We start from the raw sequence: 117,230 nt of genomic DNA on the forward strand, positions 1-117,230 counted from the left end.
GACAAGCAGACAAACAGCAGTGCTCTCACCCCGTGCTCTGTCAGCTGCTTTTATGCATTTATTTATTTAGACTGCACACTTTGCTTTTTATGCTTTTTGTACTGCAAAATACAGTAATATATTATTTATGATATCTTTAGAAGATTGTGTGCATGAGAAGAGCAAAGACTGGAAAAAGTAAAATAAAGACTAGAAGATATAGGCAAAAACTCTTTAAAATATTTGAAGTGGTACCAATTGCCAGTAAAATGGCTCTTCATTAACTATGACACTTTGTGAAGATATAAAATAGAAGTTATTTTTATTTGAGAACTAATAATGAATGCTGCCTAAAAGAACAAGGGAGAACTAAAATGGAAGAACAAATGGGGAAAAAAAAGTAGGAGGTGACATTCATATCAGGTACAAGATAATTACAAAGTCTTTTAGAAGACAGACTATTTCTAGGTATATTTTGAAGACAAATGTTAACCAACATGAAAAAAAAAAATTCCTGGCTATCAAGGGAAGCATACAAGATTTCAAAATAAAAATTTGTTTAAGATGAACCAAATAAACAAGATTTAAAGGCAGCAACTGTGAGTGCTAACAGGTATGACTGGAGTTGCATATGGAAGCAGGAGTGCATAACATTTGAGGTGAAATGTTATGTCTGGAAATGGCCCTGGTCCTGCCTTGAATCTCGGAATAATCTAGCTGAGGTTTTACTTTCTAAGGCAGACTGTTTTTGAAAAAAACTGGTGTCTTTTTATTGAAAAAACCCCCCACAGTTGGGGGTTTTCTGATAAAGAACCTTTAAGGGGAACTCTGTGAAAAGGGATCTTCCCACTTCTCAGAATTCAGACAAGAACATTGTTGTATTTTTTTCCTTCAGCTCCAATTCTACTAGAGAAGCAGCCACAGAAGCTGCATTTCACTTGCTGCTGGCTCCACAAGTGCTGCTCCACTGTCCCTGCCTCTCCCGGTGGAGTGAAGCAAGACTCTACAGCCAATTCTTACCTCGGCCTGATGCTGGAATGGTACTTAATGGCGAGGGGGTGGGATGGTGGGGAAGGAGCAGGTTATAGGGACAAAGTAGGGGACAGAGGGCACCCAACCTTAGTTCTTGAGACCCCCAGGAGGAACACTGAAGGAGAATTCTTCCTGGAGGAGCCTGATCCAGCACGACCTTTCATGATACCTCACAAAAAAAGCTATGGCTTGAAGTCCACCTGCTCCCAGAGTTCAGGAGCTGCTGCCCTTTTTCTTCTCAAGAGCTTTCATTAGGTCAGACATGAAATCTGCTTGTCTGCCTCCACCCCCAATCGGAGGTGGCCCAGCTGACCGTGGCTCTCCAGCTTGTCCTGTGTTTTCTAGCCCTTTTAAAGGAAGTGGCACAGGTTTCTTTGTTGGAGGTGGTGGCTTACTGGAGACAGGTGGAGGTGGAGGGGGTAATGGCAGGTTTCCATTACCGCTGCTGGAGGCTGGTGGTGGTGGAGGCACAAAATCGGGAGGAGGTTCACAGAAATCAGTTGGTGGTGGTGGAAAATCAATCTTCAGTGTAGGTGGCGGTGCTGGAAAGCTGTCTGGATCTGTTAGGAAAATGCCGCTGTCTCGTTTGACTTTGGAGGGTAGAATTGGTGAAACAGAAATAGCAGATGACCGCCTCTCAGGTGGAGGAGGAGGCTGAAGTGAGTTCCTCCTACTCTGGTACTTCTGCGGCCTCACCACTGACTGCGCCAGGCCAGGTGCACTGATGTTATTTGGCTTAGCCTTTAATAAGCAGAAGGAATAAAAGGACAAGACACAGTCAGTGCATGTGTAAACTAATGCCGCTGCCTAAGAACAGTGAAAAGATGTGAAAAGATATGAGAAGAGTGCAGTAGACAGACAACGAAATGAAGTAGAGTACATTCTGCCTGAAGAGTGCAAATAGTGTTCTGTTCTCTTTCTGGAGCTGCCCACAGAGCTTTGACAGTGGAAACCTCCATGTTGACAATATTCATAGTGCCGCTTCAAGTGCTGTCCTCAGAAAATGAGTGCTTTTAAAATTTCAAAGAATTGCAGTTAGTGAGACATATAAAGATACTTTCTCAATGTTCCACCCTGCTGTTCATTCCCTGAGAACATGAAGACTTAAAAAAATAAAATCTGTGCTGTGTTCTTACATCCAAAAATACTGAGCAAGATTTGAGAACATAAAAAGCAGATGTAGTTTTGGCTCTCGTCCCCATTGTATCTCCATCTCCCATTCTAGCTGTGACTGCTGGATCTCGGGATAAAGCTGAAATAATGAAGTCACCTATCTCTGCCTAACTCACAACAGCAGTGAAGCGGGAATAAGGTGGAGAGATTTGGGAATTTAAAGTTTACATGTCTGGATTCACTGTCCCCTGCACTCTGTGGCATGGTGTGTCATGCACCCGCAGGGCAGTGCACTGGGCCCCCTCTGCGGGAGGGAGAGCACTGCAAAGCAGCGAAGAGAGGCGCTTGGGAAAGCCATCTGTCACCATTCTGTGCGGTGCACGGCGGGGGAAGGACACTCCACCTGGCAGGGGCCACTGGTAAGCCTGGGGAAGGGTGTCTCCTGCCTGCTGGGAAAGACACGTGCACACACCTCCTCCACTTTCAAATCAATAGTGGGACAAACAGGTCCTTGAAGCCACTATGTTCTAGCCATGTTTGCAAGGTCACGGAGACGTTCAAACCCTCTGACTTTTCTGAAGGAAAAGTGAATCAAAGCATCCATCATAAAAGTTAAGAAAAATAAAATGTAGGATAGAAGTTAATAATGGAGATTTTTATTTTGATAAAATTTTAGGTGACTTTTCTTTTAAACTGTGTTTGCTAGTCAACACTCTGAAGATAAAGCGAGCCTATTTGGTGATATCTGAATATAATTTGCTCTTTTTTTTTCAGGTAGCAGCTGGTAGCTGTTGACAGTTACTACACAAACATGCTACCTATTCGTGTAAACCTGTGGAGGAGTCTGCTGTCCTGAAAACAAAGCTTTGGAAAACATTCATTTCTAGTTATGCTAATTTATCAGTTTAGATCCAGCTAGCTTAGTGCTCTAACTGTAGCACAGTGCACCCTGAAAGACTTCAGCTTTGGTCCCAGGCTTGTAGAAGCTGTGAGATAAAGAAGGCAACATGTTTGCTTCTGCTAGGGAAGAGTGCTCTGCAACCCTGCAGTCAGCACTACTAATTCTGGCATTAGCTAAGTATAACATGCATGCCTTCCCTTCCTCACTCTCCTTGCCTACAAAGGTAGAAGTAAATGAGACACTGGAGGAGGGAACCACTGGCTGAGTTCTGAGAACATGATCTGCTCCAGAGGAAGTGAGGTTCAGAACAGAGAAACAGATCTTTTTAAAGGAGGAACAAAAAGACAGAAAGAGAAGTGTAGGGCATGTAATGCAGATGACAGAAAAATCCTAGGAATTTCATTTCACTCGTCCTGTGCACTTTATGCATGATGGAGGGACTGAATAATGAACTGCAAACATATGCAGGGGTTTTTTTCTGCAGCATGTTTTTGAAGTCATCATACTGTACCCTACTGACATGTAATGTTTTCTCTTACTTCTTCACTTTCTCCTTTCTTACACAATCAGCTTTAGCTGTGCATAGTGTTCCCTCCTGAAAACACTACTGTATCCTTTGTGTTACTAAGGCAAGACCTGTTTTCTGGCAGAGACAGAAAACGGCACCAAGGTTCTGGCAGCACAGAGTCTTTGAGACTGTCCCAGTAGGCACACTCCTATTCCTGCTACGTGAACTCGCAGCTATTTGTTCTGAAGAACACAAGGGGTAGAAGGCTGTGCCTTCACCTCCGTCAGTGGCTCCTTGCTTCTGTGCAATGGGCACACTGTTTGCAGTCTGTAAAGCATGAGGAGGGGCAGCAAGGAACCAGCCACTTTTCCCAGGAGCCAGATCCTTGTCACAAGAGTACGCTGGCACTTTGAGGGGGAAAGACAGGGGGTGAAGAAAAACAAACTTGGAGAACCTGTTCACAGGTGCCATTTAACTAGTGCACTGCTAGTAACTGCTGACCTGTACCTCTAACGTATCCACTTTCTTCTGAGTCTCTGGAAATTCTGCACTGGAACGACGAACAATTTGGGGAATCTGTCCATTTGACTGAACAGCACCTGGGACAAGGAGAGGAGACAGAGGGAAGAAAGTGTTACTTTTTTGTGATATTAACCAGATCAGGGAATAGCAAACTAAGAAAAAGGCTATAAAAAGTCTTTACAACTTCTACTGAGGAACTGCTCGTTACAGGTTTTTTATACATAATTCAGTAAAATCCATGAGGATATCTGTTTTCTACTTCAGGCTTATTTTATGACTTTTCAGATTCAGTTCATTACCTAAGGAAAATAAACAAGATACCTTACATTAAAACTAATACCTGTCCACATGCCTCCATGGTTGTAGCTGATAGTCCTACAGGAAGTGCAAGGGGCAGAATTACAAAAGCATGTGATGGAATTATCAGAGTGTGTAAAGGTGCTGACAAATGAAGAGCTTTTTCTTCTGACTATTGTAAACGGTGATTAGAGAAGGGGACCATTAAGGCTGACACAGGAAGAGAGAGAGGAGCTGGCTTTGGAAGGGAAGCTAAGCAGAAATCAAACTGTCATAGTTAAGCCCACCCTCTGGCCTTCCATCATTTAAACACCTGTCTTTCATAACAGCATTCTGAAGTTTGTAGTGTGCTGTAGAACTACACTCCCAGTTTTTATTGCATGGGGTTTTTTCTTTACTTTAGGCTAAAGATTAAAAACTCCATAGTTTCATATCAATAAGAGTCACGAGAGCTGAAGGTCTGAAGTCCTACAGAGGGGCTGATCCATTTTCTTTAGCAAAGGAGCTAACAGCTTTGAAACTTCTCCCCCACCTGGAATCATGGAAGATTTGTGAACCTCACTGTACTCTCAGATTAGCAAAGATCTGCTAGCTGGCTAAGTTAAAGCTCTGCAAAACATCTGCCCACCATTACTGTGTTCATAAGGGATACATGCATAAATAACACAGTACTGTCAAACGGAGTAAGTGAATGTGAGACCAAAGGACAAATTTGTGGGTTTAATTACGAAAAAATCCCCAGCCCCTGTATAGTCTGATGAGGATTAAACAAACTCTCCAGTTTAGTCTAGGATTTTTGGAAGTTGTACATGTCAAAGTAGTAGATAGTGTTTAGCGCTTAGATACACACATTTGTAAACCTTAATGACTGCCTTAGCTCTACTATACTTTACAGTTCTGAGATCCAGTAAAGTTCCACTCATGTACTTCTTGGATGCCAGTGAACCCTCAGCTGTCTACAATGTAAGTCTAAGCACAAAGATGGTTTTAAATCTTAGCATGTACTTTTCTGATTAGCAAAGAGGTTCCATGTGTATAAGAAACAGAATAAATTATTTTTATTGCCATGCCTGCAAATCACACGATTGACACAGAAGTAAGACAAACTCTGCAGTGTAGTGAATCTACTAGGGCTATTTAGGCTTCTAGGGATGACAGAAGATGGTCTGAAGTCCTTCTGTTTTATGCCTGTGCCTGCATGTCATTCAGCATATTTAATCTAAAGTACCATTTTGATCATTCAAACTCTAGTCTGTGTTTGTTGAAGGACTAACACGGAAGTCAGTGAAGAGATAAACCCAGTCTTGTGGCTGTAAATGCTCAGCAGAAAGAGATGTAAATTCCTGGGTTCTGTGGCCATGCCCTCAAGTAGAGCAAGTTACTGTCTCTCCTCACTTCATCTGCTGTCCATAGCAGAGCAGCATTTTGGGCTTCATGCTACTGTTCAAAGACATTGCAGCCCTCAGTCATGTTGAGATTTAACTAAATGAAAGAGAGCAGAGAGATGTCCACTCTGTATACTGCAAGGTATAGTGCTCTACTTGGCAAGTATGATATACCAGAAAGTTGGGACATGGCTAAATGGTAATCTGTTTCTTCTTCTGTCAATGGATTTCATAAACTATGCAGGACTTGCTATAGCAACTCCTGCCACATACCTGCACTAAGCTATATACAAAGTCAGTCAGCTAAAGGACCCCCAGTCAATCCAGTATGTGAGTTTATGCATTCTATTATCAAGATTTATTTTTAATTTAAATGTTCTAGTACTCTTTGCAAGTCAATTTCTCCAAAATTCTATGTTGAATTAGTATTTGTTTTAAGAAAAAAAAAAAAGTAGTCCAAATATATTGCAAAATATAGATACCCAAAATATAATGCAAAATATAGATGCCCAAAATATAATGCAAAATTACTGAGCCTCGCAGCGATATGTAACATCCGAATAAAGCAACATCCTTTACCTTTCAAATATAATGATATTGTGCTGGCACACAACATACACTGTTTTTTTAGCATCCAAAGACACACATAGTGAGGCAGGGAGGCAAACAACGTACTTTGCCTGAGATGCGCCTGGCACTTGGGACACTTCAGAACCACAGACCATACAGTTTGGGGTATACACGAACACACAAATGCTGGCTACAGCAGCGTGACCGGGGAATACAGGCTACATGAGATGCGAGAACAGAAGTTCCACCTGCCTTCCTGAGCGTTGCTTTTGGCTGCCGCTGAAGCTCACACAAGACTGTAGTTTTCTATAGCAGATTTTAGCCTATACTGAAATCAGACCACAGAAATGGCTATACAGCCATCTGAAAACAGAACAGAAGAAAACATGCTTTGTTCCATTTCCAAAACATGAGCCAACAACTACTCACAGGCAGTTCAGGTTACAGTATTATAAAACCTGGGGCCTGGCTATATAGGGCAGTAACGATAACTGTAAGTCAGCAAGAATCACAGCGACTTGCCTCAATCAGAACGCTAATGATCCTTCCGAGATATTTCCATAGAGACAATATACATGACTGAAATCTTTCCAGGCTACTTAACCATTAAATAGGATCCATTAATTAAGATTAATAGTATATTTTATGATCACATGCAGTGTTCCTGGATTCTAGTCAGGAGCTGAAGTTATACAGACGTACAAAATACTTTATAAGGCCTTGATCCTGCCCATATCCAGTACAGACTGCAGCACCAGCGTGGAGCCCCACTGGCCAGCCACCTCCCTACTGCCATCAAGACCAGAACACAAGATGCTCCATGACTGTCCCATCCACCCTCTCTAAAGTACCCACACACACAAGCATCAAAAAAATCCCCTGATGTCAAAACAGCCTACTGTTACTGTGTCTGCCTACCCCAAATGTGCATTTATTACCATGATTTGACTCCAAGGTATAGCAGAAAGACCACACTCTTCTCTCACATACCAAGAAAAGGCAAACTAAAGCCCTGGAAAGGTGTTTGGAGGATTTTGAGTTGTATATGTGAGAAGTAAGAAGCTAGTACTGATTTTGACTTTGCTTGTCTTATGACAGTAAGTAATTGGCCAGCATGTCCTTCCTAACAAATAAAGCATATCTTAAGCATGTAAACTAAAAACATTCATGCAAGTTACAGCTAATATCATGCACTGTTGTATCCGTACAATGAGGTACGGATAGGTAACAACAACATGATAAAGCTACTGGAAAAGTAAAGTTAGAGAATAACTCAATCCTTTCTTCCTGTGCGTCCTTCTCCTAACACCCACATTGTTATCATGCAAATGAGTGAAAGGCTAGGAAAGAGAGTGGCTCACGCTATAATAATCTCTTCTGGAAATGATCATTCTCAGAATATCCTACTCATCCCTTTTACTCATTGGAAGAAAAGCTCTGCTACAGGCAGTGTAGAGATTGGCAAACAGTAAACTTCAAGACATGGAGCATAAGTCCATAAAATGTAAAGGGAGGATAAAAGATTTGTATTCAGATGCCAACTGAAAAATACCTAATTAAATTATGCAGATTTAAAATGACCTTTGGTGGGCTGTTTTTGTATTCTTCAAGTTCTAACTTCAAAGTGAGAGCTCTGCTGCTAGCTTAGTTTTAGATCAGAGCTACGCTGGGCTGTCCAGAACAAGATATTGCCTCACTGAATCCATGGGACAGTTTTCTGAACAAAGACTCTGTGCAACACTGACGATGACAGAACAGGGCAATAAATGTAATTTCAACTGCTGTGACAGCATCGGTACCTGCTGATAAGGATCCTGCTGGGGCAGCTGGTTCCACCGTCCCTTGATTTGCCCACCGAGAGGGTAAGCCAGATTTCTTCACTGCACATTTGTAATTATCATATAGCGTCTTGCCATACTGCAAAACAATTCAAACAATACAATAAGCATGGTGTTAAGCTTGAAATAGACTAAGCATTCATTTTGCTCTCGGACAACTTTCCTGACCCCATTCCCTCCTAGCCAGTTTTGTTAAAAAGTAGCTTTCTACAAGTGCTGTGCCTATTTCTGTATGGGGCCAGGTGGAAAGCATCTCCATAACAGCACAATAAAACATGAATCCCTGTGACCAAACACAGTCCTACTGATATCATTCTCACATTTTATGTTCATTTCAGCATCTGTTAACATCTTGAAATTTGGCTTTAAAACCAGCTGTTCTCAATAAATATCTTTTTCCATTGCTTTCCAAGTTATTACATCTTCAGACTTGGGACACTGGCTCTAGAGCAAACAGCTCTCGTCAGTGTAAGACACAAAATAATTTGATGTTCACCCCACACCTTTGTTGGATGTCACCCTGCAGCAGAACTGGCAGAAAACAATATATACCTAACAAGAGCAGCTCTGTAAAGCCAGGTACAGACAATATACTGGGCTATGTACAAATCCATCTCCCTTCACATTTTGTGCAAACCAAAATCGTCTGTGAGTCTGGATCTTTTTGAAGAGGGCGAGGCAGACAATTTGGGTAGAACCATTGGAAAAATGTCACAGTTGGACGGACCAGAGCTTGCACATCTTTAGCCACAGCATACTGTTGTTGTGCCAGATAACTATGGAATGAATTTTACAAGTACTTGACTTCTAGAGCTACAGAATTCACCCTCATGTTAATGAGAAAAACACACTGATAACTAGGGTACAGGAATATTCAGCAAATCCATCCATGCCCTTCTGCTCTTTCTTTCTACAGTAAAATTAGCATGAATGTCCATTCTTGTCATAGTATTTCCAGTTGAGGTGATGACAGTCAGTAACTTAAGGAAGACAGGATTTTACAGAAAACATATTTGACTACGTTTACTTTTAATCTCACCTTGGCAATTCTTATTCCTGTTACCCACTGATGCAGGGTTGCTTGATCATCGCAGCATAAGTACTTGATATATTGTGACTCCTTTTGAATCTGGGGGTGCTGAAAGATATTGATTCATAAAGTAAGACAAACACAGAAATCAAGTCACCATACACAAGTGTGAAGACACTGCACAGTGACCTTGGTGAGAACAATGCCTATAGGCATCATGCTAACTTGAAGGTGACTTGAAAAAAAAAAAAAGCAGCAGCAAAAACAAAGTATAAGAAAATATAAAAAAAGATGGTGATTATGAACTATACATGAGTTGCCACTGGCAGCATTTGCTTGAAATAATTTTAACGCATTGTAACACGAATTCAAGGGCTACAGAACTCTTAACAGTGACCTAAGAGTTCAATGAAGTCTACAAGTGCCATGGTTCAAGGTCTAACATTCAATGTATAAACACTGGAAAGGAAGTCTGTTTCTCATTGTGGTTTGTCATCTGTAAGGCATCCAGACTGAACACTGAAGACAATTAGTTTTCAAAGAGTATGTTAAATTTGTTTAAGCATAAACCGATTTTTCCTTCTGACTGCCTTTCGTTAGGCCTAGTTCTAGCTTTTTTCCTATACATTTTTATTCTGCTTTACTCTTGCTGTTGTCTGCCAACAGTTTTGTAATACTGCCATATGTTCTAGATAGACGATCATTCAAAATGCAATGCCATCAGAAGTAATGTTTTTCGTTTGGTTGTACCAGAAACCTTTACAATTTTTAAACTTTTTTTGTTCTTTTGGACACAATTTAAGATCTCTTCCCCTTACTGATCAGTGTAGTAGTGGTATGTGGTGACGTTATCATTGCAACCCAAAGACCACCAAAATGCCAGGCTGCCTACTTGCCTGAGACTGAATATCCTAAGACTCTGCAGGAATTTGGTTCCTCTGCTACAGCAGAGAAGGCTCTAAGTCTTTAGCAGCTTAGATGGAATAATATACTGTCATCTCTTGATATGCAAGGAAAAGAATGAAACCAAAGGAAAAGGCTTCATTATCCCTCATTTATGTGTTCATTTCTATTTATATTCTTATAAATTACAGATGCACAGTTAATGAAATCTTGTAAACGCACAAAAGAGGAGCCAAATATGCTCCAAGGATTCACTATTGTCAAACTACTCTTTTTTCGGCCTGGGCAGTTGAAAATTCAAAGCATACTTCCACCTAGCAGCAAGGACCCTGGTTTTGTACATATTGTTAAGCCCCCAACGCAGAGCAGTGCTGGACATGGGGAACTCAGCAAGATCCCTTGCAGTGGAGGGCGCTGTGAGCAGCCCACCAGCCAGGGCCGACACAGGCGTCAGATGTTTCCTCGCAGATGCCTGCTGATGGCTGGGGTGTCCCCGCACGGTGGCCAAACCCTGGCCACAGCTGGGTGATCCAGGGATTCAAAAGCAGAGCTGAATACAGAGGTCTTGCTCCTCAGCCATGTTCCCTGTTTGCCCCTCAGCGCTGCAGACACCATGCTTCCCTTGTTTGTGCTGATCCAACTGTTCATGAGGCTCAGTTGTGATTCAAAAAAACAAGGAACTGGTCTGGGTTAAATATAACCCATTTCATCATTCTGTAGTTCTGGTTTATTTTTTTTGAACACAGCAGTACACAGCATGGCCTCACATACAGTGTGGGGATAGGGGCACTGTGGCTTGGGGAGAGAAAAGTAGCAAGGGGTGGATGAGAGGATGGGACTGTGCAAGCCAGCACTGCTGCCAAAGCCCTGTATCACCACAGAGATAACTCTGAGGAAGAAAAGAACAAAGGGATATTACTTTTGAGGGGTCTCACAGTGACAGATGTGTCCCAAGGCAGTGTTGTGGGTAACCATGTTACAGCTTCCTGCGTGTCTGAACTCAGCTGCTCACACACATACCTTTGCTGGTTTTCTGCAAACACAGAGCTGGCCATGTCCCCTGGATGATGAATATGCAAAGTCCGCTTCAGCCCTCTGGAAGGGCCCATGGCTACCTTATTCTATTAACTTGCTCTCGGGCATTCCCAAGGTGAGAGCTAGGCACATCTCACTTTGCAAGCCCAGAGATGCCATCTCACCATCACCAGGTGCCTTAACTGCAGAGCAGGCACCATACCCGTCCCAGGGACCTGCGCCTCACCCACCTCATACATTCACACACCACCCCTTCACACAGGTCAACGTACAGGACTGTATCTCGCTGCTATGCACATATGCCACATATCAAACAGGGGCAGTAACCAGGGCCCCTGGACAAACAGCCTTCCCCAGCTCCTCAGCGGCTGCCTGTCCCTGTCTCCGGCAGCCTCAGACAGTCTGGATGCTGCTCAGAGTGGGCTCCGCTACTGCAATACGTGGTCAGGACACAATGCCTGACAATCCTTATTTCCTTCCACTATGTGGACCAAACACAGTGACAACCATTACAGAATTCAGTCTGAATGGTACCTTTAGAAGGGAACTGTAAGAAGGCACTTCTCTGTGTGCCAGAGTACATCCTGAGTGACGTTATCACCAAAAGACCCAAAAGCACCAGAAGGTGCAAAGACACTGCAACCCTGCGTAAATTCAATTCTTCGAGCACTTTTCAACCAGCAACTAGCAATTTTGCTCCAGTGTGTAAGGTCCTACTGAACCCAGCAGATGGCACCCAAAGCTTTCAAAAACGAAATAAGCAAGGATTTTTTTTTCCTCCTTTTTCATGACAATGAAGTTCGATAGGCCTACATATCTCCCCTCATTTTCAAACACCACATCTACCGACAGTTTTTTATTACAAAAGGAAAAAAACCCCACTTCTATAATTTAACAGATAATTCATGCAAACATCTGGAAGAAAGTGCACACTGCATAAACAAGGCAGAGGAGGACATGGCATAGAGCAAGCTAGGTAGTAATGGTGCTTCACTGCCCTGCCACAGGAATCTGCTGCTGGGGAGCTCAGTGGGGCTGCTGCAGACCTCTCCTCTGGGGCACCCTACAGAAACACCAGTTTCACAATAACACCTGTACTGTGTCAGATCAAACGTCCCTGAACCCAGTATCTGGACTTTGACAGTGGCCACAAAAGGATACTGAGAGAAAAGAAAGAACAAGACAAGCATGTATGACACTTCCTTCTCCGTACTCTCCCTGTCTGCAACTATTTTCATGTCAGGGGATTTTCTGAGCTGGATGGGGTTTCTCCATATTTAGGTTCTTCAATAGATTTCTCCTCCAGGTACTTATTCAGCCTTTTATTGAGCCCAGAGTGAGTTCTAGCATCCACAACATCTCTTAGCAACAATCTTCCCAGGTCAGCTACACACTCTATGAAGAACCAGCTGCTTTTGCTGTGAATCTGACTGCTACGAGCTTTGTCTAACATTCTGGTTTTGGAAAAGAAACTGAATGGCTGACCCCTATCCACACCTCTCCATGCCACTCCTGAGCCTAGAGGTCTGCATCATATTCCTGACAAGTTGTCTCTTTTCCAGCCAACGGGCTTCTAGTCTCTGCAGTCATTCTTCAAGTCAAGGTCATTCCTTACCTTTGTTTATCCTTGTTTTTCCTCCTTGATCCTTTTCCAAGTTTATTATATCCTCTTTTTGGTGAGAGGACCAGAACTGCACAGGTGAGGGGAAACCATGGACTTGTGCCATGGTATGGCAACGTTTGCTGTTTCATTATCTGTGCCTTTCCTAATCATTCCTGATGCTTGATTTACATATCTGACCACCACTGAGCACTGAAACAAAGCTTTCACCAAGTTAAATACACCATATTTCTCCTGAACGGTACAGGTCAGCTCAAAGTTGGTAATTTCACAGGTGATGTTCTGATCGCATTTGTCCCTATGCACATTACTGTGTGTATACCTAGATCGTACGTTATTTATGATTTTATTGTCCAGAACCTAATCCTCACAATGGCCTTCCAGAATTCTTCAGTCTGTCCTTTCCTCAATGATCTGAATAATGTAGCATCATCAGCAAGCTTCCTCACCTCACTGCTTACTCTGTCTATGAATATTTTGAGACTGTGGGGTTCTCAACATCCTGAGAAGTTGAGAGGGAAATATCAGTGAACAAGGCTAGAGTATCCCATGCCAGACCACATGGAGTTATTTACTGCCTACTCTCTACCCCTATCTTTTACTACCTATTGTCTCCACTGGGCAATCCATCTTAACTACTGACACTCACCAGTGGGGCCTATTCCAAATTACCCCAATCAGTTCCTTGATTAAATTACTCCAATCAGTAACCATGATTAAATGCAGAGTCGCAAGTATATTCTGTCAATTAGGGACCAAACTAGCAAGCTGCTGAACACCCAGCTCTCATAAGGAAGGTTAAACACCTCAAAACCGTTCAGGCAGTACGTATCTTCACTTCATAACAGCTAAGAACTGTATTGTCTCTCACCTTCCAAGAAGCAGCAGCACTGGCTCTTTTATTATGAGTGACTTTACCAATGCCACCTAAAACGTAACTTTGTGCTGGACCCATAGTACACTGAGGTTGACTGGAAATATGCCCATTACCTTTCCTGGGCTTTGGATCAGGTCTGAGTAGGACTGTTCTGTGCTGCCAGAGCAGCTGTGTGCAAGGCCAGACCACGGGACCAAGCACCAGCCACACCAAGCTTAATACTGAAGGTTTATAGCTGTACAAGATTATTAGAAAGTAGCTCAGATGAGGCATTTGGCTTCCTGGGGCTTTTAGATGCATGAAGTATGCTACTTTGGATAGGAAGGTATAATGTTTCAGCCAAGAACTGTCACACCCCACCCCAGCAGCTTGCTCACTTGGGAAGAACTGTACCATAGTGAAATTACTTTGGCAGTACAAATGGCAGAAGTCTCTGAAGTCGACACTGACCTTTACAAGCTCGACTCTCCACTAAAAACTTCAGGTCACATGCAAAATCTATTAGATAGTACATTAAAATGCTGACTCAGAATAATCAATTCAAAGAAGAATCTGGACAGCTGAAAGTCCCTGGAAATGATGACTTGACGTGAAGATCCTTGTGGATTAATTTCCTCCTTTCACAGCTCTTGCGTCTCAGGATAGTTGTTGAGTACAGCACACAGATGTAAGGATCTGTAGTCACTGTGCAAGTCTGGTTTTGCTAAACTAGATTCATAGTCCCTGTAATAACCTCTCTGTGAGACTAACAGAGGTCATAACAATATGAATCATGACAGTCATGTGAGAAATACTGTACTTTTAGGCAAAGTAACACTAACCTCAGTATGCCACAGCTTACACGTCTCACACATATAGACAGATAAATTATTTTCTTACATGGTGCATACTGTGTCCTGAAAAGGTCACTAAAACCATCTGACAACAAAGTGAAAACTTCCTCTGGAAAGGTTTATCACCTTCACCTCTGAAACATGCAGCACCAAAATGAATTATGAAAGACAACTGTTTAAAAAGCAACCACCCCAGAAGTCATAGTTTGAATAAAAAGTGATAATACGCAAGTAGAAAAAGACTTCAGAATTTTTGTGAAAAAAAGTTGAATAGTGCTTCAAAATAATACAGTGTATTAAAATGCAACATAACTTGACTACGGTGATCTTTTTCTCTATGTCAAAACTCTTAGTAATGAAGAATTAGTCACATCATTGGGCTCAATTTTTGGAAGTGTTGGATGGACACCTGTCCAGTTACCTACTAAGGACCAAGCACCTCAAATGTCACCCTGCAAAAGGATGTGCCGTGTTCCACCTGGAAAAGCACTGAAAACATTTGGAACTGAATCTAGTGTTCTCTGACCCACTGTCTCCTTGACAAGTATCAACTGTCTAGAGATAAAGAAAGCAGAAGCACTTGAATATAAAGACCTTATTTTCTGGAGAAGTTTAAAAAAATATTTGTGCACAGATTACATTTTCAGATATAAAGTAAACTCTTTGCCTAAGAGAAAAAAAGATAGAACACATTGAAAACCTGATGAAACGGGAACTGAACGATGTGGTTTCTATGGTTTGTGCCAAAACAAATGACTAAAGGCCATGTGTGCATGAAATTAGAGATTATCCCAATAAAATGTTCTTTTGCTTTGCCTTCTTCCAACACTGAAGATGAAAAGTAAACTGAAGTTATTCAGGCATCTCATTGGATTCCTTGCCCCAAAATACATGGATCATTGCTCAGTCTCTGAGGCAGAAACAATAGCCAGAAGCATAAAGAGTGACTAACTTTGGATCAAAAGCTTTGGCTTCAGGCCAAATTTTCACAACATGGTCAATGTTTTGGATACATCTTCTACTGATGAACCTGTGCTAAGCTAGCTTCTCAGAAAAGCTGAGACTCTCTCTCCCATGCCTGCAAGTAGAATTAATACTCAGAACCTTTCAAAAAAAAAAAAAAAAAAATCACACTGAAGTGGTTCAAATTTGTCATCTACTAATGCACTCCACACATTAAGATGACCAGGCTGAACTGATGTTTTGAAGACATGTGTGAACTGTACAGATAAAACAGTAACTGTCTTATTATAAGGAAATTATTCTTTTGACCTACATTTCTCTAATGACTGAGATAAAATTTTTAGGTAATTAAAAATATGTGTAATAGCCATTGTAACCAAAGAGGACTGCTTTATGCAGCAAATAATATTTTCCAAAGCTATTATATTCCATTTCTCACTGTCCATTCTCTGTCCTTATTCTCCCCATTATTTATGCATTAATCTTGCAAAACTGTGTGCATGTACTATCTAATCCCACATATCTGAAAGTGTAATAAAGACTATTTCTGCTTTTGCTTTTTCAGTTTATCTAGCAACGAATTTTACTCTGAAGCATTCATGCTAACACAACAATTTTCAAATCTTTCACATAAAGAAATAAAAATCTCCTGTTTTCTGTCCTCGTTTCCCGCACTAGCCATTTGGTCTATGTCTTTTTCCTATTATTCTCTATCTCAAACAATGCTAATTCTCACCTTCTACCTCTTCACTGTCATTGTGTTGAATGCATTATGTACATGACTCAGCCTGCGACGGAGCATACTGTGCGTGAGGGAGGAGGGAATCAGGAGCGGAGTGACTAAATACCAAATCACCTGCTAAAATGAGGCCACTACTGAAAACAGAAGCTATTCTTCTTGCAAATTTACTTCCAAAATTCTTTGGATCATTTGAAATTTTTAAAAAACCCTGGAGTTTCCAAATGACACCAGGAAAATTTAGCTGTTTAGCCTGCACAGGAAAATGTACCCAGCTGTGGAAATAGAGGATGATTCGCCTTTGTCTCAGTTTATCCCCAGGAAACCAATTTTTTTCATCCTAGATTAATTCAGCATTATGCACCATTACCTCCAGATTACTCAAGCACAACCAGCACCAATAAACTATAATTAAATCCACTCTTTGTCACAGGCACATCAGACTGACTAAACCAGCAAATTTGCATATAGATTACCTTGCTATTTGTCTCTTTGAAAGATTTTTCAACATGGTGTGACAAAACCAGCTCCTAGCTAGCCTGCACGCACACACACTGACACCCAGACACTCTTAATGCACAAAAAAAACCATTATGTTCACAATTTCTGCTCAGTGCGATGGATACTGTTGCTAGCACAATGAACAGATCTCTTCCTTCATGGTGGAATCTCTTGGTTTTGAGGGTTTTCAGCTTCAGAATATGAAATAAATCACAAAAGGTCTCATCCATTTCCACAGCATTTTCCATGATTGTGAAAGAGGATCTACAGGGAACCTATGCATAAAAATTTGCATTTGTAAATGCAAAGATGACTGTGAGGAACCAAACCACTCCAACTTGCTGTGTGCTGTGTGTGAAATTACTTTTTCTGTGAAGGAGAGATTTTTTGTTCCCTTGCCATTTCTCTCCCAGGAGTGGCCAGCATTCTCCGCAGGGTGGCGGGGAGAGCTGTGCAGCTACCCTCTCCCACCTCTTCTCCCTGGAACAGAGGGACAGATCTGACCTTGACAGATGCAGGTTTGAGTGAGGGTCTTCTTTCACACTTGGCTGCCCTTTCCTCTTTTCTGCATATGGAGGTCTCTATTAAGAAAAGACTCACTTTATCTGATATCAAAGTGAAGGGGGGGATCTTTAAATTTTTGTAAGCATTACATTTAGGCTAAGTAGAAAATAGGAGGAATCTGTTTACAGGAGCAGATGCCCCAAAAGTATTTATTTTATTCAGAGGCTCTCTTTAATATATTGAGGGTTCTTTGTGTTGCTTTTTGTTTTATAAATGTGGGACATCCTTTGAGGGAGGAAGGCTTGTTTAGCAGTGGTATAGAACAATTCAATTTAAGAAGGTTATAGCTCAGCACAGACCAAGTAGCTACTGGGAAATAAAACAGTTCAAGCTGTATAGTTGCCCCAAAGTCTAAGGATTCCTGAAAGCCAACTCCATCAGAGCCTCCATACCAGGCTGCACTCTTGTCCTTAGGACCCAGCCACATCGGTTCTGGTTTGCTAAAGGTGACCCTGCTCTCTGACACCAACCAGCCAGCTGTGCTCTTTTCAGTTGGTCCCAGCTGGCCTCTCTGCGGCCTGAGAGGAGTTGATATGAGGAAGCAACTGCTTTGTTCAGTTACTGCAGTTGTCTCCCCAGTCATCTTGAAAGAGAACTCCTGAATAAGCTCAGTAAAGTGCCCGCTCTTTTGCTGTTAAGACACCGTGACATGCTTTTGAATTGTTTTGGGCACACCATCCTTTTCCCCATTATCTCTTCAGTGTCTTGATGGTTAACAAATAAGCAAAACACACCCCATTTTTGTTCTGAACTACAGTATATACAATAGGGTGCTGATATAATGAAGAAGGAAGAAGTGATAGGCAAGGAGCACTCACAACACATCATGCTTCTCTAGCTGTAAGAGGAACATCCTACAGGATGGATCTGCAGACGAGAACATTTATATTTGAGCTAGTTTAAAATAGCTAGTCTAGGTGCAGCTCCAACATCACAGGCTGCAAAACCTACTCCAGCTTCTGGCTAAGTGTCAAAGCAACCTGTCCACAATGCGCATGATCTTGTTGCTACACTAACACCAGTACCCAAGCCAACATCAGCTAAGTAACACAGGTATGAGAACTGAAGTTGAAATTAAATGGCTAGATTAAAAAAGAAACAGGACAGAGGGAACTGCTGGCTCCCAGTGATTGGATGCATGTTAGCTGGGACAGGCCCTAGGACCAAAGGCTCGCTGTTTCTATCAGCCTCTCACTTGACTGTAGCCTAAGAATAAACTGGAGAAAAAGCCCGCATCCGATTTACAGAGATCAAGGTGAAGCAACATTCAAAGAAATGTCATGAAGACTTTGAGGCAAAAGCCCATATGGTGCAGGGCAGTGTAAGACAACCTGAGAAATCTCATTGTTCTAGTTAAAACCAAGACATAAGGGTTGTGATTAACATTAGTTATAGGGTACCTCTTTCCTGTAAGTTTGTGGTGATGCCTGGCACATAGACACAGAAACGGCAGGAGTGCTCTGCTTGTTCTTATAATATCTCTTGAGGGCTCCTCCCTCCATAAAGACACACCATAAAGATGGCCAAGGTTGGGGGGAGGCAAAAAGAAATATTTGACCTTTTATCCCTGCTAATACAAGACAGGACCTTTGAAGGCAGGTACAACTGTTACTGGTTTTAGCCTAGTTATTTGTTTAGAAGGCTCACCATTCAAATGGGGACTGAAGGAAAAGAAGGTATGTGTCCTTCAAGCATGAGGCCATATTCAACTCCAAATTAGCCCACCTCATGGGCCATTTGAATGAACAAAGGGCGTTTCCCCTGCTCTTGAAGTAAGGATGCCAATTAGCTTAACCAGTCAGAAATAAATATGGTATTTTTTCAACTCAGTGCTCAAAGCTGGGAAATCATGTCTGGTTCTGAATTCAGCAGGATTTTCCACCTACCACAGCAGCAAGATACTGCTGAAGTTGCTAAGTCCTTGCATTTCTCCTGTGCTATGAAGTACAAGCTGGTCTCTTGCCTCTGAGCTGGGCAGTTTCTTCTGTTAAGTTTGAAACACAGCAGAGCAAGTAACTTGGCTGATGACTGCACCTGTCTGCAAAAGTACTATCATTTCATCTCAAGGACTTTATTCTCAAAATATGGCAGGATAAGAAATATCTCAAGGATGAAGGTTTGTTTTCCTTTGCCATCTCAGGACAAGTTTCTCCCAACAAGAGAGGTATTTTCTTCTGGGAGAATTCCATATAAAACCAGACAGGAACAAAATGTAACTAAGTGTAATAAATGGCTCTGTATTCCTGTCCACACACTTCTGTGTCATCAAGCATCCAATCAGAGACACTAACATTTATCTTTGCTCTTTCCCTTAGCCCTCAAGATGTATTATATCCTCAACTCCAACCTTCAAAGGTAAGAGCAGGATATGACAAAAGTAACCTTACCTGTATGCCTTCACAAAGGTATATACAGAATTCAAATTAATGTACAGAAATTGTAATAAATATTGAAACTCTCCATTGCATCAACCTCAGAAACCCATCCTAAGTGGGAGGCTTCCACTTTTGAAACAACAGACACAACAGAAGATTTGAAGATATCAATACTTGGCCCATACACCCTGACCAACCCCAGCCACTGCAAGAGACAGCGGTTAAAAGAAGCCAAGTCTGAAACTGAGTCAGTCAGGAATCTACCAAATGCTGATTTGTGGGAATTAAAATGAAGAACAATCACTGTAATATAATCTATTCATCACTAAGTAGTGTTGCTCAGAAATAATGATGTTATCAATATGATGTTTATTCTAGCATACAGCAAACACATTTTAGAAGCATCAAAGCAAACAGTTTTGCGAAGTAGGTTTCATACATTTATAAGCCTATTACACATAGAGCTTTCCCTAGTCAGCTTTTGATCTTGTTCTTCACATTTCACATTGAGGGTACACTGCTAACAACACATATCCAATAAAGCAAGTATTTCAGTTGAGTTGTGACTTTTTTGTGTAAGTTCTTACTTAAGCATACCTCTTTTCACAAAAAATGGCAATAAGTCCTGAAAGTTTTTCTAGTCACTGTGATCAGTTAAATACATTGCTACATACACTTCAAAAATCATGCTTTTATTTTCAGCTGAACAGAACATGACTAACTTATTAAATTAGACAGATACTTCTTTGAGCAGTCATCTGTTTAGAAAATCAATTTCCCCTTATTTTTGAATCAGCTCCCCTTTTCCTTTTTTTTTCCATTAGAAGTTGTATTTTTCAGAAATAATGCTTACCTATTAACTTCAGACGGTTCACCCCTGTTTCACAAAAAAGGATAAAGTGCTTTTTGCAGAGCATTTTGTGGAGAACTATAGTATTAAAACTGCTCATCTGTGTTAATTGGATACATCTGCTTCAGAAAGTAAGTCTGGGACTATAAACCACTTCTGCTTGGCCAAATGTAAATTAGGCTAGCACACATTTTGAAACTTAATAAAAAAGTGCTGTAAGTGTGCAGCTACAGCCAGAAATGCGGTATTATAAGTGACCTCTGATGTGAATGTTTCCCGTACTTTTTTTCTGAGATGGCAAGATACCATGTTTTCTAATATCTTCTTTGCACTGCAGGCCTTTAAATAGAGAAGCAGCAACAAGATTATCTTCTGTCTTGTACACAGTAATCCCACTGTATTCTAAAATCTGTATTAATTACAGATAGCAGGCAAGGCCTAATTACTGCAACCTCAAAGCTTCATTTCTGCTATCTGGACTATGTGAAAAGCATAGGCTGCTTTTCCTTTCCTGAGAGAAATGCAGAATTCCCAGCGTCTTTGCAGTGCTATTACCTGGAGAAGCAGCAATGAGATACTTACTTCAACAGCCAGCACTGATTTTCATGAGTGGATGAACAAACTCTTTTGCCCTCCTACCACAAATAGTTGTGCCATAAAATATGTCATCTGAGATGCCTATTCCTGCAAGATTTTCCATCTCACTTCTACAAACCATTCAACAGGTATGACTACACTGCAAATAAAAAAGTAGACATAGTTTTTAGGACATAGTCCATAGTGCTCATAATGTCAACATTAGGGACCATGCATCTGCGTTTTGTCCAGATATGTCCAGTCACCTGAACAGTCACTGGAAGCATATTCAGCCTTGTTTTGAAGACAACTTTACAGATGCAGTGTAGACATACATCAAGGACTATCAGTGCTTAAAATTAAGGTTCTAAACGTATGTTGCTGATCAACAATGAAGAGAAGAAAAAAATTAACATGATTTTGCAGGAGGTATTCCATGTAATCAGGGTCCCTGGAGCTTCAAACTTATAAACATGTTTACATATAAAAGAAACTGTGTATGATACTTGCAGAACTTATTTCTCTTGTACATTACCTTTAAGACAAAGCAGTGATCTGTAGGTGCCTTATATTTTACTTTGTGTTGAGAACCATAATAAACGTTCACATTCTCAAACTGAGTGAAGCATGCCAGATCCCGTGATGTCTGTAAATAAAAACCAAGCACATCATTGTTAGAACAAATTGAATTTTGATGTGAAACTCATTAATAGGACTTTTTTCAAATGCATGAATGACAATGCTTTTTATTTTTTAACTGTCATGAAGTTGACTGAAGAAAGATTAATTTTAAGTGTGTACATTCTTAAACTAACAATTGGAAGAGTCAGTACGTATTAGGGATAATATATAACACAGTGCAACATTTTGCTGTTGCACTGACCAAACAGAACATCATAGTAAGAAATAACTTTAGTAAAATAGATATAGGCCTTCAACCACACCCTCAGAAGAGTGGAGAAAGAAGGTTTGGGGTTCTACATTGCTTTGAGAGCTTGTTTCTCTTTGGCATATGTAACAAACTCTCATCAGGAAATAAGCACACATTTAATCTGGTTTGCTTTTAATTTTCTCAGATTTCCTGGCATCATTCCTTTTCTGTTTATCATAATACTCGCTCATTCACAATATGTTGCTAAAGTAACAAGGTTTCTGTTGCTGGCACACTTCTCAGTGCAGAATTCTGCATACAAAGCATAACTTTTGCAATCCTTTGAGTGGAAATACAAAGATGGCCGTGCCACACGGTCACTGTTAGCTAAACTGAGAAATCAGGAAATTGTGAAAAAAAAAAACAAACCACAAATGCTCTCTACCCCTAAGAATGGGGTTATATTTCCACATATGATAGCTCTTCTATGCTGTTCTCATTCCTACTGACACTTTCATTACAGTAAGCCCTTGAGTTGGGTTTATTTACAAATTGAGTTTGCAAGTAAGATTTGGGGGTGGGGAGGAAGCACTCCATACTGTATGTAGACAGGGCTTCTCTCTCTCCCGCCTCCCCTGAAGCTGATGTCAGGGATTTTGTCAATGACTGTGTGGACCTAGGATTTTCCAACACTGTAAATTCCCAAACATGCTCAAATCTGTGCAATATAATGAGTTGTTCCTTTCCATTATGAATCAGGTAATAGCAATTAAGACCAATATGAATGCAGTTGTTATTTTCTTCTAAGTAAGGAACAAATTTTTATGCAAGGAAGAAAGGCACTTATTGTGAGTATTTCTGAAATGTTAACATGACAAAGCAACACAATTAACAGAAACAAATTTTAAAATTATATCTGCAATTCTGATTCTGTTGGTTTGTGACCCTGTCCATTAACAGTAATGTTTTTGAATGGGATATAAGTAGAGTAATGCTGAAGAAAGAAATTAAGACAGCAGTGCTGACTGGTGACTAGTTTGTTAACAAAAAAACCCCAAACAACAAAAAATACCAACGGCACATGGGTAAAATTCCCCGAACAGGTCCCTGTACTTTCATGTTTGCAATGTATTTTACAGTCAACATGAAGTGCCAAAGGTATGCCAGACTTCTTTGCTTTTTTGGAACAAGTGAAAACATGACTACATGATGAATTTCAAAAAGCTGCAGCAGCTGAAGATACCATGTTCACCAACTGTTCGTTTCTGTACCTCAATGAAAGATCACTCTACCCACAACTGAATGACTGCACGAAGGTGCATGTGCACTCTTTATACTGCCCTGATGTGGGATGAACTCTCAAAATTTAAGGGCTTTGACTGGAAAGCTCTACTGAATTCTGCTGCAGCGCTTTAAGATATTTAGCATCCTCACTGCAGCCTGCTCATCTACCAGTGATTATTGTCTCCAAAAAAGACACATGTACCTGAGCCTTAGTTGTTCCAATACAGAGTCCAGCAACTAACTTAAATCACCATTAAACACAGATTTGAGCTAAGAGACTTGACTTTCTCTGGAATGGCTGAGGCATGGACATATGCATCCTTTTGCTGAAGGCTGTTACAGAAGCAGAAGCAAACAGGTGATTGTGATACCATTTTAAAGAGCTGTGACTATCTCCTAAAGAACTAGATTCAACGTCCTCAATCCCTGTGAGTGGCTGAGCTGGTAATATAGTGAGTTTGAAGCACTCACACAGTTCCTTAAAATGGCTCAGTTATAGGCAGGGCAGTACACAGGCTGTAATGACTAACAAGCAATAAAATGTTAAACTAAACCAGCTGTAGTAAGGTGACTGCATGGATCCATCTTGAGCCTGTGTTTGCAGTCTATCACCTGAAAAAGAAAGCACTTTCCTCCTTTGCACTATGATGGAAAGTCACTGAAACGGGTATCACTGGATGATGAAAAAGGCTGGGTAACTGTCAGTAGATGCTTGCCTAGCTTTGGCACTGTATACTGGCCATCATTGGAGGCAGACTAGAAGGAAGTCTCCAAGATGGACTTTTCATTTGACTATTCTTACGCTCTTTCCACCTTAAATGTCTTCCAAATAGCATTCTAGCTCCTAATTGATAGGACATTGTGTGTATGCAACATGATTTGCGGACTGAAAGCCTGTATCTCAGGATCAGGTAAAGACAAAATAAATTGCTGTGAAAGCAGCAAGGTAAGCTAGGTCTGTGTTTCACTGAGACTTGGTTATAAACACAGGTCACTGGAGCAGCAGCAGCACAGCATTCCTTTATAAGCTATCAACTTTATTTTTTTTCTTTGTAATTTAGTCAGAGAATAGCAGAACAGTTAAGTTTCACAGCACAGATCTTAATGTTAAAGCTCCATCAGCACTGAAACAGAATTTTCAAATATGAAGCATTAGCAGAGCCGTAAGTGGCAACAGAAGTGGTTTTCAGAATATAGGAAAAAAAAAAAAAATACCACCAGTCCCAGAAGCTACTGTTCTACCTCATCACTGTGGAAACAGTCACCCCTATGTGCAACACGTCCAGGACACCTTTCCTTCTCCAGCACTGGCAATTCAGACTCTTTAAATATTTTGCAATACTAAATGTCAGTGCATCTGATTCGGTCAGGTGAATGCTTCTGTCTCATTCTTTCTACACAAAGGGCAGACTTAAGATGCCTTAAAAGGCACAACACATCCTCCAGGTAAAGATCTCTGTTGGAAAAAATGTATAGCATTTCTGCATGCTAGTTGCTGGTGCAAAAAGTATAAAAGTAAAATTCCACCTTTTTTGTGATAAGAAATTAGTTTACTTAAGAACTTTTAAAATATTCTTCCACAGGGAACCCATATAAGTGAAGTGTTTTGGCAGCATAACACCAGCTGAAGGGTGCTGTGCTCTTTTTCTTTCCCTGACTGACTTCCGGAGCAGTACTATTTTATTAATGCTTTTATCTATCCATAGAAATCAAAAGGAGAGAAACTGACAGGATTCAGTGACTACATTCTGGTATTTCCACAAGTGGCATAGTCAAAGTTAAAGCAAAAAAACCCCAAACCTCTCAGATGCATCAGACACTGTTCTTAAAATGTCACCTTGGGAGTTCTTCACTTTCACCTCCATGAATTGTTTTATTGCTAAAAGGATTATTTGGCTTCCTGACCTTGGTTTTTCCTTTGGGTACATAATAAATTCCAGAAGCTCGTAGAAGAAAATAACGCCTCTTCCAGGACTTTTTTCCATCTTCTTTTAAATAAAGGGCTCCTTCAAGCTCTGGCACAATGACAGATGCCCCGCAGAAGCTTTCCTGTGCAACAAGAATAATAATACACAAAATAAATTGATTTAAGCACAACCCTATTAATAAACAGCAGAAAAATGCTCCCTTGAAAAATAAAGACATTTCTTGTGACAGAATGCAGTTACCAGGGAGATGAACACCTTAGACAGGCACAGGAAACTCTTCCAAGCTAATGTGGTAACCTGGCCACGCAAGTTGGGTGTTCATACTGGTAAAGAGGGCTCGCAAAACCTCCATTCTCAAAAGGGTCAAGCAAAAACCTACAGAAGGTTTTAACTAGACACAGATGTGCTCAGTAGAAGGTCATAAAACAGAATGATTGGTATTGCTGCTGGTGGATTTTCTCTATTGCTGCATCTATAGGTTCTGCAGAGAAATACCTCTGTATAGAGAATCTTTAGAGACCGCTTAGAGCTCTAAAAACAGCTAAAGAAAAAAAATCACCCGCTTTCATTTTTAAATACATACTAGCATTTACAACACAGTTTAAGCAAATATACTTCATTGTTTGTTTGAAGGACCTACTGTTGGGTAATTTTTAATGCCAACACACTTATCACTGATGTTTTCATTTAGAATTTACCAGGACTTCTGCTAGTTGACATCTGATGCCTTCATGAGATGCACTAATTTTGAAATGGGAATCCTCAGTCACCTGAGAACAGCATTTCCTTCCTTTGTGAACTTCTACCAAAGTCAAAATGCTTGCCAAGAGAACTGCGATAATCTTTTCTTTCATATAGCTCTGGATTTTTCTCTCTCAAACATACAGCTGAAGTAAAACTTCAGCAGGAAAGACGAGAGGCTAAACAAACTTTCTGAAAAAGTGCAAAGGTTCTTCTTCTATTGTAGCAGAGCTAATAATTTGTGGTAGTGAGAAGTACATCTGCTTCTAACCCAAAGATAATTGTTTGCTACTGATCAACCTTACTATCAACATAAAGTCATAAGTGCTGGCCTAAGGGTGTCGCACAGCTGTTTCTTTATTCACATCTGTGTAACTGCTTTTATTGTTATCATGGCATTACTTTTCATAGAAACACTAAGTAAAAACATTTCATGGCACTGGGGTCTGTAACAACAAAATAATTATCTATTTTTTAATTTCTCTGATAGGGTATATAATCTGCATTTTTAACGGTGAGCGGCAGATGCAGATGAAAATCCACATATTAAACCTTAGACACAAAGACACTAACCATCACAGAACTTCCTCCTGTTACACATTTGCCCAAAGATCTAAACACTGTTGTTGCAGAGCAGATGGTAGCAGAGTTTTGGTGACATTTGCATCATCAACCTAGAAAGTTGGCTTACCTCCAGTAAAGCCTCTTTGTTTTTATCATTCATTTCTTTGCTTTCATTCTTCCCTTTGTTTGCCAGGTAGAAATTCTGATTAAAACACAAAAGAAATTGATGTTTATTATAAAGACGGCAATACGAGTAACTAGATCACTACAAACCCATCCAATAGTTACTCAGTCTTTCAATACTGAGTACCCAAGCTGGCAGATGGTTATGGACTCTTCTTACAGAAAACTCTGATCACAGCTGCCTGCTTATAAGTTTTAATTTTTTATTTTTAGTATAATTCAAAAAGTAATACAAAATTAATTTTGCCTATGTATGAACAGCCTCCCAAAATTTTAAAAGCACTAGTTTATAGTTTTGGCTGTTTTACTGGACTAATGGGTTTGATTTTATCATTCCAATTTTCACTGCTTCCTATGTTATTACAGGCGGTAAGGAACATAACATTTTATTGTATGCTGATAGACAATGAATACAATGCAGTATCAAAAGGCTAGAAAGCATTTTTCCTAACAACCCAATTTGGTAATTTGCACCTTCATATCTGGCACTCTGGATATAACTCAGCTCTTAATTTTAAATAAAAGTGCTTATATGCTAAAGCCTTTATCCAAAGTTATTACTTTCTACTTTTAAAATCCCCGCTCATGCTCTGCGAAGTATTTTTATGCAGTGAAGAAGGTATCCAAAAACCTAGAAGTAATCAGAAGAAGTGATCACCATGATATCTTAGCACATGTGCTCCAGCCTACTGAAACAAAAGCCTACACTTTGAAATGACCCTCCACTCCTGTGACAGAGGGCCATGAAGTTGCAGCTGCCCTCAGAGGACCCAGTGCCTGTCTGCCCCTGCAAACAAGGAAGCACATTGCCTCATGCACACAGTTATCAGTAAAAATAAATTCACCCACTGTTAAACAGTAAAATCAATTTTGCATCCATCTGCATTGTACAGATGGACACAAGGACAACACCTGGACGTATGTGCAAATTCAGGCAGTGGAAAGGTAGCTCAGGAGCATGCTAGGACTTGTGTGCTGGAGCATGTGCAGTGGCTTTGCTCAACACCAAGCATGGCCAGATAGCAGAGCCCGGCTGCCTGCAGACAGCAAGGCAGTTGGGCATGAAGGAAGGAGGTAGATCAAGGAGCTATGCCATGCATCAAGTAGCATTTGGATCCATGGGCTTAAGGCCAGAATGATAACACTCAAAGTTCTCATGTTTTATCATTTTCTAAACAAAAGTATACGCAGAAGAGGAGCTTGGGTTTGGAAAATACCTGATACATGGGACAGTCTTACTGATTTCCCTGGAATCAGTCAAACAGCTAAGTTTGCAGAACAAAGGGCATAAAACAAACAAACACCATTGCCTAGGAAATAGACAAAATCATGAAAAACCTGACAAATTTTGAAAGCTATGCACTTAAAAATTACTCCTAATTCTGTAATTCTTCAGCAATTCTATAGGAAGAAAATTAAGAGTTTATCTAACTTTTCATCTTTTTTCATGTCTCAAGACTATAAGAATGTGGCGACAACACTTACATGCCTAGAACTCCACAACTAAACTGCAACGCAAATGCAAACATTACCAAAAGACAAATGAGAAGTGTGCAAATGAAGGAACATGCTGTTGCTACAGCATTAGAAACAAACAAGAGGCAAATCTGCCCTGCCAGCATACCATGTTTACAGCAATGATATTTATCTAAAGTGAAACCCTGCTCTTCCACACAACCACATCTTCTTTTTCAAGCAGTGCTGTGAATAGCTGTCTGCCAGAATGCAAGCCTCAAAGCAGATGGTTTTTGGAGGGGCACCAGGAGAGGAAGGGGAAGAGGTGTGGATGATCTCAAAAACAGTTCTTTAAAGACTGCTTTCTTAAAAGTTCACATTAAGTCGGACAGCGGACATCAGAAACACACCTGCAATTTGGCCTATGCTGATGCCACATCTGTGGTATGAACATAGAAAAGAAAAACTTGAACATTCAATACAATAGACAGTTATGCTAGGAAATACAGCAATGTTCTTCTCTAGGATATGCAGCAGCACATAGCTGGCTCCAGACAGCCTGGGCACATTTTCAGTCCATGGATGAAGGTAAGCAAACACTAAGGACCACAGCTTCGTGACTACATCTGAAGACAGTATTCATAGTGGAAAAAAATCCAAACCAGTTCAAAACAAAACCTGCTTAGAAGTGTGTTCTCAGTACAACACATACAGCGATGCCTGCCTATGCAGTCCAAAACTACAGGTTTGACTGAGTGACAATGCTCCACTCAGCCCACTGGAAAAAAGATACTGTTCTGAGCAGCTGCAGCCAAGTCCTCTGTACAAGTGCAACAGCTCTTCTTGACAGGGAGCACTATCACAGCACTGCTGGCTTGATGTTGGCACACCCACTTTTGCATTGATGAAGGTATGAAGAGAAACCTGAGAGGCACTGTTAGGCTGGGTTGGGCATCCAGACTTTGGGATGGATTTGGAAAGCAGAGGGACATGCAAGCTGTAAGCCACCTTTTCCTATAGGTCATTATAAAGGCATAGTACCACCCTAAAATACACAATGAAGATTTATCAAGGTAAGTATGCCTTATCACTGTCTCAGCAAGGCTTGGCTCATCAGCTTTACTGCCGGTGGGGAGAGCATTCATCTGGCTCAGTCAGCCTTCAGTGCACTGATAATAAGAAAACAAAGCTCCCCTGATTACAACTGATTCACGTTCAGGCATCTGGCATTTATTTAGCAGAAACACAGACCACCCTGTACTGACATAATCAATGAGAGAAAAAGAAAGTTAGTTTGCAATGATATCCATGCTGGATCTCTAACGACGCAGCTTTTTCATTAGGGAAACAGGGCTATGTCACCTAAACCAACGTTACACAGATGTTCACTGTCATCTTTCACCTGTCAACACACATTTCATTTATTGCTGATTACCTCCTTTAAGTCTCTGCCCTGAAATCTAGAAGTATATGGTACTTATTATTTGTCAGTGGCTAAAAACCTGGGGAGCAGACTGTACACTCTACTTGTTTTATCACTGTGTGGTCTCCTATTTTTGATCAGAAGCATTCATCCTATAGGAGGCAAACCACATGTGTCCACAAGAGGTCATTCCAAGTCCAGTAGTCAAAGGTCATGATAAAAGGCTAGCTCTTTCCTGTCTGACACTACTGAGAAACGCATGTTTGGTTTGGGATGTCAGGTCATTAATGGGACAAGATGTGGCTACAGGGAAGGTCTCTGCATATGTCTACAGATCTGAGAACTAACTATTTTTTACATTCAAAAACAATGTCTTTCTCCTGATAGAGAGCTGAGCTTGCTTAACAGGATGGATTCATCCTCTTGGGCTGATAACATAAGAAAGCAAACATAAAGGGTTATTTTAACAAACCAAACAAAGTATGCTGGCACACTTTGTCATTGGATTTGTTTTGTTTGCACTGTTTGGGTTATTTGCTGCAGAGATGAGCAGTAGAGAGTTTTTGCTGAACTATTCCCTGTGCCTACATACCCCAGACCAGCTGAAGCTGACACAAAGCCAGTTGCTCTCCCTTGCCGTTCTGCCGGACTCAGACTAATGCAGAGCTACAGTGGCAGTTTTGACAGGTACTGCTAGCCAGGTATGACATCCTTAAGAGACATTACATCAGCATTTCCCCCTGCGAAGGACAGAGTTGAAACTAGTTGATGACCCATCTATGGCTTTACATTAGCAGGAAATTCCATATGCAAAAAGGAAATCCTGTAAAGATTTTATAGCTAGCTTATGTTAATTTTGTGCTTTGTACTGTAAAGTACCACTAGTCATACAACCTTTCCACTTAGGGATACAGCCATCTCCTTTTGTGTGTAAAGGTAGGTAAACAAATTCAGGCTTTATCTCTCTCCACTGTACAAACCTCAAACAGTGGAAGACAGAAAGTGTTTTCAATAGTTTCAAAGAACATCTCTGGTGGCATGTAAGCAAACCAAACTTGGAGCATGGTAGAAACAGTAGCCTTAACTACTACATTGCCAAACTCTCTGATCAGTGTTCCTTGTCTCTGTATTTGTAAAAAATAATTTCCTAAATGAAACGGCACCTCTCTCATACCTTTCATCTCTTTTCATATACAGCCCCATCCAAGCTGGAATCCAGCAGCTACTTGACAGCAAGAAATAGGTGTTCAAGGTAGCATCCTCCCTCTGCTTCCCCTTCCACTTAGGTTGTATTTTTTCTTTCAAGCTATTGAAACTTTTTCCAGAAGATCTGCAAGGTCCGCAACAGCACAGATCAGACAGCGTGCAGTGAACAATGCAGCTGCTCCATACTCATGACCATCTTCTTTGTGCAATGAGCTGCCTGTTCATCCAAAACTGCACCTGAAACTGGCCAGCTCACATCCCATTTCAGCCCACTGCAACTGCGTACTGAATGCAGTACAGTTTGTGCAGAAAAAATAAAATGGAACATGGTCATATCTGCAACCTCTATCATCATGTGTCCCCTAAAAAAAAACGCACATTAAAAATATTAGAAGATACCTGTAATTGCTCTGAAGATCACAAATGTAAATAAAGCTAAATGAAGCTAAAGGAAAAGCTCTTTTGAAGCCCCCCAAAAATTGATTTTCATCTCTGTTCACTTGATTTTATAATGTTTGAAGAAATCACTACAGCTGGCTTTTCATGCCTTGAGGACAACGGTCTTCATCATCAAAGAGGGGGAGCATGGAACAAATGAAAGATGTACATAAACTAGGATGCAGCACTTAATAGGCTCATTAAAAGTCACCTGCAAAATGGTTCAAATGTGTAAAGACTGTTCCGGTGTTACCAAGGCAAAAAAAAAAAAAAAAAAATTATTGAAGTAGCATCTTCACCTTGAAACTATAACATAGTCTAAAATACACTAATAGAGAAATTAAGATTACTAAACACTGGGAGTACAGTGAAAAACACTTCCCCTTTCTCACTTCTATTTCTTTGTGCATTTGCTAGCCCACTCAATAATCAGGTTCCCTTGATTCATAAAGGTGGCCGAAGTGGTGAAAACCAAAAGTATCATCTGGTGGATACTAGCCCAATTTCACTGACTTCAAAATAACCAGTCAAGCGTGAAACACTATAGCTGTCATGTTATGAAAGACATTGCAAATTCTTACTGCACCTTCTTCTCACACCATTTAGTACTCTTCAGGAGAAATAAAATGTCAATTCAGTGTATGGGTTCTCCACTGAAGGGTATAGCTCTTGCTTTTGGCTTACATATGAGGGAGCAGAAGCACAAAGTACTCACTGTACAGATTTTCACTTATTTTTATAAATACTGTTCAAAAATAATAAAAAGCAAAACAAAAACAAACCCCCACATGCATATGGTGTCACCTGCACTGTTTGAATATATCCTGTCTGCTTGTATCAACAAAAGGGAAACACAGGAAACCAAAATCCATGTAAGCAAAAAATCAAATAGCGTTCTAAGAACGTGACCAGCATTTACAGTCAGGAGTTTAGATTCAGCTGCCCCTGTTCAAATGAAGGAAAAACATTTCCTACATTTTTCTTTTTCTTAGAGTCTCTTTTAGTTGAGAATTATTCTTTGAGCTTTTAGAAAAGAAGTGTTGAGACCTGACAACCTTTCCTTTTGAGTCAAACAGCATCAGTCAACCACATGACAAAGCATCACCTTTCCTATGTTATAAAGGTTTTCTTTATTTGCACATGTACCAATATGTATTTTTGTTTCACTCTGTAGTCATAGACTTGTGATGCTCCATCTCTGTAGATGAGTCACTGATGCCATTCATGGAACAGTCTTCTACTGTGAGTTCCCTGCAGGGTAAATTATATCATGGTGAAGAAAGGACAAAAGTGTGTCTATCTTCGTGAAGAGGGGGACACCTGAGGATTTTGCAGACGCTTTTTCTAAAATGTATTCCAAATACTTTTAAAAAATTGTTTTCAGCAACAAAGCTGCAGAAAATATTAGAGAATACCGCATAACAAAAATTACAATCTTCAAAAAAAGCCACTGGCATCAGCTGAGCAGCATATTGCTAGTACAGACATAGGGGATAAATCTTGCATTTCAAAACCTCAGTTCCTCCTTAGAAAATGAAACACGTTTAATTAATTGTTGCTTAGTCTATACCAGGTATATAACTAGCTCACAGAAAGAAACGATGAGATGCAGTCACAGACCTTCTCCAGAGGTCTGCCTGTTTTAGCAATGCACCTGAACATCTTTATAGTAGGACTTTTAAAAAGCATTTAATTGCATCAAACCTCTGTAATAAAAATTTTGTATCACTAATTTGTCTGAGCATAAATTGTAGGCACCTGGCCACCTTTGGAATCTGCCTCTTTTTTTCAGAAAAATATCTGCAAGTTACAAAACTGTGAGATCTCCACAGACAACCTCTGACAGAATGAGCACTAAATAAGATCAACAAAGAATCCAACTGCTGCTGCATTACCGCCACTGGCTGTGTCAAAAAAGCATTCTGCAATTCCTCACAAAATGAGTTTACGAGGCAGCCTCGACTGAGCTAGGAGGAGGGTGAAGATGCTGAAAATACAGTATCAGAGCACTGGATTTCAGTTTCCCATTGGCTACACCATAGTTTCTGTAAATAGTTAAGTCTGTTAATCATATACCCTGCCCCCACCAACTCAGCATTTCTGCTTAGTTTACCTTTTCAGAGACTCCCTCCAGATCATGTATTTTACCATTTTATTATCTAGTGTGAGCTCTGTCAGTACAATACTGGTTATTTTCTGACAAAACAACAAACCGCCAATATGCCTGTCTCACAGTGTTTGAATTTACTAAGCCTGACAGATGGTCAGACTTTATTACTGGCAAAATTTTTCAAAAGTGTGATAGCCGCAATTGATCCGGTTTCCTTAGGCTGTTCATTTTACAGCTTATCATGGAGGGGCTGAAGCTCAAGGACAGCAGACACGTCCAGATCAAGCCCAGCATATCCTCAGATAGGAAGACAGACCTACACTCTTAATCTGGTTTTGGTTTAGGTCATGTTTATTTCTGAAGTTCATTGCAATCAAAATGCCCAGAATCTTCATCAAAAGAGGTGGGAGGTTCACAGCCTTGCCCTAAGCCACTTGCCCAAACAACATTACTAGTGTATGAATCAAATGTACAATCGAACCTCTGCTGCTAGGTATGTTTATGTCCATTAGAAAGTATGACATCTTGAGCCGTCATGCATGCTTTGCTTCCAAACTTGGCTTTGCTGTTTCGTATTAAAAATCAACATCAATCCACGTACTCTGCAGGAGAAGTTTTTTTTCCCTGACTGTGGATACTTGTCATGTCAATGAAGGAAACTTCCTCTCTGCAGGTTTTATTTGAAACACTGGCTCATTCTAAAAATAAAAAACTTCCTAATGAGCAGCTTGGTGAGATTTGCTCCCACATTATATATTTGACTCTTTTTCAGCAACACTGAATTGCTCATTTTTCTCTTGCTGCCCTCAGGAATGAACCAGATGCTCAGTGAGCTAACAGACTGCTGACAAAGGGAAAAGATCTAATGCCCCAGAACCCATCAACTGTACGTGCTAGGTTGTTTGTAAATATGGTTTTGATCACATATCACAAGAAATAAATGATTTATGTATACATCTACCCTGAATAACTTGACATGATTCAGCATGCAGACCCTCTTTTTACAAAGTTAGTGTGCACAAGTTACTGTTCACCCAATTCTTCTCTCCAGTCTAAATGAAATCCAGATAAACTCTCTGTAGTACTTGGCGTACTTTTCACTCAGCAAATTTTCATATACAGCTGGCAAAACTGGACCTTCAAAGAAATGTTGATGCCATCTCACCCCAGTTCCAAGAGCTGGGCTGAAGCAACAGCTAGTACCAGTGGAGAAATACACGCTTCATTTTTTACCACTGCAGATGAGACTTTAACCGAAAAGAATAGAAAGCACTAATTTTCAAATCATTGCATTCAACATTCTGGGGGTTCTTTGCTGAAAGTACAAGTTTTGCTTTCTCTAATTCTGAACTGACAGAGCTGAAAGCAAATTAATAATGCAATAGGCAGCATACAGACTATATGATGTAATTTTAGACTCTTACCCAAATACCACGTTAGCTTACCTGGGGATTTTTAAATAAAGCATATTTTTCACTTTTTTCCAAAAACAGAATCTTATTCTCAGTGTCTCGAGTCCAGTCTGATAACACTTCAACAACATTTTCATGGTCTTCAAAAAACCTTTCTGGAGAGACAGAAAAGGTAATGTAAGACACTCAACTCTTTCTCCCCTCTCCTGAGGCTGCAGAAATTGCTTGTAAGAATGTAATCATTATATGATGTTCGCTCAGAGCTGGACAGTCCAGCACTCTTTTCTACTGCACAAAAGGGAGCAAACCCACATGAAAATACTGTCATGTGGAAGGGCAAATCAGCGACAGAAGATGTCTTATGTAGCTCTGGCATGCTCCTGGATTCCTCCTGCATCTCTGTGCTGTTGCCTGAAGACAGCAAAGGATGGAAACAGTGTCCCACTAGGAGTAGACGGTTACACCCATGTCTCTCAACAGCTTTCTGCTTTTTACTTGCTTTTGTTTTTTAAGGTTTATAGTATGATTAGGGGGGGAATATATATTCACTTTGGCTACTGAATTTTTTAAAAATAGTAAAAACTTATGTCATTGTCTTTTTACTTATGGTAACAAATGAAAAATTGCTTTTCGTCAGCAGGAAGAATTCTATGCACTGAAAATAAAATGTTTTGTTTCAAGCAACTGTATTTAAAAACAGAAAGAGCAAAACAGAGGAAATAGGAACACTGACTGAGAACTGATGTGAAGATATACTGTTTCACCCAGCATCTCTGTAGTTAAAAAACTCACCAGAGATGTGGGAGACCTAGTGTCAGTTCTCTCCCTTCCTGAGCTGATCTGAACCCAGATCCTCCACCCAGGAAAGCCACAGGGTATGTTGAGGTTTGGTAACTCCAATCTCTTCTGTGGTTTCACTTGTACAAAGTAGCTGAACAGTCACATAAACCCCCTTTGGAAGGAAAAGGAATTGAGCATAATTTGACAGATAATTTGGAAATGGCCCAAACTGCCTTTTTCTACAAATTCAGTACTGGGGTAGCAAATTGACACAGCTCCAATTTTCAGCATGATTTTGGCAATTCCCTGGAAACAGCTGTATTCCCATTTCAGTGGTCTGTGGTGACTGCATCTTTAAATGGCCTAGACTGGCCTTGTATAAGAGGACATAACAGACCATATGTTTTGTAGGCTTTCTTTATCACTCTTGTTACTTTTGATAAGGGTTCATCATGTCCCATCAAAACTAAACTTTGTGAATTAATTAAATTCACAAAATGAGATTAGTTTCAGGGTCAGTTCACATGTACACACTAACTTTTAACACCACAAGCAACATAACACTTTCATTTGTCAGCTGATACTTCTGCAATGCACTGGAAATATAAAGCACTATATAAAACCCAAATAACAGTTTGAAGGTTAAACAGTATCTTACTGTCCAGGATAGCCCTAAAATAATTCTCAGGTTGTAACACTAGTTATTTAACACTAATTTTTGCCACATATACTTGTGTTTGTTGATTTCCAGTGCCAGGCTTTTCTTGTATAAAAGGTATGATTTTAGCAATCCTCAGGAGGGTCTTTTTTATAACTACTGCTACAAAAAAATAGTCAAATCTGGATGCCCCTTATAAGGCAATACTCTTTATTACAAAATACATGCTGGTATGTACAGTCCAGTGTTATATCACCATCTCACTGCTGAGATTATTTGTGGTATTTAACATGCAATTAATCTAAAACTATAGTTTAGTTTATTTGCAATGGTCATCTTTCAAAATAACAGTAATTACAAGATACTCTGTCAAGGATATTCTGATACAAAACTAGCTTGGACTTTCAGTTTGGCCTGAAATACTTGCTGCTCAGATTTGCTTCTTAAAGTAAATGTAGTTTTATTCTCTTGAATACTAACATGGAAAGCAGGTAGAATGGGAAAGTGCAGGAAAGCCTGTCTTCTAAGCATGATGATAATAACAGTGCTATCTAGAACTGCCAAGAACTATACTGACAAGAATAAAGAATGGTTCACATTGTTTTGATTTTTAACAAAATTAACTGCCTGTTGCTGTGCACTGGAAGCAGAAGAAAGAATATGTACCATTCCATCCATATCAAAATTCCCTTCCGCAAACAAAAAGGCTCCATTCCCAGCTGATTTGGACCTGGTGATAGACCTCTGCATGAGGAGTTCATAGACTTTTCCTTTTTTCCTGAAGAAACTACTGATCTATTTCCTTTCCTACTCTTCTGTCCTCATAGTTTATGAGTGTAATAGTTCATGAGTGTAATTCCTTACTATACCAATACACTAACCCAAAGCACCTAGTACTAGCTGGGACTAAAGTAACACAAGTAATTTTTACTTACCAAAAAAAAAAAAAAATTCTAACCATTGACCCCAACGTTTGTAGTATATGTTCTCCCTGATGCCTTCAGTTTTAACTGTGTGATGGGGAATTCAAAATGTCTATCCAGATTATGAAGAAACACAAGTACATTCTTTTTAATGATTATGGAGATTCAGAAAACAATCTGTTTATATGCTGCCATCCTAACCCTCAGAAATGATTGTCCAAGTCACACTAGACTAGAAGGAGCAACTTCCCAAGACAAGAAAACACTCTAAAATTATTCAGTGACATCTGTGACATTTCTAGGGTCTAATGAAATTTCCAGCCTTTTCTTAGTTAGGATAAAGAGGTACAAAAGAATGCAGCAGCGTTGCTTCATGTATCGTCTTAATGGAGTAGAAAGAACAGATCGGCAGCTATTGTCTCTGTCATTCTTAGAAGCAGATGAGTATCTCTTTGCTCTTGAGCAATCAGGCTTTTTCAGCTATTTTTATATTTCCTTGTTTTAGTTTAGCAGGATGATTATTCCCGGGGCTCTTTTAAAGTGCAGTTCTGATATTTAACTTTCTCTGGACATTTTTACATCTCTGCTGGAACTCTGTAAACTGAGAATGCTAAAGGCTTTTTGACAATTTCTCTTTTCTCTCTAGGTCAAATATGACCCTGGGAGAAAGTCACGGCAATTTTCCTTTTCCTTTTGATGTCAATACCTTTGCATCCTGAATGACAAAAAGATTCTGAAATAACTCACAATTAGAGAATACTCTATTCTTAATCAGGCCTTGAAGCCTTTATGAAACTAAACTCATTAAGTTGCACCAAACAGTAAGTTTTGTACAGCTGTTTCCTAGGGACCTAGAGGCCAGGTTAGTTACTTCCTAAATCATAAGGTACCACCAGCAGAGCTGCAGCCCCATCAGAGAGCAGTATCCTGTTCACAACTATGCTTAAGAAAACTACTATCACAAGTGAAAAGCATTAGAAATGACTGAAATGTTTCTCAGACAGTCTTGTTTAATTACAACATTTGTTTGGCCAGTATTTAACTGCCTGCTGACAGCAGTTCAGCACTGCATCCTCCCTTCAAAGAGCAGAGTTGAGTACCAGTGTGTTTGGATCTGTTGCTGTCTTAACAAACATAGTGAAAGTCACATGGCCCCTTCATTTTCTGTAAAATAGAATAATGGAAATGGTGCTAGGCAAGGAGCCTTCTGACATTCACAGCACGGATGGCCCAAGTACATTCCTGCAGCATCCCTCAGCTTAGAGACTACAATGTTCTAACACCAGTGGACACATGGGCAGGAGAGATGTTATTAATTATCTTTTCAAGATTACCAATAGCATAGGATGCACTGTATCTATTTGCTACAAGCTCTGTCACAATGTCACTTACCAATTTGCAGCTCTGGGTATATTTCATACAGACACCAGTCGACGTTGCAGTCGCAATGGGTTTTCTCAAAGAGATTGTCTAAAACATCCCGTGTCACCTGACGCTCATCCACCATTAGTGACTTTGTGCTGTTATCGTACATGTGCACCTTGACAACAAGCTGAGTAGAGAGTCACAGAAGAGTCAGTTAATTTCAGAAGCAAGTAAAAGGCTAGTCTGAATCTGCTAACACCGATAAGAAAGATTAAGGCTGAAGGTTATTACTGATTCAAAGGCACCTTGTCCCACAGTCAGCTGAAGGAATAAAACAGCTTGGAAGCTTTCACATTATATTGCCACCAAAATAAAGACCTTTTCTCAAAAAAGGAAATTGAACCTTGTCCTGTGTGCATGACTTCAGGAAAGGTGAAATTACTATGGAGAAAAAGCAGAAGTTAATCTCTTCTCTAAATCCACTAGAAGTGCAATTAAGGAAAATGCTTGATAGGGAAGCAAGTACAAAAGGACAGAGCGTCCTTAAGGCAAGCTAGAAATGCAGAAAGTTTAGTTTCAAATGAGAAAAAGAATGGAAGAATCTTGCCATGCTAGCAGACTAACCTGAAATCGGATTGCACTAAGGTGGGCAGTAGTCCAACACTCATCACTAACCAAACAGATGAGCTACTTATATTGACCAAATTAACCTAAGACACTTGTTATTTCTTCACATTGTGAAGTATTTGTTAAAAAGAAACAGCGTGCATTTTTTTCCAGAGAGGAACAATGCAAGAAAATGCTGTGTGACAAAGAACTGCAAATACGTTATCAGGGAAGAACTTAAAATGCTCCATTAGTACGGAAAACAGAAGAAAAATCGTCTACAGGATCTGTACATGGAAACTAGAATTAAACTGTTGAGTTGGAAGGACTTCTCCATATAGCCCTGTTTAAATAGCTCCTTGTTTTAAAACGTGTGCATAAGCAGCTTTAGTACTATAGTGACAATCTCTGTTAAAGATCAGGTAGAAACAGAGAGTGATGATCCCCAGGAGAAAATCTAGACTATCTCTGAAAAGTAAAAGCAAATGTAAGAAAAAAACGTGAACTTCCTTTAATTTCAATCCTTGTAACTTCCTCTCTAAAATAAGCAACTGAGCCATAGTGCAGATTATAGAGAAAAGGAAATGTTGTACATGCATAACCTACATGTCTAGTGAAAAAAGGATATTTTTGTCTGGTTATAGCTGACTGTTCAGAAACAAGCATGCAGCTGCCATCTTCACAGAATCACAGACTGGTTGAGATTGGAAGGCACCTCTGGAGGTCATCTGGTCTGATCCACTGCTCAGTTAGGGCCACCTAGAGCCCATTGTCCAGGACCCTGTCCAGATGGCTTCTGAGTATCTCCAAGGAGGGAGACTCCACAACCTCCCTGGGCAACCTGTGCCAGTGCTCAGCCACCCTCATGGTGAAAAAGTGTTTCCTGATGTTCAGACAGAATCTCCTGTGTTTCACTTTGTGCCCATTGCCTCTGGTCCTGTCACTGGGCACCACCAAAAATAGGCTGGCTCTATCCTCTTTGCACCCTCCCTTCAGGTATTTACATAGAGAGACAAGATCCCCCCGGAGCCTTCTCTTCTCTAGGCTACGCAGTCCCAGCTGTCTCAGCCTTTCCTCATAGGAGAGACGCTACAGTTCCTGAATCGTCTTTGTGGCCCTTCATTCATAAGGATGGAATTCTCCTGAGCTTGGAGGAGGTTATCCTTGAATATTAACCAGTTTTCTTGGGCCCCTCTTCCCTCCAGGGCTTTATCCCATGGGACTCTTCCAAGTAGATCTTTGAAGAAGCCAAAGTCTGCTCTCCTGAAGTCCAGGGCTGTGATCCTGCTTTACACCATCCTCCCTGGTTTCTGTCCTTCACTTTCAGTAAAACAGAGAAGATCAGATTTCTTGACAATTATTTAGTCAATTCAGAATTCAAGAATGACATAGTAATTTTAATATAGTGACAAAGCCACAAGAAGACTGAGCCTTACTTCTACCCTATGGTTCCAAATCTTCCCGGTGGAAAAAACAAAAGTGGAAAAAAAAAAAAAAAAGGTCTTCAAAATAAATGTTTCCTCTCAAAGGAGAACTGCTAACATTGTAACACTGCAAGGAAAAGAGGGTGACCAATGAGCAGTCATAAGTTTGGTTACAGAGATTTCCAAAGACAACACTGGTGAAATCCTCCAAACACATTCTCTCAGAGGTAGCATTTGTACATGAATGTAAACTGTTCTGTGGGAACCATCTCAAGTCTGGACACCCCTGAATTCATTGGAAGCTTCAATTCTTCTTGGAAGCCCTGCAGGCTCTGATCTTCAGCACTTCCCATCTCCTATTTGAGCAAGACTGAAAGGTCATGACTGTTTTTTCTTCACACCATTTTTCAGAGTTACTGAACATCTGCAGCTTCTGTTGAGTTCAGCTGGAACACTAGCTTAGGATGAGTAGGCATAATTACATGACACACTGCAGCACTGTGCAGACACTGGCTGGAAGCTTTCTAATTAGTTCATCGAAAATAATTTCTACTATCCTTGTACATTACTACACTGCTGTGAAAAGATTTAGCAAGAAGACCCTCATTAATTTAATTGGGATTAGCTAAATCCACATCCACTGTAGAAGAAAAGTTTAGTACTTCTGGAATCAGCACAGCATAAGTAAGCAACGTGTTTTATGTACATTCCACTTTCTCTAAAGCAACCTATCAGAATGGTGGGCTTTGACCCAGCACTGGGAAAAAAAAAAAAAGGGAGAGCCTTCCAAGTCCTCTTAAAAATAAGTCCCTCAGAGGTAGCATTCTCCCAGAGACTTCTCTTCAGGCAGATGACAAGACAACTCTACAGAGTATCTTTAGATGTCTTAAGTTACAGACAAACTATGAAAAAGCCTGGTGATTTTAGTAAGAAATTTATTATTGAGAAGAATGATAATAGATACTTAGCTGGTAGCTCTTATGGTACCATTTCACTCTTTTAAGGCTCACCTTTTTAACTTTGGCTTCCTTCAGTTTCTCCAATGCAAGTTTAATCTTGTCAGCTTTAGCCTGTGCCTCTCGATCTTCCTGAAAAGACACAAGATACTTCATATACTTCTTGCTAAGAAAGGCCAGTAATTTAGATTTACTTGTAAAGAGTTTCCTGTTATTTATATCTAGAACATAAGGCTTGTCATGGGAAACTTCATAGTTACAGGGAATCCCCCAGCTTTCCTTGAGCTAATATCCCCCAGTCAAAGCTTTGACTTACAAGTCCAGTGCTTCTTTTGTTGCCCAGTCATACAGCCCTTACATGATCTGTTCCTCAAATGCTACAGGAATGCCTGAAAAGTGGACTCTCCTGTGTTTCCATATGGGTTACAGCTGATACAAAAGAGAAGATGAAGGAAGGTCTAACCAGAGTGAAACAGCACTGTGGATGTGGCTGCTTGGAAGAAAACTCACCTCTCAATAGTGTTAAGAGAACTAGAGTTTTCAGGATCTTACTGAAAACTTGGCTTGCAATTATACCACTTAAAATTTTACACTTTCTGTTAAGTACATTAATTTACTTGAATTCTTTCACTTGCAACATATGAGCTCTTACTGCACGCATACTGAGGAGGTGAGAGAGACACCTCCTTAAATTGGATGATATCATGGCTTTTTATTCTAGTAATGGACCTATTCATATTAATACAGACACAGATAGAGCATGCAAGTTCATTCCATCTTTTGCTGAATGCCACAGTAAGATTCCTAAAAATCTCAGTATCACCTAGCTCTTCTTTTATAAAGGAGCTCTATCAGTATCATGCCTCTCTCTCAGTATCAGTGAAGTTTGTGATCCAAGAAGACTCTGGATCCCCAGCTGCTGAGAGTCTTAGGTACACATACCAGATGCCAGTGTCTACTGTTGCCTCTGTGACTGGTGTATAGATTGTGACTGGGTTTTTTTGCCATCTACCTTCCAGTAGCCTCCCCCAGCCACATACAGAGTTGGAAAAGTAGATTTTGGACAGCAAGTAACTGTGGTTCCTGGGGCTGCCTTGAACTGTTAGTACTACTGGAGGGTTTGGTGTCTTTCCAACTTTAAATCCCTGCTCCCCCTGTTGAAAACTGTCTTGTCTTTGCTTTCTTGCCTCTTTGGTGATTTTTACTGTCCCTGTTTCTCTCTCTCGCTTTTGCAGTTTCCTTTGTTTTAAAGGGGTAGGATTTTTTGCTACAGTACTCACAGGCACACCCAACTTCAGTCAATGACTGTGGGAGAAAGTTCCTGTCCTGCTTCCACACAAGATTTTAATCTGTGTTACTTTCAGCCTCCATTTTAGTGGTCTTTGGACTAAGACCAAAGACTAAAATGCAGAACGGCTGTAACTCATGGGAGATGCACTTACAAGAAACTAGGCCTAACTAAGCATTCCCGCTACTTCCTTCTTACAAAGGTATCATAGAATCATAGCAAAAAAAGAGCTAAGAAAGTTATCTTATTCATCCCAAGCTTTGAGGCAGGTTCAACCATAACTAACGTACGCCTGACTGACATGCCTCTTGTTGAACTAACCACCTTCTGTTTTATCACAGCTTCCCCTGGATAATAGCATCCTTAGGATGTCAAAAATACAAGACGTGGCGTGCAACCTGAAAGAGATGATTTCAAGCATTTTTGCTGTTGCCAAATTCTCCACTATAAATACCAGGCAATCAGTTAAAAAATGTCCTTTTTTCTCCACCGGTATGGAAATTTGCATCGCTACAGATCGGAGATACTTAACTTTGAAAATCCAAAAATAGCTTCTGTAGTTTAGCAGAAGCTGTTGGACAAAAGTAACTGTCACAGTAAGGCTGACTGTTCTACAGAGGGAAGAGCACACAGCCTCTCACACTATGTCTCTCCCCATACCATCTCAAAACACCTCTCTGCAGGAAGCAGGAAAAGCATCTTAACTGAAGTGATTGAGTGTGGTGTGGACAGGCTTTCTGCTGAAAATTTTAGGCAGTATAACTCAGGCTTCACCTGCACGCGACCTGTGTCGAACAGAGTTCACACATTGTACAAATCTGTGCAACTGAGCTCTCACCTGAGAGCCTTCATGTTTTCATAACCTTTGTCTGTCTTAATGTAGAAAAGGAAATGATTCAAAGTAAATAAGCTATCACATGCAAAATTTTAGCACTGTTAATGAAATGCTTTGACAGGCTAAGAGATTTGTTTTTCCCACTACAGTATCATTATCACATTTTCTGGATCTTCAGACAGAAGCACATAAAAATCATCTAGATAATATCGTAGAAAAGTGTAGAAGCCTTATTTAGTTTAAAGACAGTTTTAAAAAGAAGCATCAGAGTTGATGGAAACTTATGAGACAGCTCTACCTTTCTCTGAAAGAAAGGCTGTACTTCTTAATTTTGGCACACTTAAAGGTTAGAGAATAGTCTTAGAGGTGCATTCTTATTTGACTACAGACAACCAGAAGTGTTAAACAAAACATCAGTCTTGACTGGCTCAACAATCACTTATGAAGAATCCTGGCTAACAGGAACATGGATTTTGATGAAACAAAATACATTCCATTTACAGCTGCATTTCATTCTACTGAGCAAAAACATCATGTCAAAGCAAATACTAACCAAGACAGTAAATACTAATTTGAAATCAGTTCTTTCCACAGCAATTTTAAATAGTTATTACCTCCATCATTCACACTGCAACTTCTGTAATAGCCCTACAGGCAATTTTGTGGACAGTAAGCCACACAATGGGTATGCTAGCACTATCTGAATACAACCAGTATCAGAAAATGAGGCAAGGGCTGTGAGCGAAAGCAGAACCAGTGCCTTAATGAGGAAATAAACTACTGCAGACAGATTCCTTAGAAACACCTCTACCTCCTGTTCTCATCCTACTCTGCCCTGTCCCTGTATCTGGTAAGAGACCAGAAAACACTACTAGAGATTTATCTTGGCATACAATCTCAGAGGAACACTTTAATTGAGGGAGACAGAAGTGACTTCCAGCTACGTTTTTGCATATAGAATTCCAGTTGTGTTTAGCAAGTATATTCACTTTTCGCTCTGAAATCTTCTTTGACCCTCAGGTTAATGCAGGATGCCAGCTAATAGAGAGTTAGCTCAGTACAACACTCAAGGGAAACAACTGTATAACACTGTTGATTTCAGCGAGCTTTAGATCACAGCATCATAAAAACCCTGGTTGGAAGAGAGGTCTGGAGGTCCGTAGTCTGGCTCCCTGCCCAAAGCAGGACTATCACCAACATTAGGTCCGGTCAGCTATCATTTTGCCTGGCAAAGTTTGGAAAACCTCCAAAGAAAGACAATATGTGATCAATCTGGGTTACCTGTTCCAGTGCTACACCACCACCTGAAATGCAAAAGGTTTTCCTAATGTCTTGTCTGAAACTACAAAGCCACAACACGTAGCTGTTGCCCACTGTTATATGACCTAACACTACCATGGAAGAATTTGGCTCCACCAGCTTTGTAGCTACCCTTCAGGTATTTTTAGGCTGTCATTAGATCACTCCCCAGCCTCCTCTGTCAGACTAAACAAGCCCAGCTTCCTCAGCCTCTCCTTGCTGTCCCCTGATCACTCCCTGCCCCTGGCCATCCCAGCAGCTCTCTGCTGGACACTCTCCAGTATCTCCACAACCAGAATGGGGTGCAGTATTCCAGGTGTGGCCTCACCAGTGCCAAGTGAAAGGAATAATGGCTCCCTCAGCCTGCTGGCCATGCCCCTCCCAACACAGGCCAGTTTCCCATACTGAGATGACCTTGCATTCATGGTTCTTATTCAATGTGACATCCACCAGGATGCCATCTGCTTTTCAGCAGGGCTACTGCTCAACCTGTTGCCTCCCAAACTGTTCAAATGCATGGGGTTATTCCACCCAGGCACGGCACCTTTTACCTTGCTGCGTTTCTGAGGGTTTTGCTGGCCCAGTCCTGACGTTTTTCAAGGTCCCCCTGCACTGAAGTTCTGTCATTCATCTTGTCAGACAGTGCCCTTAATTAAGCATCTTCAGCACATCTGCAGATGATTTTTTTATGTCATCACTCAGGTCACAGATGAAAATGTTAAAGAATACAAGCCTCAGCATTGATGCCACTTGTTACCAGTCAGCAAACCATTGATTACTAGCCCTTGAGTCTGGCAGTTTGGTCAATCTCAGCCCACCTAACCAGCCACCCTTTCAGACCATACTTCCTCAGCTTCCAAACCAAGCTCTTTAGAAGCTTGGTTATTCCTTAAAGGTCATGAGTCTAAATCAAGATGGGGACATGTTTGTAAGATGATGGATTGAACTTATCTTGGTAGCACCTCTTCTGTATCAATCATACTAGTTAAATAAAAGACTTCAGCTTCTGAAGCTGTCTAGCTGCTGTTTTTTCAAATCTTTATATTCCTTTAAAATAGGAAGTTAACTATTATCTTTGAGATACAGAAAAATGGCAAAGTTCCTCCCACATGTTTACAACTTTCACTCTTCAAACAGCACTGAAAGGTCCTATGCACCAAATAAAGCTTTATCCAGTTGAATCAATTTTTGTACAATCAGAAAGGTCACCTTCCTACCAAATTTTCTGTTCCTTTTGCTAAATATGTCTGCTGTATGATGCTAAACACAGGGGCAGCAGTGATGTTGAGGTGATTCATACTCAGTTTGTGTGGATTTTTAAACGGCAATGAATTGCCCATGGTTTTAAGCAAAACTGACTGGTACAGTTCTACATGGGCTGACAGAGCACTTTTCACGTTCCCTAAAATCTTTCCATTCCCTAAATGTAAACATCTTCTCTCCATCATAGTTACTATGTATATGAATACTGAAAGAGATACTTTTAGATCTTTCACAATTTCAGATTCATGTTTTTATGACTGCATCACTCTTCTAATGCACATACTCTCCCCACAAGGCTGTGACAGGGCAGAATTCTTACATTATCTCCCTCTCCACAACCTCATGTCAAAGAAATGAACTTCTAATGCTTCTACTAGAGATACCACATTTGATATCAGTTGTTAAAACAACTCTGCAAGAAACACAAACATGGAGGAGGTTGTGGTAAGTCTGAAATTTTACTGTACAGGTAAGCTAATTGTTTGTAAATATTACCTACTGATAACTTTGGCACCTCCTAAGTAAAGAGCATTTGTCTCATATTGCAGATGATCTTTATTACTTCCCTTCAAAGACAAACCCAAGAATCGCAGAGTGATTCTGTGCTGGGATTAGGAGAGGTACTTCTTTGTGCTCAGCCTTGCACCCAGTCTCCTAGCAAATGTTGAGTTTTACACAACTGAACAGCTTTTCCTATTGCAAGAAATTAGTTAGGCCAGGGATGTGTCTGGCAAACACCCACAAGACCGTCTCATCAGTACCAATAGCACAGACTGCAATGAAAAAAACACAGTGACATCTTCACAAAATGGTGGGATCTTTGGCCATGCTTTGCACTGATGACAAAGCCAAGTTCTCTATGAGAAGTTATCAACTGATCAGTGCTTACTAAAAAAAAAAAAAAAAAAAAAAATCAGTGACAAGTTTTCCATTTACAATGGTTAATGCCTGTCTTGGACTATCAAAATGATGATTAGAAAGGCAAGGGAATGGGCAATAGGTCAAGGAACAGGCAGAAATTGCTGAACCCATAACAGAAAACTCTCACTCCACAGTTCATGCACGTTTCATCATTGCAGAACCTTCCCAAGATGCTTCTACCTGGGATATCCACTGTTGATCCAATGCCAAATACAACTTGCAAAATTACAAGAACTATTGAACGCTTATAACAAGGTTCCACCCAGGCTTACCTGGGTGAGTGGCTCAGGAGGAGGTGGTGGTGGTGGTGGCGGAAGGTCTAAATAGGGGTCTGGAGGTGGAGGGGGCAAGTCATCCCCAAACGGTCCAGTAATGGTAACAGAGGAACTTGATTTAGAATAAATGTCACTATCCAAGCCTGTTGAAGGCTGAGTGACTGTGTTTTGCTGGTTGCCAGAAGTAGTCTTCTGGGCTTGTAAAGTTCTCTGTTCAACATCATTTATGTCTGCTACAAGATCAGCCATTAAAGCATCCAGGTCTTTGTCCTCTAGGGCACTTAGGGATTCTGTAAAGAAAACCACAAAATGTGTCAGAGTGAGTGCAATGCAAAACACTATGCTTCCACTTTATGGAGATTAAATTGCAGAAGGCATGGTTACTATAAGATACAAGGGTTATGGGAAAGGAAACAACATTTTAAATGAGTTCAACAAACAAATGTGTTTTAGAAATAGCCACTAATCTGGTCATACTGAAGTTCAGAGTACAAGGAACTCTATGAATACAAATTAAACAGGACAGTAAGCTTCACTTTCAGTGATACAGTCTCAGACCCTTATAATGTTATAAAATGTGGCCCTGATCCAGCAAGGTTTCTAGGCACATGCTTAGTGATATGGATGCAAGAAATTTCATTAGCTCCCATTAGGCTACTTACTTATCTTCAGTTAAGTACATACATAAATGCTTAGCAAGTTTTGGTATAGCACACAACAAATTATGTAACTGAGGCCTAGATCAAGAATATCTTCATATATTACTACCATTCTACAACTCCAAAATTAACATGAAGCAGAATCAGAGAGTTTCAAGACACAAGAAATTGTGTGGTCTCATTTGTAGCACATCAGTAATTGTGTGATCAACACGTGTGAAATGCCTCATGTAATATGCAGGGGTTTGAGGATCTTTTAGGCAAAGAACAAACAAGACAGTCTCTTTTCAAAAGCATCTTATCAACCAGACAGAAATATCATAACTTTTGCTTTGTCTTCTACTCTGTCAGAGTATAAGATAAAATCCTACACTGGAACTTCATATGCAATTTCTTCTTTGGTTGTTTGAACTAGACATGGTATAAGAGATTCTGTGGAATAACATCCTGTAGGATAATTTAGCTTTCTAGAAGAGAAGGGTTCTTTATGTACCAACAGATTCAGTGGTTTAAATCTCTTCAAAGAGTCTAGTTAAAAAAAAAAAAAAATCAGAAATTGGGAAAGCTTTAAGTGGGACTTTGGGAAGGGATGGAGAGCTCTGAACTAGATACTCAAAAATGGTAGTATGCAAAAGTACTAGATCATTCATCAGACTGAGTGTGAACATGTCACTAGATCATCTCAGTTTAGTCTGCTTTACCTGTTATGCTAGTTGAGTATTTTCATAAGCTTTCCTTTTCAGTGGGAAAGTTGGCTTATGTTCCTCTCTATTTACATACTTCTACCCACCTTGCTGGTAGAGGCATTCGGTAGCTTAATACTGAACCGATTCTGGGACAAAAACACAGGTTAAAACCAGCTCAGGCAAAGGCAAACAACCAGCCCCTAGTAAAAAGCAAAAAAAACCACGAACAAAACCAAAGGGAGGGTTCTTTTTTTCAACTCAGATAAATTCCCTCATTTGGTTTGTCACACAGCCTCAACAAGCAGCTATACATGCAAAAGTGACAGTGAAAACCAGAATGAGAATAAGCAATGTAAAGTGGAAGCAGCTGAAGCCAATACTTCCACTGGACAAAAATGCTTATGCAGCTCTGACCTCACACTGAGGAACTTCCTATCAAGTCAAATTTTTACATAAAAAAGGTTTCCTTTTAGCAAGTTATTTGGGGGACTTCTCATTTTTGTTTTCCTCTACACTCAGACATTTTAAAAAGTCTGACTGCTGTATGAGACTGAGCAATGTCCCTTTAAAAAAAATTCGCCCCTTTGACATTTCCTAAATTGAGACACACAAATACAACTCCCTCTTCAGCAAAATAGGTGGGTGGGGTTTTTTTGTTTTGGTGGGGTTTTTTGGATCAAGGGTGTTTGAAGTTTTTCTTCTCGTTTGTTGTTCATATAAGCATAAAGAACATGAAAGAGTCCATTCAGCTACTTACCATTTAAATCTTTAAAACCAACTGTAAAGGTAAATTCATTGTTGGACACGTTGGGGGATGGAGGTTGTACAGTCTCCACTCCTAAACTCTGTTAAGATAGAAGAAGAAAACAGGTATCTGATGACACAATTACTATTACAGACATTAATATCTGTAAATCAATTACCTGAATTTGTCTACTAAACTAAACTCTTCTTCAGTGAACAGACTGACACACATTAGTTTCTGGGATTATGCCCAGACTGATAAACTACATAGGGCCAGGACAACGGTCTCACAACCATGTGAAGTCTGTAATGGTTTGCATGCTTCTCAATACAATGTTGACCTATGTCATCTGCAACTCTTGTCAGGCAACACCCAGGCTCAGTGTGGGGAACAGCAGAGGCTAGGGCTGTTTCTAATAGAGACAGTGGATAAAGCTAGACTGATTTTTAGTTTCTGGTGGGTTTTTGAAGGGGAGTGGGGTGAGGGTGTTGAAAGAGTTTAGCTGTGTACACACTTGAGCTACACAGTGCTATTTGCTCCAGTGCTTTACTTACTAATATAAATGTAATCTAGCTGTTGCTTCCTCATGCTGTTTGCAAAAAAACTTCAAATACAACAAACAACAAAACATGCTGCTGTTTGCAATGTAAACTGAAAATCTGCATAGTTAAATAGAGAATTCCTAGTCTGTGGCTCACTGTTTAGGAAGCGGGCAGGGAATCAGTGCTTCACGAGTTAGGAAAAGTGCATACAGCGGAGATAGAAGAATATACATTCTCCCTTCCACAGTGAGGAATGTGATAGCTCTAATAAGCAAACCCTGTAAATAAGACTGGAAGAAATTTCAAGGGTTTGACTAGACCATGCACCTGTCCTAAGGAAGGTCAGTTATACCTGGGTCATACATGAAAAATGTGTACTTAACCTGATTTTAAAAGCTTCCTATTAGATAAATTCCATCACCACCTCTGGCAATCTGTTCCTCTACTTCACTATTGAGATCACTATTCCTGCCATCAAACCTTTCTTGTGATGCTCATCCTAAACTTCCTTTGCTGCAGCTGAAGACCACTCCCTGCTGTCCTACTCACCATGGACATGAGGAACCAAGTACTTCTTTCTGCTCTGATGCTGCCTTTGAGGTACTTTAAGACTGTTATCAGTCTCCTTTTCTCTAGACTAAACCTAATTCAATATTTTCTTACAGGTCATGTTTCTTTTCCTTCTCATCATTCCCATTGCTTTCCTCTGGATTTTCTCCAGTCAACCCTCCTTCTCCTCAAAATGCAGCACTAACACTGGACAGCTTCCCTTTTGAGGTCTTACCAGTGCTGCACAGAATGGAAGGATTACTTCATATATCCTACAAGCTATACCTTTGTTCATACATCCCTGTGAGATGTTTGTCTGCTGGTGCTCATACCCAATTTGTACCAGAGGCATTTGCATTTCTTAGAGCTACTTGAAACTGACAGGCATTTTCCATGAAAATTAATGCAAATATTTTTCTTGGCAGCTCTTTTCACCTATTTCCCACCCAGGACATGTTGGTTTCTTCTGAAGTTATACAGAGCTAGAAACCAAAGCAGTGATAAGTTTAAACACTGTTTCTGTGTTAATACTCACTCTCATAAAAATAGACACAGTATAAATTGGGGAAGAGGGAGAAATGAAGCACATGAGATAGTTTTGCAGTGCCTGACAAAAAAAAAAAAAAAAAAAGAGAGAGAGAAAAAGGGAGCACACAAAATGTATTGATGAAACAGACTGTAAGAGCATAAAGGAAATACTTTCATCACTAATCTAACAATAAGTTGTAACACCTCATAATGGCCTTAAAAGTGCAGGAAAAAAAAAAAAAGAAAGTACATGCAAAGAGAAATTAAAGAGAAAACAATCAAAATGCTAAAAAAAAGTTTAAAATTAATTACACCGAAATAGCAGAAAAGCCCAATTCTGAATTTGCATTTATTTTTCAGCCTTGTTATGCAATGTGAAGGTATCTCTGTGTGCTTCTATCATTTACACTTTAGGAACAGACAGATTGGTGAAAAAGGGTGAAAAACTATCTACAGTCTCATTTTGGAAATTAAGAGTCTAAAGGAATTAACTGATGCAAGTCTGCTAACTGAAAGTCTGTAGGCTTTCAGACATGCCTGTCTCCTCCTCCCATACAATGCTGAGGTAAGAGGCAATGCCAGCATTTTAGAGAGGAGGAGTCAGTCACTGTCTTAGGAACGCATCCCATTCCACCCATTACTGCACTGATGAGCAGAGAGATAACAGGCTCACTCTCTTACTCCCTTCCCATCACCTGCACTCATAACGGTGCTGTGTCCAATCTGAAGAGGTAAAATTTATCACAAGCAGTCTTTTGTTAATTTTCAAGGCATAATAACGAAATGAAATCACCTTAAACCCCTCTCTCTTTATATACATATATAAAAAAAATAAATACGCATGGTTATAAAAAGCCCTTAAAAAGCAGAAAGGCTACCAAAGGCCAAACTATTGTGACTTGACAGCTAAGAATGTCTGTGAAATCTTGGCTTTCATACCGTTTAAGCACAATTTCTATTCTGTGGCTCAGAATTATTGGTATTTAATTTGGCAAGCACTGGGATTCACCAAGAGGAAAGACCCCTCAAAACAGAGGCTGTAAGCAATTAAATTCACACAGAATCCAAGATGACGGCTTAAGTGTTTTCAAGTATGTATTTACTAAAATACAACAAATGTATTGACTTTGTGGGGTTTTTTTTAGAAATAAAAATTCTCCTTTCATCAGGTTTTGCAGGAAGTATCCTGTGACTATAGGTTTAGGAATAGGCCCATGCTGTTTTATAGTTTCCTTTCAAGAGTGTATTCTGCATGGGCAAGAATGTCCCTATAAATTCTTGAATGCCACCCTAGCTGTAACGTAGTATTTTGCCACATGTACAGATTACTCTTCTGCATATATTCAAAATGTTGCTTTCATTTCCAAAGCTTACATTTGACACTCAGGCTACATCCCATTTATTCATGTATGCCAAGCATTCATACCTGAAAATTCTGACTCAAACTCTTCCTGTTTTGACAGAATCTTTCAATTTCTTGGGACTGAGTCCAGAGGAATTTAAATTGTTTATTTGTTTTTCTGGAGAAAGCATCTTTCATAGGCACTTAGCTCTCTTTAACAATCTAGCCTGCACTGATATTACTTTATTCTTCAGGCTACTTGTTTAAAATGTCAAGCAGAGAAATTCAGTTGAAGGTTTTTTCAAAATAATATATCTGTATTTATTCAAAATGGAGGTACATGAAAAATGTAGAAAAGTTGCCTCTTCTCTAACGCATAACAGCTATTTTTCTAATCTTGATGGAAGAAAAGAACTATTTACCTGGGTCAGCATGTCCATCTCCCCAAGTAAATTGCTGAACATTTCATCTATATCATCACATGTTTGCTCCATCTGAAAGAAAAAAAATCCACAGTGAAGGAATCATACAAGTTCATTTCAAAGCCAGCAATGGTCAGAAACAGAAGACGCAATGTCCTTTTATATTGCATTCCCAATTAACTTTAAAACATCTGTTCGTGACTTGGAAAAATCTCCATTCATAGTTTAGAAATAACTACTAATAGATCAGAATCTCAATCCTGCATATGCTTAAACACACCCTTGGGCTCCACACTCATTAGGAGTTCCAACAACCTGCTTGTATTATTTACATTTCATAGGAAGTCACCAGCTAATAAACCATAAGCATATCTTAAACATCAAAGAAATGTAGCTAGTGAGAGATGGAGGGGGAAACAAAGTTTGAGGTTGAGAAATTACTGAATGCTTCATCTTGAAAGCTTGCTTTCTTTGGCTTAGACGACTAATACAACAAGATTTTATTAGGTGTTATCAAGTGCAGGACCTGGTTATGGTTAGCTACATGACCAACTTTTTGTCTCAATATTTCTCCCTATCTTCTTTCAAGCACTAGTGCGCTGAGAGAACTCCAGTCTTAGCTGACCTCAAGACATCTGAGGGAGAGCACTGAGACAAGGAAAATGGGTACATGCTGCATGGGAGTAAATGGTGGTTCTAGTTGCAAGATGGGGGTGAGGACAACACCACACACTAGTGGTGCTGAGATACTGGGGAGATACAGCTTCTGTAATGATCCTCTTCCTCTTTCTCATAAATTTGTTCCTTTGTGGGGAGAGAAGTAGTGTAAAAGAGTGTCTGACATAGAACACTGCCAGAGACAAGAACTATAAACATCATTTCCTTAAGAGACCCAAGCCTATAAGGGATTGAGAACTCTGGTACTGATCACATAAAATTAGGGTTAAACATAAAAGTAGTCCTATTGGTTCACTGGATTTGTGTGCACCTGTATTGGATTTATGTGGCAAGGTTTTGGTAGTGGAGGGGCTGCAGGGGTAGCTTCTCTGAGAAGACACCAGGAGCTGCCACCATGTCAGAGAGAGATGGTAGTTCCAGCCGGCTCCAAGATGGGACTTGGTGCTGGCCAAAGTTGAGTCCATCAGCAATGATGGTGACACCTCTGCGACAACGTATTTAAGAAAGGGTAAAAAATGCTGTGCAGTAGCTGTAAGAGAGGAGTGAGAAAACATGTGAGAAATAGCCCTGCAGACACCAAGGTCAGTGAAGAAGGAGGGGGAGGAGGTCCTCCAGGCACCAGAGCAGAGATTCCCCTGCAGCCCGTGGTGCAGACCATGGTGAGGCAGGCTGTGCCCCTGCAGCCCACAGAGGACCATGCTGGAGCAGATATCCATACTGCAGTCCATGGAGGACTCCACAATGGAGCAGGTGGACATGTCCAGAAGGAAGTTGCAGGCAACAGTGTTGGAGCAGGCTCCTGGTAGGAACTGGAGCCTGTGGAGAGGAGCCACACGGAAGAGGTTTTCTGAAGGAGTCTCCTGTGGGAGAGCCCCCATGCCAGAGCAGAGAAACAGTGTGGGGAGGAAGGAGTGGCAGAGACAAAGCATTATGAACTGACCGCAATGCCCATTCCCCATACCCCTATGCCACTTGAGGGGGAAGAGGTAGAAGAGTTGGGAGTGAAGCTGAGCCTAGGAAGAAGGGAGGGGTGGGGCGAAGATGTTTTCAGTTTTGTTCTTATTTCTCATTATGCTACTGTCTTACTAACTGGCAATAAAAATTAATTTCCCTATGTTGGGCCTGTTTTGCTCAATGGTAATTGGTAAGTGATCTCCCTGTCCTTATCTTGACCCATGAGCTTTTCCATGGTATTTTCTCCCCCTGTTCTGCTGAGGAGGGGGAGTGACAGAGTGGCTTGGTGGGCACCTGGTAGCCAAAGTGTCCTGGTTGTGGCTGGGATAGAGTTAATTGTCTTCCTAGCAGCTGGTACAGTACTGTGTTTTGGATTTAGTGTGAGAATAATGTTGATAATACACTGATATTTTAGTGTTGCTAAGTAGCGCTATCCTAAGTTAAGGATTTTTCAGTTTTCCCATGCTCTGCCAGTGAGCGGGTCCACAAGAAGCTGGGAGGGAGCATGGCCAGGACAGCTAACCCGAGCTAGCCAAAGGAATATTCCATACCACAGAATGTCATGCCCAGTTTATAAACTGGGGGCAGTTGGCCAAGAGGGATGGATCGCTGCTCAGGCATCAGTCAGTGAGTAGTTAGCAATTGCACTGTGCATCATTTGTTTTTTTCTTGGGCTTTATTTCTCTCTCTTTGTTATATTTTTTTCATTACAAATTATTATTATATTTTACTATTGTTATTATATTTTATTTATTAAACTGTCCTTATCTCAACTGACAAGTTTGACTTTTTTCCCAATTCTTCTCCCCATCCCACTGGGAGGGGGGAGGAGTGAGCAAGTGGCTGCATGGTGCTTAGTTGGTGGCTGGTGTTAAACCACGACACAAGGTCAACCCACTCCAGCACCTTACAGGATGAAGACCAACCTGATGCAAGAAAGCAATCAACTGAGGGCAGAAACAACTCTAATGACTATAAAGACTGGCAAGAAAAGAAGACCAGCAAGTATCCTGTTCTTCCATCTTAATGCTTTTCATTTAATAGAACATCTTGAATCATGTAACTATTCCATAGTTAAATGATAAAGGCCACTGAACCACTAGTGTATGATGTTTGATAATTATTTGGTAGCATACCTTTAATACGATAGTTCATACTGGGACAATCTGACCTGTTCTGGCTCCTCTGGACTTGGTCCTTCTAGCATCTACATAAGTAAGACCCGCCTAATTTACACTTACCCTCTTACCACCTGTGTTATCTCCAACACAAGAACTCATTAGGAGTAGACATGTACAGCTTTCATCAGTCAGACTTGGGGCATATTGTACCCCGCTTTAGACTTTCTTTGTAGCTGGTGTAACTAAACAAGGCACAGGCAACTGGGAACCAGACTTTGAATTTTCACAGTTCTCTCAGGTCCTGGAAATCAAAGACTTAAAGATTTGGGAACTGGATGCCATTAAAGACATAGGATGTGGTTGGCAGGGCTGAGGGTAGCCCTAGCCCAGACGGCACAGCTATGCCCATGTAACAGGGAACACACATCACACATGACTGAGTGAATGGAGAGCTGAAGTCATCTTATCTGCTTCATTTCCAGCTGACAAACACACACTGGATGGCTCACTCTCTGTATGTATCATAGTTATCATACACACCTTTCTATATAAAATTCCATTTCTGTAGATTCAGCAGTATACTGCTTGAGTAAATGATTACTGAATCTTAATTCATTTATTTGAATCAACAGCTGTGTAGCTTCCTACACATCTGGGACTTGGGAGAATAAATTTTCATTAAAAGTATAAAAACGACACTTATTCATGCAGAGTGAAGTGAAATTTGTTATGTAACAAAAAAATGGAGCTGCAGTTCATACTGACAAGTATCTCATCAGTGCTTAAACAATACTGAATAATTTTATGTTTTCCTGTTTTCTGATTTAGGAGAACAAAATATCTGCTGAGGGAATCTTATCAGCTCTAGTCATTTGTATGTTTTTGTGGATTTTTTAAGCACTGGCTTTTACTTTCAGGAAAAAGACTTCATACTGGTTCCTCTGACAAACTGAAATCCTGCTTTGTTGTATTTTTCCAGAATAGAAATATAAAAATGGAAAAAAAAATACTTTGGGTTACGACCAGGAGACCTTATCAAAAGGAGGAGTAAAAACTGTCTAAAAAGTTTAATAAAAAGCCTAAGAACCCTCTTCAGTGGTTAACAAAAAAGGCAAGAGAACTGAATATTGAATTATACAACACTTTCAGCAAATTATGGGAATTTTACAGGTTCTAGTAAATTTAGACCTTCTTTCTTTGCAACGATATGATTTTCTGAATCTTCAGACATGTTCAGTTCATAAGGAAGATAATGTAACCCCATGAAAAAGCAATGTGCAAAGAATTCTGTAAGAATTTCCACTGTAAATTGGAGCTGAGTTAGTCACTGATGACTTTTATCAATTCAAATAAATGACATTAAATACTAGGGTGTTTTTTGACCTTAAGCATGTGGGAGCAGGGAGAAGGCCTGAATATTTATCTTGAGAAGGAAATACTTCAGTGTCCCTTTCAGTGAACAGACATTCATCACCATCACCAGACTGATAAAACCATGTTGTCACCAAGCCATTGCCCCTACTGGTATCTTTTCCTTTTCTCTTACATTTTTACTGATGGGTTTAGGACGACAAAATTAACATCATAATCACCAAACACCCTGAAAATATTTTAATGTTAAAATGCACTGAATGATGTCTTAAACTGATACAAGAACTCTCCAAATTCATCAGGGATTTTGTCAAGAGCCAGAAAGGCAAAAGACAGCAAAATGAGTCCCCAAAACATGGAACTGCAAAACGAGTGTCCATCCATTCTCCTCCTCTTTGACTCCTCTCCACAATAATTTCCATTTCATTTATTTGATTGCCACAGTAGGAACAGACAAAACAGTATGCAGATTTGTGAACTATCTCAAAGAAGATGTTGCTGCATTTTGGACCAGCAAATTCTTTTGACTTTTATAAATAGCCTTGAACTTATTAAAACCAGAAACTCAAAGTGAAACCTGCAGGTGTATGAGCTATTATTAACAAAAAAGGGGAAAATATTTACCAAAGTCCCCAGAAGAATACCAAGTTTCATACTCAATCTTCCTCTATATCCATTAAACAGTAACTTTCTGTGAGTTTTTTCTGTATGTAGTACTAATACTAGTAACTCTTAAAATCACTATCAACTACAGTAAACTGCAGAAAAAAAGACAGTACTTTTACAATAGGTTTCCCATGTTATGCATAACATCTTAAGCAGGGAAAAAAATCAGAATTAAAATAAAAAGAGGAAATTGCAGTTGTCAAGAATAAACATGCTTAGGAGGGGCTTGTGGGAAGGCATACATGTGAAACCTAACCTATTTTTAAAGGGATAGATTCTTCAAATTTATGTCTTCTAGACCACTTTCTGAAGTAACACCAAGCATACAGGCAAAGGTATTCCTTGTCTTTTATTTCCCTCAAATTTCACATTCTCAAATCTTGAGCTCCCATGAAAACATCTTTTTTTTTAAATACTCCCACATTTCTCATACTGTACATCTAAGGGGTTTGGGCATTTTCTCTTCAGCTTGCTATTCTAACCACCAAGTCTCACTATTAGTTTACACATATTAAACTCTCACAGGCTTATATAACACATTAGTATTGGCTCATTGTATTTTGACTCATCAATACATTTATTCACCCCACCATTTACCAGAAGTCCCCCCAGAACTGCTAGACCTATTATTTTTTTATCGTCCCAATTTCAGATTCAGCAGCCTCTTTGCTGATAAAAATAATTTAAATCTAAGAGACATGAATAACAAAACACTTGTATTTTATTGTACTTTGTACTTAGAGCATCTTAGTATTTCACCTCACCCAATAAAAAAATATGGTTTCTGCATATTTGTTCCTACTTCTCCCTACCTGTTAGTGTCTGTCTTTTGTAGTGTCTATCTTTTCTCTGTCAGATGCTTTGTTGCCATTTCCAAAGACCTATTTGCATCCATTCAGGTGCCCCTGTGAGGGGGCCTCCAACCATTTCCTTTTCACAAGAACAAGCCCTGCTGCCCTGGATGATAATACAAAACTCCCGTGCACAGTATTTCTAAACCTGGCAACAGACCCACACAAAACTTCTTCCCCCTCCTAAACATCTACTCCATATATAGCCTTATTGAAACTGAGATATAAATTTCTACATTTTTTGAGCTACGGGCTAGGAAGTTGGAATTAAGGTATCTTCTAACACCAAAGAAATTTGGCAGATACACAGAAAGCAAGCTAGCCCACAGAGATGGATGGGAAACACTCCCTGGTCCAACTTGTTGCATTTGCATAAGCAATATACTTTGCTAACAGGGAACAACACTGTTCTCCCATGAGGATGGTCCAGTATTTAAGGGCACCAAAGAAAAACACTGAGAAATTTCTTGCAAGAATGGAGCAGCAGTCCTTGCACTCAGGTGAAGCAGGAACTGCCTTTCCTGGTCTATAATATGAACTCTGTAATTAAAATCAGGATATGATTTCTGCATGGTTGCATATATTTTGATTTGTTAAGATACTAGAGAAAATAAAATAACTTTTTTTTTTTTAAGAAAGAAGAAAGTTTTGTCATTTATGCACTTACATAAGACAACAGCTCTGTGTCCATGAACAGTACATAGGCAATGGAATTGTTTGATGAAATCACAATCACTTGGAAGTAAGCTAACAGAATGAGTAGTAAAACAATAGCACAGAATTCATCCTGCCTAAAAACCAAACTATTTTTAAAATACCATGAAAGCTGACAGAGTGATCATATGGTGTATACAGCTCAGAAAAACCAGGCACGGTACTATACTAAGCAGAGTTTGAACTGTTAGTACCTGTCAGCTCTGAGAATTACTGAAAGCCAGTCTCTTTCAACAGGAAGAGTGGTCTAAGTCACATGACGAGGCTTCTGCACTTGCAATCTGAAAACAAGCTGAAGCCCTTGTGCAACACCTAACAGGAAACACCAACGGTACAGCACATCTCTGATTACCATCTCTGCAACTCAGTCTCAGTTGAGTCGATGCAGTTTAATCAACCTAAGGGCTACAAACAAAAAAGGAAGAAGGAACGACACAGTATCAGTAGAACAAAGATATACAGCAGATTCATGCTACGAACAGTATTAAGAACCAGTCCACTTAGTGATCTGGAACAGTTACAGATACTTTCATTAAATTCAAAGCACTGCTGTTATTCTTAAACTGTTACATATGCAAACAGCAATGATAAAAATACATTAAGTATATTTTTACAAGTCACACAGAAAGATCAGTAGCACACCTTCACCTCCTAGTCCCTGCACTACAGTAAGTGTCAGAGTACCAAATCCACCAAAATGAACGCTAGCTGTTTTGACTATCCAGATGACACTACCAGCATTGTAACCTCCCGCGAACACTTAACGCTCAAATGCTTTCTGGAGTGGAATGAAGAAATCTTTAACATTTTAGAGACACCCAGCAGTAGCCCAGTAATTAAATCACTCAAATCAGAGATTCAATCTCACCTACAGCAGGCTATGCAAAGTAGATCAACCCCTACCAAAGACAGAAAACCAGAAGACAATTAGGGAAGAAAGATGAAAGTGACAGAAGCCCCACCATAAAGAGCAAAGCTGGAAAGAGGGTAACTGATTGTGACAGGAAACAGATGTGAAACTAGTGTGATAAAAAAAAGCATCAAAACCTAAAGGAAAGTTACTGAGGCATCATTTGTCCTGCCTTACAAGATAAAAACAATGGGATAGTAAATGAAAGTCTGTACAACTGTTTCAGGGAAACCTGCACACTGTAATTGTGAAACCCATAAAAACTGGTGAGTTAGCAAGCCGAGGAGCTGGTTTTCTCCACAAGCAGTTATGGCTAGAAGTGCTATATTTCAGAAAGTTTCAGGCAACGATGATGAACCTCATATTTCAACACCTAAAACAAAGGCTCCAACAATTTGGAACCTGAGTAAAGCTTTCATGATAGACAGGTTACACCGTACCTCCCAGCACAGGATTTCTTGTACCTGCTTCTGAAGCATGTGACGCTAGCTGCTGTTGGAGACAACTTGCTGGCCAAATTGACTGCAGGTCTGAAATAGATCTAACTAGGTTTCTTATGACAATTTTACAGTTAGGTGTCAAGAAAAACTCTGACCACTCAAATGTCTCTTATATACTTAAGTGAGGAAGGATGGAAGTTCCTTAACCAGCTACTGCATCATGTCTAGTAAAAAGTCCGTAACAGACATTTAGGTCTACAGAATTCAGCCTAGAAGAATAATCCAATTAGTTACTAATTCTAGTAGATGCTAAGAAAGCAAATTGAAGTTTTTGAGTGATAAAGTAGAAATGGCAATTGCCCCCAAGCTTTCAAAATCACAATCAGATTTGGCAATTAGCATGTTGACTTTTCTCTTTCTTACCTACATAACATGACTCTGTAACTCTGTTTTAATATTAACTCATATGTTGAAAAGGATGGATCAAAAGCATTTAGACTGCTTACAGCACTGCACTTACCTAACATTGATAAGCATGGCATTTTTCAAGAAAAAGCTTGCATACATAGATAATTCTGAAAGCAGTTTCTTATTCATATCACCTATTCTTCTGGGAAATCTGGTGTGCCAGTGACTGTACGTTTATCTGCAGCTGAAATTACATTGTGTATTTATCTCAGGGACGGGTGTGACATGTCATAACTCTGCTCATGATGGAATAAAAGCAACGCTTTAAAACACTAGGAGCTGCAGGAAGACTGATAAAACTGCAAAGTATCCTTCCTAGTTTAAAAGTCACATTTGGCTTTGGATTAAAATAAAACCAGCAGATAAATACAATCACGTGAGAGAACCCTTCTCTAATGTTAACCTGGGGCACTCAAGCATCTTCAGGTGACCATGCCACAAAAAACACTTCTAGCATTTTCCATTAATTGCTCCAGATGCATTTTTACATACAGTGTGGAACCAATTTTGACTACAGTTGCCTTCTTATCTTGTATCACATTGCTCAAACTGACTCTAGCAAGACTAAAAGCACATCTGATGATTAAGCTTTTAACTCATGCTCTACTAACTCCAGAATCATCCACCCAGATGCCAGCACAAATGTCTTTAGAAAAGAGCACCCCAAACTCACAGATCCTACTTATGTTTCACAGAAATTGTAACTATGCCATTTATACAATTAAACCTCTTGAAAGCTCGTTCCCTCTTCTCCTGTTTTGGAAATTCAGTTAACTCACTTCTATTACAGGAAGAAGTCTGCAGTTAGGACTGAATTTGGAAGAAGTCTTGATCAGTCCAAAAGACCTAGATTTCATAGACCTGAAAGCTACACTGCTGGACCTTAATGATGACAGCCATTGTATTTTACCCTTGTTTTGCCAAGATGATGATAATTTAACCACCACAGAAACTCCTATGCATGAGTATACCAACTGAACACAAGCACACCACCATCTTTTTCAGTGATATATATTTGAGTACTTCATCTTCCATTGGTGAGAGAGAGAGAGAACAAGTTTTAGTACGTTTGTAAAGCACCACGGGACACTGAGTCTGAGGCCATCCTTCAGATGATGCTGCCTCAACATCCATCACCTCTGTGCTCCCCAGCATTCCTCTCTCCCCCATACACTGCCTCAAACACATACTCTCTTCTTTATCCCACTTGCTGAGAGTGGTATTTGGGAGAAGCAGATGCGGGTCCTGTTCCTAGGCTGAGGCAGGATGGCAAGATTACTGAATGCTCCCAGAGGCTTGGTTAAGAGAGGCTGGGAGGAACAAGGAACTACCTAAAAGCTTATCCACAGTACGTCAGGAGGAAGTTACTCAAGGCCAGAGGAGGGGGTTAGCAAAGGGCTCTCCTGCTAAGATGTGACTGGCAGTATATGCTATGGCTATGAAAAAGGAGTGTAGAGGCTAGGTGCAAGACAGCTCATTCACCAACCTCCCCTCAGAATCACTCTCAGGCACATACACAGAGTCTGGATCCTGGACTCTAGAAAATTTATCCCAAATGTACTCGAGCAGCTGCGACTGAAAGTTAAAAGCACCTTACACACAGGGGAAAAAAGAAACCCCAGTGTAAAGCACAAGCTCAGGGAGAAGAAAGCTGGGGAGCAATTTTTGTGTACCAGAACTTCACTTTGTAGCCTCCTGTCATCTTCCAAAGGGGACTGCTTTTATGGAGCTCAAAAGCAGTGCCACTCCTGTTCATTTTTATATAGTATCTTCCCAACAGACAATGTGCTTCAGTCTGGCCTGTGAGTTTAACAACATTACAGAAATACTGTATGGCTACAGACTCAGTCATCTTCTTCTTCCTTTGTCACAGAATTATTTACTGCAGAATGGTCCAGTTTGGGGACTTTCTCCCCACGAGCCATACAGGCAGCACAAACTCCGTGTAGAATGAAATGGTAGGAGAAGATGTATTTCCAGTCCTACGTCTTCACACAGATTGGTAAAAGAAACAATTCGCTATTCCGTGTCAGATTACTGGCACAAAGGAACAAGATCTCCACTCCCGCAATTTATCTTCTCCTGGAAAAGGCAGAAAGCTGGATGGAATTGTGTCCCCTGAGCTGGATTCAGCTCATGAACCACCTGCTGATCTAGGCTCATCTGTCTTGTGTTGATAACATGTCTACTTCAGCTCTACCCAGGTATAAACAACTGCAGACATACAAGATACCAGAAAATATTAATCTCAGTTCTAGGTTCATCCCATTCCCTGACTTGACGGCAGAGCAGAATAGTGAAAGAATAATGTAAGTCTGAGTAGCACAAATATGTTCTGCTTCCACATTCCTTCCCATAATCTGTAGCTTGCTGATGTTGGTGTAACGCTTTCCTTCCTGTTTCTTCCAGTTACCCAACATCATTGTACAGCACTTACACTACAAGAAGAAACTGTCTTGTACTTAAAAAAATTGCCAGCAAATGAGAATAGTGCAATTATTAATAATTTTTAGATCCAGGAGAATGCTCAGCCAAACTCCACCCTGCAGTGGAGCCGATGGGCTATAAACATTTAATTCCCATTTATTACTTTTGAACTATTCCCAGAATGCCCTTCTCCTCAGGTCACTGAGCCATGGGAACTGTGTCCTGTGGCTCCCTACTGAATGAAGATTTTGATATTTAGTTTCACAATCCATAAGGTAGGCTGATGCCACATAAATAGGTTGCCTAACAAGCAGAAAATGGTTGACAAGGAATCCCACAGATGAGAGAGGAAGGCATACAGGGATCCACAATAGGGGAAAATACTTGCCCTCCCCAATTCCCTGTAGAATCAAAAGATATTAAGTGTGGAATAATGAAAATAATAGTACAAACTCAGGAAGAAGAAAAAAGTAATGAAAAGTAACAGTACAAAATTTAAGTGCAGGAGCCACTATGTTGAATAATCAATGGCTCGCCTTTTCCAACATTCACTCCCACACTGAGCCACTAGAGCTAAGTGCAAGATACGCTCTAAGGGTCCATGATAGAACTGTTTACTATATAAATAACTTATTCCTAGGTCCTAGTCATTGGCAAAAGCTCTAAGTCACCATTTTATTTATCTCTTGGAATCACATGTTCTTATTACTGCCAGAAATGTTTAAGGTAGGGCACACATGGTATGGAAAAGGAAGACTGAAAGAGGAAAAGACACTGGTATAAAATATTCTAACAGATAAGAGTGAAGCAAAAGGGTGAAAACAAATCTGTAAAAAATTTATTGAAACCATCTGTTTATTTCATACACCGTTTGTGTATTAAAATCAAATGAAGCAAGTAATGCTTTAATATGAATTTATAGGTATTTCACCGAAGTCCAGTGCTCAGTACCATAGTGAGTGGTAAAAAAATGAAGATTTTTTTTCTAAACCTTGTTCTTAGCTTTACTACTGACTGAAGGGTCAGGTATAATTTCAAGGCCCATTATTAACTTTGCACCTAGAAAAGCTGTTTCCTTCAGTCTGTATAACGCACAGTGATCACAAACAACTATAATCAGTGTGTTTCAGATGAAGATCTGTAAGCAAAGTGGAAGCCTGGAGTCCCCACAGATGGGTTGTTATATTCGTGTAGCTATGGCTGCGTTGCCACAGCCCAGGAAGTGCTGAACTGCACAAAGGAAACAGTTACGGGAAGAAAATGCCGCAAGAGAAGGACATGTGACATTTCCAGTGTAATTCTTCCATTTCTGTAAGGTTTTCCATGAGAAGGAAATGCCACTGCCTCCCTCTTTTTTCCTTACCAAGTCAAGGAGGGATGGAACAACTGATCTGGTCAGATAACAACTCCATCATGACACAGGGGAGACAAAGGAGGTCAATCTAGTGACAGATATGAAAGGCTTTGCTGAATTTCATGGAAGAACATGGCCCCCATGGGACAAAACTACAGTTAAGTTTATGCTTCCTAGGACTAGCACCCAAAACCACTGGCTCATTTCTATTTGCTCTCTCAAACATCAGGTCTGCCAGCTTCCCCTCAGTCATGAAGATGTGGTCATCAAAGTACAAAACTAAGCTGTCACCACAAGTATTTGGGAACGTTATCTGTGCTCATGCTTTCAGCATGTATTCTCACTTGCTCAGGGTTATCTCAGCAACTTAGGCCCTCCAAGCTACATGTACAGCAGATTCTACAAAACCAAGATTTCATCAAAAAGCACAGAGAACAGTAATGTAGACTTGACTGTTACTTAAATTCTTATTTTTTTTTAAATTTGCAATCAGAGACAAAAACACATCAACTTTCAAAAACACTTTTTGGGCCGATACATTCTGTGCATCAATGAAGTTCCCACAGCAAGTGAGAGAATTGGGGTTTCTAGTACTGTTAGAAAGTATTAGAAAATCTTCAAAAGTACATCAAAATCTTGGTCTGAAGCAGAAGAGAAGTAATATGTGCCTGCAGTCTGGGCTACCTGAATATACAGTAACAGTACCAAAACGGATCAACTAAGGCCACTGAGGAGCAAGTTTTCATTTGCTGCCTATACAGACTTGATGCCAGCAGGTTAAGTGACAATTCTGTGGAGCATGCCCACTCCTTGGTGAGCTGCCTTCTAGGCAGATGCATTATTTTGCCTAAAACTGGGGACTTGGAAGGTCATTTGCAACCTTTATCAGCAAAAGCATCCAGTGAGCACCTCTATTATTTTGACTCCTAGCTGTTCTCTCTATGCTTGATGAACTAGCAATGCTGCTAGAAGTAGATTTGCTCCCCATACATCCCCACTACCACTCATAGGTGTAGGTACAATGACAAGATTTTCACCAAAATTTTTATTATATCAGTTGGAATGTCTGAGGACAATCAAGAACTTTCTGTTGTTAGCAATATCAGCCATATAGAGTCTGGCCATCACTGATAGCAGATACACAGGGAGTGTCATCCTTTAATATTAATATGTCACACTTTTACATCTGTCACTTTAATTTAAAAGCAAATACAGAGTGAAAGTGAAAATGGAAATGGACTGAGGAGATGCACACAGAGCAAAACTTCTATCAGAAACGTCTCTGTATGCATTTCTGAACAAAGTATCATAGGAAAATTTGGTTCATATATACTGAACCTTCTTTTTCCTCTAGGATTCATAATGCATCTACTCCCCAAAATACTCCTAATACTCCTAACAACAGTAGCCCTAATTTATTTGAGCCTAAACTCATGGCATGCTGGATCAATGCTCAATGAGAAGAAACACTGCTGTGTGCAGGCTGATGTAGCTTCTGGTAGCAAAAATTAGGAGAGCAATTAGCTAGCCACAGATCTAAAAGGTCACTTTATTGGAAGAAAGGTTCTGAAACTAATGACAGACTTCAACTTTTTAAACAGTCATTATCAAACTAGTTTGTGAATTCCCACATTAAAGTTGTAAATCAGATCAAAGTCATTTGTGTTTCCTTCTCATTCATAGCCCAGGAGCAATGCTATAAATTAATACTGAGGGGTGATGAGGAACACATGTTCACACATGCTTATGTAGATGCTCAAAAGTCCCCTACGGAAACTTAAGAACATGGCACCCTAGCTTCTTTCTTTCACAGTGCAACACAGTCTTCTACACTGGCATATATATTCTATACTGTGAATATCTAGGGTAGCCATGAATCAGTAGGCTGGATGATAAGGAAAGTAGCCTAAAATGACTGCTTTTCCAAGAGCAATTCTACTGTATCATGGATCACTCTTAATCAGCGAAAGACATGTGGTGGAGTTTCTATGACATCTGCATCTGACCTGGTCATCCCAGGCTCTTTTTAGTCAATGAAGGGAAAGAAAGACAATTTTACAGAGCATGATTCATGGTAGCCGTCTAAAACCAGGCAGCTGAACCAAGTTTCTATCTCTCTCCATTGACTGTAAAGGTGACTCAGAACCTCAGGTGACTAAAATGCTAACATCTAAAGTTGGGTAAGGAGGATCCTGCCTATAAAGTCCAAGAAGTACTTTGGAAGGTCTGCATGGACACAAGTTATCATCTCACTAGAGACCTTCCAAAAGAAACAAGCTAAAGCTTCTACGTTGCTGCAGGCAAATAAGAGGTCTTATTTTTACATTCACACCAGATCAGCACCTCACCACATGAAGTCATCATCCCAACAGGTCAGATGGGCCTACAACAAAACAAGTCAAGACATACTGAAGCGAAAGATGAAAAAACGGTCTGTGGGAAAGAAAAACACATGGTTTGCTCTAGACAGAGCAGGAAAGGATAGGGGCCTTTATATCTTAATGATATGCAGAAAAACCAAATTCAGCTACATTTCTGTAAAGCCACCCCTGAAACACAAACGCTCTTTCAAGAAAATCCACAGTCCCAGATCTTCTTCTGATAGGACAGATGTTCATGAATCTGCAAACAAGATGGGTCCTTTCTTGAACAGGGCAACCCCTCCTCTCAGCTCCAACAGTACTTCAGACTGGTAGTTTTCTCAGACATTTTGTAGGGCCAAAGAGATGTAATAGCTGATCCCTCCATTCACAGGTTACCCAAGTCCTACCTCTCCCTTCACTACATACTGCAGAGCAAGAGAAGGAAAGTTTCCTGCCTCTTGTTCCTCTCACTGCTTAAAGACATTTCTTCTAACAGGAAAGGTGAGACACAGCAAAAGCAAAATCTAAGTGGGTTGGGTAAATTGTTTACTATCTAAGAAATCTCAGGCCACAGTACTGAGTTAAGCTGTTACAGCATCCAGCAGACCCCTCTGTTCATACTGTTGTCACTTTTGTGCAAATTGTTACCCTCCCAAGTGTGTTAGTCTCTAAAGCTTTATAAATTAAAAAAAAGATCAAGTTTATAGCCTGATTCACAGGTGAACGAGTTATAGTGTGTGATCTATTAGACACTGCTCAAATATAGTGAGAATCAGACTTCTGATCTGTAAAAATCAAACTTAGCTGGAATAAATACATTTGGTAACAAAATAAGCCAGCACTTCAAAGGCATCATACCCTGCTTGGAGATACTGCACATCGAATAATCACAAATTCCAGCATGAACAATTAAAATACAATTTACTTAATAATTACTTTAAGCCTTCAGACATATTTGCCTCCAAACACAAGAAGAGTCTGCAGTACCCACAGGAGGTATTTAAAGAAGAAAGAGAAGAGACAGGGAATGATTAAAAGTACCCTTTCAGAGACAGTACATTTTTTCCAGTTATGTGTGCTCCCAGATGGATCAGAATTCTCTGAGAATATTAAACCAGGATCACTCAGCTATCTGTAATGCTCCATTGATTAAACCTCCTAAAGAAATTTGTAATCCATATTTCAAACCAAATTATCTCCATTTTTAAGCAATGCTTGCACAAAGCATGAAGTACAATTAAATGTCATGGTCTCCTTAGAATGCCCACAGCGGAAAACAGAAGTGAACAGGTTCAAGCAAAAAGTTAAACATTCTGTTTTAAACAAACTTTTAACTTAAATTTACATTCTTTACAAAGTTTCTAGAGAAAAATTTTGTAAAGTTAGTGAAGACAAATGAGTAGGAGGCTACACAGGTGGAGCAGGTCATCTCGTATAGGCCTCTGAAGCATTGGGGCTTACCTATTTGTCTCTAATGAAACAGATGTGGTGTTTCTAGGACTCGATTTAGTACATTTACACCACTATTGTGCAGCAGCAGGGTAATTAAGTGACATCAATAGTCATACGTGAAATGAGTATTTTTCAGAAGCAAGTCAGGAACAGATGACAAAACACGCATGTCATGTAATTCACAAAAGGGAACTAGAACCGAAGAGGAAAAATGACTGTCAAAATCCTGCAAACAGAAGTTCTGAGGGGTAGAGTCAAACTACAGCCATGCTAGTCACAGAATCAGAGTAATCCGGGGCAGGAAGACCTCAAAAAGTCAAGCTAAGTTTGGTGGCACCCTGCATATTTTGTTTTGGCATTTTTTATGAATTTGGCATTTTTAATGAATTTTTAAGACAGGCTGAATGATACACTGCCTAAAAGACTCTACTGGATACATCTTCCCAGTGTGACAATGGATGGATTTAATAGCTTCTCTTTTGGTGCACAACGGATTGGAAAACCATCACAAGCTTGTGGAAACTGTATTTATGTTACCTCTCCATGGAATTCAGATGAGGGTATCACACAGAACGGGCCTTCTAGAAGTCGGGAGACACATCTTATTTCTTCCCTAAACCACGTGGTCAAATATGCTACCGGCACAAAGATGTAAACTGTTTTCCTTGGAAGTCTGTATTGGCTGTTTTGCCATAACCACACCACCTTCTCACACGCTTAGTTTAAGACTGATAGATTAACACATTCACACGGTGTGTTTTTTGGCCGCTCAGTCTGCAGTTTCTCCCGCCTGCCTTCGCTTTCCCAGTGCAGCCACCTAGAACAGGGCGCTGCGCCTCCCCCGAGATCCCACCTGCCTCAGAGGCTTGCAGGTTAGTTTTTGCAATCCTGCCTTGCAAATGATCGATCTCCGGCTCACCGGACCCCTCTAGCTCTGGGCACAGCGAAGGGCTGACTCTGGTTAATCCTACAGAGGCGAGCAACCAACACCGAGACCCGGCAACGCAGCACTAAATCCCATTATCCCATTTCAGCCCACGAAGGCCACGTCTGCCGTCGGAAGGCTCCCTGTCCCGAGGGGGAAGGCCTGCGTGTCAGAGGTGGCTCTCGCCACGGGCTTCCCGGGCGGCGGGGCAGCGCGGCGGGGGCCGGCGGGCTCCCCTCCGCGGGCACCCGCGCTGCCCACCGCGGGCTGCCGCCCTCCGGGGGCACCACCGGCCGTGCCCAGAGCGGGGTCTGCCGCAACTCCCCACCCCGAGCACCGGTATTTACTGGCATGATTTCTCACCACAGCGAGTAGGACACCCCGCACCCCCGCCGCCACGCTACAGCCAGGCGCCTCACGCTTCCCGCGGCGGCCGCGCCTCCGCTCTCCCACCCCGTCGAGGTCCACGGGCCGGCGCTGGGAGTCCTTGGGGGTCTGGCTAATCCCCCCCTACCCGGCTTACCTTGGCGGGCGGGCGGCGGGGGCCGCCGGCTCGCGGAGGCGCTGACGAGCAAGAGGTTCGGGGCGACTCTGCAGCACCCTTGCACGGCGGCAGCTGGCCCGCCCTCCGGCGGTGGTGAGGTGGGGCCGCCCCGGGGGGCCCGGCAGCCCGCGGGGCGGCCACCGCCGCGGGAGCCGCCCCGCTGCAGGCGGCACCGCCCTCCGCCGTCGGCGTGGGAAGCGGGTCGCCCACACGGGTCGTAAGAGCCCTTCTTGCGGGGCAGGAGGAGCCGGGCCTGCTCCCCGCGGCGGCTTCCCCTCACGGCGACTCGAGGCCGACCCGAGGGCTGTGGGGAGCCGAGGCGGATGCGTCCCCTCCGCGCTGCGGGGAGGCCGCCTCCTTCACGGACCCTCAGGGGCACGCGGGCTGCCCACAAAATGGGGCCTGAGGGTCCCCCTGCGAAGGCTTGTGAGGCTGGAGGCCGGGCGGAGAGGCTGCGGCCGCTGCAGGGGCAGTAGCCCCACGGCGCGGCCCCGGGCAGGCGTGGGCAGCCCAGCCCTGCCTCCTCCGCTCCCCTCCTGCAGCCTCTCCCGGGTCGCCTCAGCCGGGCCGGGGGGCTTTCGGCTGGGCAGTGCTGTCAAGTGCTCTCTGGTTTTCAGACAGAAATGTGGTTCTTTCCCCACTCCATCTGGTGACTCTACATCTCAAATAATGCTGCTACAAGGCAGCAAATCGCTTTTATGGCGTTTGTACGTCATTTTGTAACACCGCAAAGTGCTGTTTTGAAGTATACTTAGATTTTATTCACTGAGTAGAAACAATTTTATAACACGTTAAATTCCATAACAAGATGGGGAAAAAAAAATTCAGAAGTTTCCATCTGAAGTTAGAAAATGCGTAAGTCAGAAAACAGTGTAGCCTTAGCAGGGTTAATGTCAAGTTAAAAAGATGAGATTCCAAGTGCTGCAGGCGACATGCAAATAGACCCCACTCTTGATTTTAAAATGCTGTTTTCAATGTCCATAACTTTGCCAAACCACTGCTTTTAGCTGATTTTGTCTTACGTATCTAAGGCACTGACAGCAAAGTGTAGCATAGTGAACAAAGGTGAAGATGTCACCATGTCCTACTTATGTTAATTCAGTTTAGAAAAGGCATGGGGTAGTTTAGCTTAATCTTGTGTTTACAGGCAATTTATGTCAAAACTCTGGGTTTTGCTCCAAAGCAGCCAAGAAATCCCATGTTCCATTCCTCCAACACTGCTGGAGATAAAATAATTATAGCAGAAGGATGGTAGCATTTTAAATTACCACCATGTTTTGCACAGCAAATATGTTTCAATGCTTTAAGGGGTAATTGCTTTGAAAAATTCCAGCTGAGACAGCTCAGCCATATTTAAGAATGCATTTAGGGAATAGTATGTTGTTCTACTCTTGTTATTTAAAAAACCCCAAGGTATTTCACTGAGAAGCTGGCTAAAATTTACCAGAGACTTTGCTGAGGTCAGAACTGCATGTTTGTCCAGGCACGTGAAAATACATCTAAATTTGGCAAACTTCTCAGTATTTGAAAAACCATGCACATAGTTAATAAACAGTTCAGCAGCTTGGGAGTCAGAGATTCCATGGATACTGCATATTCTCTTTGCTAACTTTCTTTGCAGTTGCTCTTTTTGGCTTTTGGGATCATGGTGGCCAGGAAAGAGGTAATTTCAAAAGATCGATTAAAAAAATTTCTTTTTTTAAATTATCCCAAAGTCAATTTTGAAATCGGCAGTTTGCAGTGAAGACTCTGCACATATTAAAAGAATAATATTTGATGATGCATTTTGCTGTCAAAAAGTGTTTTTTCACTTCTATATGTGACCTACCAGTAACATAGCCACACCCTGATTACACTAGTGGTTTCACACTTATTTTGCTGTTGTTGAAATATATGACCAAGGTATTTGTTATGATAATGTAGAAAACATCTATTCTGCTAGTACAAATGAGCCTTTGTTTTCTCTGTATCTAGATTTGTTCCCATCCTCTCCAAGTATCCTGAAATAAGGCTGAGAAAGGTGAATGGCGGTATTTTCCAGCTCTCCTTGTACCTGGTCATAACAGATAGGCATTATTCTCTCTAAGAGCAACCGTGGAGATGAGAATGGCACACCTCTAGAAAGCAAGGAGAAAATCAGAGAAATCTGAGAAGTTTTTGGGCTGCATTCAGGAGCATGAGCATTGTGCTCCAGTGGGATGGGTGGAGGCCGTCATGTATTCATAAGGAAGAAATGTGGTGAGGGAAACACTGTGGCAGAAACGGAATTGATTAACAGTGTGTGTCCTAATATTAGAGAGAGGCAAAGTTTGTGGCAAGAGCAGGTGGAATTATGTAATGCTTCCTAATTTGGTTTCTCTCAGCTAAAATGAATGTGCAGCAGAATCATTCCCCTGAATTCCAGCCCTCCATTCTGCTCTTCTCCAAAAGCTTTTTGTTCTCTAACAGAAAGAAGAGACACGCACCCCACCCATGTTACAACTGTGTGTTTCACAGCAGTTGCATGACTCAAGATCTAATGCACGCAATTACAAATTGTTCTTTTCCTTTTCTTATCACGGGAGAGTAGATCACTGCATAGATATGCTGTCATTATACACCCTTAGCTGGGGGAAGGGGGAGATGTATCAACCTCCACAGTCCTTGTAGATTGCATTTCATTGTAATGTAAGTTTCTAGAAAGCAGCAGCTAATTTAAAGTAGAACATCTGTTTTTGAAAGGGAACAAATAGATGTTTCTAGTGTCAAGAACCCAGCGCTTCATTGGCAAAAAAGTAATATTTTACCATATATGCACTCCCTTATGTTTCATTGACATCACTTTATACACTGATAATGACATGACTTTAGAGACTGACCTTCATTTGCTCTACAGGGTAAATGTGACACTATGCTGACTAGGATCTTACTTGCCCAGAGTAATGCAGGATCAGCCCATAACCCTCAGCTTTATGAATGGAAAGGCTGCAGATACGTAGCATATTGCCAAGCCATTGTGCCACTGGCCAACAGTAAAAAAAAAAGGAAAATAAATATAATCAGTGTCTTAGATCTTTTGTGATAGCAAAACACAGAAAATACAGTTGAAAGCTTTGTTTGTTTTGTTGTTATTTAAACAAAACTTTCAGAATGATGAAGGAATGAAGGTTTGGATCATAGAGGGCAAAAGCATAGATACAAGCTACAAAATAGGATAAAAATATCAGTTTAAGGCAAGTGGTATCTAAAGGATAGAGTATCCTCTTTTCAAGTAGTACTCTGCAGACACTGTGAAAATCTTTGGTACAGTGACTAGATGATCCTCTGGGGTACACCAGATAATTTCACCAGGACACTGTTTTTTCCAGAAAGCTTGAAGAGGTTGCAATTAGCGTGAAGTGAGTCACAGCACCACATCAGACTGCGATGTCAGGGCATTCTGGAAAAACTTGCATCTCTGTTTGGCATCTTCCTAGATGATAAGGCCAAAAGCAGAAAGTTAAAGGGATAAGCAAGCAGCAAGTATAGGTTTTGTGTTCTTCCAATCAGAATTAATTCCATCTAAGGTTGGGGGGGGATATATTCCTTTGTGTGCAATACTGTGGAAGACCTGTAAACTATAAAACCTTCTATGGGAGAGATGGAAAACTCTCATTTAAGAGTTTACATGGAAGAAATCACCAAAAATCACAGTAAACCAAATTTAAGTACAACTGAATTGAATACAGAAGCTAGTTAACAAGCACATCACATACAAGTCTTTAACATTAGAAAAAATGAAGACGCTAAAACTCAACATGCTGAAGAGCAGGCCAGATCAATTTCCTTCTGCACCTCTGTCCTTCCATCCTTTTGATGGCATCTTTCAGCGACTCAGAACTGAGAATAGAATTCTTTCTCCATAACTATTTATAGGAAAGCTTATATGCATTGGTTCTTACAGTGGAAAACCAAAAGCAAAACAAAACCTCAACCTGGATGAAAAGCTGAAGGAGAGGTTCTAAGTCCATCTGAAAATGTGAGCAGTGAAGCTAGCAAATTCACACTTTTAACTGCAGGAAATGAAGACAAGTACTTCTGAAAAGTTTATGATCAAAGCTTAGTTACTGGAGTTCTGCCCACCATGATGATTTTAAGACGGATTTCCACTCTTTATTTTCTCTGTGTATTGTAGGGCCTCGGGTTAGTCAATGGCTTCCATTTCTATGTGTATAATACATTCAGACAACAATTTACATGTCCAGTCTTTACACTGTTAAAATTTCAAAGGCCTTTATTCAACAGCCAGAGATGCCTGAGGAAGCCTTTTTCCCTGGGTTCAGCGAGTTTTAGATCAGAGCCTAAGTTTTCCAACTCTCACATATAAATATCACTCTGTGTACGTCCATATTTCTTGTGACTGTTTATACATAGTGGATATACATCCCTTGCTGTTCTTCGAAAACATCTGTTCAAGTCAGCCTGCTTCTTCACTGCGAGAGCTGAGCATCTAACACAAATTGCAGCTGAGGTAGGAAAAGCCAGACTACCATATCTTGTTTATTAGCTTTATTAATCTTATGATAAAATGAAATTGTCTGCACCTTTAAAAGGGAACCTGCAAATGTTGTGAAATAGAATATTGAAATCTCATCTAACTTATTCAGAATGCTACTTGTTATTAACTAGAAAATTGCAACCTGAGGGTCTTAATTTGAAAATGTCAGCATTTATTATTAACATTATTTCTTTAGCTTTACAAGATAGGCTTTTAGCTATTGCTCAAAGCAATGTGTATAAAAGTTAGCTTAATGAGAAGCACCATTTTAAACTGGACATTTGATTTTATTAATGCCGTGTTTTAGATTTCACACGTATGACAAACTAAGCATGATATGAGCAAGGTTTTGAAGCTTCTCGCTGAAGCAAATATAAAAGGCATTTGAAGACAAAAGAAGATGGAATTACCAGGCTGCATTAATAGAAATAAATTAATGATGTACTTTAGTCATTTCAGGCTGTTCAACCTTTTCCTTACTCACTTCTTTCCTCTGTGATTTATTTCCCTATGCACTTTTTTCCCTGATTGTTAAAATATTGTAAGCATGATTTACACAGGTTTGAAGTTTCTGCCATCCAAAGGTCAACCTATGTTAACTCATGTGAGAGCCAACCCTGAAGTTGGTCTTCTGGTCATACCAGTGTTAAACTTCCTCCTTTACTTGCTACATGGTGACTGTTTCATTACGTTCACATGAATATTAAAGTTTATCCCATCTGAAACACTTAACGGTCTTATTTTGACTACACAATATTAGTTAAAAACAACTTCATAATTTTATTTTGAAATTTTTTTTCTGTTATTCAGTGTTCAAAATAAGCCTGTACCACCCTCACCCCCACTTCCCACCTCCCCATAATTTTCACACTGTTTTATAGAAAGGTTTATGGAAATAATTGTCAGTATTTTTTTCTTGTCAGAAAGTATCCCCAAAATCTGAGTATGTATTTACTCTTCTTTCCATCTCAGTGGGTAGTTTTCAAGTCCAAATGCTAGGTTACATCTTTTTGCACGTGCATTTGATTTTCTGTAGCCACATGTCAATATTAAGCTGCAAAGTTCTCTGCTGTTTATAGTAAGTATGTCTGTCAGAGCACATGTATAGTGTATACCATCTGGCCAGTTGTAATGTGCATATAGGGTCAGGGATAGTATGAGGAAAGTAGCACTATAAACTAGCTCTATTTTCTTTTCTAATGTGAAGAGGTGAGAAGTGGAGGTTTTGCACAATGGCTTGTTTCTCATCAGTGTAAGCACTGTCCTCAAGGAACTGATGGAAACCTTCAGAAATAATCATCAGACCTATTTTTACTACAGCAGAATGTCTTGATAGTTCTTGCAAAATAGGTTTTAGGTGTGTGGCCCCTACTGTTCATAAGGGGCCAAAGTAGGAAGCATGTCCTTGAACTAAGTATGGAAGCATATGGGGAAAACTGATAGAGTTTCATCTTCTTGCTCCACCTCAAAGGGAGGTGCGTATGAACTTAGCTCATGCATATGAAATACACAGGTGGAATTTGGGAACAGACAATACTTTCTGGTAGGTCCCAGTGAGCCAGATGAAGTGATGTCGTAGCAGTACAAGTTAAGTCTACAGAAAAGGTACAGGTAATACAAAAATTTGAGGCTAAGAGCTTTGTCATACCATGACAGCTTTGTTCTGTCTTGGCCACCTTAGAACACTATGTTAGATTTGTTAAAGATACAGGACAATTGTTAGGCAAACAAATATTCATCAGTTTCCACCCTACCACAATCTCGTACAGTGAATGCTAAAAGAAAAGCTACTTACTAGAGCTTAACACACTGCAGCGGTGGTCTCAGCTCATGCTTGATGGTTTACATTGCTGCTGCTAAATAAGTGTAAGGTTGCCAGGGAACTTTTTTATTTCACTTGAGTCCATAAAAATTTGCCTCCATAAAATTGTAGGTTATCTGAAGGGTAGTACATATCCTGCTCAGGTAATGAGCTCTAAATATTACTCTTAAGAATTTGGAGACCTTGACCTTTCTATCCTCTCTTCTATAGCTTTCCATGGCCTGTAGCTGGTGCTGTGAGCCAAGCAGGAGTCAACGTGAGACTCTTCCTCCACTGTGCAAAGATATGTCATCACCCCACCTATGGTCAGTTGAATCACTTTTACTCAAAGCTAGCATCTCCCATGATTCACAAGAGCATAAGACAATGAATGATTTACTGAGATAGATGCAGTAATCTAACTGTTTTCCAGATGATGTTGACAATATAGTTTTCCATAAAAAACAAGTCAAATATGAGCTCTGTTTGAATATAATAGAACCAATAATATGTAAAAGAGGAACTTTACAATAGCATTGTGCTTCCTTTGGTAGCTTTTTAAAAAAATTTTCTCACTTCCTCTTTCATTTAATAACTCAAGTTTCTACACTGCACAGTTGCAATATATGGTTTGTATTATTTTTAGAATATGGTTATAAATAATATTTTAAATACTGTCATATTTTCCTGATATGATAGTTTGAGTGTCCAATTGCCAAACATTTATATTCTTGCTTAGTGACATAACCATCTGCTGACCACAACAGAGTGTTCTGTGAGAGTAAGTTAAAGCAAGCTTTGTCCCAGCAACAGTAGCTAAAAGCATTATATAGCTTAAGTATTCCAGCCAGAATCATATGCTTTACTTGTCTTTCATGTTCCTGGGGATGAGGGTTCCTATGTACTAGCTATGCCAGTGTCAATTATAACAGTTTCTTGCAGGACACATTAAGGCAGGATGTGGCTTGGGGTTTTGAGTAAAATTTTTGCAGAAAGTCTCTCAAATAATGCAGCTTGCCTTTGAGAAACTTGTTCCTTCTGCTCTGAAAATATGATAAGCATGAAAGATATTTTGGCTGATAATGTTTTCCTGAAAATAAGCAGATTATTTTCTCAAATAGACTTGACAAATAACTTCAAGCTCTTAACCAATTTTGTCCAGGGTTTTCTGGAAAAGGGGTGTGTTCTGGTTTATGGTTGTATTTCAACAAAGCAATTAAGGAAGTCCTTGTCCATACCCATGTTCAGTCCACCGTGTTTGGTGTTTGTGCTTTCTTATTCATGTTGAGGTTTCTGTTTCTGCTCTTTTTTTTTTGCCTCAGTAACACTATTCTCATCTCTTGGATTATCTCTGAACATAGTTCAAATTGTTTGTGTACTCTTCACATTTCACTTTTCAGTATTATTTTTGCTCATTTTCAAATGAAAACCCTTTGCAGAAGCGTTTAGATTATCCCCAGCTGACAGAGACCTTTCTAAGTACTGGCAGCAGTAGTAGCGTAGCAAGTATGTACTACATTGTCCCTCGATTTCAAAAAGCCTTTTGAAGAAGCTTTTTAGAAGTTTCAGATGTGAAGAATAAAACATGAAGGCTCTTGTAAATTTTAATAAATGGGCAAAGGAGAGATGAGAGCTGATGAGTCTATAGGGAAAGAGAGGTCGTGTGAAATGTGGAGAGTCCACAGAGGGACCTGGAAGTGAAGATCAGCAGCTTGTGTTTGATGTAAGTGGGAAGCCAGTGCCAGCTAAGGAGCGCAGAGACTAAGTGATACAATAAAAGCATTGGACCTAGAAAGTAATCTTCAGAGCAAGAAAGAATAAATGACAATGGAAGGACCACATCTGGAGACCAAGGATAAGGATATGAAATGAGAGCCTTGCTTCAAGTTTTGACATATGGAAAGAAGGCACCTATTTTAGTGATGCAAAGAAATAACCAGCAATCTGTAGACACAGCTGACCTGAGAGGATCTGGATATATGTCTGAGTCAAAGATGATGCCCAGTTTACAGTATGGAAGGAAAGCATGTGGAAGCAAATATTTTCTTAAATCTCTTCATTGGCTCAACTTGAGCTTGAGTTGACAGCTGAATGAAGAGAAAAGCTGAAAAGCATACGTTGCAAGTGAACCTGGAACATATAAATGTGCATTCCAAGTAAATTCAGCAACTGGCATGCACTGATTTTTTGAAGCAGTCAGTATTGTCACGTACATTTTGACATCTCAGTCTCTCACAACGTGTTATGCACTTGATTTGTTACTTTTGAGGACTGTGAAAAGCAAACTGTACACTTGCTCTGGCGTAGAGTGCTGTAACAGTAATAGGACTTTCAGAGACCAACATGGCATCTTTAATAATTTTTTTCTGTATTCAGTTTTCTTGTTGTTTCCTATGCAGAAAGAATTCCTTGCCTTATGATATAGACATACAAAAGAACGTCTCATTTAAGTGAACATACTCCAGAAAAAAAGTCGTAATCGTTTGCAACTTTGTGAATATGTTCTTGTCTCATAAAGTGAAGACAGTCTTGCTTCACACTGCTATATACCACTTTTCCTCTATAAGGATCATGTGAAATGAAAATTGTAATCTTCTTCAACTAAAAATGAAAATTTCCATATGTTTAGTCTCTCTTCTGGATTTCTTTTTCTCTAGTAACTCTGGGTCTCACATTCTCCAGTGTATCTACCTCAAACATTTCTAGAGGGTAAGGAAGCCTGCTCTTTCCCTTAAAGCACAGAAGACTGGTAATAAAGCAATGGAGAGTGAGGTGAAGGAGCTAAACGAGGAAGACCTGAGTTGGTTTTCCAAGTCTGCCACTGGACATTTGTAACCAGGTTGCTAAAGGCATTTAAAGCCTCCTAAAAATGTCAAAAAGAGCTAAATATCACCTTGGATTGTAAAAAATATTTGGGTCCCATTAGCTGTGTGACTGTGCCTAAACACATGGAAATCTGCACCTTAACTGTCTATGAATCAAATCCTTATGGGTGAAGAACAGAGAAAGAACATGTCTTTAGGTCTCAGATGTGTTCTGAACATACCTGCATTGGACTGTGACCTCAGAAACTCTGGCCAGGTAAGTACCTCAGGAGGCTAGATCACACCACAGCTCTATCTAACATAGCTCCTGAAAATACTGAGCAAACACAGGATGTAAGTGAAACTAGCGTAGTACATGAGAAGAAAAACACAGATATTTAGCCTGCTCAACAGCCTTTTTCTTTATAGAAACAACATTTTTGCCAGGTTAATATTATTTCTAGAAACAGAGGCCAAAACAAACACTCTTCTTGGACTATCTGATGAAAATCTATCTTGAGTAGAATAAACTCAGCTGGGTCTTGATCAATCAGTGTTTGAAACATTTCCAGTTTGACTGTTAATGTGGTTTTTTGCCAAAATCTTAGGCTTTAAATTTATTTTAGAACTACATTGTTGAGGAAAAGTCTTTGTAATTGATCCTAGCCTATTTTTAGGATTACCAAAATAACATCTTGGGTCTTGATGGCGGGCAAATAGCCATGCTGAAAAAAGATCCATAAATATCTCACAGCTTGGAGCAAAGATCAATGTAAACTGTTTACAAAGGGTAGTTGAGAGACCACCAGACACTGGAGCATTATTGAGAAGAACCTTATGAGTTACTGTGCAGAATTCTGCACTAGGAACCAAGGTAGCTAATTTGCTTTTCTCTTATACAGCAAGAGGATAGTTCCTCTCTTAAAGAGAAAACTGAATTCTTCCTATTGATAGAAAGACACTAAAATAAGCTAATATGGGATGTTTGTGGCAAGAGGTTTTGTGGAAAACACACAGAGCGCCTGATTTACATCTGTAGTAAAGCTCCTTCACATGGAGTAAATGAGGATCAAGTCTATAGTATTTAGTAGCTTAAACAGTCTTAATTTAGTTATCCTTCTGAGAATAACTCCCTTTTTTTAAAATTCTAAGCTTGCATACAGAAATGCACAGGTCTAATTCTGAGCTGCTACAATGCTGCCTGTCTTTGCAGAAGCCATTTGTGGTGATGCCCTTTCCTTGGGTATGTCTGAAAAACGTTTTCCTGCGTATGAAAAATCTCAGTTGTTCTTGGATGAACAAAGATAAAGAACTGGAAACCTATAAATGCTCCATGGTATCACTCCTGTGCTGTTTCTTCCTTTATTAGTCTGGAAAACTAGAAATTCTCATGAATTAAAAGAAAAGAAAAAAGTGGCCATAGCAATTATTACAACTGGAATTTTCTTTCCATTTTCACCCTGAAGGCAAAAGGCATCAAGATGCATTCTCATCTTTCTTGTAATTCTGCAGCCTAGCTTTTTTGAAATTACACTGCTATAAGTTGTGTGCAGAAAAATTATCTGGGATCTAGCTGTCCTCTTTTTTGTTTTCTTTGGCAGCCTCGAGACTGAATGGTGATATTTTTCAGCATTAGTGAAATATAGACAATGCTCAAGATGTTGTAATTTTGAAGTCCAGGTTCAAGCCCCCATTTTTAACAGTGATTGAACGCTTGTCTAAAACAAAGTGGAAACATTATCAGATTCTTACCTGATGTGTCTCTAGTCTGGAGTGTTCACTGGAAGATTTCAGTTAACACTTTCCTTGGTTAGATTTCATTTCTTCATTGTTGGCCAGTGCTTGACATAGTCATTGTTTCTGACTTTTAGACATAAATTGATAAGAAGGAGCGTGGCCAAAAGCTTTTCAAGACATTAAGTATATAATTTCAAGCACAGTTTCTTGGTTTTGGGTTTGTTTGGTTTTTTTTTTTTTTTAAAAGTTTCAAGGAGACTAATCTTAACAGATTCCAGCAACTGAAGTAAAATATAAACAGGACCATCTTGTCCTACTTCCATATTGACAAGTCCTGGTTCAGAAGTTTTGGCAGTGAATGTTAGATCTCTTCGTCTTTTCTTTTTAATAACACAAATCAAAAGCCTCTATGCATACACTGTACTAAGTCAAATATTTTTGTTTTGGAAAAACATTGTTTTGTGATTTGAAGACTTTTGAAGATAAAGAATCCAGTCTTACACCCAGCTAGCTCCAGGTTTTCTAGGGTTTTGGGTTTTTTTTTCTGCTTTGGTTTTCTGCATGAAATCCTGACACCATTTATAGCTCTGGGTGCTTTACCATTGACTTCAGTGCATCCAGGACTTTTTCCCCCTTTTTCACTTGTATTAGCTTTTAAAAATATTTTCTTTAACCACCATCTCTTTTCCCTCAGGGCTCTTTGATGTTCCAAGAGTAGTTGGTAGATTTTAGTCCAACCTATACCATACTTACATATGTTTACTTTTGCAGGGGCCATGGAATTTTGATAGGTGGTAACCAGCCAGTGATTTATTTTATACCAAGTATTTAACACATAAGCATATACAAACCCGAAGCTTTTATTAAGGCTGCAAAATAAAACTTCCATGGCTTAGGAAACGCCAGAATTAAGACTGCTGATGTAAATTAATTTCTGTCATGTTCTTTGCATACAGTATTTTTATACATTAGCATACAGCTTTTTATATGGCCTCTACACTTTTTTTCCACAGACCACTGCCAGAGGCAAAAACCTGCCTGAGTATGTATTGGTCCAAACAGTTAAAAATTGGCAAAAGTATAAAAAACTCAAACCAGATCTTATAATGGGAAAACCTGAGACAGTTTTACTACTAAGTGATAGTTTCTGCTAGTCCTGTAACGAAAAAGAGAGACAATAGGTTAGATTTGAGGTTCTTCTCTAGCCATTAGAAACAGTACATGGAAGGAAATACAGCAGTTAATATGGAATGGTTAGGTATCTCTTGCATTAGATGGCATTTATTTAAAAACATTATTTATGTCCAGCAGGGGACCCTGCTCCACTGTTCATGGCAGCCCAAATGTACATTGGTGTGATGTACTTCAAGCACGCCTTCTCTTGGTAGAAGACCTTCTGTATGAAGGCTTGTGAAAACAATAGGGTCTTCCAAAATGTAACTCTAGAGTTGCTCAAGAGAAATCTTCCCTCATCACTTGCATGCTGTTCCCACTACCATGATATAGGGACCCTGCAGAACAAGACAGACTCCTTGGTGGTTTGATCCCGAGAATTTCTGAGCAGCCTGGTGATCTGTATTTAACTATAAGCCTTCAAAGTAGAATGCAAAAATATCTGTCCAAGAGATTCTATCTGTGCAAGCATGAATACATTAACAAGGATTCTGTGCTGCGCTACTAGTGCTCACGTGGCATTACTGAAGGAGTGCAATCAGCAATTAGGAGAACAGAAGGTGACTCAAAGATTGTTACTTCGGGAGGCTGAAACTTGTAGTACCAAACTAATGCTGATCGGCTAGTGTAGCCAAGACTGAGATGTTTTTATTATTGTGTCATCCAGCTATGAATGCATCTCTTTGGAAACGCCATTCTGCTGGAATGTTTTCTGTCAAAAGTTGCTGGTTCATTGAGAGTGAAACATTTCATGAAAGCTTATCTCAGCGAGCCTTATAATGGAATACAGATAACATTTGATAGTTCTCTGCTGGGTGGGTCAGCTGCCAGCTTTCCATTCAGTCAGATTTACTACTGTATGGTGGCCTCTTCCTTGTCTCAGGGATCTAGGGAATACAAGGACCTTCTGGGATTCAGGGCTCCACTGCTCTAGAAGAAACTGTGGCTTTTTGGAAATGCTGTGGATCTTTGTTTCCCAAATGAAGTTGTTACTAGAATGTCTATTTCCTATGAAAAGTTTAAACAGTTTTTATCCTAAATCAGGACAAATTAAGGTTTCAAAGTGGTGAGGTTTCTCAGAAAATGTAAATTCTGAGCTGTGACCAACTCTAACCCTGAGCAACTTCTAAGTATTCGTAGTATGCTCCAGCTGTAAAATCCCAGAACAGGCAGAGTCCGAGACCCTGAAGGCTTACCCACAGGGCAGATAAGGCTCACTTGGAGGAAGCAGTTGCAACACAGAGGAGGTCTGCAGAGCTGTGTGGAGCCCTGTGGGCCAGTGCGGACCAGATTAGCACACCGATATGACGCAGCATGCTGTTGTGCAGAGAAACTACTCTGGGTTGTGGGAACAGTGAAATGGTATCAGTAACCTTGCAAGCTGTGGTGTGTGCATTCTCCTGCTCAACTATAGTACAATTAAGAACTACACTGTGAAAAGGATCTAGTTTTCTCTCAGCAACTGGAGAAAACCATTTGTATTTCCTGTCTTTGTACTATTTTAATCATAGAAGTATAACTTACAAAGACTAAACTTGGACTGCCAGCCTAATTTGATGTGCTTTTTCTATCAACTTATAAAAAATTAGGTGATTTCTTAAAATTGTTTGGATAATCAGGTCATTCCCAAACTTTCTTAGAAAAGGGGATTCCTCTTCTGTTTGTAGCTATACTTCAGAATCTTTGCTATTGCTTCTGTGCAAGAGGGGGTTGGCAGTATGGGTCATCTGAGATCTATGGCATCAATCTTCTAACACAGAATAACTCTTATTTTTTTCCAACTCTCAGTACCTATACGCCAAAGTAACAACTTATTCTTGTGTGCAATTTAGCAACAGTAAAATATATCCTTTGAACTACGTTGTTTCCCTTTTTTATTGTTTGCATGAAAACCTAGCATCTCTGTGGATCTCTTGTTTTATTATTGTCATTATTCAGTGGGGTTTCTGCATCTTCTCCCTTTGGACAGTTGTGAGTTTACATTTTTTTCTCCATGCCAACTAGATGGTAAACTGTTACCTGTAAAGGGATGACATTCTAGACCTCTTCTGGGGGTTGGCTATCTCATAAGGTTTGATGTTAGTTCTTTATGCAGGGCATAGCAGAGGGAAGTACTACTTCAGTGACATGGCTCTCTCCTCTGTTTATCTAGTTGTTCAGTCCTCTAAGGTATAGTTACAAGCAAATTAGTGATCATGGGTATCATTGCATGCTATTTTAAATGACATAAAATCATTCAAGGGAAGAAGGAATAAAAGTTGGAGGTCTACCCACTCTGTATCAGCAACTGTAGGTGATGGCTCATTAGGAGAAACTTGTCAATCCCTAAGCATGTACTGTTAATGAGCTCATCTATACTTTGATTAGGAATCCTTTTACAGTGTACAGAATAAATTGCATGAAAGCCAGTCAAGAAATAAAGACTGAAGATTAGTGGACATTAAAAATAATTTCTAAATGGTAAACTTAACAGTTCTGAAAGTACTGAAGACACCTTGGAATTTAAATTTGATAATGCTTTAAAAACCAGTGAAGGATACAAGGTGTTGAGAAAAATTAGGGTGTTTGGAATGCTGGCAGGTAGTGAGTTAGATACAATGTAGCGGGCTTTGTTTCCCCTTATTTTCTTTTACTTTATTAGCTAACAATCATGTAAAACCCTCAATAGCTTTAACAGAAAAACTCAAAACTATTCCCATACTTTTCATCCGGTTCATAATTATTTATTTAACTATCAATATTCTTTGGAAATCAACATTTACTAAAAATGACAGTAATATGTGGAATTTTAGCCTGAAAAATAAAGACTTGTAAAAATAAATAATTGAAAACAACCAGACAAAAATATTTATTTGCTTGGTTTGGATTTTGATTAAAGAAAAATGCATATCTTGAAAGGTATGCACTGTAAGCAGTATTGCTGGATGTAATAGTAATTCAGATTGCTAAATTAAGCGTGTCTGTAAAGCCTGTAGGATCAAATAATTGTAGCAGATTGCTATTGTAAAAGATTGTGAAAGGCAGGAAAACAAAATGGGGTTTAGACGGCACCTGGCATGGAATTTTTCCAAAACTGCTGCATGGTTAAACTAGGAATTTAAGAAAAAATTAATCTTGTTGAGCAATCTCATTTATGTATGACTGCTTTGGATGTTTTTTGTTACCCATATTGCAAAATATTGTCCAACTTCAAATGTGCTTAATACAGGTTGTCTGGACTTTTGAAAAACACTGGCTCATGCAGAGAGCACACAAAAAACAGCATTTTACAGCATCCAGGTGCCTCGACTGCTTAGAAACAAGGAAACCAGCAGGAAAAAAAATGTGCTGCTTGGGTTTTGAGGAAGCAAATGGCCTTTAAGGAAGCGGTGCCTCCTCCCGGTGCCCCCAGGAGAGGGACCCGGTCCCTGCCTGCAGGAGACACACCCCCCCACACCCCCTCCAGGGGCTGGTACCGGGGTCTGGGCCTCGCTGTACGGCCTCGAGAGACCCCCAACCACGGCCACGGGGAGCAAAATCGGAGGGGAAAGGCGGGGGGAAAGATTTCCTCACTCGGGACGGGGACGGAACGGGACGGGAAGGGGACAGGACGTGCCGGGACGGGTAGGGATGGGACGGGACGGGACGGGGCAGGACGGGGCCGGGACGGGACGGGGACGGAATGGGATAGGAGGGACGGGACGGGACGGGAAGGGGGTAGGGCGGGACGGGACAGGACGCGACGGGACGGGGCTGCCGGTCAGTCGCGGGTCCCTGCTGCCCTCTGCCGGCTGACGCCCCGCCCCCGGCTCGCCCCGGGAGGGCTGCGGCCCCCTCAGGACCCCTCAGCCCCCCGACGGGCTCCGACAGGCCTCGAGGAGGTGCGGAGCCTCTGCGAAGGGTCTCTTTGGCCTCGGTGAGACGGGTTTCGGGGGGGGGAAAAGGCCACCTTCTGCTGCAGGGGACGTGCTAGAGCCGCTGCCTCTACTGGGAAATGGTGCTAAGGAATTCGGTTTAGAGTTCTTTCTGGGTTTGTGTGTGGGTTCGGAGCAGCAGGGCAGTTTTGAAGCAATTATCCCAGTCTTCCTCACCTATCGCATTGAGTTTTGGTGCTTGCAGAAGGGGTCCCTTCTAACACATAAGCTCTTTTCTGGACAGACACCCAGTGGGTACCAGAACCTGACTGGGGAGGTAGGGGTCCAGACCAGTTCTGTGTCAGTCTTAATCATTGCAAAGTCTGAAGCACCCTCCCCAAACTGCACATAGTGTAGACGTAGGAGCCTACTTACTTACTTCTTTGATCTGAGCACAACACTCCTGTTGTGCTAGTGAACACAGTCAATCTGAAAAATGACATGAAGAGAAAAAAACCCCGCCTCGTACCAAACCATCTTGCAAACAATGTGAAGTATGGACCCTCTGCTTACGCAGAGCCTGTGCACAGAAGGAAGGCAAGAGTGGGATAGGTACTGCTTTATGTGAATTAACATACAAGTCACTGACTTCAGCCCAGATCTTTGACAGGTTTGCTGGGTGACTCTGTGGCACCTGTGCACAGGTAGACAGTACCTACAAATAGTGTCATACAGTTTATATGCCATATACTAGACATGAGCAGATTTACACACACACACACACACCCCCCCCACCCCAATGCAGAGTTTCTCAGTTATAAGGGATAGCACATGCATGGTTATGCTGCTTGTCAAACTGAAGGCAGCATTGTACACTGCAGTATAGGCACTTCCAAAGTCAAAACGTGTGAATCATTACTCTTCTTTGCACTATCACTGATAAGATGTTTGTCTATCCAAAGGCTTTTTTTTTTTCCTGCAAAAATACTAAGATTCAGGTTTGAAGTTAAATTCTGTTCTTATTTTTCCCAGCAGTATATGAACACCTCAGTTTCAGTAAAGTTGTTCTCGATTTGTGCTGTGACTGAGAACATCACATCTCATATAATTTCATTAATTATTAACTAATTATTGAATTATTAACTGATAATTATTAATTAATGAATTATTACTATTTCATGAATTATTAACTTGCAGGGGTAACTATTCTGGGAATCATCCCCAGCTCTATAGCTTTTATATGTAATTTCTGAAGATGAGTTTGCATCTTAGGTAGTTTTATATGCGCTGGCATGGATCCCCAAAATAATGCAGCTGTGGTAACCAATGTATTGGCTGCAAAAATTATCAAGGAACATAAGAAAATACAGAGGTATTAATTCAGAGGAAAAAATTATCTCATGCAGAGCTCCATATTACCACAGCTGGGCTGTGGATTCCCTGGAAGGACAGCTCCTGGAGGTTTATCCCCATTTATTCCATGTCTCTTTGTGGCAGAGATATTGGAAACTATAGGAGAACCTAGGATCTCTCAGGAGTTGTCCCTGGAGTGCTACTCCAGTTCCGTGTCAGGGCAGAGAATCTAGGAACGGCTGGATGTTTCATGCAGGACTCGGTCTGGCAGGGCTTCCATGTTTCCTTGTCCCAGGCAGGAGTCCTGCAACCTGGTAGGTCACCAGCCTCACAGAATTCAGATGGGGGTACCACTCCTCTCCGTCTGGAGCCTTTGCTGCTGCTGCACAGCATTGCAGTTTTGACAAGCTGGGGTTTTTAAAAGAAATAATGCTTAGTCAAAAAATGGCCAGCCAGTTGTAAGTGATGTATTTGCTCTTTCTGTAGCAAGGGAAAGAGTAAACCAGCCAGTCTGGATTTAAAAATGGAGATTCCCAACAAGTTCCAAATAGAATTTGTAGGGGAAGAAAAAAAACCCCAACCCCATGTGCTGTTTCTCCTCTCTCCTGTATAAGCAATTGCAAAGGGCCTGTGGGAGAGCATTGCAAAGATTCTCTGAGGGGGTTTGCATGTGTGTGAGCCCCTGGATGGAAGGAAGCTGAAGATAATGAATTGATAAATAGTATTTTCCGTAATTGTTCTTCAGTCCATAGCTATTGTATCTGTGCTGGCCAGCTTCCCAAAGACAAAACGCGGCACGGCAGTTAGTGCTGAAGTGGACACATACTTGGTGTCGCTTTCCCCCCCGTAGCATGTGGAAGAGATTAGATAAGCGAGGTGGCTCCTGCTGCGGGGAGTTACTCACGCTTCGGAGCGCTTGAAAGGTATGCTGCTTCTCCCACCGCGGTGGGAGCGCTGCCAGGAAGGGTCTAGGAAAGCTGCTCCGTCACAAAGCCGTACCCTTGCCCGCAGCCGCACGGCTGATTGAAGGTCGGAGTCGGTCCTCCGCTTCGGTTTATGCTGCGGCTGTAGGTAGCCGCAAACGACAGCTGCCGATCGTGGGTGTCTTTGCTGCAGGTTCCCGACGATCAAAGTGAGAACCAAGAAATCCAAACTACCAGTAACTTCTCCTGACCGCCTGGAATTTTCTTTCTACACTGCGTCGCGCGCGTGTACTTTATTCCTGTTGTTTTGGGGTCTTCTTTTATTCATTTATTTATTTTCAGGGGAAATAAAACCACTCGGAATGAAAGCCAACCTTTTAAGGCGTGTACATATCCCCGCCGGGCGCCCTGGGCCAACACTTACCGCGAAGAAACGCGGGCGGCCCCGGCGGGAGAGCGGGGGCCCGGCGGGAGCCGCGGGCAGCCCCCTCCTCCGCCCCGGGCAGCCGGGAGGGGCTGGAGGAGCGAAGGAGTTAAAGGGAGGCGCTTGGGAAATCTGATGCTAACGAAGCCCCAGGAATGTTGCACATTTCCATTCCCCTCCAGCCTTGGGAGGAGGTCAGTCCCCGCTGCGGACAGCCCCTCCGAGGAGCCCAGTCCCGAGGCCGCACTTGCTCTGGGCGCTGCCCCGCATCTTCCCGCAGGTTACGCCGGGAGACGCCGGGGAGGGACAGGGGGTGGCGTGAGAAGGTTTTTTTCCCGGGTTTGGGATGCTCTGGCGGGACCCGCAGAAACCGACGGGGAGCGGGGTGGGGGTGCTCCCGGCTCCGCGCAGCCCGGGCTGGGGTGGAAGGAGCGGCGGGCTCGGGCCGCTCCCCTGACCCGCCGCGGCCTCTCTTCTCTTGCAGGCGCGGCCGGAGATGCCGGGGAGACGGCTGTGGTGGGCGCGCTGCTGGCTCGGCGTCTGCCTCTCGCTGCTGGGCGCAGGGGGCGGCCCCGCCGAGCCCTGCCGCGGCCCCCCCTGCGCCGGCGGCGGCGAGGCGGCCCCCCCGCCCTGCCGCGGGGCCCGCTGCGGCGGCAGGGCCGGCCGCCCGGCGCGCTCCTTCCTCCACACCGCCACGCCGTTGCGGCCGCCGCAGGGCAAGGCGCCGCCCGCCGCCCCCCACGCCGCCCCGCCGCCCCGCCCGCCGGCCGGCAGCGCCCCGCGCCCCGCCGCCGGGGGCGCCGCGCCCGAGGCCTGCCCCGGCGGGGCCTGCGCCGCCAACGGCACCCGCCGCGACTGCCAGGGCCTGGAGTGCCGGCTGCCGCCCCGCCTGCGGCCGCGGCCCCGCGGCCCGGCCCGCCCCGCCCCCGCCGAGGGCTGCCCCGAGCCCGCCCTGCTGCGCGCCGCCGACAGAGCCGCCCAGTTCGCGGGGGACGACTTCGCCCACGCCGCCCCCGAGCTGAGCGGCGGCGCCCTGGGGGTGCAGCTCGCCTGCGACGTCAAGCCAGGTGCGGGGCGCCCGGAGGGGGCCGGGGGGGCGGGAGGAGCGCGGCCCCCAGCCCCGGGGCGGCGGGCGCCGGGGCCGCGGCTCTGCCCGCTGCCGCTGCTCGGCGCCGCGCCGAGGGACGCCGTCGCGGGGTGCCGGCTTTCCGCATGCCCGGCCGGAGGGCGCGGAGCCGAGGGGCTTGAGCGCCTCAGGGGGCCCGGCCCCGAGGGCGCCCGCGCGGGAGCACCCGAGCGCCTCGTTTGGGGAGAGTGAGGAGGCAGATCCGGCCCTGGGCTGCCCCGCGCGTGGGGAGCTGCCGGCCCCGCTGCCCCGTCTCTTCTCCCCTTCATCTGCCCTCCCCACACAGGGGCGGTGGAGAGACCCACAGCAGACGAAACATGGCAAAACCCTTTTTAGTGCTGTTTTTAAACGAGTGTAAGACCTCTAACTCTCTCTCTCTTCACAGTCTGGTATTTCTGGGGTTTTTAGTTTATAGCAGCGTCATACAAGGCTTCAGTGGCATGTGTGTTCCACACCCAGGATGAACGGACGGGTGCCATTGGTAAGAAACTCACTGCTGCTGACAAATTGTCTTGCTGTAATAGCCAGCAAAAAAAAAAAAAAGGGAATTGCAGAACATCTCTTACTGCACATCATTCAGAGCACTTGTCTGTCAATCGACGAGAGCCCAGCTCTGGTCAATTCTGTATCCCCATAGGAAGCCAGGTATTTCCATGGTATGTCCGTGGTTTTACTCACCAGTCAGCAGAAGGTGTTAGACAGTTGCCTGGGATATGTGGATTTACCCACATGAAGAGCACCAGCAGATACATTAACGACCATAAAGCAGTTTGGATTCTGGTTTAATGCCTTATCTGAAATATATAAAATGTATGAAGAAGGGTGATTTATTTTCTTCCCCATTGATGTTAAAAGCTAATGGAAAGCATGAAGAAGGTCGTTTAAACTTTGACACATCTGTGTGGCTAATCTGAGGGCTGTGGCTGCTTCAGACACCAGGGCACATGCCAAGCCTCCTTACCGAGGTCTGCTTAGTGAAGTGACATCTCCAAAGCAGCCTCCAGCACTTAGTGGTGATTCCAGTCCCAGGGCTAAGGTTTAACGTGCGCCCCCCTGCCCCCCCCCCCAGTGCTTAGTGCAGTGACACTGTCTACTTTCATCTTGCCTGATACTGCTCCCAGGTGCCTTACCTCTGTATGCTCCGTGATCAAAGGCAGACGGAAAACAGAAGTCACTATGGTTAGCTGCCTTTTTCTCTGCTTCTCTGCATATTCTTTGTATTATCATAACTGCTATGCTTCCCTTTTGCAAAGGGACTCAGGATATTTGCATTTTCTTTGTCCTTACCAAAATCCATCTATGTAGTACAAGTCCTGGCAAATAGTAAGGGCATTTTACATGGTCAGAAAAGACGTAATATTTCTTGGATGGTGCTGAAAGCAGACATGCTGTTATCTCCATGAAGGTCTTACAAAGAGCAGCTAGCTCAACGTGACTTCTTTCTCCAAACATCCTCTTATTCTTTGGCCATCTTTAGAGGACCTGGATCAGACTGTGCTGCCCAGTCTCCAGTACCGTCAGCACTTCCAGCTAACATGGTGAGTTTCATACACCTCTCCTCTAGGCCTTAGGGTTAGGTCCTCTGTCCCCTCTGGCATGGGTCAGAGGAAAACAGAATAAGGGAAATTAAAGCAAAAGGGTTGGAAAGTGAAGATGCTGGGGATTTTGCAGACTCGATGCAGAGTTCACTGTACTCTTTCAATTTTATGCTCTTTGCAGGCCTGGTGCTGGGTGAAGCCTGGGAGGAACAGAAGTGTGGTTAGGAGTTGCCCTTAACAAAATCCTTGAATGCATCAAGAATGGATTATACCTTATGGCCAGTGGCAGTCATGGATTTGTGCTTCATCTCCTTCCCGTGGCAGAGAGAAGCACCCTCTATGTTGGAGGGAAAGCTGTGTACAGCACTGCCCACTAAACTGTGTAATCCCAGGAAGGCACTGTCAGCATGGAAGCACACAGTGAGCAAACCTGTGATAACACAGGAGCTTCTATGTGTGAGAGAGAGTTTTCAGAGGGGGACAACTGCACCCTCAGAAGTTCTCCCCTCTCACTTTTTTTGCCTTGTGGCCAGCGAGTGATAGTGGTTGGCACCAGCCCACAGCGAGGCCCACTGCAGCAATCATGGTGGCAGTTGGTGTGGATGCTGTGGACATACTTCTGTCTGGACTGGACAGAGGACATACATACATGTTTTGCCCGTTCCAAAGACTGGACCCAGGCCTTCACAAGGCAGCTTTCTCTCCTAGGAGTGGAAGAATAGCATACTGGATTCATCAACATCTAGCAGAAATTCCATATTCTTGGCGTCAAGAACGAAAAAATACGCCATGTTGACAGTCTTTGGTTTGCTTCAAGTCAGTGGACAGGCAAGCATCCAGGATTCTGCTCTGCCTACAACCTCTTAACATGCTCTGCATTTGCCCAAGACCACCTTTTGAACACAGGTCAGTGGGTTTCCTGCACTAGTGCAGAGAATACCTTGTCCAATCATGGTTCTGCATAGCAATTCCAGCATGGCTTGTCTACTAGAACAGAACAGCAAAAGGTGATAATCAGACATCTGCTTAGGGGAAATGCATTTACGGTTGGGAGAGCTGCTACTCGAACAGCATGGAGCAAACACGACAGGGCAAATGTCGGTAAGGATCATGAAGAGCATCCTGCAGGTCTAGTCTTCTAAATAGCCCTGCTAGGGGAGACAGAGCTCACTGAAGAGCTGTGCTCAGCCTGTATGGTGGAGATGGTGGGTTTCCTGCTATGAACTTTTCGTGGATAAATCTCATTAGGCAGGTGTGGCAGGAGTCTGTCTTACAGATGTAACTTCTTGGAGAGGAACCAGATTCAGGGAGAACTGCCTGTGGTGGTCAGTAGCGTGTGAGGACCAGCAAGAGTCCCTCTGAGGGAAGTCTAGGGGCCTCTTGAGTGCAGCAGTGACAGGCTTAGACGAGCTCTAGGAGTCTCTGCGGTTAGTCAGAGTGCAGAGTTGCCTCTGGTACTCACAGTGGCTGCTGTGTGTTCCCAGTCCTCTTTGCAGAGTCTTCTGAGATGAGGCTGCTCCATGTGCTCAGCACATAACTTAAGTAAGCAGGTGGCAAAGAAAACGCCACGGTATTTTTTCCCCTGTGTAAAGTACATCTTTTGCGTGACTTCAGGGTGATGTCTATACGTTTTAGGGATGGCGCAGGTGTATGCCTCCAACCCAGGCAATCATACATTTATTTTAGCCTCCAGGAACTTGTCACACAGTTGGAAAGAACAGAAGTTTATGACAGATTATATGCCACCTCTGCATCCTCACCCATCCTCCTAATCCTTCCTCAGTTAACTTCCCAAAGAGGAAGTTTCTCTGGCAGCCATGTGCAATGAATTAATCTTGGGGATTTCTAGTGTTTTTAGATCAAAGATAAAGGTACGGTTAGTTCCTGGTGGAAGAAAGAAACAGAAGGCTGGCTGGCCCTGCAGTTTAACATCTAAGGTGCTATAGCTGCAAACAGGAAACCATCTATTCAAGAAGAAACAGGTCAGTGACTGTTCCTGTCTTTCTGTTGTTTTTAGGGGAACATTTCTGTCTGGTTACCATGTCAGCAGGTCACTCTGAGGCCAGCTGCATGGGATGTTTCTTTGCCATTGCCCTCAGACAGTGGGGGAGCTGGAATATGCTGCCTAGGTGACCCTACGGCCATTTTTCTGGCATACATGGGTGGAGACCTGATGGCTCTGTGACAGTGCATGAGTAGATTTGCAGTGATTCTTCAGTCACTAAGAGACACCTCCCCTCCAGTTTACCTGTCTGAGAAGGCTTTATTTTGGTGACCAGAATAATCTTTTTTCAACCTGCTGTGTAGCCCCATTTGTGTGAGGTGGAGTCTACTTGAATGCTTGCTGAAGACGATGCCTGATACCAGCCCTCCAAGATACAGATGATTCCCAGCACTGTGTCTGTGTTTGCGGGCTCACCTGCATGAGGCAGGTAACTGTTACTGTCCACCAGCTGCCTGCCAGAACCAGCACAGCCCTTCAGCAGGAATCAGACAAACATCATCATCTTTTCAGCTAGTATCACCAGCACCACAGCTACTATCTGGAAAGCTCCTGCCAACTGCAGCTGAACCACTGCTTCTGTTGGCTGGGTGAAGATGCTGGAGTGCAGCCTTTTACTCCCTTTTCAAATCAGATGAGCCCATTCTTCTGCAAGATTGTCACTGTTAGCTCTCGGCAGCACTGTGAGTATGCCTTACTTCAGATGAAAGGCTGTCATCCCGAAAGACGGAATGCACAGGACCTGTTTTTGTTGTCTTACCATTTTGTATTCCTCTGTGTTTCTCTCTTCACTCATTAATTGCCATTAAATCCTTAATTTTTCCTATCAGACCCATCTTTCTGTTGTTTTCTTTTGGGCAGACTTCTCTGCAGCTGCAAACACCTGCATTTGGGCAAAATAACGTGCAACTGTCATACCTCATACCTGCCAAACCTGGTGAAGAAGGTTGTAGGTTCTTATGCTGTTGCTATCTGTGCACTGAGCAGTTCCTGCAGCCCCCTGCTCTCATCTCCTGTGGTTACCAGGAGTGACTGGCACCATCAGATGGCCCTGTGCTCTCCAGTCCCAATCAGGATCTTGCCTTCCCTTCCCCACAGTAAGATAACTGCCTGCTTTTAGCCTGTGCCCCTTGTGCAGTGGCAGATTGTGCCTGAGGGCTACCTTGTCCATGCAGTGTGCCCTCAGGGTGACGTGTCCTTTCCAGGCATACTAGGGAAGTGTAGCAGAGGTTCGTATGTGATATTGTGTTTGCCCCATGGATTGATCCTGGGAGCATGGAGCAAATGTCTGCAAAACAGACCTTGCCATGGCTCTGTGTGGTGTGCATGTGCAAGGAAAGTAATATTGCATCTGCGGTCATGGGAACATCTGAGCGTTTCTAGTGGGTGTACCTGTTTGATGTTTGGGCAATGCGAAAAGGTACTTAAGCGGGATTGCTGTATCTGCTAATGTGTAAACATCACTTGCAGTGGAATTCTTTTCATAATTTTAGACGTCTGTGATAGAGACATCCTCATCTGATGTGTTCACTGTGCCTTACCTTTATATAGTTAATGGAGAGAAACAAGGCCACTTTTAGGGCACTCTGCATCTGAGCTATTTTAGATTTATCCTTCAGAATTCTTTTGGCAGCAAGATATCCCTTCTGCTAATTGAATGTAGTTTATTTTCGGTAGAGTCGTCTCTTGTGGAAAAGCTTTATTACGCTCTCTGTTGCTCTGGCATTGTGAACTGCCGGTAGCACTGACAACTGAAGTGAAGGGCCTCCGGTACCGGTAAGTATAAGTTCAGTGATAGTACTGCAAAATGGATAAAAATGAGAGGAAAAAAACCAGTCACAAAGGATTTTTTAGGCCTCATATTCTCACCAGCTGAGCTTTAGACAGCCAAAAGGAGCAAAGCTAAATTGACTGACTGGAATGTAGCTCTTTGTAACAAAGTTCTGTAAGGCGGTTTAGGGCAGAGATAATGGAAAGCAGGTCCATCATGTGAGTAAGCTTCACTGCAATCAGTACTTAAAATCATAGCCAGCAAGTCAGTTACTAGTAAGACAATGCTCCTTAAGTATTTGCTTAAAAATAAGTTCTACTTTATGTCTCTTATTGAATCAGGGCTTTAGTTAACCTTTCTTTGCTCTAATAGTTTTACTTGCGTGTGTGAGAAAAGCCGAGATTGCCAGGATGGGAAGAGCCCAATAACCGTCTTAGAAAAGTCTGTATTCTCCCCATCTATAAATTTGTGATGGCTGGAATAATTCAAAATGTTATTCTTACTGGTCTCTGAATATCAGCCACTGAGAACTGGAGGAAAAGTGGTTTTGAAAAAAAGTGGTTTGGTAATACATCCTTGGCTATAGGGTTCACTCTTTTGCAGTTCCCCAGAGGCAGTTCCCTGGGCTGACTTTTAAGTGGTGCAGTTGGACTTTCCCATACCTCTGTGAAGGTTATTTCATTTTTCCTTTTTTAGTGAGAAAGAGGGTCAAAAGGCCTAGAAAGGGGGCGTTTAATGCTGTTACTTTTATTACTATTTGTTCCTTACAAACCTGGATTTGTTAACATTTCAAGCTTAAAGTCAAGATCATCTGAAGTTCTTGACAAAGGCAGACATGTACACAGCTCATTTGACAGTAAATGCAATGGCTGTTAGTACTATGTAGCAGTCTTCTAGGGGAATGCATTTAGAGGTATTACAAGAATATTGTGCTCACTATTTATTACACTTATTTTTATTGATAACTGTATTGCAGTACTAGCATGGAGCCCTGTTCTCACATGTGATCCCAGCATGTAAGAAATCATATTAATGCAGGGCAAGAGGAGGAAGTCCCTCTCAGAAAACTTACAGGGAGACGATTAAGTGACAGTAGTCAACATGGTAGCCAGAGCCTCAACATGCCAGCTTTCAGCAGCAATTTTTCTAGGTACATATGTTTAATTTGGCCAGGTAAGGCCCACCCCTTTTCCTTACAGACTTTCCATCTGCTTTGAAGATGTAACTCTTACTGGTACGTGTTTGCACTGTGTTGTCACTTGTACAGCCAAAATACTTGGCAAAGATCTGAGCTCTTTTGCCTGTATTCTCGGTTGTAAGCCAGACTTCTGAGAGCAAAAGTTGTGTGAAAAGGAATTTGTTAATGTCTTTCCAGCCTGAAGCACAAATGGAGCCTGTGTAGGTTGATGAAAAAATCTTGATGGACAATCACATTGTGCTTGTAACTGTCCTTGCTGCCCTTTTGTAAACCTTTCGAGTTCTGTGCTCTTTTTTGAGATGGAGAACTAGGACTGCATGCTGTATTAAAGATGCTCTATTGGTTAATATAATGTCATAATGATACATTATCTTTTGCTATGTATTCCTCTTCTAATTACTCCTCGCATTTTATTTGCCCTTTTGACCTCTGTAGGGCACTGAACTGATGATTACATGGCTCTGTAGCCCAACACCTATGTCTAGATATTTTACCTGAAGATTGTTTGCAAGGGGTAATAATAATCTACAAGTACATTTGATATAAAAAAGTTAGATTTTTCTTTTTTTTAATTCAGCGGGTGCCTTATTTCACCTTTATCTCCTTCGAGTTTCTTTTTGCGATTTTATTGCTGCTGCTCAGTATCATAGACTCCTTTTGCAGCTCTTTGCTATTGACCCTTACTTTTAACTACCCTTAATAGCTTAGTATTCTCAGCAAGTTTTATCACCTCATTTTATCACCTCTACAGTGAAAATTGACCATTTAATCTTTACTGTATTTGAACACGTACCTAGGGATGATTAATATGTTATTGAATCCCAGTGATGATTAATTTATGCCCTGAAGCATGGGGCTTGATTACGACTTTTTTAATGTCTACAACTATAAATGTTGCTTATGAAATGGAAGACCTTATGATCCCATGAAGGGGCTACAAAGATAGTAAAGAAAATGGTCTTACAATCATGACTTGAATTTAGTGAGACTTTTCATTAACTTACTAAATTTGAATGCCTTTGAAGAGATAATACAGCAAGCTGGAAAATTACTTTTCTTGGACAGTAATCAATCATTTGTATTTCAGGAGAAAATGAAGTTCCATCTGAAGATGCCCTAATACTACAGTTGCACCTTGCAAAAGGGCATGAAAAATTTACTGAAATGCTAAAAAGCCAACAGCAGATCATTGTCGATTTGCAGCAAAAACTTGCTGAACAGCAGCACATACTGGTTAGCCAGCAACGGGAGATTCTTGAACAGCAAAGAAAAATGTATGAGCAAATGGATCTGATCAAAGTCCAGTATGGTATGCTTTTTGATACGGTGAAACAAATGTCATTTCAGAGTTTGCAAGAAGATATTCAAAATTATTTTGAAAGTCATCTTCAAGGACTTCAGAACCAGGTCAGAAATCATCTCCAGAAGTCATACTCTGTGCATAAAGTAGAAGTGGATGCAAAAGTGATTAATGTTGGGGAGTCTTTGCTGGACTGTGGCCTTTGTGAAAGTGATGAATTTTGCAATTTCCAAAAGACACCTTCACAATGTGAAAAATGCACATTGTGTCCTGCTGGTTTTTTCCAAATGGCCGAGTGTTCTGCAAACTCTGATCGGATTTGCCAGGTGAAATATAATTTTGTATCTTTCAGTTACTGTTTATGAAGTATTCTGTTGGACGTGCTGGGATAACATTCTGGAAATAACTGCTTGGAGAGCTAGAGACATCCAGTTTGAAGCATGTGCTTTACTGAATGGCACCTCAAAGTCTGCCTGAAGTTTTTTGTGGGTTTTATCTTTACTGCTCTAAATGGGACACTAGTTTGTGCCTGTTGGGTGTGATGCTTTCCCAAACCTGACAGCTGGCAGGACTTTGATTCCTTTCATGATGTAAGGAAAAGACATCCTAAAACATGTATACTTATGCATGCTAAACTTGTTTATTTAATTCCAGTCCACTCTACAGAACTACTAGACATCTCTGAAAAGCAGAGGAAAGCTTTACTAAGCAAAACTAGGGCTCAGGTATTTATTTATAAGTTTGGAAACAAAAGTTGTCAGTTAAAACATGTAAGAACTAGTTCCAGCTTAAACATAACATACAAACGTATAATAATATAGAACATGAATGCTTTTATTGTTAAATACATTTTATTATAAAATACATTTTATTATACAATACAAAACCAGCATGTAAGCAAAATAAGATGGTTCTTTGGTCACTTTTTCTCTCGTTTCGAAGTCCTAAGGTATCATGGGGAACTTGATATTTAAAGCAGTGCCTTGTTTGCCAAGTGTTGTCACCAATTCTTAGCCTGACATGAGCCCAAATGGCTGGTGACCTAAGCCCAAGATACTGAGAAGAGAACCTGAAAGAGTCTATCCAGTTCCCTTTCTGCTAGTCTCTGTTTTCTTTAACGCTAGCATTTAAATGAAAATGTAGCCTGTTACTCTTGTCCCTCTGCCTGCTGTAGGGTGAAAGGAAGGCTTGTTGACAGGAAATACTACTTTATCATTTACCTTCCTTGTGTGTTTTTCAGTTAGCACCTTCCTCCCAGACTAAATGTCTTTAGTAGCGTTTTCTAACACTGTCTCAATTGTTATAATGTCTGTAAGATCAATCGAGTGATGCATCGCTCTCAGGGATGTGGTACTGTCTTACAGATCATGCATCATAACAAGCGTTAGTTGTACAACCAATCTATTTAGCTTGTCATCTGCACACTACTAGCTTTCTGTGGACACCATGCAGTCTTTTTGGATACCTTGTTAAAAGAGGTGAAAACCCAAAACAAGTTGTCTTGCTCCAACATACTTATGAGATCAGCCCCTTCTCCATCCCCACATATGTCTTTTACTGGCAGATGGGTGTCACAGAACTTGAAGAAGTGCCAGCTTTAAGTTGTTGCATTAAAGTGTTTCAATGATTCTTGTCGTTTGCAGGATAGAGATGAATGCACTGAATCCCCAAGCATTTGTGGTGAGAGGATAAAATGCCTGAATACTCCGGGTAAGTTATATTCTCTGATAATTAAAGAATGAAGATAATTAGATCTTCAGGAACAGGCCAAGGAGATAGATAAGGACTCAGGCCTGTATGTTTGTGAGTAATGACATGCTCAACTTGCTGGAATCAAAGGGGTTGAAAAGCACTCAACTGTAAGCTGATAGCAGTTCTTCTGGACAGTGGGCTGTTTAGAGCATAATATCCACTAGGAGCACTGGATGGTCCCATTTACCTTATTTTTATGGGGTTTTATATGCTTTGGTTTTAATTTTCACTTTTGACCTGACTTTCTTGTTTATGCTGGTGCAAATGGGGTCAAAAAGGTATTATTCCTAATATGGAGAAAAATATTTGTCATTTTCCTTCTGCTGCGCTGAGGTGGGTATTTGATTTGATCTAATGAAGGTTCTTATAAGGTCTTCCTCCATCAATCTTATTCTCCTTTAGCAAACTATTGTCAAATACTGAGGAACAATCAACAGTTTCAATCACTTGTGGGGGCTTGGAGCAATTTTTCAGACATTTAAGAACAAATTTGACTGGAGTTCTGCACTGCAGACTTCACCTTCATTGCTTCTCATGGCAGTCAGACACAAAAGAGGAAATTCATAGACATACTGAGGAAATTATATCTAGGTACTAGGTTTCTTTCTATTTATCTAATTTTTGGTCAGCCAATAAAACTCAAAAGGAACTCTGTGATCAAATACAGCATTTCAGCAGTGTCACCTCCCAATCAAATAACCAAGGGAGGGCTTCATTAGGTTTTATGTTTTTCCTCCTCTAGACTTCTTACTTGTAAAAAGAGGGTGGCCCCTCTCTGAGGGGCAAGAGCTGTTTTCAGCTGATTATGAGTGATTTTTTACGATTCTTGCCCCACCACTGGTGGAGAAAAAAGTGGGAGGGAATTAATCCTAGGGAAGGGTTAAAAGAGGCCATGAGCTCGCTTATATTGTCCTTATTTCCTCTGGACAGGAACTGTGGTGGGTTGGATGGTATTACTACAAACACCACAGGAAACTGGAAATGTCTAGAGGAAGAGAGCACTTGGTGTTGCCTTATGTGGCAAATGCTGTAGAGGAGGTACCATCAGTCTTACAAAAGAAGAGGCAAGACACTTTCAGACAGTGGTGGGCAGTTAGAGGCAAGACAGCTGATGGCACAGAATTTGAGACAGAGCATTGATAAGGTGTAAGGCTTTATCTCTTCTTTAGTAAGAGACTGGGTTTGGTTGCATTGGTGGTTTTGTGGAATGAAGCCCACAAGGCCCCAGCCCTCGGAAAGGAGAGCCACCAAGGTGGTAGTCATTTGGTGTTGCTCTAGTCTGTGCCTTGGAGGAGGGAAGGCTGTAAGGAATTTACCCAATGGGTTCTTTGGGTGGGGGGACCCAGACCAAGAATGGGTCTATACAATTGATGAAGGAAAGTAAGTGAGGGCAAAATACTGCCAAGAAACAGACAGATAGTGGTGGTGTGTCAGACCACAGAAAAGCAGTAGCGATGTATTTGAAAGGAAGGGACTCTTCCCTTGATTACTCCTCTCTCAGTTTTAATGGTGGCTTGTAAAGATGTGAAAGTAACTATTTCTCATCACCTGGATCAGGAATCAATGTCCTGTCAATGTCATTCCTGTCTGTCATGGAAGATGGAGTATTCTTTTTACATTTTGTTAGAGAGGACTGCTACTTTCAGCCTGTCTGTTCATGATAGCTCATTATCTTATACAAGTGCAATTAACTTGTCAAAAGGGAGGCTGAAACTGAATGTCTGTTTTGGGTAATGTAGGGAGGATGGGGATGTGATCTGACATATGAGTTCCAGATGTTGTATGTGGTTTCTTGAGCTGCACGCAAACGTTGTTGCATCTGTAGCAACTCCTGTTCACTGTACACTGTGAAAGGAGACAGAGCAAATGACAATAAAGAAGCATGCAACTAGGAGCCTCTCTTTCTTCACCCTTCCACTTTCCTCTACATCATACCTTCTTCCCCTGCTGCTTTTTCTTGCTTTTATCTGGGATGAGAGTTGTTAGGTTATTTGATTAAAGACTAGGCATCAAGGAGCAGTGACAGTTGGAGGTACCTAATCAGCGAAAGTGGAGTCTAGTGCATCATTTTCTTCTTAGACAGTCACAGGAGAGTGGTCCGACTGTTGTCTTTGGTGTGAATCCACCAAGCAGAGTCAACCAAAAGCACTCTCCCCAGAATGCCATGCAAGTTAAAGAGGACTTAGTGTAAACTTGCTGTGGGATGCAGGGGAAAGAGGAACAAGAACCGAGACAGATAGCCCCAGTTGGGGCTATTAGCTGTGTTGATTTGTGATGATCCAAATTTGACATAGAGGGTTTAAAGAGTGATGGATTCCCATACTTAATCTGCTCGAATGTCGCATTTGCATCAGGCAGTTATGAGTAGTAACAGCAGAAAAATATATGCATGGCTTACTCTTAATTGCCTTGCATTTGCCTGGCCTCCATGAATGGCGAGGGCTAGTAAGCGTGCTGCAGAGATACTCGATTTCACAAAACCAGCTTGAGTACAGCTGGGCTGCTCACTGTTAAACCAGGTGCAGCAGTGCCCAGAGCAGGAGCCAGGAAAAGATGGGAGAGGTTGTCAGGCAGTAAAGAGAAGTAGGAAGCAGTCACAGCATGCTGCTGTGCTGACTTTCTGATGTTTGGATATCATTTACTGCTTGACGTCTTCTGGGCAAAGGGTAGGATGCTGCTCTTGCTACTGTCCACAGTATAAAACAGCCTGCATGTTGCTTTGAAGTCACCTAGTTGAAGTACATGCAGGGGGAACACCTGCAGCAGATGTAACCAATGAAAGACTAGACAGCAAATTGGTGAAAGTAGTCACCATATGTATTTGTAAAATTTCATATTTACAAAAATCCTTAAATATGCATTAAAATATTTTTAAGAAGCAAATAGCATAAAAAGTATTTCTAGGCACTACTGCAGATCTCTGATATGTCAACCAGCTGTATTTGTGTACTCCATAGCAGTTCATCTAGTATTTCTCAGTCATGGGGGAGCCATTGATATGAGTAGAACTGGTTAAGAAGTGTCATGTGAGCAATTACACCATTGTTAAAACTGATTTCAAAAAGAAAGTTTGGGATTTTTTTTCTGTATTCCTTCTAGAATGTTCTTAGTTGAAAAAATGTGATTTTATTTGTTTGGCTTTTGTTTCTTGTAAAAAAAGAAAAAAAAAAAAAAAGCCAGACACTTTCAGGGGAACAAAATGTTACCTTTGTCTTGACTTTTTTCAAGTGGAAAAATCTCACTGTTCTGTGGCGAGCTCTTTTGAGAAAAAGATATCTGGTCCCAGAAAGAATGTTCTCTCATCATAAATTGTATAGTTCTACATATCAGTGTTAGTGGAGAGTCATCACTTAAGCGAATGAAACATAAGTAGACAAAGAGATATGAGGGTGAATATATGAAGCCTGTATAATTTAACACAGCGTCTGGTGTTCTCTGCTGAATGATGTAGTATCAGAAGTGAATTTTAGCCAATATTCTGACCTCCCTTGTGGGCCAGGTGCATTTGTACTGCTCTGTCTTGCAGTTTGCAGTATGTGTGGCGTGCTTTTCTGCCTGCATCAGCAGTCTGCATAACCAGTTCCACCCTGGGGTTAGCAGTGGAGAAAAATGGCTTGTTGGGGTCCATATCAAATGCTTGTAGTCTCAGGCTCATAGCAAATCCCAGCCTAGATACAGCAGCTGTCCAGCTGATGAATAAAGCAAATGTATGACACAGTATTTAGATAGTAAAGGGTATTTGAGAAAAGCTATAAGAAAGATGTTTATTGAGTTTTGATTATGGTGGTAAAAAGCAGAAGCGAGTGCATTAGTGATTAAGCTTTGAGGCACAAACTGTAAGTGTTTATTCTTTAGGGTGCCACAAATCTTGTGTGTTGATTTAGATCCTGAAGGCTCCGTGCACAAAGGTTTTGGGCACCGGTCGCTCCAGCTGGAGGTGTTGGCAGCTGGTGGTGCTCTTGGAAAATTGCCATAGAAAATTACAGGCTGTTTTTAAAACCTGCTCTCTGGGTGTGCATTCTTTGATCCACTGAGGTCATGGTGTACCATTTAACAGCACAAAATTGCTTTATGTCAAATAAAGTAATTTCAAATGGCAGCTCTAGATATTCTCTTTACTGTTTACAGCAGTGTTTTATTTTAACTTTAGACTATCACAACCACTGCTGCCCTGTGGCTTAGAGCAGTGGGTTTCCACCTTTTACATGTGTGGACTACTGCATAATGATTTTAAGCCTGCTGTTTAGAATTTTGTTTCTTCTACTTGTCTCTTGCAGGTTCTTTAAAAGCTATACACAGAATGCCTGGGGTCCATGTGACTTGGGTTGAAAAGTACTGCTTTAGCAATCACAGCTACAGCAGTGATACCCCATAACATGGCTGGGCAGACAGTGCACATTTCTCCTTGTATAGTGGAACTCTCCCTTAGCTGAAAATATCTTTGCTGCTCAATGCACCAGTTAGTCACCATGCCTTTTACCTCAGGGAAGGGAGAGAATGTCTTTGGAGCAATATCATTGTATCTGATTCATTACAGGTTTTGGTTAGAATTGCCCCTATGTAGCTCCTTTCCCACTCTAAACCACTGGACTCGGCTTGGACAAGGTGAGTTATGCCTAATATTTCCTCTGTTTGCTGTCAAGGTTCCTTTAATAGCACAAAGTGATCTAACATCGTAATTATCTTCTGTTTTCTCCCTTATGATTAGATATGTTATCAAAGATATTTGATATGTGGAGCTGTAGAGTTATTTTTAGTATTGTAAAGGTATGATGATAAAAGTTGTCCGTTTCCTGTGAACAGGTGGTTTCCGATGCCTTGGAATTGCTGAGAAAGATGCAGCTTTGGGAGTGTGTGGAGAGGAGTATTTCTTTAATAAGGAAATGCAGGAATGCCAAGCGTGTTTAAAATGTGAAGATGGAATGGTGGCCATGCCTTGTTCCACTGTCAGTGATACAGTTTGTTCGGCAACTAGTGAAAACAAGCTCTCAGAGTCTTGGGCTGCAAACATCATTCTACCCTCTGTAAAGTCTGGCACCTCTCAGGTCTACTCTGGCTTGAACTTGAAGATAAAGGGAAAGCTTCCCTGTGAAATCCTATCTGTTGAAGATAACAGCCTGGTGTTCAGGCAGCATGGTTTGTTGTGGACTGACCTAAATTTTGCAGTAAAGCACAACTGCAGGAATTTTTTGCAACTTTCCTTAAAGCTTAATGGCAGTGAGGAAGGCTATGAGCTGAGCGGTGTTCGCATTGAACAGCCAGAAGGGAAGTATTTCCAGAGCACTAGTTTAAGCAGTGCTGCTGAAGTGGAGCCCAGCCAAACTCTTTCTGTGTATTTGAGGAGCCCAAATCAATTCTGCAATCAAAGTAAAGACTTAAATATTTATGATCTTAATACCCCACTCAGTTTGTTTTGGTTGTCCCACGACACAGGTGCTGTGGCACTCAGTGCCCAGATGTCAACAGCAATGCATTACCAAACCAACTATCGACCTACCTTTAAAATAATTTCTGTTTCCGACCCTTACATGCTAAGTTTATCTCATGATGGCAGAGCGATAAAGTTCACTGAAACTGGTGTTGTCAAATTTGTGTTCCACCAAGCACTGTATTCCATGGGTCATACGTGTGTCCGGGAGGGCTTCTCCTTAATTTCCTATATCAATAGGAATGGTACCAACAGAGAATTAATGAGTGTATTTAAATCTGGGGTAAATTACAGAGACACATCGATATCTGCTTCCTGGGCCACAAAAGTTGGTACTGGAGATCTGATTAGCTTTGAGATACTCTCTCCTGCACAGTGTAATGTTCGGTATTTTGGAGATAGTTCTGGAATTAGTATGTTTAGTCTCATCTGGATCCCCTCGGCAGTTTCTAGTGCCTTGTCAGCCACAGTTTCTGTTACAGGTCTGCCCACTGGAGCCGTGAGAAACAAATTACTGGATTTCACCCAGGTCTCATCCAATGAGAAAGAGATACAGCTGGTTTCTTCTGGACAACTTGCTCAGAAGTATTTCATTTTTACTGAAAAGGGAGTTGCCAGCCTTGCATTTAACTTAAAGCTAATCCACTCATGCAGTGTGCTCAAAATGACTCTCAATCGGTTGACCATGGATCACATGCAACCCACAGCAATTGCTCAGCAGATTGGAGGTCAGATGCCAGAGGGAAGCTTATGGACCAGTGTGTCCCTCCGTGCATCTTTTGAAGTACATAATGGAACACTGATATCAGTTTCTCTTGACTGTGTGCGTGGAAGGATCAATCAGATCACTCATGAACATGGAACCAGTATATCTATTTTATGGATTTCATCTTAATTTCTGTACAGTGAAGTTAGCACAGAATTGGGATTTAAATTGCATTTGGGTTCTACTCTGATTCTATACATATTTGACACCTTACACTGTGTTGACATGAGCAGATTGTCCCACCAAAATGCTTTCAATTTTAGGAATATTTAAATATAATCTTAATTGAATGGTCAGTATTTAAAGAAAACAGAGCTTTTAGTGTTTCAAGATTTTACTTCTGTTAACATCTTCAGGCAGGGAAACCTTGAATTCAGATCAAACTCTTTATTTTTTCATAAAGCAGTCTCTTAAAATTAGTTATTTCTGGACCACAAAAAATTGCAGGTGATGTTAAGTACATACCTTTTAGCACTGCAACCAAAAGCAGCACAGCCAAATAATGGAAACCTGCTTTCAGTTTCTTCACTGCAACAGGCTAATAACAAGACTAAATGCACTTTGAGGCTAATTTTGCTACATCTTATAAAATGTTGTGCTTTCTGTAAATGGAGGGAACATGCCTCAAACTCGAGGTGATAATATGATAACACTGAAGTATACAGGCTTAATATTATAGAAATGGACATGGGGTCAAAAGTAGAACATTATTTTTACAACAGAAACATTGGAACTAATGGCTGTTCTAATTTCATTTGGAAATAATCTGCATTTAAGTAATTTGGGAAGGCTTTTTGCCATTTTTAGTTTTGCCAGTGAAAAGTTGCAGGATGAGAAGGAAGGAAGTCTATTCTAAAAAGTAAGAGTATGTAGGAGATAAAGAGTATTAAAAGAATGTCTTGAAAATGAGACTTTTGAAAATAAAAAAGTTTTCACTTTCTTATAAATGACAAAATATTTTTCTGACCAAAAAGGAACACCATTCACAAGCATATTTATTTTGCTGAACAGGTACTTAGTATAAAAAGGTTGGGGTTTTTTTGTAAAATCACTCAGTTAATTCAAAGAAATGGTATATTCAGTGGCACTGATTTTTGTCTTCCTCCAACCATCCATCCAACTGTCCATCAAACTATTCTTTTTCTAATCTATGTAGAGTGTTTTCTCTCATTTTCTCCTTTCTCCACAAAACTGCTTCACTCTCTCATTTCTTTTGTTAGGCGTAAATGGTATGCCCTGTCATGTAGCTCAACTCTTTCCATCCTTCTTTCACCATCCCTACTAAAGAATAGATATATGTATGTCACATACGTAATTATAGAAGAGGGACATTAATAATGCACTTGCAGGCTGCCTTACATCAACCTTACTGAAGGAAGGAATATTATGCATGAATAACTTTAGTGTTGATATCTGCCTCAGTATGTATATCCAAAATAGATGTAGTTTCCTGTGCTCCTCCCCTGTTTTGGAGTTTGTCACACTGTTTTTGCTGTACAGTCTCCTCCTATAATTTTCCGTAAAAGAATGAACCCAAGTGCAAGACCTGTATCTGGTGGTTCTGTTCTTACTTGTCACTTTTTAACTGTGTCCTTAACACCTGCGGTTTTCTTCCATTCATCTTTTTATTTCCAAGTGTATACCCAAAGATGCGGGCTTTGGACAAATTACTCTCCTGCTCCAAATAGAGAACAGTAGTTTTTCTTGCTTTTAGCTGCAAAGTCTAAGCAGTCCATCACAAGATACCTCACTGGGCATTGTGTTGAAGCCAGCATAAGTATGCAAACCACAGTAAGTTCAATCCTGGTGTTCCCAAAGTCTGTGACAGAGGTCTCAGTGCCTGTGTGTAGCCAGGCTCTCATTCGTTCTTGCAAGGTCATAAAGAAGGATGAATTACAGCTAAGGCCAAACATGTTCAACATTTGCAAAATACTGTTATTGTTACAGAGGATATTTTGTAGTGGTAGAGAAAGACTTCTGGTATGAGAGGATGTGTATCTGTTATGTACAGAAGAGCTGCATTACCTAGGAGCAGAGCAGTTTTTCTGGGTACTTCACTCGAAGTCTACTGAGACTGAACAAAGATGAAATGCCACAGGAGTTAAAATTTTCTGATACATCCATCCGCTTTCTTTAGAAGGATGCACGTGATGTAAGATGAGCTCTTCAGAGAGCAGACCTGGGTATTTCTAAGGTAAGACTTCAGGGGAAGACAATGTTAGAGAAGGTTTGAAATGATACACTTATGGATTTGTTTTAGAGGAAGTTAAGAAAAGCCAGTTTCTCACAAGCATAACTCGCTTATTTTCTTTTGGTGTTTTGCATTATGCAGTCGTGTTAAAGGCAGCTGCTCCCCAGTATAATGACAACTTAAGAGTCATTCTAGGTTTAAACCTGTGTAGCAAACGTCAGAATCTGATATTAGACATAATCTGGTACATCTTTAGCAAAGTGTAGATGTTACTTGAATGCAATAAGCATTTGTCTATATATAACATATAGCAAATCCTATGGCATGATATGTATGAGTATGCTTTATTTGAATGAGATTGTGGTATCAATTGCTTGAATATGGAAGGGATTGATGCTGAAATCCTATGTTATGCACACAGTGGTGGTACTTGCATTTAAACGCACCATTATGAAAGCATGCAGGAACTACCAGGGAAGTACAAGTGAACATTATTACAGCTAAGACAGGTTTTGCAGTTTGAATTCTTCAATGTAGTAAATTTTCTCAGAGGATTCTGGGAGGAGTGGCCCTAATTGCCCTTAAATTCAGAGTAGATTTTTAGCTGCATAGTGAAAAATGCAGTATATTATACCCATCTGGTGGTGATAATGCATCTAATACTGTTTTGCTAATGTTATCTATGATAAGGTACTCACGTGATGAAAAAAAAAGTCTTATTAAATATGTAGTATTAATTGCAACTTACAGCAAGCTTAGCTTTATTTCAAGCAAGAAAAGACTGATAATTTAAGCCTCTTTTGCACCTCTCGGGGGGAAGAAAAAAAGGCCTGAATCCATAGTTCAGGTCACTCACTGACTGGTTATAGTTACATGAATTTGGAGTGAGTGTGTTGGAATCAGTGTGGATTTATGATAGTCTAATTAATGGCATAGTATGTAGCCTTTGCATCTATGAAAATGATATCTATTGCCTCATACCATGCAATATTAAGTGGTGCACTATGATCCTAAATAAGAGAAAGTTCAAGAGGAATCAGACAATGTACAATGAATGCTAATTTTATGGCACTTACCCATTTGCTGTGATAAATTGCATGTTTTATTGACAGGTATATCTTATGAGTTATATTTACAACTTCTGAACTTTTTAATTCTCTTTTCATATGTTTTTTTTTTCTATTAGTAGCACAATATAATACTGTGAAGTATGGAATTAATTTAAAAATTTTGCATCTTTTGATACCACATTCATGAATATGGTTAAAATAGCTATAGACAGTCTCTCCAATCCTTTCTGCCAGAGAGCATTTCCAGTGGAGGTATTCATAAAGTAATAGAGCAAGTACGAGGCTGTCAGAATCTCTAGCTGTACAGAAAGAGTTTAAATTAATACATCCAGGAAGGCAGGTGGTTATGTCACTTATGTTATGCAGATAATGGGCCACAGGTTGTTATAGAAAACTTGATCATTACAGGAGGAAAATAATTTAGGTGTATAGTGCTGCTTATACAAGAGGAAAAAGGATTTGGCTTAAAAAAACATGCATTGTTTTGTATTGTGAAACATTTTGCAGGTTCTAAGATTTTACCTGAATATATTTTATTACCAATACAAATTTTTATGCTTTCTATGAAGTCAAAACTGGGCAGAATATGTTAAGTCTATTTTAATATTGTGGATGCTTCCTCTGTTCTGTGGTCTCTGCAGATTGCAGTACACTGTGAAAACTACGCTAGTTTCAAGTGGTGCTTTTTTATTAAATTTCCTACTGTAAAATATTACTTTGTTTTAAAAATACTGTTTAGACACTTGCCTCTGTTAATATTATATTGTAATATGTTTTAAGAGTACTTTACTGAAATAAATAAAACAGTAAGGCTTCATTGGTGTTTTTGTTTTGTTCTGAGGAAGACTAATTGCGGCTATTGAGATTTTTACCAGTGACACTTTTGGGCCCAGGATTTCACAGATGTTATCTGAATTGGCTACCTGTGTTTGCTGAAGTGGCACTAAATAAGAACAGTAGTAGTACACGTTTTTAGAGAGCATCTAGTCTACCTGTGTTCTGTTCCCACTGTTGTAAAGGTAGATTTGGGAAGATGAAAATTGTATTTGATGCTACTGTACTGATAAATACTTGTGTCAAAAGAGCAGTACAGTTTACCTTGGTCATTGCTACCACCCTAGCAATACAGAGAAGAAAAATGAGAATGCATTTTTTTAAAAGAAGAAATTTGTCCTGCCTTGGTGCTTCATACACTCTCTGTCTTATGTGGAAGTTTTGACTGTTGTGGGGGGGTCCTGATCAGAGCTTTGCAGTAGCACAGCTATGCTTTTGTCAGGGTCTGTGCAAGTTAAAGCTCCTGTGTTCTCAGTAGAGACTCTTTACGATTATTTGAAATTATACAACTGTTTATTGTTTTTGGAGATGTTATTGTTTATTAGATCTGAATGAAAGAGAGGTGCTGCCAGATGACCTCCGTTTAGAAATAATTTTGAAACATTTTCCTAAAAATACACCTGATTTGAGACTAAATTGGTATTTATTTCAGCCTTTTGCATTAAAAGTAAAAATTAAAATAAAAATTTTACATTATGTGTTTTTCACCAATTGCATTTGTACAGATTTGAAGGGCTCCAAGAAATAATTCCTGCAAGAAGGGGATTACAGACATCATTAACATAGCCTAAATTAACCAGGGATGAAATTCAGAAGGGAGGAGAAAAGAAGTATTTGTGAAATACTGGTGAAAACAGAACCATCCTCCTCCAGGCTGGATCCAAAACTGCCCCTTCTCTTCTGGCCTTCAGCAGCTGATATGGTTTATGCCCTTTCCATAACAGCCCAAAGCATCTTGATCTTTGGCTCTCTCAGATTTGCCCTGTGTTTCACTTGTACAGCATCCATGCATACGTGTCTAGAAGCTGTGCAACCAAGCCTGGTGCTTCTTCCTCTGCTTGAAGGATTTGCCTTCAAATAAGGCTCAGAAGATACTGACTGTGGTAGTGGCATTGCCTGTGCTGCTGTGGTAGTGCTGCCTGACAGAAATAGGTAGTGAGTGGGCCTCCAAATAGCTGTGTTGCCAATACTCTGGACTTTAGCACCTCTTTAACTATACATGTATGCATGTCTTTCACTGTCTGGCTCTGGATGTATGAAAGCCAGATAACCACAAAAGGGGGATCCAAGAAACTCTTGTTTGCATTAAATAACTGAACTGTTATTGCTGAAATGGATTTTCTTGGCCAGCTGCAGTTTGTGTAGCTTTCTGAAGTCCTTCCTTGGAGCTCTGCAGGCATGTTGTGACCTGCAGGATTGCATCTGTTGTTTATAGGCTCTTCAGAAGAGAAACTAACCACGCTCCAGTCTAGTAGAATCTTGTTAAATGACATCTCTTGAAAGTAGCCTCAAAAGACTGGATGTAATTTCCTTGCTAGAAGGGTGTTAATGCCTGGCTTTAGCAGAAGCTTGAAGTAAAAGCCTGTCATGTTAAAAAAAAAAAAAAAAATATATCCTTGGGTTAAATAGCATTTTTTTCTAAAAGAAGAACTGTGGAAAAAGGATTTTCAAAAGTTTCTACATCTTCTTATGGAAACAATTTTTATAGCTTTCCCCTTTCCCATTTTTCCACTGGAAAGGTAGAGGAAAGAAAGGAAATAAGAAAGTGAAGGTAGGGGGAATGGAGATAGAAGGGAAGAAAAACAGGAGAAGGAAAAAGCAATCTCCAGTGTTTAGGTAATTTAATGTGTGAGAATTTAAACTAGTTTTCAGAACTTTCTGAAATAAATTCTTGTTTTTTCAACCAGTTGTAATTGAAAATTTGTTCAACTGAAAATGTCTATCACATTTGGCTTAATTTCTGTCTCTTCATCAAAGTACTTCCCACCCACCAACTTCTGTAGACTTCAGTAACATTAGAGTAGCCTGAATATGCTTAAGTATTTTAAGCTGGAGCTGGAACATTAAGTTGGGTAATTGGGTTAAGTGCCAACTTATATTGGGAAACCTCTAGATATACTTGTGGGTTTTGGCATGCAAACCTCAGTTTTCATCATTACCTCTTAACTATGTTTATATTGGGAACTGCTTCTCATTAGATAAATGAGCCTTCTCTGAGCTCCATGTTACCATCACTTGACTGCTAATGGTACCTAATGTTGCTCATTTAAGTCTCCTTTGGGTATTTTTCTATTATACTGCAGTCAATAATGTAGACATGTACTAAGTGTCTTCAGGACCTCTGTACATGTGGGATGTTGACAGAGTGTTCTTGTCACAGTTAGTTTTTCCTGACTCGCTTCATTATTTTAAATCATAAGTTGAAACTGGCTCAAGAGTCCATGTGATAGATATGGGCTTTCAAAGCAAATGTGACCTGGTGAGTGATTTAGACTGGTAATCACATCTGAGTTGCATGATTGCAGCCTTCTCTTGCAGAGTATAAAAAACTTCTGAGAATATTCATAGATTAAATGCAGGTGTCTTGAGTAAAGAGCTGGAGATGCTTTGCATCAAACTCAAATAAAAGCCTCATACTACTCAGAAGGTCAAAAAAGTAAAAAGATTTAGTATATACTGTAAAATACGCTGTTTGTTGAAGGAGAAGTACATTTGTTGGTTTTATTGGGAGAGGAGAATGAAAACGTGTGCTTTACACCAAGTAGATAAGACAAATTGCTTAAGATACCTTTATGCCTGAAAATGTTCTGTACTTCACCTTTTCTTGAACACGTAGCCAGATTTGTTTAAACCTCTGCTTCAAAGTGCTGCCATGTCAATGACTTAAAACAGGCTTGATTCATGCTAAAACCTCTTTGAGGATATTTTTCCTCCCATACGCCAGACAAACATAATACATTTTAAACACATCTGATCAATCCTTGGGAAATAGTGTCCGATACTGCAAATCTCTGAAGAGATGCGAGTCCTGTGATTCTGGCTGAGGCAGCAGTTGTTATCCTCAGCTGCTTCAGCCTCCTGAAGCCCTTGTCCCGAGGTGGTCAAGCTTTCCCCCACCTTTTGGTATTGCTAGAGGGGTGCAGCAACAGCTGTCTTGCCTGGGAAGCTGCAAATGTTTGTTTTGGATCAGCCATGAATGTTTTTTTCCTCTGACTTTGGCCATTCTGCCTTCCACCCTCCTTTCACGGTTAGCCATGAGGCTGAAAATCCACCGTTCCCACATACCCACCCCCGATGTGCACATTTACTTCTGCTCTCTCATGTTTTGGTGTGTCACTGTGGTTTGAATCATTGTTTTGTTGGCTGTAGCCTTCCTTCTCATACTCATCTATGAAGCACCACATACAATTAAGCACCATGTATGTCTGAGAGGCTTAGATGTGCATAACCAGAGATGTTTTGTCCCATTTGGCCCTGCCTACAGCCTTGGTTGACCAGGATAGTGGCATTCTGCAGGAATGGTGGGAATCAGCAGCATTTGTGAAGAGCACAAGATAGTTAAAGCATGCAAAACCCTTCTGGTCAAGACTGGTTTTTGACATTCTGTGTTTTGACTGTCCTCAGGAGTTCCTTTCTTTGGTTAAAAAAGGGAGATAAAAACTCTTATAATGCTGAGAACAAATACATATTTTTCTCTGCCCAGCTTTTCTCCCTGTTACTTGTGTATCTCAAGCTAAGGCAGCAAACAGCTTGCTTTCCTTTTGTACAGTGTCACTGTGCTTTATGCTGCAAGTGTTGAGAACATTTTGACAAGCCTGATCCTGCAATCCTGCTGTGAGCCTTGAAGAACTACTTCATAGCCTGAATAAGTAAGCTAGAACCCGAAGTGAAATGGGGAAAAATCAAGTGCACAATTTTAGGTTATCCATCAACATCATACAACTCAGCTCCTAAGAACAGTAACTTTTAATGGAAATGACATTTTGTAAAGTAAGCCATAAAGGTCAATCCAGAGCCTACAACGTGCTTGGTACTGTGGCAAACATGCAGTCATTTCTCTTCTATTGCATAGCTTGGGGTAAGAATCAAAGTGGACTTTGGTGCACCATTCACCCATAGGCCCTGTTCTCAGAGGAGGTTTTCATTTTTTCAGTTTCCACTCCTGGATGTATATTAAGTTCACTAACATTCCCATAGTTCTGCTTTTCATACTTAGAGATGACTTGTTTCCATAACAGTGCTCTTGCAGTGTTTCACACCTCTTGGTACCATCCCTTGCTCTAAATAAGGCTATTGAAACACTGATATCCTTGAAAACATTTTTCAGGTCTCTGTGTATGCATGTGCACTTGAGAATTCACTTATATCCTGGGAGAAGAGGGAATACCTCTCTTTTCTTACCTTTTCAATTGTCCCCAAAGTCAACTACATAGAAAAGATCTGCTTTCATCCAGTCTTTCTAGCACTCAATTTCCATAGACCAAAACACAAAGCACTGTGTTTCCTATTCTGCATATGAGATGTTGATAAATACCTACAATATTATTGGTGTGCTACTGATAAAAGCTATTTCAGAATTGATAATCTTTAACTTCAAGGTATTCCAAATCATCAAATAGTTCAGCTGGTTTTATTATGACTATAAGGTTAATACTCCAAATGTCATAATACTAGCGTTAATATTTTGACTAATAAGAAATACAAGTTCTTTAAGATTTGCAATACATGGCTGGGGAAATGGGTGTTTTAGCTCATGGTCACAAATACCTTTTATAAAAGCTATTTTGGTGAAGACTATCATAAAGATGCTTTTTCTCCCAACCCCACTTATTTAGATGTAGTCTCTGGGATTATGGCAGCTACATCATGTAGAACAGTTTATGGCTTTTTTGAAGTTGTGCCAGAAGCCATTTTATTTCTAGGTGCTCTTAGGGCCAAGAAAGTGCTCGTGGATTTAAATTTTCTTTCTACCAACCTGCTCTGCTCCACGCAGCTCATCTGGGATAAATCTGGCAGCATTCTCAGTTTCTGAGTTGGATTTATAAACAGTGAGAGTTCCAGAGGGCAAAATAAATAGAACAATCCTTGGTACCTGGTAACGGTGATTGGACGGTTATTTCACATGAAATATCCCTTAGCAAAGTCCCTTCAAGTGAACTTTATGTGATGAAGAAAATATTAAATGCAGACCATGATGCTGCAAAGAGTTTGTTTGTATAAAAGGTATTGGTATCTGTAAGTGTAGAAGTGTAAGTCCTAGAAGTAATGGGAATACTCGTGCACAATAAATGTGGCCTGTAGTTAAGATCTGAGGGACTTGAGGTGTAAATGCTATAATTTTATTTACATAAGGCAAATGTGTGAAGTGTATAATGCTCAATGACTGGTCTGTGACCCTTGACACTATTGGCTTGAGAGTGTTGTTTGCTATAAGGCACCTGAGTGTTAAAGCACTTTCTGTAACTTTGCCTACAGACACAGGGATAATGAATTCAGCCAGCTCTGCAGGCAGTATTTAAATCACAATGCAGATATCAAAGTCTTTGAAGTTTGTTTCTGTCCAAGCTGGGCACAATATTTTTTGACCAGGTCAGAGAGTGTGTGGAAGCACTGAGTAAACAGGCCAGGCTGGCTCTGCGAGGGGGACCCCTCGCTGAAGCTCAGGAGTCGGTGCGATGGAGGCTCCTGCTGCAGCCTGGCCCTCACAGGAGCAGGAGTACGTGGGACTTGATCAACCTCCAGGATGTGCTAAGCTTTAGGTATGGCTGGGGTGTGTTGAGGCTATTTTGCTGTTGTAGCATTTTTGTTGCTGATTTCTGTACTCCTGAGGGTAAATAATGCTTTGCTTGGAAGGTTGCCCATATTCAGTGCTGTATCTAACTACAATTTAAGGGAAAATTGTTCCAGGAGCCCAACCTGGTTTGAATATCTGAGCAAAATGCTTAGAAATTAAAGATGCTGTAGCATGGAGACCTTCCCAAAATGGGTTGTGTTTTCACAAACTGGTAGGGGCACAGGACAACAGAGAGACTTAGGCTGGAACTGTAACATATACCCTTAATTTTTGTACTGTAAAAATGCCACTCTGGTGGGTTAGCATGGCATGCTAAACTATGTAAGTATCCAGTCTGAGGTCTGTATTAGGGATGGGGGTAATCTTGTGGGTAGTCCTCGATCGAGAAATAAATCTGGTTCTAACATAACTCAAAGAAGACAGTTCATTCTGTCTGTGCTGTAGTTCACCGCATCTGTAGCATGTGCTGCGTACCACAGTGCTTCCCAGGAAACTAGTGGATATAAATTCACTGGACTTGACTCTGATGGTAAAGTGTGGAGGGCTCCTAGTCACATGCATCTAAATTTATGGAGTGAAACTTATGAATCTCTTCTGCAATCATTATTTCCAGCTATCTAAAAGATCCACATGGATTTGCTCTCTTCCAATAAATAACCACTTTGAAATAGGTATTTGAATTACAGTATTTTTCGTAAACTGAAAATCCTTACTTCGGTAGCACTACTGTTACTAACTGACAAGCTATATCACTGAGGTCTGGATCCTTGCTTCAAGTGACAGCTACTCAATCTATATTCAAGCTCTCAGTCCAGACTTCAAAACTAAAATACTCTTACCAATCACCAAAGTATCACTGTAGTCCTGTTAAGAACAGTGTCTTAGGAGCCAGGCAGTAGCAATGACTGTCTCTACACCAGGAGGATGAGTAGCTATACATGAGTAGGACCTTGGAGAAATTAACAACCTGTCCCCAAAACGCCCAGTGCCCCCATTCAAAAGCAGAAACTCATGCACCCAACACCGATGTTTCATCTGCTGCAGTAGCCCCGGCCTGTGCACAGGAACATCCCCCCACATTTCATGTCCTTGCAGCCAGCCAGGTGAAGGGGAAAGCCAAGGTGGGCTGCAGCAGCCTATTGAGAAACAGAGCCAGGAAAGAAGTTTTCTGATTTCAGGGCTGCTAAGTGCTGATTGTGTTCACATTGCCCCAGAGGTGTTTCTGTGCCCATCAAGGCTGTCAGTAGCAGATCTGACTGCTGGAGAGGACTTTTTTCTTCAAGTGAAAAGCTCTGAGCAGGGGAAGGTCTTATTTATCACTGCCTCAGCTTAGCAGTCATAAAAGTGACAATAATAGTTAGCTGATAAGGACAGTAAAAACGCAGGTCTCCAACCCTGGGGAAGGTTTTGACAAATGGCTGCCTGCTAGACTGGAGGTGTTGCTGGCTTGGAGACAGATGAGCTCATCAGATGAATGTAGGTAATGCTACAGGTAAATGATAGAGAAATTACTGTAGGCATAGTTGAGGTAGTTACAACCTCTTTATCTACTGTTGGCATCTTTTGCGTTCATAGTTAACTCATTTTTCTCTTAAAGAGACCTTCAGAAACCAAGGAGTGAGGGATGAGTGGGCTCCTTGGGCACAAAGAAAAGGACGTCTTTTGATTTTGGTGCTATACGTTAAACAGCTGTGTTTGCGACAAGTCTTTGCCTCAAATTATTTTGTTACAAGTTACATGGGCTTCTAATCTGCAATCAGTTCATGACAGATTTTCATTTTAGTCCTTGCTCTTTACAAATATTTGTCTATTCTGTGTTCTTAAGTGTATCACAATATGCATCAGCTGATATTCACTGTAACCATTAGTTAGAAATTTCTGTACAGATTTAGATGAATGGTAACAGAACATTAAATACACACTCATTTCCAAAAGGAGAGGAATACACAGTCTGCAGTTTGCCTT

At 41.0% G+C, this 117,230-nt stretch overlaps 2 protein-coding genes across 3 annotated transcripts; one reads left to right on the forward strand and one right to left on the reverse strand.

Moving 5' to 3' along the window:
• Positions 1–284: 284 nt before the first annotated feature.
• Positions 285–69,988, reverse strand: APBB1IP (amyloid beta precursor protein binding family B member 1 interacting protein). Of its 2 annotated transcripts, none has more exons than XM_074833515.1 (14): positions 69,911–69,988; positions 52,694–52,765; positions 49,323–49,410; positions 47,218–47,510; positions 41,394–41,471; positions 38,381–38,540; positions 34,661–34,782; positions 26,528–26,602; positions 25,073–25,216; positions 21,548–21,658; positions 9,185–9,283; positions 8,107–8,224; positions 4,041–4,132; positions 285–1,752 (listed from the first exon to the last, which is right to left on the reverse strand). In XM_074833515.1, the coding sequence occupies exons 2-14, from the start codon at positions 52,763–52,765 to the stop codon at positions 1,225–1,227; spliced, it is 1,980 nt and encodes a 659-aa protein (XP_074689616.1). In that variant the 5' UTR covers positions 69,911–69,988; the 3' UTR covers positions 285–1,224. The 2 variants fall into 2 exon arrangements, with proteins under 2 accessions (XP_074689616.1, XP_074689606.1); XM_074833505.1 differs by having other exon boundaries at positions 4,035–4,132.
• A 1,588-nt stretch (positions 69,989–71,576) lies between these two features.
• LOC141919298 (uncharacterized) lies at positions 71,577–109,454 on the forward strand. Its single transcript, XM_074814618.1, has 5 exons — positions 71,577–71,594; positions 89,358–89,562; positions 97,218–97,756; positions 99,074–99,140; positions 103,986–109,454. Exons 1-5 carry the CDS (start codon positions 71,577–71,579, stop codon positions 105,503–105,505), a joined length of 2,349 nt encoding a protein of 782 aa, XP_074670719.1. The 3' UTR covers positions 105,506–109,454.
• The last annotated feature ends 7,776 nt before the right edge of the window (positions 109,455–117,230 follow it).

This window comes from Strix aluco, chromosome 1 (assembly GCF_031877795.1).
Source record: "Strix aluco isolate bStrAlu1 chromosome 1, bStrAlu1.hap1, whole genome shotgun sequence".
Taxonomy (NCBI): Eukaryota; Metazoa; Chordata; class Aves; order Strigiformes; family Strigidae; genus Strix; species Strix aluco.

Coding starts and splice junctions, on each gene's coding strand:
- LOC141919298 (XM_074814618.1), top strand. Junction 89,563..97,217: donor CGCCTGCGACGTCAAGCCAG/GTGCGGGGCGCC, acceptor TTTGTATTTCAG/GAGAAAATGAAGTTCCATCT. Junction 97,757..99,073: donor ACTCTGATCGGATTTGCCAG/GTGAAATATAAT, acceptor TGTCGTTTGCAG/GATAGAGATGAATGCACTGA.
- APBB1IP (XM_074833505.1), bottom strand. CDS start 52,765: ATGGAGCAAACATGTGATGATATAGATGAAATGTTCAGCAATTTACTT. Junction 26,603..34,660: donor CTTTATTTAAAAATCCCCAG/GTAAGCTAACGT, acceptor TGTTTTAATCAG/AATTTCTACCTGGCAAACAA. Junction 8,225..9,184: donor CAGGAATAAGAATTGCCAAG/GTGAGATTAAAA, acceptor ATTGTTTTGCAG/TATGGCAAGACGCTATATGA.